Here is a 144,179-nt window from a genome sequence, read left to right as displayed (position 1 = left end):
GGTATGCAAGTGTATTAAGTAATGTGATTCACTGTCGTTTTATAATTTATGAGAAGGGCCGAGGCTGATAATGTGCAAACTGTAAAATTAAAATTGGACCATGGCTATTGTGAAATGTAGGTCAGATAGAGAAATGTTGGCACGAAATCAGCAGATTCTTCTGGGTAAGGGGTTGATAGTAAAACCTTCAGTCTCCACAAAAACATAGTTTTGCTTTCATTCACATTTATTGATATTCAGTATTATTTTGGAAGGCTGAAACATCATGTCTTAACATAGGAAGAGTAAATGGACATCATCATCGTTTTATGTGATTGTAGACCAAGGAAACTGCTCAAAATGGTCACCACTGACTTTGACTTTCAGTTGCTGATTTCTGTTCTAACCCAGAAAGTTAAATCATATCTATTGAGCTTAACATTAAAATTCATGTTCTTTTACCTTATTATTTTAAGAAATAATGCAGTAGCATTCCAAACAGTATTGTACAATATTAAACTTAATTAAAGCCTAAGATAAATTGTTCAACTCTGAAGCGTATTCAAAGTTTTGGAGGGAAGTGTATGGTAAGAGAACACAATGATGTGATGATCCTCCCTTCAGTGGAGGGACAATATCCAACTTCACCGAAGGATTTATGTGCAAACCAGCTGCAGTCCATCTGAAAATTTACTGGCCAATCCCAGAAGCTGGGGCACAGCTCAAAATGGGACTTTGAAGGAAAAATTCCTCCCACACTTTCAAGCTCTGTTCAACAAGCATACACCTACGGTCCTGACATACATCAAGGAGGCGAAGCACTTTTCAGACAAATCCTGCAGACAGCAGGAAACCATCAAAGGGCTGGAGCCAATCTTATCCTACTCAGTCTTAATTAAACATATTGTTTTACAATGCATAGTTAACATTTATTAGGTATGTGCATGTTTAACTCCTGCTGCTATTTAAAGAAAAATCAATTACTATGACATACCTGTTGAAAACATGTTGTTCTATTTGACACTGAAAAACAAATTGAGTCTTAAAAAAGTGAAATTCAATTTGCTAAAAATATCAGAAGTACATTGCATTTGAAGATCTTGAATAAGCTCCATTTTTAAAAGCACTGCCACTGAACAAGTGGGTGCAAGATACATTAGCCCATTTTTTAAGGAAGCACAATGCCTCTCATTCTTCTGATTGTGTCATATTGTCCTAATCCTGAAGATCTGAAAGAATACGTGCTAATGCTCTGCATAATGGGCTGAAACGCTGGAAAGACTATGTGTAGTGAATTTCTCCTGTGCACACCACGAAACTCTGCACTCAAATAAAGTGTCTGAAGATATTAAATAAGCACTGTTCCTGTAGTTAGTCATTTCACATAGAAAATTTTGAAGCAAGCTCCTTATTGCGTGCACTGAAACGTGCCTGCAAAATTTTAATTTTAAATTAGCAGTCCTTTGAAGATGGAAAGACATATCCTCTTGCATTAGAGAGAAGTGAGCACAGTATGTCCCAGCGGGAACTGCAGTGCAGTCATTTCCTAAGGTCAGACAGCAACACTGGGTCAGACAGGTACAAACAGCTCTGACTGAAATAAATGAACACATGGACATCAGTGAATGTAGACCCCACTTCAGAGACAAGCAGAGGTATAATCTGACAGAAAGGCTGAAGACTCCACAGTCTGAGTCCTTCAACAGAGTTTCACATGTTTCACATGCGGTGGCCTCCAGATGAAAACTAAATTAAAGCTGTGATAGAAACATTTTTTCTAATTGCACAGCATAGACCTGCTTCCTTGTCTTCTGACATTTTTGTGTATACTCCTTGTATTTTCTTTAATTGCCTAGAAACCACGGAATCAGAGTTTATAATCTAATTTTTCCTTTTAACTTTTATTCATCTGTAGGGCTGAACACTGTCAGGTGAAAAGATAAAGAAAACCTAATTTCCGGGACAAAATTGTTATATCTAAATTAAAAGGTAGCACTTTTAGGCTCAAATTAAAATATAAAGTCTAAAGTGAAAATTAAAGATCCAAGGTTCCAAATTACATGTCTGGTACTACAATGGGCAGCTAATAACATGTTCAGGATTACTAGACTGCATTCTGATTCATAATAGACTCCAATTTTTCTTAGCCACAGAAAAGGCTTGCTCCTGACCTGAGATGTTCAAAGAGAGATTTCGAGCCAGTGGAGGAACAGTGCATGAAAGAACATAATAATTAGCAGCTCAAATGTCACTGTCACCAAGGAGCAACCAATTTAGCATGCAGACATGTCGCAGCCTCATTCTATTGAGGACAGAGGCAGAGAGAGACAAATAAAATACCTATGTAACATTCTTGGTAAAATAGATAGAGTTAAAAAAACCAAAACACCAAAGCACACCAAAACAATATCTGTAGGGGAAGTGACCCCCTGTACATCCTTCCCCTGAGAGGTTTCTCAGACTCTCTGCCTCCCAGAGGGCTCCAGTCTGTAGGCATGGCTAGGCTCTGCCAATCCTTCGGGGATGTGAGGTCCCTCCTGCTGCTGTACTAATACTCTTCCAGCGGAGAATCTCTGCTCTGTGAGGCGGCAATCAGCGTGCAGCCCATTTACAGTCAGAGCCGCAAGAGCAACGATTCTATTACAAAAACTTTGACAACACGATGCTATCTGTGTGACTGCAGCGGCGTGCTGTATTCTCCATTCAACGTGCGTCGTCTGTTTGAAGAGAGGACTTAATGTCTGCATGTGTGCAGTGTGGCCCGGGTGTAGACGAGTGTTGTGGAGTGCTATCTAGAAGAACAGCTCAGCTGAATAAACTGGTTTCTACGCCGGGCTCTCATGATTAGATTCTCTGAGGGCTTCAGTAAAGATAACACTTGTGAGTGGGGGAGGTGGACATCATACACCATGTAATGTTGTTGTCAAGGCCACAGACACCTCCGCAAAGCACAGAGAATATGAAGGCTGACGCTTCTTTCCCACTTGTTCTAAGCAGATTATTTCTGCTCTGTACTGAACTTGTTGTGCCCCAACGAAATCACACAAACCCAAATAACCAGTAATGGAAAGCTCTTCACAAAAAAGTTAAAATGTCACAGTTAACACTAAATGGAAAGCTACTCAGCACCGGAATCTTTGAGACATCAAGTGTAGAGTTGAGGCAGAGAGGGCCATCACTGGATATCATATCGCCACAGACTATGAGGAGCAGCTTGTCCTGCTCTCTATTGGTAACAACATAAGACACATGGCAAAAAAAAAAAAAAAAAAAAGAATATGCAGCTTCAAAGGCAACTGAGACAACTCAGTTTCATCACAGAGCACCACTTTTTGTTCAGAGATACAGAAATTACACCTACAGTCAAGTTATTGGATTTCTATTGACCCAGGTACCGTTCTATAATGTTCATTACACGAGAAGTTATTTTCCTTTTTCCAGAAAAAAAAAAAACTCAGTAATTCTGTTCTTTAGACCTCTATCCCAAGCAGGCAGCACTCCCATTTCTTTTTCGAATAAAACAGTGGTACAATTGCTCCATCAGCAGTACATTCTAAAAGAAATGCAACTTCAGAACAAACACTGTCATCAAGTGTACTGCAGTTTCAGTGTTTATACCTCAGTATAAGGCTGTCAGAAATCAGCCTTATACTTAGAAATCCTTTAGAATTAATTCTAATTCTTTTCTTTCGGTATATGATGGGTGTGATTGTAATTTGGATGCTACCAGGAAATAACTTCAGTATCAGCAGCACTGTAGTAAAACTGCCATATACAGCTTAAAGACTTGACAAGGACTGATTGAAAGACTGGGAGTAGCTCTCACTCACTAAGCTACACATCCCTGAACAACAGCAGTTGGAAAATGTTCAGCTACAATGGTATTCCTCTTCACTGAGGGGGGAAAGAACACCCTGTGGTTTGAAGAATCAAGTTATTAAAGTTTTGTAAACACTTTACTTTGAGAAACATAATATTTAAGGCTTAGACAGCTATTAATATAAAACCTATTCAGCTTAGAAGTGCAATGAATCATCTTTTCCCCGTGTCTGGCCTTTTGAACTAATGGTACAAGAGACATGAAATGGACTCTTGCACGCTCCAGCAGCTGAGGGAACCGGGGCTGGTACATCTACACACCACATCTCTGTGCTAAGGCCCCAAGGCAGCAGGGTTAGCGCTAAATTGACAAAGCAACTAGATGTGACAGGAGGAGTCATAAAATTGTATTTTGTAGGATCAGTGTTTTCCTCTCCTTTCTTGTCTCTCAGCATTTCCCGCAGCAAAAATTAAATCATTGCTCAATTTAAAGCGATATTATTTCTTAGTTCAGATGGAAGAGGGTGAACCCTGAAGCCTCCGAGGGCAGAATATGTCGATTTGATGTGGTTGTAGTCACAGCACAACACCATAATTTCTGTCTGGTCGTTGATGAACACACATCATCTTTATGACTGTGTAAGATGTTTCATCAGAGCTGATATTTTTACCAATGTCATTTCAGGGCATTTGCAGCTTTTAAAAAGGTGCATGATTTTCCTTTAAGGTGATGACTGCAGCAGAGCTACTGACAGCAGTGCATACAACCATTCTTAGAGAGATTGAAATTCTTGCCATTGACCATCTTCCAGATCATGAACACATCTGATGCCATACGCCACTGCACATTTTTGCATGGATTCATTACAATGGAATAATTGTCGCTTCCTAGGGAATAGCCTATAAAAACCCAATGGCTTTGCAAGGATTCATAGCTCCTTTTTTCCAGGACACTCTGGCTGCTGGGCACTAGCTTTTTGATTGCATGAGAAAGACAGCCCTCTGAGCAAAGATGAAATGTATCAATGCTACTATAGCTCCCTGCCATCCCTAATTTCCTGGGTGCTACAGTGGAGTAGATTGCAGAGAAGCTCTGTGAAGCACGAAGCCCTGACTGAACAGTGGGTCAGCTAACAATCTCAAAATACACAGATACAGTGGCTCAAGTTTTATATTGGCTCACACCGACTGTCCAGCAAACTGAGATGAGATATAATTGAAAAAGCTGAACTGAAGTTTTGCATGACCCAAAGCTGCTCCTGAAAACTGACCCCACCCCCCAAGCTTTCTCATTGGCTTCCATTATACATTAAGGTCAGATTTCTTTTTGCAATCTATTTTTCTTTTAACGGGAAGCTGCGCCGCCACTTAAAAAGGTTTTCTCATGCATGTCTTTGCATTACTTAAACAGCTAATGGTGAAAAAGGGGCAGAACTTCCCACCATGAATGATGAATCTTGCTATAGTCTGATCAGGTAAATCATCTGCTCTTTATGCAAATCGACATGCAGTTAATAGCCGCTGATTGCTGTGCGATTACCAATTGTTGTTGTTTAATATGATCACACAAAAATACGTCAGCGTGCCATTTACTGTCTAACATAACCTACCCGCTCTGTGAAATAACATAACCAGGGAAAGTGCATTTTGCAACAATAATATCAGACTGTAATAAAAAGGAATAATGTGATGAATATAACGGCAACACATTCACCAGGCTCGGAGACCAAGGACAAAGCCATTTTCATTTGCAGTAGGATTCTACATAGCTGCAAGCATGCATGAAAAGGATGAGGTAACATTTGGCTGCTCAATTAATTTTAAAGGTTTTTACACTATTAAGCACAATTTATCCAGCAGCTATTACATTCTTCTTGCTGTCTTTCTATCTTGTTTCTCTTTGATATTTTTGTTGCACTAGCAAAACTCTTCTATTTTAATCTTGTGTATTAGTATGCTGGTTGAAATCGTCAGCCCTGTCCGTTTGCATCAGCAGAGCAAAACTACATTTTCCTGTAATTTTCATGTTGTGGATGGAAGCACGACCACTGCTGCTGCTGCTAGAACAATATCTGCTCATCATAATAATAACCATTGTGAGGGTGTTCATTGTGGTGTTGTGCTTTGACCACGACCACATCGAATCAACATTTTCTGCCCGTCAGAGGCTTCAGGGTTCCCTCTCTTCCATCTTAACTCAACGAGGATCTAGCCTAGGAAAAAATATTGATTTAAATTGAACAATGATTTAATTTTTGCAGCTGTTCTCTCATCCACTGGGTATTACTAGTTGTAAACATTTGACAGCTTTCAAATAATGTTTATTTTCTTCTGTTTCTGTGAAAGTAGGGGTGGTAGTAGTGGAGTGATGAACATCTATTTTTAGTCTTAGTCTTTAGTCTTTTAGTGGCGACACAATTCAAGTATCTAAGTCAACAGAACCACACTGGTGGAAAAAAAGCATATTTCTTACTCATAGTTAGATCATCTCATTTTGTTTTCTCAAAAAAGCAAAAGAGCAAGAGCGCTGCTAAATGCAGCTGTAAAAATCTATCTGCATACTGCAAAAATATCTGCAAAACAAAGAGATGTCTTGCACTGAACCTGTTCTTACAGAAGGTATGACCCCAAAAATGTCCTTTCTGACATGTACTTTATAGTGTATCCCACTTTACTCTGTGACGTGTGTCTTCTTTTGAAAATTAATTTCTTGTTGTCATATTGACTTGTGCACCCAGTCTGTGTCTTCAGATATCTACAGGTGCAAGAAGCTGAAGGTATCAATGTAATATTGCATGAAGCTGTGGAAAAACTTGCACGTACCTCTACTGATATTCCAGCAGTGTTGATTGTGCTTTTCTCAGCAGCAACACCTACCATGCAGGAGAGGACTGCAGCAAGTCAAGTTTGAGTGTTAATCATTCAGGCTATGTGTTGATGTCACAGTTCATGTGCTCAGTGCTTAAGAAAAAACACCTTTTTTTTCTTTTACAGCTCTGAAGAAAGGATCAACTGCACGTACACACGATCTGTACTCTGCTTACAATCTTGTGTTAGTATAAGAATCTAGAGAAGCTGGCATAAAACAAGATAAAACCATAAACGGTGAGTACACAGAATTCGCTGTTGGTGGTTGTCTCTGTATGGATTTTGTGGAAACTAGGAAAAACAAGTATCTACAAGCCCTGTAGATATATATTTTTTTTTTGTATGTGAATAAATCTTTTGTGTTTGTGAACCTGTTTGCCTAAAAACTTGAGCTGATTCAGAAGCAAACATCTCCAAACATCAGCCCATTAGAACAGAAACTGCTTGCAGAGCCAGACAGCACTTAGGGTTAACTGACACTTTTATTAAACCATTTTTAAAAATTGTGCAGAAAAGTCTATTTGAAGGTTTAGGTGCTTGGTGTGTCAGTAGCCATTAGTGGTGCATGTAAAGTTTAATGCTACAAAGCTCAAACTACTCAAACTGTAGAGGTGACTGGTTAATAGGCACATCAAATACAGATTGAAAGAAAATGTGATCTGCTGCCAGCACATAAGCATGTCAAACTATATACATATATATATATATATATATATATATATATGTATGTATGTATTTATATATGAATATGTGTAATCATGTCTTACACTCTCAGTTTTTGTGTCTCATGTATTTCAGTGGAAAATAAAGTAAAATTCAAACCACTCATTTGAGTTTGAACACGCCACAATTCATCCACTGATTTGGTTGAAGGCAGCTCCAGCTGTAGTAGTATCTTCTCACTAGTTTTCCTACTCAGCTCTGCAGGGAAGCAAATGCTACACTGATTCGTACCTGTCTTCAAGAACTGTGACAGCAACAGGATGATTGCGAGGGTGGTTCAGTTCCGCAGAGTCTTGTTTATTGGCATCCATTTAGCCAAGCGTGTCTTCAAACCCTCAACAGAATAATTTATCAGTTTCTACTATGCAGCAGGATTCTCAAAGATATGCTCCAAAGCAAAGAGACTACAGCGCTGGCAGGAGAAATGTCAGGAGATTAGAAACATCTAGTATGTTCATTATATGTGTAACATTGGGAATGTCACCCAGTCCAGTTTTTGTCGGAAAATATTCTCGTATTTTTCCTGACAATAACATATAAGATGTCAGTGTGTTAACTCAAGTAATCTGAATGTACTGATGCAAAGACCTGACACCAAACTATTCTTCCTATTGCTTCTTTCATTATTTCTTTTTTTTTTTTCATTTTTTGCTTAAGATATCACATTTCATTAGGAAGGAACCTGCCTCTAATCCTAACAACAAAGCAGCATAATGGGAAATGCCCTGTGTCAAGTGTTGCAGCAATGAGGAGGAAGATTAAAGGATAAATCCAGCTTTTTGATGTCATATTCACAGTTTTTGCCTTATAGTCTAAGAGCTAGAATAAACTGGTATCCCAACGGTGGCTGTTTGAAGGAATAACGTGAACTGTGGTGTTCCACATTTGCCAGGTGCTTGCTAGAGGTAAAATAACAGAAAAAAAGTTGAAAAAATTCATAGCAACCATATCAGCTCAGCAACTCCAATTCAGCACTATTTGAAGAAACATACGATCTCAACTGCATTTCACTGTTAGAACATCTTATTTCCAAGAAAGAGTCAGAAAACATTGCATATGAACTTTTCATTAATGTCAACACTTTTTATTTACAGTTATTTAAAATATGGTATAGGTTGATAAACCTAATGCCCATCCTGCCCATGGCATGCAGGCAGTATGGATTTTATCTAGTTGAAAAAACAAATAAGTTAAGAAATCTGAATTTACATCTTGGACTTAATATGTTCACTCTGCCTGGGGCTTGGTGTCCAACCTCAGGGGAGCCCCGGCAATCCCAGACTCTCTCTGGAGACCAGCAGAAAGAAATGTGCAACAGAATGGAAACCTCAACACTCTCAGCCCTCCCAGATTGCTATTGAAAGCATTTACAGTACACTGGGTAAGACATGCAACCAAGCATTGATAATGAGAGAGTGAGAGCAAGAGAAAGTGTTACTTGCACGGTAATTGCAGCAAATACAAGGCAAGAAAGTCAGCTCTTGTGTTGTTGTTTTTTTTTTTAATTTATCTTCCTCCTGCTAGAGTCTGCTACAAGCTGTGAGCTTTATGCTTCAGCCCTTTGATGCTGTGTTAGTGACCTTGTGAATGACCATCATGTGGTAGGTGTGAGGGTTTTTCTAATGAGTGAAGCGTGACAGAACAGTGGGTCTTCCTGAAACATGCAATCATCTGCCACAGAGAGGATGTGAGTCAAATGCGGGGAGAGGAAAGAGAAAGAGATAGTGGCATCCATAAAACAATTATAGACAGGTGTGACATGCCTTGTAGGGCTGATTAACTCTCCGATGCTGGAAACAGGGGTTTCAGAGGGAGTACACTCTGCAGATGACTACATTTATTATAGATGAAAGAGGATCCAAAGCAGAGCGATCAATGCACAGATGAGACCAGCAACAAATGACTCCAACCTGGGCATCTGAGTGCACAGCAGAGTGAGATGTGAGCACTGCAGAATGGGCAGGTGCACGGCTATTTTAATGGCTCTCTGCTCCCTTTCCCTTAAAACAACCAGCTATTAAACAGCCACTTCTATCATTCTGACTGTGGGGGGAAAAACGCCAGTCTTGTCCTCATTTGGGAGAAACCAGTAAATGAGCCAGCATGACCACAGAGGAGTTACAGCCATTTGGACAGATCCATCAGAGCAGTTTGTGGCCATGTTTTCACATCTGAACACATTCCTGCACACAGGCATCCTCACAAATCTTTTGTTATCACCAGAGTGGGCGCTGTGAAACCACTATGATACAGACTGCTCATGCTAGCTAGGGAGGTGCAAAGAGAAAGAACGTAGGACCTCAGAGAATGCATTAACCTGCACCGATCTGCCAAATACAGCAGCAATTTCACACCTGAGTGGATTAAAACATGAGCATTTATTTTTATGGTGACAGGGAAAACCTCTGGGCTTAAATTCAAGCATCATGTGAGACATATGTTCCCCATCATTCAAGAAAGTATTTGCAGAAGCAGACATTACACTGATTTCATTATAATTAGCTACTCAATTGTTTTCACAAAATTGCTTGTCTTCTCACAAACCTGCGTTAGATGTCATTATCTCTGTTTATCGAGATCATGCAACATCATTTTGAGCATGACTGACAAGTCCGATCCAGCTTTCACAGGGACTATTCATTCATTGTATAGAAAATGCAGTCCTTTTGTCACTCATTTTTATGTTGATATAAATAAGAATTGTTAAACAGTTTTTGAAAAATGGTTATAAAAGGTGGTTTCCATGGGCCGTGGCAATGCTGGATTACGTAAATTTGCAGTGGGATTAACTGGTACAGGAAAATCTTTTTCTTTATTTTTTTTCTTTAAGATTACAGTCAAGTCCCACTGCAACAATAATAAGTGACAGCACCATTTTGTTACACAGTGGGTGCTTACAGATGTGCAGTGGACCACTCTTAACATGTTCATACATGGAATGGTTCTTAAAACCATCTACAGAACTGAAAATGTGATGTAGTTCTGTCCTGCAGTACAAATTTGAAGTATCAGTACAGTACAGTAATTCATGCAACTTTACATTTGTACTGCACTATAAGAGAAATAAGACATTTTCTACTGCACTACATTTATTTGAATGGTTTATTTACAAAGTTTTTAAATAGAAAACACATGAAGAACTCATAATGCTTAGATATGAATTAATTAATTAGACTAATTGAGTAATGGGGCAGTAGATTGACAGGAAATTGTTCAAGTCATTTTTCATGTAAATTCCAAATGTTTTCTGGTTTCATTTTCTTAAACATGAGAATTTGCTGCTTTACAGCTTTAAATAATTTTGAGGTTTAGTGAAACCGCACGGAGATGGTGTCCCTTTGAGTATTTTTCACTGTCTGAAATTTTACAAATTAAAAAAAACTGATTAATGAATGAACAGGCTGTAGCATTATGCCTAAACCAACTAAATGCTAATATAATCAGTTATAATAACCCATTAAAATCATGTATTTTAGCAGTCACAGGGGCACTCAGTGCTTTTAATGCTAAGCATATTTCCCAGATTTTGCCCACAGTAATGGGGCTTGTAATGAAATATAGTACTTGAGCAAAAGAACTGAGTATGTCTTCCACCACTGACTATCAATACAATACTGTCTGCCCTTGTTGTTTTCACCTTCCCTTTCCTCACCTATTGGGACCTTGGTGGTACGAACTTCAAGTTGACACTGCAGGAGAAGAGTTTTTAGATCCTTTGATGTGCGATTTCCAGTGTACGAAGGCCGAATGTGATGTACATGCGAGAAAAGACACCAATTAAGGAAGGCGCCACACTCCCAGGGAAGTCACACCATTATTTCTTTGAGACCCACTCAAACTCTGAGAAAGGGCATGAATCAAACCAAACCCTTAGGCGAGGGCAGAAAAGGAAAAGTGTGTGTGTATGTGTAGAAAGTATCTGGCACAGGCAAGCTCTGAGCAGGCTAACCAACAAGATAAGACAATCAGTGAAAGAAAAGAGGGGAATTTTCAGGAGATCTTCAAGAACAGGAAGCTCTTGAGACAAACACGGTGATACTCTAAGCCATAAGGCATAAAGCCGTGTTCACACCGAAAACACTTCTTGAAAAAAAAATAGGCAAAGAGAGGGAACAAATGCATTTTAGTGATAAAACCTATAAATCAACTTCATATAATAATACATACTAAACAATGCCAGTGTTTTACATAGCATTTTATTTAGCAAGAGGAACCTGACACACAAATAATACTGATACTGTGAAGTGCATTGATTCCTATATAAATCAAAGGTTACTGAGGTCCCACTATGATCTACTGAGCATCTCAATGTTGTTAATGTGAAAAGGTCAGCACAGGTTATCTAATCTATAAGAATGTTTTGTTCTTAACCATAAATCAAAGATATTTGTCAGATTTCTTCTGAAAGAATGACTACAGGTTATACCAGTAGCAGCAACTGTTGTGTTATAAATCAGACAGAAACCTTCAACTATTCCAGCTGTTACTACTTGGATATCTTGGGCCAACTTCAAAAGAAAGAAAGAAAGAACAAATTTGTTAGAGTCCAATACTTTAGTGCTACCGAACAGTTGTTTTCCTGGTTCTTATTTTGCATTACATAAGTAGCTGCAATAAAATAGGAACCAAAATAGACTCACATTGGTTTGGTCTCTAGCTTGGCTGCAGTTATATACCAGTTGTGTAAACAACAGTAATTCCCATATCTACCCCAAATACTACTGCACATATATGAGGCAACTTTTCTCTTTTTACTCCACTCTGCTGTAAAGTTACTTCAATTTTGGTGTAGAATCCACTAAATCTGTGCAGGTTTGAAAAGAAAACCAAAAATAAAAATGTACCGTCCACACCGGACCACATACAGCTGTCAGAACTGTGTTTGCAGAAATCATCCATCCATCCATCCATCTTCTATACCCGCTTTTTCCTGGCTCAGGGTCACGGGGATCTGCTGGAGCCTATCCCAGCTCTCTCTCGGGTGGAAGGCAGGGGTACACCCTGGACAGGTCACCAGTCTGTCGCAGGGCCACATATAGACACACAAAGACAGACAACCACACACACTCACACTCACTCACACTCACTCCTACAGGCAATTTTAGAGTCACCAATCAACCTAACATGCATGTTTTTGGACTGTGGGAGGAAACCGGAGTACCCGGAGTAAACCCACGCAAGCACAGGGAGAACATGCAAACTCCACACAGAAAGGCCGGGATGCGAACCCACGACCTTCTTGCTGTGAGGCAACAGTGCTAACCACTCAGCCACCATGCTGCTGCAGAAATCATCATTTTTTTTATTTACTGACGATCAAATACAGCAGCCCAGTTAGGAACCTTAACAAGTGTGTGTGCGTCTGTGTGTGTGTGCTATGGCACTGAACACACCAGGATCTTGTATGCATGAATGGTAACGCTTTAGTATTTAATTATTACTATATCCTCGATATGAATGGTCACACTAACTGAATGTCTAATACCCTGTGTGATTCACAGTTTTCTGTGTCAAAGTGGTATAAGACACATCAGCTGAGAGAGAGTGTCACTAGTTGTCAGAGAGCCCAGAATTCATAACGGCTCTCCTTCGCACAGTGCTGCATGGCTGTGCAGAAAGGACATCAGATATAAGTCACTTACTACATTTTAATAGCCTACACTTTAATGAAACCATGTAGTTTCTACATTTTACAAGAAATTGTAAGTAATTTACAAGTCAGTCAGGTCAGTTTTAATGAGATAACTTTATCGCTAAAGGCCTTAAATCAGCACATCACAAAAGGGATTTTGTGGGTTAGGGTTCATGGATAGATGGCTAGATAGGAATTCACACTTCGATTCATACTTTGCTAAGTTTGAAAGGATAAATCAAGAAAAATAATGACATTTTTCTGAGCCTCTCAAATGAAGAGGTTTAGCAATTGCTAAGTTACAGTTGCTATGGTACAGAATAATTAGAGAGTGTGCACGAGGGTGTGATTCAGCACTATCAGTGTGCGAATAGGAGCCAGTGAATAAACATTAAGAGGATGTGAAATAAAGCATTGTTTATGCAGCTGCTGCCTCCATCAAGTAAGTAGCCTATGCCAGCATCTCAATTCTATTCCTGTTCTTCAAGACTGTCCAAGGAAGAGGGAAGCAAAAAGACCAGAAACCAGCTTTTATGGCCGCTTATATAAATGCAGATGAGGAGTCCAGAGTCCTTAAATCTGTGAAAAAGTGAGTACACCCTCCAGATAAGATGCAGGGGTTTGTGCTTTGAGCTGTGAGAATGCAGTGATCTGTTCACAGCGTTGGTATATTTAGCAGAGATTAGTACCATGTGATGCAACAGCAACACAAACGGATGAAAGATGCACTTTCCATTTTCTGATTTTCGTAAGGTTCCGTGTGTAATTCATTTAAAAGAGGACAAGTCGATAGTATGCAGTGGCAGGTAGCATTAAAATATGACTCATTCAGCACTTCTCTCAGACACGGTTCTCTCTCACTTTTCCCCCTCTCCTTTTCTATTCTACCTTTTAGGATGGATGTTACACTCTCATAATACCTGTCATGTACTACACAGTATATGAAGCCAGATCTTAATTTCCTGAGCTACATCTATAATTTACCTTTTTTTATTATTTTTGGACAAATAGCCTCTCGAACCTTACATTTCACTTAATGGTATGTGAGAATTCATGTCCCTGGTGGTTTTTCATGACAGAGCTATGTAATAAGCACAAAGTGAAAAAGCAGCCCAAGATATCCATCATTCCCTGCTCTGTTATGATGTAGTTCAAACACTACTGGGCTTTGGCAGCAACGCTGCAATAACATCAACTTGACATTGTACGATGTCACAGGAGTCCCTGCCTGCCTGTGAGAGCTTAGCACAAGAGGGATAAATCTGAATAAAAAGGATAAATATATAAACAACCTTTCTCAACAAATTCACAGGAGGTTAATATCTGAAAGTTGCTGAATTTGTCCCTTGTGCTCCTGTCATGAATACATACATAAGCTTGGATGTTTGAGGTTGTTTTGTTCTATGTATCTTTAGGGTCATTCCCTTAATAGAGGCAAATAGAGATCTACTGGTGCATGACCTGATCAATAAATGAGACATGGGCATGGTTGGAGTGTTACAGATTTCGTTGTATTTATCTATCTAATTTTGCCAGGAGTAACCGATGTACCACTGTCAGCCTGTAACTGGAAGGTTACAAAAGAGTGAGGCTCAGCCAGTCCCAGGTCACATGGGGTGATGTGCTGGACTTCACAAAACTCCATGAGCAGGACAAGAGAGAAGTGCCAGAGGCAGTGTGGTGCAAAGCCACAGATTATAACCCTGGTGGAGAAGTAAATTGGCCAGTAGCGTGTTTTAAATCTAGCCTGCTGTGATTCAACTTCATTAATTGGTGCTTTCTTGTATGTATCCTCTGCAGCAACAAAAAAATAAAATGAAAGTGTCTATGACAATGATGTACGTACCCACAATGGACCTGATTTATAAAAAGAGCAGTGACAAAGTGCATTGTGTGCTGTGGTAGGACACAAACAAACCATTACTGAACAGTGGCAAGTTTTAAAGGAGTTTACTTGAAACCACAAAATAAATAAACACACACACACACACACACACACACGCACACACACACACGCACACACACACACACAGTTTAAATTGTAAGTGAGCAGTCTAGTGGAAAATCTGAACTGTCTGATTCCTCAAACATATACTGTAGGTTTGGTTGTAGAGATGGAACAACCAACCTTCAGCATAGATAGACATTTTAACAGGGAGATCAGGTCCAATTATGCAATTATTCACTGAACACATGTTGTGTTGTTAGGGCAGGACATGGTTGTCACTTCAACCAGTAACTAAAAGGCTGACACTAGGCGGGTAAACTAATGGGCTTTTGATATGTACTACATCACTGTTCCTCAATAGAATTCAATTCTGAGACTCTTTTGGCAGGAACAGAACACATGCGTGTATTTAGAAATCCATATTTGGAAGTCTCAAACCATCCAGAGAGGCAAAGATGGGCCACTGACTGGAGTTACTGCAGGTCAATTAACCCACGATTTTGCAGTCATGGGCACAGAGTTCAGCACAGCATCAGTTATGATGTGCAGTGACGGCTGCCAGTGCAGCTGTCACACTGAACACCAGTGCAGTTCAGGTGGCCACTAGACGGCCATGGCTGACTGCTAAAAAACATAACATTTCACACTACCACAGCTCACTGAAAGGTCATTTAAAACAGATAAAACCAGATGGCATAAAAATAAATGTATTCCGAAATGAAGCCAGTGGTTTTGCGTTATGCACATACTGTCATAAGAGGGTGACTTTATGTCTAAAATAAAGTACACATGCAATCAAAAGGTGGTTTCATGTGACATTTAATTCAAACGTGTGCCTGTATCCCCCATCATGTATTCACAGAGCCAGTGAGCATGCTGTATTTACATTAAGTCCCTTTGCAAAGCTTTATACATACTGAAGCACTTCAAGTTAGTTGCACTGCCTGGGGCAAGAGCAGAAGCAGCAAGGCCTCTGCAGATGCCACCAGTTACTATAAGTCCAAAAACCACTGCTCTTTATTTTGTTGCATATATATTACTTTGCACTCTGTCTGGGCAGAATCTATAGGGCAACAAAAATTACCCGCACGCAGATGTTTGAGTGTTTCTCCGAAGCATTTACGGTTTGATGTATGCTATTATAAAAGCAGTGTGACGGCAGCTGCATTGTCAGCACTCCGCCGTTCTACTCGCTGATGAGGGTTGGGGGCTGTTTGAGAACAGGCTGACAGAGGATATGACAAGATATTAAATTACAGCAACAGTAATTACATTTTAAACTAAGTAGCTATGTATTAAGAGATATTAGTTAATTTTTAATGATTTTTTGAAACAACCTCCGTTTTATTTTTTTTATTTGACATAGTTGTTATCAATTTCTCTATAGGTAAAATGTTTTTAATGGTAAAAAAAAAAAAAAAACGCACAACCCACAGCTTCTTCCGGCTGGACTAAATTGCTACTAGTGAAACTCTTCATATATTTAGTGATGTCCTTGCATGCCAGACATACGTAATATCATCATGACATTATACTTATTGGTTTATTCTGAACTGGAGATATGTGTGTAGCATCACACACAGTGGTTCTAATGAGGTTGAATCACGTTGTAATATATGACTTTGTCCTAAGCCTAGGCCTGTTTCCGTGGACCAGAATCAATCTCCAAGAAAATACAGGATAAGACTGTTGGTGTGTGTCTGTATGTGTGTGATGACGCGACAAGCTCACTCAACCCTCAGACGAATTTAATAGTACTCCCCCCTTCTGTTTTTATATTGAGCAACATCCATACAGTATTACACTGCCTTTGAGGAACATGGAGCAATCAAGGAAAGAAAGCAGACGCTCCTGAGGCACTGTTCCAAAGCAGAGCCGCATTTTTGTGTTGCTCTCTGTGCCCTGCTCCATCAAATATACAGACGGACAATCACGCTGATTTGCTCACCCTGCAGAGCGTTAGTATTTGGGGGGGGGGGATAAAATAAATGTACAAATCCAAATTTAGAAATGACTTTCTTACGCAAGATAAATAGTCCCTTTCTGATAAATAAAGCCTCTCAAGTGTGCATGATGACTGAAATCAGGCGTGGAGAAGGGTACCAGGTCGCCCTGTGAGGCTGACTCGAGTTCATGGCACAAAGCACCACAGAGAAATTATTTAACATCACTTTTAATTAAGTCAGCTTACATGGCAGCTCATTACAATGGAAGGTTGATTTACTCAGTGTATTTTGTGCTTGGTTCGTTGGTGGCCCTGAGAACTTGTAGCATCGCAGAGAAAACATGCAAATACACAAAACACAAGCACATATGAAAATGCTTGTGTACTCATGATGCTTTGCAGCATGAATGAATGAAGATGTTTTTGAAACTTTACTTGTTTTGTCTATTAGTAGGCTGTGTTTAGTTAAGTTGCAGTGCGCTGAGCTCTCAGGTCCACTGTACAGGTCAGTTCAGTGGCATTCACACTCATGTCCGTGTCCATTCAGGCTTAACCCCAGCTCCTGGTGTTACTGCAGGCCTATGAACATTACAGCATACATGGACAGCAGTTAAATGGGAAGTGACAGCAGAATAAGAATAGCACTGGTCTTTATGATGCATTAGCCTAAATGTCCTCCAAAGAGATACCAAGTGAAGGTCACACTTTTTTTCTGAAGGTTAGACCTGCCCTACATGACATCAGTTCATTCTTAAAGCACCAGCCTGGTGCTCTGAAATGCTGAACAAGGATGATGTGTAGCTCCATTCACAAAAAGTGAGCAAGCTTTCCCGGCATATCAATAATTAGCACCTTACTTTGACACTGGAAGAGAACATACTAAACAGGATTCACCGTACGCTTTCAACTTTAGTTTCACAACCTAATTATGACTCCCAGTTTGCACCAGAAGTATTTCATTATGCTTGAGGCTGAATATTTTACATATTTATTTAACAGACCAAAACCTGATCTTTGCCTTAGTCAGTGTAAACATTAATCCATTAAGGACAATAATGAATATTTTTCACCTGGGCCTTATTTTGCCAATTATTTATATATAATGTACAATATAAGTCTTTTGACATTAAATCCATCCATCCATTCATTATTTTTACCCACTTATTCCTAACCAGGGTCACACGAATGTGCTGGAGCATATCCCAGCTCTTTGTGGGTGAAAGGCACGGTCTTAGGATCATTACAGCAGGTCAGGTTAATGTTCAGGCCATTCTTTTTCATTTGGATTATTTGATATTTGAATTCAGCTCTTTTACAATATTGTATGCAATTTTGAAATTAATTATCTTTACCTCCACAATGCACTGACAGCAAAAGCGGTGTTGCCAGACATCCCTGGCCTGCATTCTTTGCAGTGTATGCAATGTACTGGAATTGCAAATTTTGTCATTCCTCAATTATAGGTGGTGTGTGAGCCAATATTTATGAAAGGAACACATGCTTGCATTTGTGGTTCATTTGCCTCTGATGACATTTTTATCTCCAATGCTGGGTCAGAGTTAGGAATCTCACCAGCGGGCACAGTGACCAATGCCTGCACAGTTTCCTCAGGTCTATACTTCACTTCATCCTGAGCTAAGCTACCACTGTACTGTTCATAAGTAGCCAGGTCTTGATTACAAATTCATGCCAGTGTATCAAAATATGGCAATTAGACCCAATCAGAGGCAAAGACCCACCCATACCCTGTTTTAGATTTGATCTGACTTTCAAATGGGGGAAAAAAAGCATAACATAACAGTTATACACACACACTGTACATAAATATATTGGTGACCAGATTACTCTGGAGTCCTGTTATGTCTTCAGTAGGAGGACAGCAAAGAATATAGGGAAGTCAAGGGATGGAAAGAAAATAATATTACGTTCTTTGAGATTTTATAACAGTAAATATATTAAGTTTATCCTGTAAGAATAATAAAAAGAAAATATGAAAAAAAAAAGTTTAAAATAAAAGTAATATTAATATTTCAATCACAAACCAAGCACTCACCATGCAGTCGATCTGCTCGCCTACTACTAGCTAACACTTCCACGTGTCACCCACATGGAAACAGCTTGTCCAATTTGTGTTGTTGTTGCCACAACCCAATTTGTGGTGGAGGAACATAATCTTCATACAATTCCTTTCCATAAGAACTCATTTGCATCAGAATTTTGTGTTCATTTCAGAGGCCTTTTTGGAAGCATTGGCATTTAGCTCATTAAATATTGAAATACACATAACGTGTTAACACTCCACCTGAGGGCTGCATTACTCACTTGCACTTGAATACAGATAATTCAAGCCAACACAGCAAAACAGCTGCTTATGTAGCTGACAGAGAAACGATTCTTAGTGGGGAAAAATACAGAATAAACAATCCCAGCAGTGTGCAGGGACGGGCTTCACAGCAGATAAACTTAACAGCTAAGGATTAATAAGTGAATAATAAGATGGGTGCTTTGCTGGACTCTCTTATGATAATTAGCATGTGACACCAGCAGCACAGAGCATCACAAGGAAACACCCAAGACCAATTAGAGATTCAAATCTTCACTGTCCCACTCTTCCCACTTCTAGCTGTGCCAAAATAATTCTAGATCAATAACCTTGACTGTCAGGCATGTTCCTGACTGTCACAACTTTCACTGGTAACCATGGTGACAGAGGCAACTGGCCGACTGGTAAATCATCTCTTTCTGAGAGATACCACATTGCTGCTCTCCCCTCTGGTATTCTAATAACGAGACTGCATGCTGGTCTTTTCATCTGCACTCTGTACTATATTAGATAGCCTTCGCTCCCTGTCTACAAAAGACAGTAACAATGTGTATTGTAGCTTTTGTTTCACTACTGGCCAACTCACTGCCCGCGAGCAAACACACTTTTATGTGGTCTAACAAACTCTTCTCCTAATTACTCACAGATCACCGAGTGCCTTTTAAAATCATCACTAACCTCACCTATAAAGAACACCAATTTAAAAAAAAATCAGGTCTTCGATTAAAACCCATATGAAGTGTAGGCAGTGGAGTAGTGATTGTTGTGGATTTCTATTGACATTATGCTATGAAGAGACAACTCCGCATACACCCACACAATACTGCAACTATGAACTATGTGGTCCATGGTTTCTCTGGTAAATTACTCTATTATGTAGTGCTAAACTCAGCCGCTCAAAAACAACTCGAAAGATATTATTTTACCTTCCTTTTTACTTTAAGTCCTAGAAAGACCTTTCTACTTTAAAAACAAAATATTTTAAGTTAAATATTTTTATGTCTGTGTAAATGGACGGAAAAAAGGCCAAACCATTTTAAAAACATTACACTAACATGATAAATAGGTCCCAGGCATGTTTTTCAGCATCACACATCTAAATAACCTTCACTCTGGCTCATGTGCAGTACTGTCAAACCCTCCTGACCTGTCAAATCTGTGTACAGTGTACAAAACAAATAGCCGTGCTGCTTCACAGCATGTTACCATAGACAAAGACATGTAGGACACATTTCCTCAATCACCAAATGCGGAGAATATGTCGTGCTATTTGATTAATGCTGCAGCTGGGAGCTAGATCTAATTGTAAAAGCAGGATAAACACTCAGAGAAAGGAAACAGTGCAAATCAGACCACTCCCCAGAGTACTGAGGAAGGAAATTGGTTTAAGGATGAGACACAGGCTCGCGTACCAATGCAGAGCCCTGTCACCCCTCTCATACTCTCTCCATCTAACCTTTTCCATCCCCACTGCGACACCTTTGATTCACATTTTCACTAAGAATTCGGGAATGTTCTTTTTTTTCTTGTTCCTTTTCCTTTCCTCTGTATTAGTTATGCTTGCCCAGATCTGATTGTAACTGATAACTTGAGAAGATATAAATCACACTTGAATTGCAGCCCTGAGATGACAGCCATTAAAATACAGTGCCAGCTAAAGTGGGTTCCCAGAATACATATGAGATGACTTGTAGTCAGCAATGCTGTATGACACTACTGCATTACCTTATGCAAAGGTGTTCAAGTGCATGTTTAATACCTCGGTCTGTTTAAATACATGTCACAATGCATTTCAAGTACAGCACCTGTTTCCTGCTCATGTTTAGAGTAGAGAATATATACTGTCCAAAGGAATTAAGACAACACTCAAATCATACATTGGATCAAGTTGAAAATCCTTACTGACACTGAAAATCAAAAGAGAAAATAAAAACTGCATCGTCATCAATGTTGCATCAATTTCAACACAGCATCTCATAATGGGACTCAGAATTGTGTATGGCCCCCACATGCCTGTATGCACTCCCAGCAACATCTGGGTATACTCCTGACGAGTTGGCGGATGGTGTCCTGGGGGATCTCCTTCCAGACCTGGATCTGGGCATCAGTAAGCTCCTGCACAGTCTGTGCTGGTACTTGGTGGCATCGGATGCATTGAGACATAATCTCCCATAGGTGCTCAATAGCTCAGGAGAATGTGAGGACCAGTCAATGGTATCGATGGTCACATGAACCCAGGCGCTGTCCTGCACCAGGAGGAACCCAGGGCCCACAGCACCAGAATTGGGTCTAACAGTCGCTCTGAGGATATCATTCTAGTAACTCACAGTACTGTTGGCTCTGACATGGAGGTCTGTGTGGCCCTCCAAGGATATGCGTCTGCAGACCATCACTGACCCACCACCAAACTATGCTCAGTGATATTACAGACAGCATAACGTTCAGCATGGTGTCTCCAGACTCCTTGACACCTGTCACATGTGCTCAGTGAGAACCTGCTCTCATCTGTGAAAAGACCAGCCAATTCTGGTGGCGAGTGCCACTTGAGCTGCATGGTACTGGGCTATGAGCACAAGTTGTGCTGGAGGACGTCAGGCCTTCATGCCACCAGTAGCCGGCAGTAGGTCACTTGCAGTGCACCTCCTGTTCCTCCTTAGAGCAGATACCAGTCCTGCTGCTGGGCTGCTGCCCTTCTACAGCCCTGTCCAGCTCTCCAGGTGTAACAGCCAATCTACTGGTATCTCCTCCATGCTCTTCAGGCTGTTTTGAGAGACAGCAAACCTTGCAACTGCACATATGGATGGACTACTATAAACCTGGATATCCTGGACTACCTGTGCAACCTGATTGGGCTGCAAGTATGGCCTCATGCTACCAGTATTGACAAGGACACCAGTAAAACACAAAACGTGAAAATAATAAGGGTAAGAAGAGAGCAAAACCATTCAATTTTGGGGGGTTGTCTCACTTTCTCCTCTTGTTGTCACTTTGATTTACACTAAAGCAGGAGAAATTGATTCACAATCACTTGTGCTTCCTAAATGGACAGACTGATATTTAAAATATGGTTATGGAAAACCACTTTTACGCAAGAGAAAGCTAAAGAGCTGATGGAACAAGTTCGGCTGAAGAAATTGGATTTTGCAAATAATCAACTGGCCTTGACTGAAGACAACACCGTGCCACGAGGGAAAACCTGAGAGTCACAGATTATTCTGGCCAACAGTCAATTAAAGAACCAGCAAAAATGCAGTTTACATTGAATTACATCAAACAAATCGGCCCAGACAGCACACACATGTTCACCACAGCAATATTATTAGTTGTAGCATTTGCAATACAGTGACAGCAGCTCTTACGGCAAGGCTTACAGTATTAAGCTTTCCCATGCTTGCGTTGTGAAAGGAGTTTTTAACATAATTACCTATGTCTGTGCCATTGCTGATTCTATTACTTTTTACTGCCTTTTTGTGATTCCTTGGGAGCTGATTATAAAAGTGACTTTAAATGAAAAGATAGTGCTCTTTTTAATGCTGGCACCATTTCACTGGATTACACAGCATTCAATTCTACAATGTTTTCAGACTCAACCCCAGGGATAAGTACCCTGGGCCTGCACCAACATTAGAATGAAGTGGTTTTAGGATATAGATTTTATGTAAGTGGTCTCCGAAGCCATGCCATGAAAAGGTGAAGGTATGAAATTTGTGTTCAGTCTAACAAACACGTGTGTGGGGGCTCTTTTTAGAGGGGCAGGTAATGGATTTTGCAGTTAAACAAGGCATTTCCATGTCTATTAAATACATGTGCTATTTATTTCAAGTATGATTTTCCACCTGTAGTCAATATTTTATATTGGCAACCATCGCACGGATTGAAACCACCATTAAAACTCTTATTTTCACTTTATACTGTGGGTTCACCACCATAACCGGTCCTGACAGACCAAGGAGCAGAGCAGCACATAATGCTGAACTCTTTGGAGTCTTTAGCTAACACAGCTCATCGTTGGCAGACTTATGGCTATAAAAACACTGACCAGAAGACTCAGCAGTCACAATAAAAATCTCTGACCAGCCAACAGGGGATGAATTTGAAACTTTATGAGACTAGAAGCCCTATACCACATCACTAATTACACTTCTACGAAGAAAAATGAAATTCCCCAAAGGACAACACTTCCATTAAACATTTTAAGTGGGTTACTGTGCTACTATAAACCTGACATTAGCGGGCATTCAGTACCTAACAGTATTCAGTAGCACAGAACAGTTACCATTCCTCCTGTTGGCCCTTAGATAATTAATGTTCTCCCACATTCCCAGCTCTCAGCCTGAAGCTGTGGCTTTAGGGGACATCTGGAACCTTTTCCTCCAGACAGCTCCTGGCAAATGCTGTTATAAGGTCAGTGTAACTGATGGAAGGCCTTCAAATTGTATTAAATACATTGCATTTACCTCTAAGTTCCTACTTTGCTCATTTACTTCTATCATTTGTTTAATAGAGAAGAGATCATGCTTGTCTGTTCTGTGACTGTTGCAAACATACTATGGTCCAATGCCTCATTTGGTTTGATACTGTACACGTCAGACCTCTGTCAAATGACTGCGCTATAAAGCAGCTCAGCTGGCACAACAAATACAAGAGGCGCTCTCGTGTTTGTAGGTACTGAAGAGTATTAAAAAATCCAAAACAAATGAGAGTCTCCATTAGTGTCCTGCTGGACTCAATGCACTCTTGGATACTGTGTAAATCTATTGACATTTTAGTGAGGACTACCTTATTTGGCACTATTGCACTCTGGCATCTCTATGGTGTGGTTCACTGGTCCTTTCACACAGTCATAGTTAACATTTACACTCCAGCAGAGCCAAATCTATTTATCCGAGACGTCCACCTTGGCACTGACAGATTATCAGTCCAGCAGCCTGTGTTTATTGCCAATTATCTGCCACTTGGTTTAGGGCAAATATTTCTAAATCCCTCTATCCTTATGTTTATGTACAACTTATAGCTGTGACAGCTAACAGCAATAAGGCCACCACACCCCTTTCCAAAAACCTGCTCTCGTCATCCCTGCTCCAGCATAGGTTCTCCAAGGTTACAATAACAGAAATCTCTGGAAAACCTTATTCTAATGTTTGCCACAAGTGCCACCGTGATTGAAAAAAACTTCATTGAAACTTGTCATGCAGTGTTAGACGTTTCAGTTACATCATCATATCTGCATTCAAACGCGTGGTACAACCACACTGCACTGGTTTTCTCTCTAAGGCCTCACCAGAGTTAGGTCTCCTGTTTCACATCAGAGGAGAATCCATTCTTTTATTATCTGTCAAGATGTGTCTCGAGAGACTGGCCAGTTTTACAGAGATGTATTCGTTCGGGGACTGATGTGGTAGATTCAGACTTCGACACGAGGTGGGGTGAGAGCAATAAATCACTAAGCCAGGTTTAGAATCTATTAGCCTTGACACATAGCACCATGCACAGGACAACTTTAATAATAAATTGTGTTTTGTATAATCATTTAGCTAAAATCATAAACAGCCTTGTTTAATAGAGTATCAGCCTCACAGAACTCTAGACATAGGAAAAACAAAGTACTAAAAAATTTAAGGGGATGACCTGAAGATGTTTTAAGTCCTGCTGCATCATGGTTTTACACTGGCTTGATGGCATCAGTAAAGTTTTTTTTATGTCTTTGTTTCTAAACATTCACTACAGTTTATATGGCGACATATACTACCTGCAGCTGTATCAACACATTCAGGCTCATTCCACACAAGTCTAACAACATGGACTGCAATATCAGGGGAAAAAAAAAAAAGAAAAAAAAAATCAATTGAGTAACTAGGTATCACACAGGAATGTCTGTTTTCAGCTAATCCAGTGGAATAAATCACATAAAAATCTATTACTGTATAAAATCCATCCTGCTCATTGACTTGCAACAGTGTCCTCAATGATCTAATTCAAATACCCACAAAGAGATAATAAATGGACAGATAAAACAGCAAAAACACTACTGCAAAGTGTCTAATGGTAGCCAAATTTATACTGTCTCACAGTACTGCCAAATTATAACCCTACAACCCTAAATCCAACTGCAATGAACATCACTTATTTTGTAGATTATTATCATGAAAATAATAAACAGTAAAAAATGACCATTTACAAATAAGAGTGACATGGCTTGGAGTAGAGCACAACCTATTATTTTCAGCTAGAATAAACTGTTTTTTGATCTACAAAAAAAAAAAAAAAAAAAAAAAAAAGCCTCTCACAATGTCATAGAGCCCAAGTTCATTCTTCTAGTGGTTTTTGTTCACCCAACAGTTAATAACACAAAGGTATTTAATTTACATTCTAAGAGGATTTGGAAACCCATTTGACAAAAAAAAAAAAAAAAAAAAAAAAAATGAATTTTTGACACTTGCTTAAAAAAATTACTTAAAGGATTAATATATTGATGTAATGGCTGCAGATTAATTGACATTTGATTAATTCATCATTTCAGCTATTTCAGTTGAGTTTGCAGAAATAAAACATTCTAATCTACTTAAATAGTGAAGAGCACCATATCAGACTGGACTGCTCCACCTCGAGCTAATGGGTTCACCATCAAACTTCAATTAAACAATAGTGTTGAACAAGTAAATGGGTTATATTAAACCGGGATTGAAGGCAGCATGATTACATGTGAAATAACCTAGAAAGTGTAATCTGATGGCAACCTGTATTGTAAACATGACAGTTTCTTTAATTGGATCATGGGGATTTTGACATTTGCTGATATGGAATTGCACAATGATGGTAACATCAGACAGCTATGGGGTAAATGTTTTGCAGAAAAATGAAGAGTCTCCCAAGGGAAGGCAAAAAGCTCTTAAACCTTAGTTTCAAAATGTCCTACTATGGCCCTTGATACACTCAATAAAACACAGACGGTATCGCGAAGTGTTATTAGGTGTAAGCAAACAGTAATGCAAGCAAAGACAGAAGTTATTGCAATGAAATGTAACATCGTATTGAATTACGCCACTGTGGCGTCTTATTAAAGGGCTTTTACTGGACATTTTAATGGCGGGATTCACTGTAGATAAGGTATAGGCGCTGATGGAGTGGACCCCAACAGTAAAACAGGTTATCGAGTGCGACAGAAATCAATCCCATTTCTTGCTTTACAACCATTCAGTCTGCATTGCTGTCTGGACATTGTGTACCGGTTCATCTCCTTCACTTCTCATGGTCCTATCTTCGTTACCAAGGTCTACTTGCTCTGATTCGTTCCTGTAGGATGACAGTCAAAGGCTACATCAACATGCAGGACTCCCTGAAATACACAGGAGATTTATCATGACCATTAACAGATGTGTGAAGCTTTTAAAGTTTTAAATGTTAATGCTTCTTTCTACAGGCAGGTTAAATGACACCACTCTGGGTATATTAATTAAACAGCAGATTTACTTCTAAGGTGGCCACTTCTAAAAGTCAGTGAGGGCCTATTTTACATAACGATGAAGTGGAAGATTCCTATTTTAAAATTCTATTCAGGATAATAAATACATGGGTGATTTTGAATGGCTGATTAAGGAACTCTAATCCAACAGTGATAAGAGTACAAGCCCAAACTTAAACCATGGTGAAAAGAACAGCTCTTACTGCCTGAAGCTGCCCAGGCAATGTTTCTTTTTTCTATCTTTCAGTCAGCAAGCTTCCTTAGGAAGTCAGCATCTGGTGTCAGCCACATTTCTTATGAAAGCTGCAGTCCTGAACTGTCACACAACAATCCTAACACTGTGGATTAAAAGACCTACATTCCAAGTTTACTTCAAGTTGCACTTATATTGTTTACACCACTTAATACACCTGCATGCAAAGCCCAAGTATCAGTGTGCATCGCAACTGAACGAGCATCAAGATTTATACCTGCACTTGTATATTTGTAATCAATGATGGCAGAACTACCACATTAAACACCAACATGTAGCCTGCAGCCACATAATGTGTGTGTGCAACCAGTGCTCCCACACACATGAACATTTGCATCAGTGTTGACACACTGAACTGTTTTGTTGTTAGTCCCAGAAATGATCCCCGCACAGCTGCAGAAACCATGTTCGGGAGTTGGCAGGCTGCACCTGACTAACACCAGCCGCTCGCCACGATCCCTTCCCTGTTTCGCCTCCTCACCTGCAACAGGTGAGGAGAAAAGCTCATTAATGAAAGCTGCGTTACACTGAGGTGAGCCACTTCCACACATATGGTGGTAATGGTATTATATTTACCTCTGTGCTTCTCTTGATTTGACAAGTCAAAAGTTATAATCTTTCCAGTCGGGGGAAAAAGTCCCTGAAATTAGGTCTACAGAGCAAAATAAACTCAAGTTATTAAAATATAATACATTGCTGACTCAGTCTGGCTCATATTTATGCATGTTTTTGTTCTGTGATCTGAAGATAAGTCTTAAGATTAAGTAAGAGTTATAAAAGGATATATAGTTTCACCTTTCCCAACTGGTATTTATATCTTCATATAAAATACCTAATCAGTATAAAAATCGGATGTTCACATTGAAATGCAGGGACAAATAAAACCACAAATTCTTAAATGTATCAGCTTTTCACAGCAGAGATTTTGACACAGGTGTATCTAATAAGTTTAACTGTGGCTGCATGCTGCTGCTGTCCACTCTGCCATCATTGTTTTTCACTCTGATGAAGAAGGTTTATTATGTCCTCCCATTCCAGTTACTCTTGGTCATGCTTTTCAGAAACCAGTGATGTTTCCACTCCTACAGTTTTCTTGTCAGAAACAGATATCTAACTGTGGGTTCACAGGAGGACGTTATGGCCTATAATCTAATCCAGGGAATTTGTAACATTCTCCCAGATCACTTTTATTATTACACCATCCCAAACCATGTGGAAAAAGGTGCCAACAAAGACCAAGTCCATCCATCCATTATCTATTCCCGCTTATTCCTAACCAGGGTCACAGGGACCAGCTGGAGCCTATCCCAGCTCTTTGGGTGAAAGGCAGGGGTCCACCCTGGACAGGTCACCAGTCCATCACAGGGCCACATAGAGACAAACAACCTCACACACTCACACTCACTCCTATGGGCAATTTAGAGTCACCAATCAACCTGACATACATGTTTTTGGACTGTGGGAGGAAACCAGAGTACCTGGAGAAAACCCACACAAGCACAGGGAGAACATGCAAACTCCACACAGGAAGGTCCCTGATGGGTTTCAAACCAGGAACCTTCGTGCTGTGAGGCAACAGTGCTAACCACTAACCCACTATGCTGCCCAAAGAGTACGTCAACATGAGTACGTCTGGTTTTTACTTTCAGTTTGGTCTATGGTCACTATTGTTGCCATATACTGTAGGCCAGTTTTCTACTATTTCATTTCAATAAAGCCATACTAACATGTAGGGAATATGTGAGGAACCTTGGACCCCGTCCTGCTGCCATCATTCAAAAAGGAAATCTTTCCATGAGCTGCACAGGAAAATGCCCCCAGTGGAGTCTAGATACTGGTGGTGTTGAAGAGTATTGGCTGAAAAACCAGATGGGTGTGATGTGGAGCTGGACTTCTGATGAGGTCAGCAGAGAGGCCCAGTGATGCTTGTTCTAATGAAAACTGGAGGTGAATGGGGTGGAGGAGAGTTGCATCGATCTCATGGGGAAATGACAGCTGACAGGAGCAGAAAGAAAAATGGTTTGAAATTTTACCAGCGACGAGATGAATGGCTCAGAAGTTGTGGCAAAATCTGACTCCTTTAACTTAAAGAGCAAACACCCCCAGTTAGCTCATTTGAGAAAAGAGGAGATTGAAAGGGGGGGGGGGGGGGGGGGGAGTGGCAGCATAAAGTCAGTCTTTGTGATCGAACTGATCAAAGCTTCATAAACATTTTCTGTGGGCTGTTCAATGTTATTCAGGGAACAAATAATCTTAAGTGGGTGTAGATGAGGTAGGGTAAGTGGTTTACCTTATCAAACTTAACCATCATCACAGAACTGCAAGACAGTGATATTTATAGTGAGCTGCTGGAATAAGAACAAGTGAATTTGTATTCTCAGTGTCCTCTCAAGTGATGACTCAGGCAAACACTTGTGCGTGGTTATTACAGCAATCTGGGGAAAAAACAGACAATTCACTCCAGATACTTTGTTGCTTCACTGAAATTTACCATCATGTAAGTGCACTTTCTTGAGGCTCCCACTAGATTTTCTACACAGGCTATTGTTTAAGAAAGGAGAGAAGAACGTGCTCAATGTTAAAAGCTACACTTGAAAATGGTCCACAATAGTATGACTTACTGCATACAGCCTTGATGTCTACATGGGCGTTATCTATAAATCATGCCTTGATTATCCACAGCAGCATATTTAGGGGTTTTAGATTTGGAAAGAAGAAAAAAATAAATACTCCAGGGTATTCACTTTCCAAGTACTAAACCTACACAAATCTGGTATTATAAGGCTTATAAGGGAAGCGTGGGTCAAAGCAAGGGGTAGTCTGCATTAAAGATGGACATTTTAAAGTGTCTTTTTGTAATTCTTTATTAAGATATAATGCAGGCTCATGAATATAAGAAACGTGTGCACTCACATGTCAGCTCTCGATAAAAATCCACAGCAAAGTAGTTTGATATCATTCCAGATTGAAGTCAAAACTTTCTAACAGCAACAAATGTACTGAAAAAACTTGAAATACTCAATTCCACAGTAAAAGATATCCACCTGTCAAAAAAAAAAAAAAACTATGCTTACCCATCCTGCTATAGTTCACTGATGTCAAACAAGCAAAACAAAGATTCAGCCCCAAGACCAAAGCAGCAGGATTTCAAAGCCTTGCTGTACCCATGCACCATTATGCAACAAAATACTATGTATGATTGGAAAACAAGCTGCAGAGAGCAACCCCATCACACAGCTGTTACCTGAATTAATATATATATATCCTGTTTCATTTTAAAGCTCCAACACCTGGCAACTTGTTTCTAGATTGTTACAGTTGTGCATGACATAAAATCTTTATTAGTGTTCAAGCTTAAGGACAAGGAATACAAACGATAAGCAGAGATGGACTCTCCTTTCCTTGGCTACCTCTAAAGCTGTGGAAAGAAAACATATTGATCCCTCAATTTGGACACATTCTTAGATTGTGGAGGTGTTTGGTCTCAATGACAGCTAATGAAGCTTGTCTGCTTTGGAGAGTACCGACACATGGTCTATCCATTGTTTAGCCCACTGGGTTCTCCCAGGGGAGTCGAGGCTTATTGACAAAGTTTGAATGGACTTGGAAGATGTGGAGGATCAAGTGCATGATGCAGTTTTTGTAGCAAAACCGATGGTTGAGCAGAATACTCAACTTTGGTTTGCATCGTGACTGTGAAAACAACATTACTAACATGTAATTTTAGACGCTTATTATAAAGAAGTGGCAGTTACCAGTTCAAATGTTAATAGGGGGTAACATCACTGAAAATAGTGTTTAAAGTCAGTTTAAACTCATCTGAACATTTTATAGTGTCATTAACTAAAGTTATAAAAATGCAGGCACATATGGAAACACAGTGAGTTTGATTCTTTAAGGCTGAACCAGAACATATTTTACCTGTTAGCCCAGCACATCCGAATGAACTACAATTATTGCTTGCTTTTTATTAAAATAAGGCAAATCATTTTGCATAGCTGATATCTGCAGTAGAGACAGTATTGCCATAATCAAACATAATGGAGATGCCATTAGTATTACTATAAAACTGGTTAGAGCACAAAATAATCAATAGCCTCTTGGAATTACTTCTTAGACTGTGCATGAAATCACATCCCTTCCTTCCCATAAACTGAAAGAACAAAGGGAAAATATAAAAAAATGCCTGTCCTGTCCCTCTAACTGCATTTTTCAGAGAAGAGACAGTTATTACTACAGATTAGAGCACATCTGAACTTATGGAAAAGAAAACAGGCAGTGTATGAATATAAAGGGTCAAAAAAAAAAACAACCAAAAACAGCTGTCTATGCAAAGGAAATACAAAAATGTTAAAACGTTTTTTGCTTTTGATAGAACAAGCTCACTCTATATTTGAAATCATTGGTCAATAATTTGTGTTCTCTTGACTCAAACATAGGGATGTCTAGATGCTATCCATGGCTTTAAACTCGCTGAGAGCCTGCACAGGGTTGATGTGCTTCTTCTGAGAGGATCTCTTGACTCTGTTGGTCTGACCATCATCCTGCTTCTCTCTCTTCACCAGAGGTTTCTTCTCAGGGGCTTTCATCCTCCAGGAGACAGCTGGCATATTGAGGGCCTCCATACCTTTGTTCTTCTGGTACTTAGTAGATGCAACATAGGAGGCCTTAACGGTGGACACCACTGCATTCATCAGGTTCTTTGCAGCCTGAATGAGGGACATGGCACTGTCCAGCTAATTTTTTAGAAGAGATGTAAGAAAAAAGAAAAAGTTAGCCTTGTAAAATGGTAAAGGCAAAGCCTGTTGATGTTTAACTTGCAAATCTTTTGAATTTATGTCATTTGATAATAAACTGTCCCTGTCCTAATGTCAGTTTAGTAATAAAAGTTTTTCAGGGGAAAACCAAGACTCACGAACTGAAGAATTAACGACCTTTCTGAGTTTGTCTGGGATACAACAGATGTGAGAAATTTGAGAATATGGAAAAAGGTCACACTAATTTAATCTCCACAATTTAAAAGCCTCAGAGACACTGGTGACACTTGACTGGAAGTGTTGGAAGCAGACTCAGCCCTACAGAAAGGCAAGAGAAATTCATTATTTCCTGCACACGCAGGCAATGTATTTTAATTAATCTGACTGGAAAAATTGGTTAATTAATGCTTAAAAGGGTTTGTAAACACCGGCCTTGTACAGAGTTATCTTAAGTGAAAAGGTTAGGAAGCATTCAGGCAATATCCTTTGCAGCACCAAGAAAGAGATTTACTCTCTTATCTTTTTATTAGACACAAAATATAAGCTGCAAATGCAGAGAATGAATCAAATAATCACAACCAAGACCCAATGGCATTAAGTCTAAGTATCTTGAAATGATTTGGGCAACACCAGATAACATTTTAGAAATCAGCCGATGTTGTTTTATTGATTAAATAATTTTAAGGAGTTTAAGGAACACTGTAGAGATTTCCCTGAAGTCAAGCCATGTTACCAAAATATAATACATGTATCCCTGAAGCGTCACCAAACCACTGTACTGCCTCACTTCTTTATTGTGAATGCAGTGAAACGTGCACAGTTTGCCTCAGCTTTCAGTCTCTTTGCTCTCATCTGTTATTGGCACTTGGCTACTGCACCCAATTCTTACAGCTCTCTCTTGCAGTCATCAAAAAAGGTTTAGTGACTAGTTAATCTTACTTCAAGTATAATGTAATTTGAACTGCTCCACAATACATAGTTACTGGGGCCCCTTAGCATAATGAAGATTTTAACTGTTGACAATGTGTCCACAGGTAAAACGATGCTGAACTTACCCCTGAGACAACCAGCTCTCCTCCCAGGTTCTGAACCTCAGCCTTGACTTTGCTGCAGATGTTGAGCTGGTGGCAATACAAGGCGATACGCTGCAGGTAGGCCAGCAGGTCCTGCTTACAGGTCGAGTCGGGGCACTACGAGAGAGAAAGACAACCAGAGTCAACGAATGGGCACAATATTTAGTATGCAAGCATTCTATAAGACTTACAATACCACCTGACTGCAGGCAGTAAAATGAGTAATTTTTGTCACTTATTTGCTGGTAGGAGTCAATCTGACTATTTATGTGATTGTACAGACGCAATGATCTTACACTTTACTAAGATGAGTTAGCAGCAGTGTGACATGTAAAGTAGACACCCACATTGGGGACAGGCTCAGAGCAAAAATGACAAACACGCCCACAGCCCAATAGACTGACAACTCCTCTTCACAGGGTTAAGCACGACCAAGTCACAGAATTTAAATTCTACTGGGAAGAAAACGCCACTGTCAATCTATTACTTTTAGGAGGTGGTAATGATACTGTGAAGTCTTTCTAAATGTAATTTATTTAATTCTGAGAAATGAAGAAATGTTTTCAAAATAAAACAGTTCATTTAAAAAACTGTATGGGATTTCGTGAGAAACGTTTGCACAGCCTACACTCTAACAATCTGACTTTTGGTGTGAAAGTGTAAATAACTAGCTCAGGGATAGAACGCTAACAGGCTTCAATAAATACAATTAATTCTCAGGGAGAACATGCAATGGGTGAGAGGAAGCTTAAAATGTGTGGCAAAACAATTTCTTAGACCATAGGTTCAGTACCAAGTTGAAAAAGCTCTTATTCTTGTTTCATGAAACATAATATCAAAACTTCAGCTCAGAAACAAAATACACTGAATTAAAAAAAAAAAAAAATAAATAAATTATATATATATATATATATATATATATATATATATATATAATCCATCAACATCAAGAAATTCAATAAATTATAAAACCCACTTGAATGTGGCCATATGTGAAGAGCCTCACAAATGCATCTCATTTAGCACTGGCAATCCTTTTGAATTATTTCACCTCATTATAATTAGATGTGGGCTCTACCTTGGAAGTCCATTTCCAATCCTTTTCCCAGGTTGTTAAACAACCCCCCACCTCCACCTCCCCTCCCCCTCCCCTTCCCACCCCACTAGCATAGTAATTAGGCCACAGTACTTTGCTTAGCTGCTCTCGGGATGAGGGGTGTAAACACCGTGATGAGGCTGTGACGCTCTACATTGGATCATCCCAGTGATCCGGCACGCACACACGCACTGTCGACAGTGATCATAATAAGGCCAGACTGATTCTGTTACAGATAAGGGGCTGGCAGCTTGTCACATCATCTACTACACTAAATATACCTGTGAAAACAAAGAGGGTGACCATGTGAGTGAGCAAGCCAAGAGAAAATGCAGGCTAAAACATCTCATTTGCAGGTGCCTGGCTGTCTGCAGGAGGAGTCCTCTGCAGCCGTTAATTCTGAGTGCAATGAAAAGGTGAAAGGGAGGTAATAGGAGCCAATTGTTAATTGATAAGATTCTTTGCTGGAAGGACTGACAAGGTCAGTACTGTAGTACTTAAGTTTGTTTCCATGTCTTTGGACAAAATAATAGGTCATTCTGTCTGGCTGTAAATGAACAAATAACTTGAAATAACTTGAAATTGAACATCATACTTGTATTAATTTGTCAATAATCGCTATTAGCATTACTAAAGTACTCTAAACCACATTAGCATTACTAAAGTACTCTAAACCACAGATGGTGAGGAAATTCATGTTTTCTTTTCTTGATGCAAAGGGAGGAAGAGGCAACATCTCTGGGATCATGATTTTCGGACACTTCAAACAGATTAGGACTTATGATGCGTCTAATCCTGCTGAGTGCGTCAGAATCCCTGGTGGGAGTGTAGAGCGCTCTGCTGAATATAGCGCTCTCACTTCCAGACATAAAGCCATGCAAGCATGCATTTACACACCACCCGAGCCAGCACAACGGTGCTCATTCATACAGCGTATACAGCAGGAGGATGGGAAACTACTGCTTAATAAGGACACAATGGAATATACCAGTAACACATCCTTATCCATATAAGAAAAAAACTCACCCTATCTACTTAAGTAAACACAAATTAAAGGATCACACAAAGCCACAGCTAAACCCATTACACCTATGTCCTGCCTTATTGAGCGTGCTATAGATGTCTTGAGACAGAATTAATAAAATGCACTTAGGCTTCTCTATCACCACCATCTACTCCTCATAAATACAAGGATGAGGCAAGTAGAGAGGAGGGAAATGTAAGAGTTGACATTCTATTAAAGAAAGGTATGCAAGAGGAGATGAGAGGAAAAGAGGGTTGGAGGAATAATTATCATATAGGAGAGGACTAATACATGGCTGAGACTGGAGAAAACTAGAGTGGGGGAAGGTTTAAAAAAGAAAAAAAAAAAAAAAAAAGCAAAGAACCAGAGAAAAACAAGTAGTTGGAGAAATTGACAAGGATGAAGTGTGAGCCAGAGGGGGAACAGTATGGAGGAGTAAATAAAAGGGAGAAATCCAACTGGGGGAAAAGGACGCAGACAGGAGGATTCAACTGTAGATGGGAGGGGGGAATAAGTAACTAACTCTCTGTTGTGTGCGTGTGTGTGTGGACTAACACATGCAACAGTCTAGGCCTGGGATGAGGCTGAATGCAGCAGCCATGATAATGAGGGCTTGGGGAAGTATTCAGATGGCTGAGAGCAGGGCACTGTGAAAGCATCACTTGTGCTCATACTCAGCTCAGCTGCTGGCTTCACTCAGCACTCAGGAAACCCTGCAAGGCTGCTCTGACTGTGACATGTGAATACATAAGTTGCACAAGGAAGAGATAACACCTTCGATTGTCATGTAAGTAGAGGTCCAGTGTGTGATTAACTTGACTAGTCACAATTTTACTAAAACAACTCACTGTCTGCATTCACTGTGACATATCAATGCTTCCAGAAACGAGATGCATCGCTAAGTAACTGAAATGTCACCAAGATACTCTTTAAGTCTCTGCTTTTATGCTACTGCTGTATGAATAATTAATAGTGAAAAACAACAGGCCATATACAGTACCTGTATACATGTTAGTTTATTTGTTCAGCTTTCATATTAATGTATCTAGTTTGTGTACAAACCATAACCACCATTTTTTAAAATCACATCTAGACTGATGATTTACATAATTTCCATTACACAGGACAACTGCTCTTGTGTAAAAAAAAAAAAAAAAAAAAAAAAAAAAAAAGAATCATCACTGTTGTTCCACTGAGCCATGCTCCCCTCTGACAGCAACTTCATTATTAGAGTCAGTCACTGTAATTTTTTTGTCTTTTCTGAGTGCTGCTGTTAAATGTCCCTCAAACCCAATACAGCCATTGTCTCTTGCCTTTTCTCGCTTTTTCCACATGGTGTGTGGTCAGTTATGGAATGGGACAGTTAATCTTGCTTGGTCAGCTACAACTGAGACACACCAAGCATTCAGAGGGTCATGAGAGACAGTTAGTTACCATGTTTCAAAAGGATAGAGCAACTCAAGTAGAACCTCAGTTGTTATTGTCTCAGTTCTTTAAATATGTGCTGAGAAAAATAAAGGTGAAACATCAAAGCTGAGTTAAAGGGTAGCAGTATTCTAATTTGCCAATTCCCTTACTCTTTCAAGTACCTAGCCTTGTATCACTCTTGGTACATCCCATATTCATGAGGGTCTCACTTTAAGTGTGTCAGTAGCTATTCCTTTATTGTCCTTTCCTTACTATTTAAGCTGTGGCTCCAGTGAAGTTTCAGAGGATAGTGCAAACAAAAGCCAAAATCTTTTTTTTTTTCCCCTTAACAAAACACAGCTGACAAAATAAGAAAAGGAAATGAAGCAGCAAGAATGACAGAGCAGGATGTTGAACAAAAGAATCTCTCAGTGCTATGTGTTGGGTAATGTCCATGATATAAATGATGATCAGGAAGGTCAGGTCCCATCATTGAAAATGCCACACGGTTCCACTGAATTCCATTATACAGAACAGAGAGAGAGAGGCATCGCCACTGTGGTGCTGCCGCCCAGGACTGACCTTTCAGGACGCATCACCCAGAGGAAATGCCAATTTCCAATATTTACTGACACGGCAGCATTCTAATGCACCACTGCCAGCAACCTGCCAGGGAGTACGGCAGAGTGGTGAACCAAGATGGTGTTTTTTGATATCTTTTGTTTATGAGTCACTTCATGTCATGTCAGAACTGATGATGTCACTGTTTTGAGACCTAAGTGAGATTTCTGCTTAGTTTTTTTACATTGGAGAGACTTTGCCTTTATTGCTGAAATGAAAAAATAGAAATCTTCATTCTGATAAGTTGACCATGTGGTATTGTGGATTGATTTCCACATCTTAAAAGGAAGCAAACTAATTCCAAACCTTAGACCATACAGAAGATTCCATCTTGTAACTTTACTCCTGACATACAAACAAACAAAAAAAGTATATGCCTTTGTATGTGGCCTAACCTGAGAAAGGACCAAGAAGCCAGTGCCATTAGGGTAATAGCGTGACAGAGATCCATGGCAACATTTAGGTAGATACAGGAAACAAAGCAATTCACAATCAAAAAGTCCATTCTGTTACTATAGGCAGGAACTGAAATAGAAGTTAGGGCTATGCAGGGATAGGAGATGATTGATTCCCAGCTATAGTGTGAAGACACTTCAATATAAATATGCTGCAATATAAAAAATGTTTCCTATATCAAATGGAATTTAAACCTTGTGAAAACAGTGGTGCTGGAAAAAAAAAGTGTCATGAATGGCTCAAAAGTGTAAGTGAAGATAGAAGTGAGGTTCAAAAGTACTGAAAATGAAACTCAAAAAAACGCAGCAGTATGAAACTTAATATACTTCCTGCAAGACAAAACCCTGACCAAAGCAGACTTTCCATGCACATGATCTTTGATGAAGATGAGTATGCATGTAGTGTTTTCTGGGTACTACCTAGTTAATGGACATAACTTGGACTTAGTATACTGTGCATTAGAAATAATCCATCTGGTGCTGATTCTGTTACAGCTGAAAGCTAAATATAAATCTTCCATGTGCAACCAGTCAAGATCCATTTCAAACAGAATGGCAATGGCCAGATCTTGTCTCCTCAGTGCATCTGCTAAGAAGTTGCTCCATACATGCGTGGGGGCAATTCAATCACACTGACACTTGGGAATGTTAATGTGACATTGAAGCAGACACAGTCTGGGTATGACAGGAGAAAATCCAGCTGGGGGGAAGCCAAAAAGACTGCCTTTAGAGGTAACCACAGGGACCAATTAAATGGCCTTCATCAATTTTTCATGTTTATACTGCACCTGTCAGTCATTTCACTGTAGTACATGTAAGAAAAGTGGTATCTTAACATACCTGCAATAGAACAGGTAAGTACAAATAGCTATATTAAAACATTTATACTTTTAACGTTTGATATTCAAACTGCCTTTCATTTGGCCTGACCCCTTACTCTTTTTGCACACTTAGCCACGTGCTTCAAATGCTCAAATCTGCAATTGCAAGTACTATACCTTTTAATACATTCAAAAAATGTATTCAACAGCTACACCCAAGTCATACATATCTAGCTTCCTCCTGAAGTACCAAGCTTCTGTCCACAAGGAGTCAGTGACTTTGAACACGTTCTCATCACAAGATTTTCCATCTATATGAGCACTTTGGTAACAAAAGGTGCTACTTTCAAAGCATGGGACAAAACAATTATAAGGCATAAGTGCTTTTCAAAAGATAAAAAATGGGAGCAGGTACATTTTCTAAACAAGCACAAAAAAGGTGGGCGTCACTTGGTTTGGCTGAACTGCAGTCGAAGGGTTGACCCTTGAACTGCAGAGCTGAAAATTTGTGGTCTCTGGGTGATTCTGCTTCTCTACTGCAGCAGGTAATTTACAACCCTTTCTGCTGTAAAGCGTCTGGGGCCAGAGTGGGGATTAGACTGTGACCAGCAACAGAGCCCATGGATCACCATAAATCTCCACTGACTGAATGCAAATTGAAAAAGTACTATGTATGTCAGTATACATCATGAGAATAAAGCTCACACAACACGCAGCCAGTGCATGCCCATTCTCTAAATATGCAAGCCTTATTTTATGTGCATATGTTTGCGGGTGTACATGCAAGTGCACATATTGAGAACATGCAAATAAAAGAAATTTATGGGCCACATGGCTAACACATTTGCATTATAAATCTCAATTACATAGCATTATTTGTTTACCAGCCCACTCCAATGGAATTCTCATAAGGTGCCCTGCAGAGGAGGGTCATAAATTCTTAATAAACTGCAGTGCAGACCTTTGTACAGCATTGACCTACATCCTCAAGCTCATCTCTGCACTACACTCATTTCTTTAAACTTTAATAAGGCTCTATTACACATATTTAACTGTTTTTTTGGGAACTCCAGTACAGGCCACCTGCACATTTTTGTTGAATACAGTATGCAGGTGCCAAAACACAGCATGACACAGTCTTGAAAAGAAAAATTGGGGTGAAATGCTTTGTTATCAGTCTGGGACCATCTGCCAATGTGTTTTATATGAGGAGTAAACCCTCTTAGGCCCTCCAGGCCAGAAGCACAGAGAGCAAGTGATTAATATGCCTAGGTTAATGAGCAGTTCTAGCACTGCCTTTGCAACTCTGTCATGTGTGTGCATCTTGGTGATTCACTTAAATGTTGCTGCTAAAGTACGAAGACCATCCTGATGTGCCATGCCTTTGCTGTAAGTAGGCCTGTGGCATCTCCTGCTTTGTTAGAGATATGTCCCTAAATATAAACTGCCTGCATAAATAAATGAATTAAAAAAAACTGCCACCTGGCAATTATACTGCTAATTAAAAGGCGAAGCACTCTTAATGGATTCATCTCTCAAGAGGGATGTTTCTCTCTCCACACAAATGCACTGCCCCTTATTTCTACCTCTCCTACCTCTCGATCATTCTCCTCCACTCTACCCTATGCTCTTCCCTGGGAGCTCGAGCTGATGTGCTACGGGTGAGTGTCGCCTGGTCTGCTAGTGTTTTGGTCCCTGTTGAGAGAGAAAGGCTAAGAGAGACAGCTGGATGGGTTCAGAGGCTGGAGGGGTCCTCACTCTTGGCAACGACTTCTGTTCCAACAGCCAAAGCTCTTCATTTATTCATACTTTGAGTGCTTCAAACCCCAAAATCCCCTAATAGTGTACTCACACAAACATACACATATGCAGAAAAAGATAAAGCAGCAAGTACCTACAAATAGTTGTGGATGGGAGAGTAAGACAGTCACCCAAAACTAACATCCATTCACATGTGCCTGCAGAGAGGCAAGCCAGTCAATAAATGTGTTCGAATGTAGGAACACGCGTACATATGCACGATCGCACACCTGCACTGTTGCCCATCTGTCTTCTTTGGGGGATAACACTGCTTTCATTAAAGTGAATAAGCATCCCCAAAGGCAGCAGTGAGGCATAAAAAAGTCACTTTCCTCAACGGCTTATTCCCTATTCAGATGATTTAGATGCAATTAGGTCAGTACAGGTAAGACTGTCTTTGTGAAAGACATGAGCCTGTGATATTAAGGATCTGAGGACACCTTAAATAAAATGTAATATGTACAGGGCTCTTGGAGGCCAGCAGCACATTATGTCAGACTATGAGGGACAGATTTCTGCTGAAAAGTAAATGCAGATGCTTTCAGCATGTGTTGGCATAACTTAAACCCTCGGTTGTGCAAAAAAATTGGGCAAAGGTCATTTATATACTTCTTAAACCCCTTCTGAATTTGAGCTAAATTAATGGGAAATGTTTTACAAGCATGGACATTTTTAATTTTTTTTTTTTAAACAGGTGGAATATACTTTGCATGTGTCCCAGCAGTCCCAACACACCTCTTCTCATTATGCCAACAACTCACTAAAAAAAGAAAGAAGAAAAAACCTAAGATGTAACACTACATAATCCTTAAATCAATTATTCATCAGTACCTTTTGTGGGAAACCCTTGGCAATCCTGAAGTGAACTGATAATTATGGTGGAAGATAATTTCAACAGATTTAATAATGGCCACTGCAAAATCTGAGCAAAAGAGAGGTTGACATTGTTATCAAAATTAAAATCTTACAGCAAACAAAGTCACTGTGTGCCTTCCTCAGCCATTGTGTGTTCTTGGATAGAAGTGGATGAAACCCATAGCTGGTACATATCAAACAAAAGCAAGCTCTGCCTTTATGAGAGAAGAACTCAATCTGAAAACCATGTCTTGTTGCAAACTACACTCTTTCATGATTAACAATAAAATGTGTATATATATTTGCAGACACAGAAACAAGTCTCTGCCTAAGATAGTGCATGAATAAGTTAGGGGATAAATTGTGTATCTGAAAATTGGTACAGTGCAAGTTTTTAAGTGAAATATGAGACCATGGATAATTGAATGTGTCTTTCTTTATGTCAAGGACCATGGTCTATGAGGTAATGGATTGTTGTGAGATGATGGAATCAGGAATTGGAGAGTGGACGATTTAAAAGACAAGAGAGAGGAAGGGTCTGATCCTGACAGAAAATGGTCAAAACTACCAGCACATGAACAACAAATCATAACTGTTGATAACATCTGAAGGCCTCAGCTGTGTAAACTTGTTACTTAGCGTTAAGGCTAAACATACAAATGAGAAAAAAAAATCCAAAGCATTTGTACAAAAATAAATTATGCACTGTCACCCCCCCCACATATTTTCGTAGACATGGCTTGAAGTAACAAGGCTACATTATATTCCAAAAGAAAAGTTTGCCTCCCTGTTCTGAATCTTTAAATCTAGATTACATGCAGTGCTGTTAAGAACAACATTTAAAAACAGAAGGATGGGCTATCAAATGCAGTCAGTGTGAAAGCTTTCCTTATCCCAACCTCAGTGTAAACACTAGAGCATGCAGCAGCGTCAGTTCCTTCAGCTACATGAGAGCTGAGAACAAGTTGTGCATAAAGAAAAAAATATATTCAACTCTAAGTCTACAACTTCAAAAATGAAAAATTTACCCCTGGGGTAAATTAATGGCTCCCACAATAATGAAATCTGCCTTTCACTGAAACATAACTGAACTGTGTGCTAGCAGGGGTAAAATTAGTGATGTATGTAAGTGCCCCATCTTTGAATACAGCAATCAGACAGAGGTCAGATAAGTTAATGATACTGAAACAGATTCAAGAATGACATGAATTTTGAAACATCTCATTTCACAAAATGTTTCATTTAACCTACATGCCTGAAACATGCAATTTGGCAGTAACCATGACATTTGAGTTTTGTCATAAAGCTTGTGCTGCAAATTTGCCTTCCAAAAGAAAATTTCTGGTATTAGCAGAAATTACTTTTTATTTATCAGACACTGACAATGTTCCAAATTGCTACAACTGGTGTTCACTAACTAGTTCACATAAAACCCTCAGGGGTGGCGGTTCAGTAACGACTTACATGGTCAGCGATGGTACGGCCCAGCTTGTCCATTCTTGATCCTGCCTCGGCAATTTTCTTGGCAGCACTGATGACATCAGATGTATTCTTCAGCGGTCCTTTCCCCCTGTGGAGAAAAAGTGGAAAGGTTTCTGACCTTCCATAGCTTCAGTACTTTATTTGCATGGTCATTTTCATCAATGTATGGGATTAAGAAAAAAAGCCAAAAAAGGAGAAAATTTAAGGTGAAGAAATGAGAGTAATACTTTTAAAGACTTTGTTCAGTGTCCTATCATAATAAATTTAATTGTTGACCCTCCATGACCTGAACAAAGCCAGTCCCAGCATGGGTCAGTAAAGCCCTGACCTGACCCACTGTAAAGCTTGTCAGCCATTTGCAGTTTTTCTGGCCCCACAAGGGACTCTGGGACACAGTTGGCAAGAGACACAAATTGGATTCAAAGCTGCTCTCTCCAGGCTAAAAAATGAGCCATCCAACCCAGAACAGATGGAAATTTGTGTTCTGTTCTCTTGCTTCCTCTTCCCTCCCCAACCCTTCCCTTCTTGTGCTCTGCTGTAGAGCAAGTCAGGGTCCTAGTGGAAGAGGCCACGCATCAGAGCACATACTGGAAGCTCTCTGGGGACAAGTCAACCCCTGGAGACAGAGCTGGAGGCATTGTGAAGATTCCAGAAAACAAAATAAATAAATAAATAAATGATGTAAGAATGCCAGTGGTTTTAAAGAGTGTTGCGAGTATCATACTGGAGACTGTACCCAAAAAAAAAAAATACACCAGGGTGTGTAAAAACAGAAACCACAGATTTCTCCCTAACCACTGACTTCTTTCTTTAAATATCACTAGTGTTAGCCCCAAGAAATAAAGGGCCAGCTGCTAAATTTTTCTCACCACGTCCACTCATGTCTAGGTGGCCAAGTGATGACAGGAAAGCACAAAGATGCTGTAGAGACTGACAAGAGAACTTTTGACAAGAGGAAACTCTTGTAAGATTTTCTTGGTCAATTTACAGGAGAAGGGGCAAAGGACGATTGCAGGTTTCCAGATGGGTGTAAGCCACATCAGACAGAGCACTCCACAGCACAGCATACTCTAAGACAGGTGGCTCCCAAATATGTTGCATGTTCCCAAGTCACACATGCCTTATTCATGAGAGCCACCATACAGCCACAAGCAATGCAGGATTCTGAGAATCTCACTCACTTCTTGCAAATTTGTCAGGAGAGAACTCCAGATCAATTAAAATCATTCAACATTAACCCTGGCAGGGTTTTGTGGCAGATCAAGGTTGAGGGGGTAATAATTTGGGCACAGGCTAAATTAGGCAGCTACTGACCTTCCTTGCGCTATTGACATGTGAGAGCTGAGGCATAATGTGACGATATATATTCAGCTCAACAAACATCCATGCATTCCTTCAGACACACACATTGGCACATACAGGATGCAATCCAAAGTCTGAGTGTGTCCAACAACAGAAGTCACAAAACAGAGCTGTGATATTAAGCCCTCAGCACACAAAAGCTATTCCCACAACTTCAGTTTATGATCCACTTCAAATGCCATTAACCAACCATAGAGAATCTAACATATGTTACATATACGAAAAATAACTGTGCTACATAAGGTACTTCAACCACTTTTTACCAAGGCAATGCAGGGTAAATATTACTTTACAATATGTTTTAAGTTATTAAAACCATGAGCTAAAAATCATGCTTTCCTCAGAATTCTAAGGTGGTATACAATTAATGAAAAACTTAAAAACTTTTAGCTGTAAAAAACTTTAAATGTAAAATATATACCCCGATAGCAAAATGACAGTTGCATGTGAAACCTCATAAATAATACACATATGTTCATGTTTGCAGTTGCTAGGTGACAGTGGCACAGGTTAGCCATGGTGCATACGTCCAAATGTGCACTTTATTTGGAAAAACCTGGTTGATGTGAGCACTATCAATCATCAAATTAAAAAAAAAAAAAAAAGTCCAGTGATAGACCTGTAATGGCGTAAATGTAAATAATGTTTCCTGTTTTTTTTAAACTTAATTTAGTAGTGGCAAAGCTTCAATGGAGTGCTTTTTTCCTCTTATTGGAGGGCTCCCCCTCCCCCATTTTCACCTTGTCAATTCTTCAGGTCTGCTTCATTTTGCAAAACAGATGCAGCCTTAATGTTTATAGAAAGATGCCACTGTAATCAATAACCTCAAAGTACATACTCGGCTGACTCCATCTAATAAAAAAAACATGGATGGCACTGAGATGGAAGCAACAACATTTGCATTTCATTTACATTGGTGTCTACAGTAATGCAAAAGGCAGTAAATATTTTTTCCTTGTCCTTTGGGTGATTAAGAAGGAAATAAAAAAATGACAGGTTTCTGCATAGCCTCCATCAAATTGCACTAAAGTTCTCTAGTATTGTATCTTTGGCCAAGAAAACTGGATCTTTCAAACACCCAGAAGACTAAGACGGAGAGGCAGCATTTCGTCGTCGTTACGGATGTGACTCAGAGTTGGGCACAAACTGCCCTCTGAGTAATTCCCTTGAAAATTCAAAAATACAGTCATACAAATACATTGAGGCACATATCCAGTCAGTCATTTAAAATGTCCCGTCACATCCTGCACATATACCACATAAACCCATTCAGACCATGCAAAATACATGATCACACAGAGAGATTGAAATGCTTCTCAGCCCTAATCCGAAACTCAGTATTATACCGAGCAAAATTTCAATATCATGTGCGCACATGCACGCATACTATCAAACATGCACAATATGACACAGATCCTCATATGAACTGCTAAAGAGGCTACAGTAGCTTCTGTCACATTCAAATGAAAATGGTTCTCCCCTCCTTCAAACCTGGCTTAATGTCAAGTCACCAAAAAAAAAAAAAAAAAAAAAAAATCACCACCAAGGCATTTTACATTCAGAAGTAAATTCAGAAGTATAGGGTAACTGGATGCACAACCTTGATAAATAAAACTGCATTCAAACATACAGTGAACATGTAGCCAGTATACTGCGTACTGGACAAGTGCACACTGGATTTGTGTTAAATTTGAGTCTAAGCACTGTGCACTGCTAAAAGCACCAGGGTCAAGGTTCTTTATTGTATGGATCTATCAACACAAGAGAAATATAGGACTAGGTTAAGAAAAAAAAAAAAAAAAAAACTACATTTTTCCTGGTGAAATATCTGTTCTAACCCTTTAACCATAGTTTTAAAGGCTTATGAACAATACTTCAGACTTTGCTACATAAACGTTGTTTGGTCAAGAGTATATGTTAATTTAGGAGTGAAAATCCCCATTCACATGGCAATATTTACTTTTTACCTTTCTTTGCAGAAATCAATAAAAAGATGATTAAAACAATTATTTCTCAACCATCTTTAGTGTCTCAACAACAACCACCAAGGTTGATCTGCTGAGGGAGACAATCCATTTGAGATTTACAGTGCACACCAAGCTTTATTCATGTACTAGAGAGAGGACGATTTGATGCACTGCTAATGGTTGTGCATATTAAGATTAGGGGAGGATGGAAAAATAATCAAGAAGAAAATCCTATCTACAGTGCTGATTAAGGAAAATAAAGAGCAATGGTGCATGAAAAGTAGTGTTAAACAGGCTTATTGGGTGATAAAGTGACACTTAAACATGCATTCTGTATTAAAGGCATTTCCTTTAAACTGCACAACTATTAGAACATTAACATGTGAAGAAGAAATGACATTTTGGTTCTGTGAATGAAAAAAGCCCAACACTCAGTGACAAATATACAGTCCACAAACTATGACTGACAGTTATAAATCAAAAGATGATTTAAAATGTGTGGCCATACTACAAACCATTAACACAGGTGCAGTCTGAAGACAGAAAACTATCTACAATTACAAAATAGGCCATTTACTAGGGAAGAAATTGCTCTTGGCGTGAGTCAAGCTGTTAGTCCCAACTCACCTGGTGAAGTCTGTCATTTCCATCATAATCATACACATCTGCTTAGCCAGCACAATGATGTCATTGCCACTGTCATCCCACTTGGACACCTCAGCATCCAGCTTGCTCTTTTCTTCCTGGAAGCTAGCCACCTGTTCTGCAATCTTTGCCTTCTGCTCTTGGGGCAACTGGGCCATGATAGCCTGAGGGAGGAATCATGGAAAGTGAAGGAGGTTAGCAAACCGGACCTCAACATACTGTTTTTCTGAGGCCATTTTTGTGCCTCCAGGGAATTTTGCTTTATATGATCACCTATGGTTTCTGTAGATGGACAAGGGTTTTCTTGCCAGGCAACGGCATGGACCTTTGTAGCACTATAGCATACTTCACTGTATTCTTTACTGTTATACACAGTTTTACATTTGACACTTATTTACTAGGTACATCTAAACAATATATTGTATCTATGACTTGCAGAAACTTATAACATTCAGTTCAGTTTCAGTTTTGACAGAAATACAAGTAAACAGAAAACAGCTACATTAATTGTCTTTTAATTTAGCTCTAGAATTGCCATATCTGTAATTGGTCCAGATAATTTTTTTTAAATATGATGGATTCAAAACAGGGTTCACAGCCACTAACATGTCACATCTTCTTAAAAATTACATTTAATGACCTCAATGTCTCTGGTCACAAATAACATCAAAAATAACTGCATTTGTTTAGCTGTACTAAATATCACATGCAAATGTATTTAGCACCATTTCTATCAAGCCTCTTGGGTTGGACAGCTAAAGGGCACCTTCCAAACAGGCATTCAGACCTTCAACAAATGAGTGTATGAGGCCAAACTGGGCAGACACATAAGAGCAGGAAATCAAATATCACTACAAGAGGGTCATTCTATTACTGGTAAATACAACTCTCTCTAGAGTCACCTAAGCTACAGTAAAGCTGTTCAAATATGAAAAGCCCCTAAAAAAACAAAACAGATAATCTTTGCTGAATAAAATAAGGAGGATAGAAATGTACTGAAGGCTCACTCCACCACTAGAGATTTTTAGATTATTTTAGAACTCATTGTATTCTTTACGTCATTAATGCAGTTAGTCTCTCTACAATTTCGGTTAAGCGTGAGGAAAAAAAAAAATGAACAAAAGGCACTTGTCAAAGCAGCAGATAACTGTGACAATGCTGTCCCATCAAGGTGCCTACTTTGTAGTGTAACTACACAAGAGAATGGGACAAAGAGCAGCAATGCAAGAACACAGGAGCTTGGATTCATCACAGTAATATGATGGCGAGAAGTTCTGAAAGAATCATAACTAGTGGGACAGTTACAAAGGTCAAGAAATGTACTGTATTTAATCAGAAAATAAAAGATATGTTCTTATTTTATAGTACTACAGTCTTATGAGATATCAATATGCTCTTCAGAGTATTCTGCATTCTGAAGTGCATTTCAATGTACCCTGCAAGAGCCTACATTCTTCATCTTATGTTCTGACAAATATGCTACATGAATTGACTCAAGTTGGATTATTCAATTCAGTAATTTAAGCATACACCAATCACCCTATCAAGGATAAACTGTCTGTTCTTCTTCTACTTTTGAAATGTAATGACCACTGTAAAGCTGCTGTTTGGGAAAAGCTTTAACCCAATTTCTAGTGAACACACTGATCCCAGTCAAAGTTGCTCAGATCTTGATATTTGCCCATTTTTCGTTTTCTAACACATCTACTTAAAGAACTCACTGTTCACTTGCTGTCTAATATAGCCCACAAATTGACAGGTCCCCTTGTAACATGATGAACAATGTGTTTCACTTCACCTGCAAATGGTTTTAATGTTGTGGTTGATAGGTGGATTAAGAAGATAATTATGTGTACTCTCAATATGTATGCGTTTTTCTTTTCAACACACAATGTCCCATTTGGCAAGGTATTATGGATGTCTGAAGAGTTAAGGTGCTGAGTTCAGGCTCAGGAATTTCTGTAAATAATAAGAGAAGCAATATAAAACTTACTCGTGCACTTTGGCCAGCGATAAGCTGGTCATCCTCTGTTTGCACACTGGTCCTGCTGCGAACATCAACGTCGTCAGTCTCAAAGTCAGAGTCATCCAACTCCTCTGGAGTCTGTAATAGGACAACAGAGAAAAGGGGCAAAGCAGGAGCAGCAGACATGTAGAGAGAGAGAGAGTGAGTGTGTGTGTGTGTGTGTGTGTGTGGGGGGGGGGGGGGGGGGGGACAAGAAGTGTAGATGATAGGATTATATAAATCAGCTGTCAGTAAAGAACCTAAAACAATATTGGCATACTAAAGAGTCATGTCAGCACTATTAGCTAAACCTACATTACTTAATGCCCATAGGTTGGTAAAAAGAAACTGTAAACTCTAATTTGCATATTAAGCACAATTTTCTGCCTGTGCATTTTAAAAGGGAAAATTAAAGGCATGAGTTGGTATGAAACATTGGGGGAAAAACTTCAAAGTCCCATCTGTCGCTGTTATCTGTGGAAAGAGACACGGCATGAGCTGTGTTCTTCTCAAGTGCTGCTATTTCATCTATGATCCTTCACCTCTTTTGCTTGCTTTGAATGCAAGACAAGTTACATTAGTGCTTTTTCCATAAATAATCAAAATTGTTTTTCTCAACAGGTCATGCTTACACCAAAATACAGAGGTCACTGACAAAAAAAAAATAGATTTGGTGCTAATGTGAAACACGGGGAAAACAAAAGTGCATTATCATGCCTGTGCCACCACTTGTGCCTATCCAGCTGTCTCAGTACTGCCCTTCTGTAATGGATTTGGAGCCCTGACATCTAAAAATAGCTGAAGGTCTCTGAAAAACCTTACACCGCTTTATGGAATGTAGAAATGCTCTTGTTCTCAAGGGAACAGGAGTATGGTTTCAGATACAAAGCTATAGTGACTCACAGGAATGTCAGACAATACTGTTCAGTGGGGCAGAGATATCACCTGGTGTGGCCTGTGAACAGATAACCCGTGAATGTGGGAGGCTCAAAAATGATAGCTGATAGTGAGTACCCAATGAGAAACTATTATAGAGAACCTTCAGTATGATAAAAAGGGTCAAAGTTGCTCTGTTGTCAAAGTAAATGATTTTTTACACTGTGGAAAAATCCATAAATCCACATTTAATTTGGTAATGTCCAGCATCTGCCCTGTTTGAAAACTGAAATATTCAGTTCCACCTGTATCACCTCTGAGGCATATATGACCAGATGGTATCTATACTCCAATATTTAAGAGAAGACAGGGACGTACCTAAAAGTACAGCATCACACTAAAGACAGAAAGTATGCCTTAGTCTTATCTAGTATTTTTATCTGCTGCTCTAAATATGGGCAGAGTAGTTCAACATTAAAATCCCCAATTGATATTCCTTTTGCGACATTCTGCTCATAGTCTTTATGAGCACATCAGCTATTTTTTAAGGGCAGAGATGGTAATATCACCTTGGGCCTCGACACACTGTACAAATCATAAGGTAACAGCAGCTGCCCTCTGTATCTCGCTGTCAACAGCTCCCTGACTTTGAGACAGTTTGATGACTGGGAGGCATATTCTCTGATGCCTCTGATGTGAAAGGGTTCTGTCCGCCTGTCAAATATCTAAAGGATGTCCAACACAGGCTGCCTGTGCACCACTTACAGAGGTTAAAGACTTGTCTATCTTAAGTAGCCCCAACCACACACTTGTCTGTTCTGATTTAAGTGTGTGCCACACATGCATTTGAGGATTTATGGAAAAATGGCCAGAGAGCATGTGGTTGTGCTTGTGTGGACATACCCTCTAGACAAGTTGTCTCAAGCTGATTTGCAATTTGTTGTATCTCTTTAGATGCTGAACATGCCTACTATTACATGTAAACTGTGGCATGAAGTACAGTTCTGCCAAGCAAATGGTTCTAGATAAAAATTAACGTTTTTGAGACGCTTGTCTAATCCCATTACAAACAACAGCAATTAAGAGGAGTCTGCTCTTGCTGCTGGAAATCCATAACTACCCAAGTTAAGCCTAAGCATCTGAGTCATTTCCTGCCAAATAATCACAACGAAACCTGTGATTATTACCTCTCGCACTTTATCAAGCAATACTGCCAAACAGAGGAAGAGGATCATTTTATTGTATAGATAACAAAGCCAGAGTTAAATCACATCAGTATCTCCTACTCTCATTTAAAGGCAGAATAAATCTGACAGATTAATTATAAATAAGCATGATTTATCATAAATCCCCTGTTATTTTTGACACACATGCACACCTATACAAACACCCACTGGGTAGTGTTCAGCCCCCCCACGGGCACAACAGCTTAATCAGTCCAAATAAGACTGGAACTGGGGAAGATGGAAACTGAATGCAGTTCACTGGCTCACAGTCAAACTAAAAAGTGCTAATTAAAACCCTCCATCTTAAATCAAGAACTTATTAAAATGCAAATAGTGTATAATAGTCTGTATCTCATTTGTTTTTTTGCTAATGTCTGAACATCAATATTAATGAGAGGCCAGGTGCCATTTTGGAGCACCACTGTCAACACTAATGATTACAATTCAAAAGATTAACCTGTTGAAAATAATGGAAGATGACATAATACAACCAGAACACTGTAACTCAATACAGTAATGGAGTACTGTTAAACATGAAGCATTTTAAGCAAGTCAACTTACCTCTTAAGATATGAGAACTCAAATTTGGTCATTTCAACTAGTTAAGGTAGTAACACCATAAAGCTTTAAGTACTATCCATTTCTCTTTGCAGCTGAAGCAGATCTTGTTGTCAGTTCATTGTCAATCAATTAGGTAATGATTCACTGGTATAACTACTATCTGTCTGTCATAGTTGTACTCAAGCAAAGGCCATTAAACCCATAGACAACTAAGGCTGTTACACTAGATTGCAAGTGTAGTCAATTAGGTCTGTTCTGCCTGAGACAAGTAAATCATTGCCTTCTTGGATCACAAACATATTTCATATACCATTTAAAATAGCATGTGGTGTACAGGCCAATGGCTGGTTGACTACAGGTGTCTAAAGAAAGCTGAGACCAAGTGCATGTACAGATTACTTTTTTTTTTTTTTTTTTTTTAACTTTAGAGACTATAAAAATTTGATCGTCATTCTTTGCCTTTTCAACTCTTTTTTTTTTGATGGTTCTGACATTTTTTCTGAAGAAACATGTCACCCAGTGCAGTGATATGGCTCACTGCTATGTTTTTAATACTTTTCAAACAGTGAAAGTCAAAGGCAAAGACAAATAATGCAAACCAGAATCTAGCTGACATGACAGTTGAGTACACAGAATTCATTGTTGGTTTTAGTATGGGATTTTGAAATATCAAAAACAGAAAACTACCATCCTTATATATTAAAACATTGTGGTAAAAAAAAATAAATAAATAAATAAATAATGCAAAAGTAGGAATAAAACATGACTTACTCTGATCATAAGGACAGCTTTGCGAATATCACGAATTCCATCATATACCAGTCGGGATGCATCAATGAACTCATTCTCATCCACAGGTTGTGAGGGGTTTGCACTCAAAGCCTCCACTGCAGACTCCACTTGCTCTGTGAACCGTGGCATGACTGAAGGAAGGTGAGACGAAGAGTGAAAGGAAGAATGGAAAAGGATCAAGGAAAACATAAATGAAAACTCACATTTTGAGAGTTATAGCATGTTACGTAAATTGAATATTTGGAGAAAAAGAAAAGTAACAAAAACATAATTTTGCATGAACCACCTGTACTGCCACCACCTCAAAACCAAAGTCAGTGGGTAGGTGAAAGCATCACACTAAGGTAAGAATTATAGTTGTATTTCATTCTTGCAGATACTTGCAGGATATCCATTGTGTGCATGCGCAAAGTCAAGACCTTCTACCAACACAAGTCACATGTGACCTGGGTGATGTAGGCAACCTAATAAATTAGCCCAGAGGATAGCCATGAAAATGCTCCATCAGGGACTAAGCGCCATGGGGTGACAAAAGATGAGTCACGTGCAAGAAAAAAAACCCTAGGCATGAGTACTTGACCCTTAAGGTTGCCACTCTGACTAGTGAGTTTGCCCAGATAAAAGCTTTGCTTTTGAGTGTACAGTCTGCTGACAAGCCAGGTACTGCTGTGACTGCTGGTGCTGAACCTTCATCAAAAGTGTTTGAAGGCATAACCAGGGAGTTGGGCAGACTGATGTCTACCTCGACTTTGGCCCACTGCCAGGTACGGCATGCTCCCTTGTCAGGGGGATGTAGGAAGACACTGAACTTTGCCTGTCATCCTGGGCCATATGTTTGTGGCTGCACCTCAACAGGTCTTTGGCCAAACAAAGGCATACTGGTACTGTTTGTCAACCAGCTGGTATTCAGAGTCCTGTAAGAGCTTGACACTTGCCTATATGACAGGGTCCCCTACAACGGGCCCCCTCTCATTCTACTTTTCGGGAGCCAAAAGATAGACCCACTACATGAGTGGGTCCTGCTGCTGCTTAACCCCCTCCATAGAGGCTCCTCCAGAGAGCTTTAGCCCTCAATAGTTCACTATACAATAGTTCACTGCAGTTCAGCAGATTTTATTTAACTTAATTCCTGGTTCCAAAGAAGGATGGGGCAGGGTTCCGATCTTGGATCTAAGATGGTTAAATCAGTTTTTGAAGGTCAGAAGGAGACTGGTTCATAAGCACCGATTTGAAAGATGCCTACTTTGATGTGCCAGTGGCACTTCACCACAGGCTGTTTCTCCAAGGGTCAGGCATAAGAGTGCTGTCTCTCCCTTGTTCCCTGAATATTTACCAGCTGCATGACAGCGGCACTGTCCACACTGCAGGCCAATGGCATGATGATTTTTCCCATACATGGACGATCAGGTTGATAAGCGCTCCTTGCCAGAAGCAGAAAATCCAATGACCCTAGTTGTACATGTTTCTCGAAATGATCTCACTGTAAACTTTGCCAAGAGTTCTCTTGTGCCCTGCCAGCGGATGGACTTCATTGGCATCACACTGGACTCTGACTGTATTGATAAAGGCCTCTTCTTCATCCCAGACAGAGAAGGACATTCTCTCCCTCATTTTTCGCCTTCAAGTAGGCAGGTGGTTGGCTTACACTCAGTTTCTCCAACTATTAGGCAAACTAACAGCATCATCAAAAACTGTCACTCTGGGGCTTCTCTCATTGTGCCCCTTACAGATCTGGCTCAACAGCTCCTGACATTGCTAGTTATCAAAAGCTACTTGACAATCCATATTAAAAAGTGCAGTGATAATTTTGGCAAAAGGAATTTTGCACTGTTTTTATCTGCTGCCTTATGGTTGCAGGAAAAATATGGGACAAAAAGAAGTAAGAACAGATCCCAGTTTACCAGAAAAAGGTAAAGTTGTCCCAGTGGGCATCCATTTTGTTCTATTGACAATATAATAATAGCTCCTGAGGCTCTCCAGCCCATCTGCATTAACAGTATTTCAACTTTAGTACTTAAGATCTGTAGTCTTCAAGGGACAGGAATGGATGTCGGGATGTTAACACACAGGCAGAGAGAGTAAGAGCAAGAAAAAAAGGAATTGCTTTATTAATTTGAGGGCTTCTGTATGAAAGTAATATTTAAAAAAAAAATTAAAATCTAGTGAAACTGTCAGCATTACAGTGAACACTGTACTCCTCTAATTACTCTCTGAAATACTTTCATATTAAAGAATTCTATAATACATTCCTACAAAAGTAGAGCTAATGAAAAAACTCACAAACAGTCTGTAACTAGGATCAATTATAAATACACAAAAGCCTTTGCAAACAATTACCTACTCTTATAAAATCAATGTACAAAAAGAAACAAATTACAGTATGTCAGAGAATAAATTCTAAAACTAAAGTGTGAGTTATTAGTTTTAACTTGAAGCCTGTCCATTTATTGTGGAGAGGATATGGGAACATCTTTAAAAAAATTCTCACGACAGTGTGTCTCCAGAGCTTGTCGCCTCTCTCAGCCTCAGCAGCAATCCTGCTTGAACTACAGCTTGCACTTTCTGATTTTTAATGGTCCCACCCTCAAGAGGCCCAAGCTGTTTCCAAATCTGACAACCGACAAATCATTCTGCCATCTTGTTAGCTCGGTAATGATGGGAGCTAACACAGCTTACAAATACTGACTAATAATAATATAGCACAGCATATGGACATAAAGCATTTCTATGATTTAATTTTGGTTAAAATATTCAGAGCAAAATAAAAAAAAGCTACGGTTCCTTGTGTAAAGGTTAGTAGTGTCAGTTCAGATGAGTGAATCTCAACTTTACAAAGCAGAATGCCCGAATTTTTCCGGCACCAATTTTCAGAGTAAATCTGAAAATTGTTGGCATTTGACAATACAACAATAGCCTACCTTTAAGCTGAAAAAAAAATGACTAGACATATCTGGAAGTTGTATCTATGATAGAAAACACTGTATATCAGGCATACAGTGGACTAACAAAGACCCTACAAGAAAATAAGGTAAGAAAGAGGGAGCAATGTTTGGGTATCTTTCTCATCACACTGGGCCAAAACATGGCATTCAAAGGAGGGTCCATCATACTTGTTTAATGCTGTGTAGCCCAAAAATACAGAGGCTTCAGTTGCTCAAAAGGAAAGCATAAGTTTTCCTTTTTAAATTTATCCATAAAAAGGTTAAAATAATACAATCCTGATGTAATTAGTCAATGATTTAAGTGTTTCTAGTTTTTTTAATTACATAATTATGTTTCTGAGATACCTGTGTTCGTGAGGAGCTTGGTGGCCTCCAACACCTTCTCTGTGTAGACTCCAGGTTCATAATTGTCCATTTCAGAAGTGACCACATGGACAACTCTGGCAGCACGGCCGCGAATAGCCCCAGCAGTGCGATCCAAACCATCAACATCTTTCTCCTGCAGAGCGATGACACACTTATTCACATCCTCCAGGATGTGGTTCTCTAGGGACATAAAACAATGATGCACTTAGTAGTGTACACAGTTACCATTACTTAAACACTTTAATCTAAACATGCCATCAACCTACCTGCATGCAAAGAGGTTCAAATGCAAGTTGAAGCTAAAACAGTATTTTCCTTTTTTTCCCTTCTGAGAAATGCTTTAATAAGGGATGGAATATAGAGGAATAGAAAATACTGAACATATAATCAGAAAACTCTCCAACTAACAGTCCTGAAATTAAGAGGCCACAGGGATGCTCATCTATAAAATAGGGAGGGCCATATATAAATTCTCAGAGTGCTTATTAATGGGGTGCCTGTAAAATGTAAATGTCCAATATGTAAATTATAGTCTGTCCTTGGATGGAGGTGAGAAAAGTGATTCTGCTTAATGAGAACTCAAAGGATATGCCTGACAAACCATTTGTGTGCTTTAACACATGTGACAAAATGTCAATTTCAGACAATTCTGCTTATGCTTCAATACTTTCCTCTATACAGCCCAATCAGCCTTGGTATGTATGGCTCTCATATGGGACAACGTATACCACAGATTTTTTACACCTGTTTTTCCTCCTCTTAAGAATAATGTTTTGTGCAAATCCTAATACTTTCCAAATGTGTGTCTACCAATAAACAGTGTACTATTTTCACATTTTAAAACATCACAAAGCTACAACAGCACACAACATTTATTTTAGCCCTGCATGACAGTGACATGCAAATTAATACCACTTACCAGACACACACAGGAAGTCATCAATGGATGTTATATCATCAACAGCATCAGTGAGAACACGGACTTGCTTCTCCCACTGCTCCTTGAACAAATCCATATTGTCTTGGGCCACCTTACTGTTGGGCTTGGCAGCAAGGGCTAATGCTGCATTAATCACCTGTAATCACACAATTACAGCCATTAAAGCTCAATTACGGCACAGCCTTCAGCCACAACATTAGCATAGCTTGATTGCACGAAGCACCCCTACTATCCCACCTCAATGTTGGGATTGCAGCATGAAGCCAATTCATTCCTGGGAGTGATTATAGACATAGGGTGTTTTGAAAAATTGAATAGAATAAAACTAATAGCTGACTGTTTTTGTGGAAGACATCTGTAGGTATCAAAGCTCAGGATGAATGGGAGTCATTATATTAGATTAAAAAGAGTCCTGGCAAAATAATGCAGAGAGTTTGCATGGGCGAGAGGTACAGATGAAACTTGGTAGCTGGCATGGTGAGAGGTATGAAAAGACAGGCTCAGTAGTGGGGAGAGACACAGACTTTCAGGTAGTCATGATTTTATTTTTTTCTTTGTTCTACCTGACTTATCTATGATATCCACAAAAAGAAATTAACGGGTGGGTGGGGGGGGGGGCTGTGGTGTGTGTTAATACACAGAGCTCCCTAAGTTGCCTTTGTGCGTACTGAAAAAAATTGTCCTTAATGTCAAATAAAATAAAATCTTTTGCAAAATTGTTAAAAATAAAAACTCTCAAAAGTATTCAGAACCTTTGCGGTGACCAATTTGTGGTCAGGTGCTTCTGTTTGCTTTAATTTTCCTTGAAATGTGTTTAGAAGTTGAGTGACAAATTTAATTCACTGAACATATTTTAGCAAGGCACACACCTGTGTATATACAGTCCCATAATGCATACTGCAAGTCAGGGCAAAAATCAACCCATGAAATCCAAAGAATTCTCTGCAGACCTTTGCAATAAAATTTTGTGACAAGGGCCAGAACAGGGCAATGGTATAAAACCATTTCTAAAGCTTTGAGTGTTCCCAGAAGCACAGTGACCTCAATAATTGTGAAATGAAAGAAGTCTGCAACCACTAGGACACATACTAGAGTGAGTAACCAGGCAAGAAGGGGCTTGGTCAGGAAGATAACCAAGAGCACAAGGGTAACTCAGTTAGAGATCCACAAGTCCTTCACAGAGATGGGAGAATCTGCTGGATGGACAGCCACCTCTATTACTCTCCATCAATCAGGCCTTTTTGACAGTATGGTTTGACAAAAGACACTCCTGATTAAGAGGCATATGAAAGCCCTCTTGGAGTTTGCCAAAAAGCATTTAAAAGACCCTCAGACTATCAGAACATGACACAAAAGGTTCATTTGGTCTGATCAGACAAACATGGATTCCTATTTTGTCAAATTCCAAGCACTTTGTGTGGTGAACATCAGGCCCTGGTCATCACCTAACTAATACCATTCCTACCATGGTGGTGGCAACATTATGCTATAGAGGTGCAGGAAAGGGGAGACTGGTCAGAAAGAAAGGAAGGAGAAATACAGACAAATACAGAGATGAAAATCTACTTCAAAGAGCAGAGGGGTGACAGTTTAGCTTACAGCATAACAATGACCTGAAGCACATAGCTGCAGGACAAGTCTGGTGGCTTTTGTCAAACCCTGGAATTAAATCCCACTGCGTATCTGTTAAGAGACCTGAAGATGACTTGAGCTTGAGAGGATCTGTCAGTGGGATAAACTACCCGAATCAAGCTTGTTGACTTACTCCTGTGATTGCTTCTAAAGGGGTTTCTACGAAGTACTGACACTTGCTTCCATTACTAAGAGCTTTCATTTTTTAATAAATTTGCAAACATTTCTAAGATGTTTAGGTTTTCTATTATGCATTATTCAGTGTAGACTGAGGGGCAGAAATTGCAATTTTAACCATTTAAAATGAAATCAACAACTCAAAACATGCAAAAAAATGAAGGGGTCTAAATATTTTCTGGATTAACAGTATGTGAATAAAATTGCCGTTTTTCAGATAATTTTGTTTGTGTCTTGTGTCTATAAGATGTTTCACTGTTACAGATGTACAAATGTTGCATTGTGGCAATTTTCAAACTCACAAGCTCAGAGCACAGAGCATAACCTGGATAACAACAAAGAACAGTTTTTGCACATGGTAAACCAGTGTGGGGGTTCATATGTGCATGGCAACTAACGCTAAACTGGCAACTAGAATAAGCGTTTTTTTCTTTTTCTCTCCAATTGGTTGTTTGTTCCTATTTTCTATATTCCATTATTTATTCAATTTCATTTTTGTTAAAACAGCACAAACAATTTTGTGTCCAGTTCACTGTAGCACCTTTGTGGGACAAATTCGAAATCCGAACATTGAGAGAAATTAGATGTAACCAAATGGGAAGTTTAGAGGGAAAAATCACACTGGTAGAACTGCAAACACTTCAAGACATATATAATATGACAAGACATTTTACATCTATTGTCACTGTACAGTTTATAAATTACAGTGGTGTTCGTAAAAGTGACAACTGACATTTATTTATTAACCCAAAAAGGTATGTACATGGTAACTGCAAAAAAAGGAAAATCCTAATCCTAAAAAAACGTATTAATGGGCAAGCAGGCCTGATGAAGTCAACGGCTTTATATTCAATTGATGAGCAGTTTTAATTATAATCTGCAATTACTAAAGCCACTGTGTATGAAACTTATTTATATGTTGGCAACTCTAGTGTGTTGAAATAAAAACAGAACATGTGGCAAACTCTCAATGATCATTGAGCTGGTGAGGGGCTGGGCTAGTGAGTTAGGGGCAAAGCAGCCAGGTACCTGGGGGCAGAGAGTTTCCAGCTGAGATGCTGCCATCCGGACCAGCTTCACTCCTTCTTCGTTGTTGGAGATTGAGCATGCCAGGTTGGCCACCTAAACAGAAAAAAAGCCACACAAACAAACACACAAATGTGTTTTTTTTTTTTTATTCCTAGACAGATTTACTTTCAGAAAAGCAAAGAAATAATACCAAAAACACCAGTGCTGCCAGTCAATTAAAATCAAAATGAATCACATAAGAATAAGAACAGCTCAGTTCATAGCCTGTTTACATTGTGTGTATGAGGGTGGAGGTTGTGTTGAGTAAGAACTAGGAGAGGAAGAGGAGTAAAGCCACAGCAACATGTTAAAATGAGACCAAAATCAGTGGGGCAATCAAACCAGAGATGTAAGAAGCATTGCAGACAGAAATATGTATCTACAAATGTATCTACAGCTCCTCAAGCCCCACACTAACTGTACAAGCCTGCAGAGTGAAGTCGGAGGGGGTTAACTGAAGTGAAGACAGCGTTGGCCCTGGAGCAGAAGTCTCCCTCTGCTTCCTGACTACAGTGTGGAGGCTGAAGCAGGAAAGGTTAACAATAATCACAGAATGTGCAGGCGGTAATCACAGCTTAAAAAAAAACAAACAAAACAAAAAAAAAAACCGCATAAGTACCATTGAAGAGAATTTGCATTTTTATATTATTATTATTACTATATTAACATTGACAGCGCTAATAATTAAACTTTATTACGGAAAACTGGTTTAGGGATTCTCAGAGATGAAGCTACTGTATAGCATAGCTAATCATAGTGATTTAAAAAGCTGCTAAAATGATATATGTGCTAAGAAGGGGGAAATGGCAGAAAAGTAGCAGTACAAAACATGAAGTTAACCTGCTAAATGAATAGATAAAATAAGTTTTCTATTTCCTTCCACAGTAGCAAATTTCTAAAAATGAAAATGTTTGTTGCAGCTGGTAACTGAGTTATTCTGACTAACTAAATCACAAGGCTGCCAGATTGCCATTATGCTCCTGGAAATAGGCAAATATTTCTGACACTTTCAAAAATGGGGCAGCCGGGTGAGAATTGGACTGCTGAGCTCAGCAAGTCTTGCTTGTGGCTGCCAACATTTCTGGTTTGTGAGTACATTTTCATGTACTGACCAACAAACCAAGCTGTCCCCCAATTATTTCTAAATATTCTTAACTCTTCTAGAGAAATATTTTACTTCTCATATTCACTAAAATTTAGGTCAGAGACTTTGAATATTCCCATTTGTTAGCTGAGATGTACTGGCAACAAAGCTGAAACAGAATGCCTGGGATGTGAAGAACTGTGCCAAACTAGGATTATCTAGTGGACAAAAAAAGTGCTGAAATATAATCAATTACAAAGGCAAAAACCAACTCATGAATGCACTATAACAGGAAAATGAACTAAAAGGTTTTGTAGTCTCAGCCATCAATCTGTCATATTGTGCTCACCAATTTAATTTCTGAGATCTGGATCACGCAACTACGTAAGCAGTGAGTCTATCACATACATTGTAAACAAAGCCCTAGTTTAACCATAGAATCTAAAACTGAGTCCAATAGAAGTGTCAGATATGCTAATTCGTTGCATTGCAAATACTACATGCTTTCACAACTACAAAAAGTCAACTAAGATAAAGCCAAAGCGGGGTGCTGCATCTAAAAATCTAATGAGCATTTCAGAGTGAGCCTGGGTATTCATTTTATTAGTGAATTTTTTTTATCTTAAAGAAAGAAAAACATTTATTTCAATCTGTATAATTGTATAATTGACTCAACTCTTCTGGGTTCTGGGATTAAAGGTTTAAAATAGTCATGAAACTTATTTTTATGTTGACAACTCTAGTGTGTTGAAATAAAAACAGAAAATGTGGCAAACTCTCAATGATCAATGAGCTGGTGAGGGGCTGGGCTAGTGAGTTAGGGGCAAAGCAGCCAGGTACCTGGGGGCAGAGAGTTTCCAGCTGAGATGCTGCCATCCGGACCAGCTTCACTGCCTGAATATGCCCAGGCCAACTCAAAATTTCTGGGCAATTTTCTTAATGCAAATCACTTAATGTGTGCTGGTGAATCACACAGACTGATACAAACATATCCTACAAAAGTAGACAAATGCCTCCAGGACCCACAGGCAGAAAATTGACTCACCCGTGAGAAAGGGTGACACTGGTTACATAAAGAAAAACTGCAATTTATGGAGAGACCAGTATTTTTACTTTCGTGATCTTCCATATAAGCTTTCTCTCATTCTAACTATACTGCCACAGGGAATGCAGCCATTTCCACATGAAGGGACTGTAAAAGAAACCAAACAAAGGGAATTCTAATCTTAAGTCAAGTAGCACTACTCCACTTGCCATGCTGTACCATACCATTTAAAGTGTCAAGACAATCAGAGTTTACCAACTTTGTGTAAAATGTACCCATTTTAATTAACGCTTTCCTCCACAGAAAAGCACAAGCAGCTTTTACAGGCTAGGAAATTATACAACCCTACATTTCTCAAACAATCTGCATTTAAATTGGAGGCAATTAACGTCTAATCACTTGAAATGAGTAAGAATCAGTAATTCAATTATGCTATCTCTGTAAGATACAAAAAGGAAGGATAATCTAAACTGATTCTTATAGCCTTATCCTGGTTTTATATATATATATATATATATATATATATATATATAATTTTTTTTTTTTAATAAAAAATATCTATATTCTATATAAATGGTACCACCTTTTTTAACTTCCTTTCAGTGTACACTGTCAGAAATGCTAAGTGTCACTATGTAAGACATTAGCAATATTAGATTCAAAGATAAGAAGATAGAGCTTGATGTAATCAGAAACTTGACTCACGAGTGCCTCATTCCAAGATCACACACCAAGTTTAATGAATCACACCATACCTAACATTGTGTAAAATAATTTGACTTGTCTAAATGCTTTGCAAAGTGCAGGCAAAAAAAAGTATAGCCAGACAGGAGTGGTTACCAGACCATAAAGATGTCCACATGCCTGGACAGGAGAGCAGAGCGGACAGGAGGGAAGGAGAGTAATTTGTTTGGGAAGCTAAATAGGCAATGTCATGCCAAGTGTAATATGCACAGTTGCTCTCTTAGTAAAATGTTGGAAACCAGATAAAAGGTAAGCCATGCTCAAAATCTGACAAGCAAACAGCCTATCCTAAGTGAAGAGAGAGGAAAAAAAAAAATCCTCTCATCATTTTATTGAGGAAAGTCGACAGACTTTAGTTGTTGAATAATAGGAATGTAAAACTTATATTAGGAAATACAGTACGCACTTGGTAAAACATAAAAAACAAGACACTCAAAATTAGGTGCAAGTCAAACTGAATCAGTTTCTTTTTCCCTCCATTCCTCAGTATTTTTTTTGTTTATCATCTTAACATGTATGAACATGAATTTCTATTGCTATGATTTCCTTTGTGATATGACTGTATTTCAAAGTGTAATAAAATTCAGAACAAAAGTGAATAAAATTAGTAACTGTGAAATATTTTAGCAAAGGCCCTCAGTGGTGGTATTGTCTATTGTCAGGCCAAATACTCCTGATTTATTTCCTTTGGATGTGAAGAGAATGTTTTGTTCTTCCAACTGAAGGTTGTTGTTTAACAAATTGCACAAAGTCTATCAGCAGGATTGCAGTTAAATACTGTATTTCATTTTCTGATACAAAGGTGGAGGATGTGGGTCAGTCATAATGTGTGTGAATTAATGGACCACTTGCCTTAGGGCAGCCTACACTTGTACAGGCCATGATGTCACAAATAGAGCCTGAGACTGGCAGCGTGTTGCCACCTACCTCTGAATAGGGTACATACTGCATTGGCAACCTTTTCACAAGATTATTTCATAAGTAACCAGCAATTTGGTACTTCTTGCTCTGGACACTGAAACTCCATTCATTTAGGTCTACTGTGTTAATAACAGTGAATAAATTTCCACGCTGACTTGCAATACTGTTCAATGCCCATTTTGCACAGTGTATTTACAGCAAAATTACCATTTTCAGTCAGACATGAAAACCAGACGTTATCTATTGTTCAGCTGGGTTCATAAATGTTAGCATGCTCTATAGCAATACTTTTCCTGAAAGAGATACAATGCTTGACCTCTGGCAAGAAGGAAATTAAATAAGCAAGTTAAAGCTCAGAATTAATCTAAAATGCAACATTGGCTATTTCTAAAAAGTTTCATTTCTGTTCCTCTCTCTACAGATTTCATTACAAACAACAAAACAATTTGCAAGTAATTAGTACTACTGTATCAGCTACTTAACTGTAACTCTCAGTAATTTGTAACCCTAAAAAAAGAAAATACAGGACTATGCATTTCTCAATTTACTGATAACATCATCCCTACACTCACAGCAGACATCTCTAACTCAATTTACAACAGCAAGAATGAATCAGAGCCTGGTTGCATCTGCTCCTGACTCTACATCGCCTTTGGATGCAATCATGCCTCCTCCAGAATTAATTTAGCATCTGAATATACCTTAAAATGATTTCACTTGTCTTCTATCATGTTCTTTTTCATGTGTGTGTTTTCTTAAAATGTTAGAATGTGTTTATGAATTTCATATAATTTTATTTGTGCCTGCAGGTGACAAAGATGATTTGAATGTGCCCATAAGATTTTTAAGAGCAACACAGGCTTTCAAAAAAGATTGCAGATTCCTAAAGGTGTATTTCACCATCCACACTTCAGTTTGCAGTATAATGTCTTTTGCTGTACTAAAGTGTAATAAGTTACAACACTGTAGTTCCACCTACAGTGAGCTACCACCTTCAACCATAACTATAAATATTCTGTGGGGAACTATTTTTATAATCTCTATCAACATATCCATATTGTGTTGTGTTATCTTGACTTTCTTGACTATTTTAAATTCATGCTCATTTAATGTCTGCAATGGTCTGTTTTGTCTTAATGAGCATAAGAAAATGTTTCCCCTACTAATTTTAGTTTAATTTTAACATTAAAAATGCAAAAGTCTATTTTATCCGATTACTCAAGTAATCACTGAAATAATCAATAGATTACTCAGCTATTAATCAATAGCTGCAGCCCTATTTTAGTTATATCTGACCTTGCAAATCAGGTCAGTTCAGGCAGTTTTTTGTATCTATTTGCATTTACCATCTGGAAAAGTATTTTTATGATTTTAAGATTTACCCTTAACATGAGCAATTTGTAAACACAGTCGTGCTTCTTGATATATCACATCTAAGTATTAGCTGCACCAGAGAATTAGGAAAGTCTGCTGATGTCCTGCTCTAATGCCACTGCTGACACTCAGGCCTTCAGGAGCTACTTAAGGGTCAACTCCCCAGTGCATATCGCCTTTTGCTTCTGATGCTTCAGCAGTTTCCCCAGTGATGCTTATTCTGCCATGCTCTTGCTAGACTAACCATTCCAGCTACACTCATGGTTTTCTACCTATGGAGACAGAGTCACTTTCAAATGTCTGCATATGATGCTCTGACACATTCAAGAAGTTGGAGTAAGCATCACTGATGAGAACAGGTGATATTTCTTTTAGTTTGCTGCCCATCCTATCCTATCACTTAGGCTTGTCTTCTGCATATGCATTCTTGTTGTCATGCATACAAAAACCCATCATTCCAAAAAACATGCTCTTGTGTAAACCTTTCCCAGAGGTAACGCTTATCCTTGAATTGTGTTTGTATCACTCCTCTGGTCCTGCTTAAAAATTTGATTTAACCATAATCAGCAAAGTTCTATTTTTCTGCTCACTATAGAATCACAGCATGCATATGTGTGTGTCATACTAGACAGTGAAAGACAGAGACCACAGAAAATAATTTCAATGTTTACAGCTTTGTTTTCATTTGGGGAAAAAGATCCCAGATTGCTGTTTTCAGAGGCACTGTAATCCCAAAGTTGTATCATGAGGGAATCTCTGAGAACACAGTCACAGACAAGAGAACAGAGGAGCTGGATGAGAACTCTTGTTTACTAGAAGCTATGGTAAGATGCCCACAGCTGATGGAATGGAAAGGAACAATATAATAATGTTCTGTATTTGGGTCACATCAGACTTTATCACTATAAAAACTCAGCCTCACATTACCTCAATCAGCTTGTTGGCATGCTCACGAAACACCTGTGCATATTCCTTGACTTCTTTCTCGTTTCCATTCTTGGCAGCTTCAATCAGGACCAAGAGGGGAACATTGGTCTCCAGGAAAGAGTCAGACACATGGTCCATTACAGCTTTACGCAACTGTGAAGAAATATTTTTTAAATGGCACTGTTAAAATCATATATCCCCTTGTGTATGTACATTTACATATACAGCCTGTTGACTACAAAGCACATGTTGTCTGTATATACAAGACAGAAACAGCTCCTTCATAAGAATATATATATATATACATACACATATACATATATATATATATATACACATATACATATACATATATACATATACACACACACACACACACACACACACACACACACACACATACTTGTCTGCGAAGGTCTCTGGTCTTCTTTGTCATCCTGTCGATGGCCGTGTTCAGAGCATCACTCCTGTCCTTTCTTCCTGCCTGAAACATTAACATGGAAAGGAATTAATGAGATACATGGTGCAGTGACAATGGTTCCAACCTATATGTTGTTAATGGTTATATAAGATACATATAATGACAGCAAGTATCTGATTAATTTAATCAATTTGTGTGCTAAAAACAGAACAAATTTGCCAACATAGAGTTGCTGCATTAGTTGTGGTTAATATGAATATTCTGCGTTTGTAATCAATTTCTCTCATATTTTTTCTTACGCCCAATTGTATTTGCTCTCTCTTTCTTGTTTTGTGATAATTTTTGAGGTATTTGGCAAAAGAATTCCAAGTCAGCTGTTTATGGATGCTTCAATAACTTTTTTGCATGAGGTGTAATGTATGAGGAATATAACATACTATTGATGGGGAGAATTAATAATTCACAAGGAATCTATGATGCAAATGACGAGACAAAAGTGAAACTGGTCATTCATTCATTTATATAAGTTCTAGTGAAAGTAAACATGATCTTCAACTTTGAGTGCAACTAGCATCATGCAAATACCAGGCCTAATCCATTTCTGATCCATTGCTCTGGGTAGACCAGCTGTCAGAAGTGTCCCCTTGCCCTCTGTTAAAACAGAAATTAATTCCTATCTCATCATAAACAAACCGTGGAGCACACAGTCACACAGTAGCCAACACTTTCAAATAACAGTCTACTGAAAGAATCAGTAGCTGCATTGCATGTAAAAAAGGGGAGAGAAAGAAAAAAAAACAAAAAGAAAAGCTGATTTGCATCTATACTAATGACACATTTTACTGTATGTACAACTTGACTAACTCCTTAATCCACTGTTGCCTAGATAATTTTTATTTTAAGTAACTAGTTGTAGAGCTCAATAGCTATATAATAGCTATTCAATAATAGAGGTTTAACAGGCCAACGTCAGTAATGTCTCAAAGAAAGGCCTGACTTGCGTTCCTATGTTGTTGCTAAGCAAAAGTATTTTGGCCAGGTTTGCGAAAGGCTGACATGCTGACTGAGAGCAGAGAAATGTTCAGTGAAATTCTGCAAACTGCTCAAGCGAGAGCTAAAAATCGAAAACTTAAGAAGGCTGGGGAAATAGCGCAAGACAGAAAGTGAGTTAGAGACAGACAGATGGACAGATAGTAGAAAATAATAAAATGAATAAAATTAGATGAACAGAAAAGGGCAACAGAAAACAGTAATCAGTTGAACTCCAGGCTGTTAATCCCCCTTGCAATGCTTAAATCAACTGCACCATAAAACCACTGATGGTGGTGGCACTGACCTCCCCCATCCCTCCCCCCTGCCCTTTGCCCATTGGGGGGTTGTGTACATAGTTAAAGGCTGAGGAGCTGCAATGGCACTAATCCCCTATGATTTTGTGCCAGTTGGATGCAGTGATGTGGTAGGGCTTTAGTCTGCTCTGCCCCTACCCTCTCAATCCTATTTCATTCATGCCTAGCCTATATTTCATTTCAACACCAGAGGGTTCTAAAGCACTTCCTCAGGTGCTTATTATGGAGGCAGTCTCTCTGCGGCATCTTTTATGATACTCAACTGAGTCTCTATCCATCTCCTTAAGGACAGATTTAGGAACATCCCTTTTATACAAAATCACTAGTTGACTGGAATATGGAAAAATTCAGTGGGAATAAAGTATATACCATGTGTCAAATGTTCACAGTTCTATGATGTTGCGTTTGACACCTCAATAGCTTAATTGTGTCCACCCAGTTTTATGCTTTTTCTTTTGTAAGTACTTTTAAAACAAAGTGAATTTTAAATGGACTGCTAGCACAAATCAGACAAGGAATATTCATCGAGCCCTCAGATGTAACATGTTTGCCACTCTCACATTCTGCATAAGAATCCCAGCATGAGATGTAGTCTGCCACAAATGTGGAGAATGACAGCAGCATGATGGTCAACTGACCTGGAGAGTCACAGACAGATGCATGTTTTGTCTTAAGACCCAAGAATTATGCAATAAAGTAAATTAGGGAGAAAAACTTAGTAATTTTCTGCCCTCTATACAACTGAGTGACTTTATGTTGCAAGTTAGCGTTTGAGTATTCAAATATGAATTATAAAAGAAGATTTGTTTCAGTTAGCCTCTTGCTATCACCTACTGCCAAAGCATAAAGAAGGAATTTGAGGTCATGTTTTAAAACAATTCGGTGAAATGGAGGGATGAACGAGGGCTGACTGACTAATTTAAACAAAACATCTGTATTTTATGTTTCCTATTATCTAGGCTTTCACTGCTTCAAATCATTCAAAATCTAGTTCACTGCAATTACCTTCACAATCATCCCCATCTACATTAAATAAAGAAATGTCTGTATTTTCATGTAGTGAACTCTGAATAGCACTTAATAATAACCTTTCAACAAAACCACAAATCAAATCTATGTTAAAGCAAATGTAAATTATGCATGTAATTCAGATGTCCTATGTTGGCGCTGCTTTGGCATACTTGCTCCTATACAGACATGGCAATGCAGTACACTCCTGTTCATGTTTTTGTTGTCTAGAGCCACATGTTACAAACTATTTTGCTTTGTTATGCTATTTCGTTTATGTCTCAGGTATACATTCATGCATTGTGCATGCAGAACAGCAGCAAGGCAAAGCTGAGATTTACAGCTGTGGTTAATTTCAACAACAAGCTGCTGCAACACGTTCAAGATATCAATATTCTGATGGTGACGAGCCAGTGGGAGAGAAGGGTGGATGCAAGCGGGAGGTGGATGAAGACTGAGGTGCACAAGCAATGTGTATGAGGCAGACTGAGGAAGAGAGTGAGAGGGTGTTCGTATCTGTGGGAGAGAAAAGGAGAGAGAGAGAAACAGTAGTGATGATCGACGCCAGGCTGCCACCACTCTGTAGCAGTGAGTGCCTGCAACAAAAAGCACAGAATAACATCCCTGACTCCCTGATCTGCTTTTTTCTCTCTCCCTGCATCTCAGCTAGCAGACGAGGGCTTCGCTCACAGCTCTGCAGAGGCTATGCTGAGACTGAGCCGGCGTCGGAAGCAGGATCTCTGGCTTCCATCAACAAGTTAGGGTTGGAAGACCACAGCCATGAAAGAGGAACACTTGATCTTCAATTAACCATCTGAGCTGACATCATTGCAGTGGAAGGGAAACAAAAGGGTAAAAAAAAGAAAAAGAAAAAAGAGAGGAGAGGAGGGGGTCCGTTCACCCGGAGTCGCTCTGGATGCAACTGATTAACTTAAATATATATAAATATTTATTTCAAGGATTTGGGGAATGAAGGAAAAGCTTCAACCCTATCTTTGAGCCTGGATTGTAAAGGACAAAATAACAGGAATAATCATCATCTTGGGACATGGAATTTCATATTTTGTTTTATTTGGGTGGGCTAAGAATTGCTTTATTTCCAAAGAGGCTGATTCCTTTTGTGTTTGCTCAAAAGGGTTTTTTCCCTTTGGATTTTTCTTCCATCTGGTTGCTCCAAGAGTCTGCGGAAAAGGACAGTTGAATGCAGCCTCCGATGTGCACAAAAGAATGGGTAAGTTAGTGCTTTTATATGTCAGGTCTGGACTTGAATAGGGAATACAAGTAAAAGCAACGGAGGCTGAGGACTAAAAGCTCCTCAGCCTTGTCTATTTCTGCAGTTGTCCTTTATTTTTCTTCCTTCACTGATGCGCAATTTGGGAATACGCAGACATTTTAAATACCATTTAAGCAATGAAAAGGACTTAGAAAAATAAGTCAATTATAAAAAAATTAAAAAGCACAGCAACATATCTGAGCTGCCTAAAAATGAAAACATGGCAAAAGAAATAAATGAATGACAGTAATTTACAGAACATGAGCATTTAAGCCAAATTACAGAGCAGATGTGATCAAATGGGTGAAATATAAATAGCAACAGAGTGGGAACAGTCCAGCTCATTTATGCAACTGATCAAGATGCATGAAAAAAAAAAAAGAAAAACCTTAAAACCTAAACTTCAAGAGATTATGTTTACATATACTGTAAAAGTTGCCAATATAATATCTAAGGGAACTTATAATCTATGTATTGGGGGGGAATACAAAAAAAAAAAAAAAAAAAAAAAAAAAAAAGCGCTCACAAAAAGCACAATCGCCACCATGAATTAGTAATAAGTGCTCTGCAGAGATCAGCTTTCCCGCTCCACAGTTCATTTTCTTATCTTTGAACCCACCCAGGTTTCCATTCAAGGTGGCCATTGGTGGGACCTGCACCAGAGGCTCTGTGTCTGTGTGTGATCAGCATGCTCCTAGTGTGCCTGCTGCCTCCTGCATCATGCACAACCTGCCCTCAAAAATGCCGCTGTGAGGATCTGCAGTTCTACTGCGACACCCAGGGGCTTCAGGCACCACCAGATGGAGTGGACAAGGGGGCCCTGGGGTTGTCACTACGCCACAACAGCATCACTGAGCTCAGCCCTGATCAATTCTATGGCTTCAGCCAGCTCACCTGGCTACATCTAGACCACAATCAAATTACCACAGTACAAGAGGATGCCTTTCAAGGGCTCTATAAGCTAAAGGACCTCAATCTGAGCTCAAATCGTATCACCAAGTTGCCCAACACAACCTTCATCCACCTCATTAACCTCCAGATATTGGACCTGTCTTTCAACCAGATGACTGCTTTGGAACCTGAACTGTTTCATGGACTAAGGAAGCTCCAGATACTCCACCTTCGCTCCAATTTACTTCGCACCACCCCTGTTCGAGCATTCTGGGACTGCCGCAGCCTGGAATATCTGGGCCTGAACAGCAACCGTTTGAGGAGTCTGGCCCGGAATGGATTTGCTGGCCTCATTAAACTTAAAGAGCTCCACTTGGAGCATAATCAGCTGACCAAGATCAACTTGGCCCATTTTCCCCGCCTTGTTGCCCTTCAGTTTCTCTATCTGCAATGGAATAAGATCAGCAACCTAACATGTGGCATGGAGTGGACCTGGACCACATTAGAGAAGCTGGACCTCACAGGAAATGAAATTCGTGTCCTCACACCTGATGTGTTTCAAACGCTGCCAAATTTAAAGATTTTGCTGCTGGATAACAACAAACTAAGCAGTCTGGATCCCCAAGTAATGGATATGTGGCAGTCTCTGGGTACCATTGGACTGTCAAGCAACCTTTGGGAATGTACCAAAAGGATTTGCTCTCTGGCCACCTGGCTAAGCACCTTTAAGGGACGGTGGGAACATTCCATTCTCTGCCACAGCCCTGAATATGCCCAAGGCGAGGAGATACTTGATGCTGTTTATGGATTCCAGCTTTGCCAGAATTTTTCAGCACCAGTTGTTCAGACCATTAGTACAACCACAGACGCTACAACAGCCGCAGAAATGACAAGCTCCCTGTTTGGAATTATGCAGCCAACCCCCACGCAGGACTATGCAGAGGATTTTGGGAGCTTTACCACAGTCACTACCACAACAACCACAACACAAACACAACACACTGCTCAAGCAACTACCGCTACATTGGAAGAGGCAGCTGTAACTGATGACTTCTCGGCTATGGACAACACCGTTATGACTCACAGGGTTATCATTGGAACTATGGCCCTTCTATTTTCATTCTTTTTCATCATTTTTGTTGTGTATATCTCACGGAAATGCTGTCCTCCCACCCTGCACCGGATACGCCACTGTTCGGCTATTCAAAACCGCAGACAGATGAGGACCCAGCAACGGCAGCCTATGGCAGATCTAGCTACACAGGTACCCTATAATGAGTATGAGCCTAGCCATGAAGAAGGGGCACTCGTGATCATCAATGGCTATGGGCAGTGCAAGTGTCAGCAACTGCCTTACAAAGAGTGTGAAGTATGAACTCTTTATTTATTCCTAGAGCATATGGTTTGCCATTTGACCATTTCAGATGATACAGGGTTTGCTTTTTGATTTTTTTCCAGTTTATGTAAAAAAGCATAATTTCTACGAGAGAGACTTGAGAATACGTGAGAAATGTTGAATGCTACAGTGATAGAAGCTGGACATGACAGTTTAGGGATGATGTAGAGATAGTCACAAATTTATTTTTCTATGAATGCAAGGTTGTTCATATCAGGCAGGGGCAATCATTCTAAACAAGAAAATTGTAAAATGTGAGATTTGTCTCCACACTGTCTATATTCTGCAGCACAGAGAAAATACTTAGCCAGAAGGCCCTCTGCTAACAGAATACATCAAGTGGAGAAATGTGACTTAAGTCTTATTTCTTTTAAAAGAGTAAATATTTGAACTCATGTTTCTAACTACGCTATAGGCATTGTAAGCCAATCACTCAATCAAAGGGACAAACGAATTGGATCAATTACCACAATGTTTCTTTTACAGTTTCATTGTTTTGCGACCACCATTAAAGACCACTAAGACAAAACTCAAATTCTGAATTATAACTGAAAAATATGTGTCATTATTGTTACCATGTTAACAAATAAAAATAAATTCGCTTGGGGAGAGAACTCTGAAATTCAATTCAGTGAACATTACATGAGATGTGATATTAATTTGGCAAGTCCACAGCTTTCCATTATATTAAAAAGCTCCAAGTGTTTCCATTTGATAGAATTTATTTGGGCAGCCACCCTAAAAACAGCTATTCTCTGCCGTAAGTAGTTTTTTTTGTTTTTATAAATTTCAATTCCTTCAAAAATTTCTTTTGCATGTAAATGTAACTGAAAGTGCACACTGATTAAAATGCCTGCCAGAATGGTGAATTTTACGTTGAATTATATTTACTGGAAAAATAACCTCTAAATCTGGCATTACCTCATAAATGCAATGGCGTTTTGGAGCTGACCCCTAAGTTGAAAGATGTTGGATCTCCCGCCCACAAGAGCCAACTGCCACAAATAAATTCTCAACCTGTGGGAAACACTAAGCATGGTTCATCTGTGTTTAAAATCCAGTATACTACACTGAAATATACATGGACTTCTTCACCATCTTGAATGCGATGAACAAATTATGAGCTCTTTAAATATACAGTAACCTGTACATGGATTCTCTAGCACCTAGATGCCATACACACTGTGACCATGTTTTTTACAGCTTAACCTAGTAAGTACCGTTTGCTGATTTGCTATTATTTATCAGAGTCAATGTATGGAGAAGCTAGTGTGACTTGAGAAAGAAAGCAAGAAAAGGGTGTTGAACAGCACAAGAAGAGCATTTCACGCTGAAAATAAAACCCTTCCCAGCATCCCATGCTCTTTACTGATTACACACTAATCAGGAATGACAAGCTCAAGATTGAACCAATTAACGCCAGGCAAATAGAATCTAATATTCTGTCACCCACTTCAGTGATCCAGTAACATTTAGCTTGTTCAGCCACTCAAAAATAGTTCTAGTAGGATCATCCTCAGCACCACACAAAGCATCACCTAACCTGTTATTTTAAGACATTGTCCTTGTTAAAAAAAAAAACAAAAAAACAAAATAGGGTTATGATGAATATTAATAACAATGGTTCCTCAGTTAGCAGTCACAAGGGACAAGTTAAACTGTGGTCAATACCCCGAAAGCAAATGGAGATCCAGTGATAAGCAAACAGCAAGCTTGGGTGAGGAGACATTTGTATGCAGCAGAGAGAGGGTGTGCATTAGCATCAGACTAAAGCTGCTGCCGCAGCTCCGCACTTCTTTGTGTTCAGTTAGGTGGTGGGGGCAGGGTGAAAGAGAGTGGGATTGAGAGGAACTGATGGGACGATGAAGAGGGGCAGCTATGGGGTAATGAACAGGTTTACCAAATCAATGAGCATCTCTCTGACCAAGTAAAGTTAGAAGACCACAAAATGATGAATACAGAGTTCCAGCAATTTGGGTCTGACATGCAGGGACCACATAGCAGCAAAGGTTCCACTATTAGTGAACCAATAAGCTATTCAATATTTGAACAAAGAAAAATTCTAGAATAACATTAGAAAGCAGAATTTTGTTGGACTGAAATGAGAATACATAATTTTCAACAGTTCAACTTTCAGGTTTGTTTATTGAAATTAGTGATTACGGAGAAAAAGGATTCTAATAGCACAGCACCTTGAAGTGAAAATATCTGGTTTTCAGCAATTAGGATGCAGCTTGTTGACTGGTGTCCCCTGGAAGTATCCAAGAGGTACCATTTGTGGCTTTATCTCTAATGAACCTGTCCAAATTTCAGAATCTTCTATATGACTACTCTCTTGTCAATGTCTCTGCACATCCTCATAGGATGCCTACAACAACTTCTAAGAAAGTGTTTGTGTAAACCAAAAATTATTAAACTTTACATTTAAATTCGATAACATTACATACACAGGCCATACTGATTTCCAAAGTCAAGCATCTCTTCTATGGTCACTAATTTTAGTTTTGTAATCTGTCTCGCATGTTCACAAGTTACAATTAAGTTGATTCTTTCTTAATGTCATTCAGCAAAAATAATGGAGAGACTTCATTTTTGATAACACCAAGGATGGGGATGTATGTGGAATTCCTATAAAGTTCTGTCAGTCATTTGACATTTCACTGTTTAAGAATATGGTTGTACTAAGTGACTGAAAATCCACACAATTTGTAGAAATATGCATCCCTTTGCACTCTGGCTCTTTGTAAGCTGTTTTTGTTTCCTCTTGTCATCCTCTAGCCCTGCTACCCACTCTGCCTAATAATTTAAAAAAAAAAAAAAAAAAAAAAAAAAAAGTAAGCCAATTCCCTCTTTGTCCCAACCTCTGTGCAAAATGAATGCTTTTCTCTTCCCATTTTCCTTTTGTATTGTAATATGTACAATTTCATATCTGTATAGTGGATAAGATGTGCCAAACTGAAAAAAAAAAAATCCCCTCAAAACATATATTTTTTAAATAAAATGGTTATAATTTACAGAGTGTTTCCTAACTGATGGGCGCTTATAACTTGGTTTGGTCTTTTATGATATTTTGGTTCAATATGTACATGCTTAGCTTGGTAAAAAATACTAATGAGGGAATATTAAAAATAAATAAATTAGCATAAGGCTGTAACATAAACTGTGAAAAAAGTAAAGTGGTCTGAATATTTTCTAAATAAATCTGAAGACGGTCTCTAATGAAGTCACAATGTTGTATTGAGAATAATCATGCAATATTCAGACTATCCCTCATATATGATACTGTCAGAACTGAATAGTGAACCTTTAAAAAGAAAGGATATTCCTTCCTTCAGATGGATTAACTTTACTCAGTGTATACTGTGTAGCTGTATTAGGAAGAACATTTAGAATGAGAACTTGGTACAGACTGACATTTTATGACTGATCAGAATGTGGACCAAAACAACCTTATCAAAAAATATCTAATCCAATCAGAAAGCAAGGTGAGATGTATATTTTATCTAAAGGCAACTTACTGAATGGCATGCACTTTGCAGTTTAAGAGACACTCAAATGCAGCAAGGAATATAGGCTGACATGACTATCCAACTGCAAGAACCAGTTCAAATTTATATGCTGATTTTTTGATGAGGCCTACCAAAAGCAAGCTTCAGTAATTAATCTCTAGACTGTACCTAGGTGGTTGAGGAACTAAATTGATGAGTATGACAGCACAGACTCAGTAGTCTGCATGGTTTAGGGCCCCAGAGTCCATATGTGCTTCAGGTATTCATTATGAGATTTCCAATGAGTTGAGAAAATGCTTACCAGAAAGGACATATTGATCTGGAGTCTCAGCAAATACCTTCCTAATGTATTTATTGCTTAACACATAGCCATTCTTCAACCTTTGTGGGATTTAAGCACAAACAGTGAGATGAGGACATGCTACAGTCCACAGACAAGATTAACTACGAAATATTGAAATTTCCTCTTGATCTTTTAGGAAAAGGTTGCAGTCTTGGTTTACACACCCAAAAAAAAGGGCATTTTTGGCAATGTGCATCTTTAGCATGTTATATTTCTACTACCAAGGTAAGAGCAAAGGCAAAAACATAAAAAACCCCATAAGAATTTAAACACAGACATTAAGGCTGTCTATAGAACAAATGCAGCTGTGCTTATCATAAAAAGTAACACAAACGTGTTGATGAAAGTACAGCTCTCAGAACCAACAGTAGTGGTATTTGCATACTGACAACTTTGAAGATTAACAATAAAAATGCACAAAGCAATTTGCTCACACACAGACATGACTATGAATATTTGAAAGCAAAAACCTGAGTAAATCATAAAACCATATGGCTATCACCTGAGGACTACATGTCCATGAAGACAGCATTCATGACTGATGGCATCACTCACTGAGGTCAGCAGTCAGAGCCACACATCCCAGTTGTTTAGCTTTGGTCTTTGTTACCCTCTGTGATGCAAAGGTACTGTTAAAAAAAATCTGGGAAAGTCTGCCATTGCTGCCTCCTATCTGAAAGCAATACTCTAATAGGTACATTATTGAAATTGTGACACATCAATAAACATTCATTTGAAGTGCTTTGGCCGTCCAAAAAAGTTAATTGACTTTGATCACCACCTAAACTGCCTGACACTAGTGGTTTGCACCATTTTCTCAGCATGCTCTCCCCAGGTTTGCCAAAGATTCATCCAGGTGCTTCAATCCTACCATTTTTCAAATACAGGTAGGTCAAATGAAGCTGCAGATGTGTATGTGCATGCCAGAGTGCTTGTATGTGTTTTAGTCCTGTGGCCAAATAGTAACCTATCTGTGGTGTACACTGCATCTTACTTAATGTGTGCTAAGATAGGAACCAGACTCTGGACCCTGAACAGGATAAAAGGTGGTGATGGATATTGTAAAATGTTGAAACAAGTGAATATAATTTTTTTTTAATATTTATTTAAAATGTTTATTTTAGAAAAATAAAGTTGTTAGCTTAAAAACAAAGAAATCCTCATTATCCTTTGTTTCTTAACATCCAAGTGGTGAATACAATTTCCTGTTTCCAAGGTCAGAGGCATGTCTGATGGAAAAAAAAAAAATAGACCTGGTACAGCTGAGTATCCGTGTGAATGCGTGTACACGTGTTAAAACATGCATAGATGTGGTTTGCCTCCCAGTGAGAAACATTAATCACAGCTCAGTTCACTTCAATTCAGTCTATCTTACCTTCAAACCAATGAAAGTGTCTGGCTAAACACACACGTGAAAAACAGGAGTTTCTCATTCTGCCTCATGATAGAAAAGTTAGGGGCCTATTCATAATTACCCTACTGCATTGAGGAGTTAACATCTGTTGTATAATATTAATAAGCACTAATACGCCTTATAAAGGGGATTCATAAAAGATAAAAAGCTACTTTTTAATCATTATTGGGTAGAACCAATCTGTACACAATCCAAATATATATATATATATATATATATATATATTTAAAAAGTACTTAACATATTGACAACAGAACACAGCATTCTCTGTTGGATGGTCTAGTTTCTCCATTAGCTGCTATTCACTCCAGTGTCTTGTTGAGGGCATTTCTGATCACTAGTCTGCATTAGTCCAGACTAGCCTGGACTAACGTACCAATGTGACCAGCAGTATGTAAATATGCAATTATGTTGCAAAATACAAGATTTAGAACTGCCAATTATGAGGCATCTTTTTCTGCATCTTTAGTCATTTTGGAATACTGAGAGGGAACGTCTCCAATCAAAAAACACCTATCATACTAAATATATCGTGTACCAAATAATTATGGTTTTAAGATATCCATGTGTCAGAGTTTATTGTATCAATATTTTTTCATAGTACATGTTATCCAAACCCCATATTCTACAGGTTTTGAATCAACAAAAGCAGATACATAGTTTTAAAGGATTCTTGATGAATCCTTTAAAATTGAATGAATCCTCACTGAAACTGAAGATGCAGCGAGAATAAAATTAGGATATACAGAGTTTTGCCATCTGGAGCTTTGTTTCTATAAATTACTAATTATTTAAACACATGCCTGAAGATCAGGCAAAATATCCTGTGACAAGCAGAAAAGTAAAAATTTGATTAACCTGTGTAGACAAAGAACGCCATATTTTCCAATGAAATTATTCAGCACCAAATCCTGTTGCATGTAGTACGCTTTAGGGTTAACTTCATTCAGTAAACATCGGAAAGCCAGATTTTAGTTATAGCATGACAAAATGTTAATTTGTGAGAGTGTGGCCTTCATTACTCTCTTTCATTATTGTGGAAAAGGGAGTGCATCTCATCCACCAGCCAGTAAAGGCAATCAAAAAGTCAAGAATTCACAAACAAAGGATCAAGGGCCAGGTCTGGGAAACATTGCCTGACAGGCTGTTACTGACAGACTAGTGTTTTATGAAGGCTGTAAATATACAAAAAGCCTTGGGGACACTAAATCTTTCTCCTGTTACACTGTGTGGAGTGAAATTTGTTTTAATTATGCATTTAGATGATATTACAACTAGATAAACTGAACTATGACATTGGTCTTACATTAGGTCTAGCACCTTTGAAGCTTCTTCTGCTTTCTTTTTCCCCAAAAGTATGTGAAAAAAGTCACCTATTCCACAACATTGTGGAATCTGGCACTGAACAACCACAATGTTCTCATTCTCAATCTTTTATAAAACAAGCACAAATCAGAAGCCATATAAATTCCCTACTGTTATCCCCATTAGAAGTAACTTAATCACTTGTTTTGAACTTAAAACCAATCACTGTTTTAAGTTACTTCAGATTAAAATAGTATCAGGCAGTCTAGAGTTGATAGTTCAAGATATACTCAACCTACACCATCTTTAAAATAAGAGGCAACTAAGCAGACACAGGAATAGAAATAAAGCAAAACTCTGCCACTCACTGTAGGTGCCCAAGGCAAAAAAGATGGGAGAGTCAAGGAAAAAGTGTGCTGACAACAGACAAAGGACACAAATGGAAAGAGAAAGATTGCAAAAATCGTAAAAATGGAAAACAGGATTTAGTAAGGATGAAAGTAAGTGTAAGAGACATTCTTAGAGAGGTTCAGAAGGAGAAACTATACTGATACACAAATGTCGTCTCACTGCAGTGGCCAGTTGTGTCTTTATCATGCAGATCTAAATAATGTATGACTACAAGTTGAAGAAATTTAAATGTCAGGGGCTTAATATATCAACAAAGCCTGTACTCATACGTATGTAAAACAAACCTATGACAAATGATGGGATCAAGAGATGAATTAATAATAAAAAGGTGTCAGAAACAGCTACACTCAACGACAATGTGGATAAACCAAGGTCTCATTCAACAGCAGTGATGTGGCAACATTGTCCCAACCCACCTTTACCCTTAACTGGCTAAGAAAATCATCTCTAGTCCTGTGATCATCATGATGCCTCACCCCAGCAACCCAGTTATTTAGTTTTACACATTTGCAATTTTTTTTTATTTCCCTAAATTATCAATCTTTTGATAACACTTTTTTCTGACAACTCAAATGGTATTTTTCATTTAATGTGCTGTGTTGATGTTTCATGTGTTCTCATAAAAATGGCTTGCCTATATTACATAAGTTTTTAAAATGTCCTCTGGTTACCCAGTGATGTTAAGGGTAAATGCGTTAGATAAGTGGTATAAAGAAAGACATTTATTTTGTTTTAAATTAACTAATACATTTCATTTGTGCCTAAATGGCTGTACTGACACAAACTGACAGTGCAGTAAATTAGCTGCTAAGAGATACATTACTTTAACACAGATGGGAAAGTTCAAAAATAAAAGACCACAGAACAACAAGAAAACAGGCACTGTTTAATACAATACTGTTAAATAAAAGCCATATATCTTAGCTCTGAAAAGATTCTATGGTCTCTTAGGCTGAAGCTCTTTAGCCATTATACTAATTGCTTTTCAGTCTAATTCTTGTGCTATGTAAAAATCATGCAGCCATTTATTTAAAAAAAAATATATATCAAAAATAGGTTAAAATAAATCAATTTCAGATTAATTTTTACAATGGTACTTGCGTTGAAGCAGTTGCAGTAGGCTAAATAAAACAACCCGATATACAGTATATTAAATATATCACATTTAGAAATAAATCAATATATTAGTCAATATCATTTAATACTTTTTAGTAAAACTAATTGCTTAAGAAATCCTTAATAGTACATTGCAGTACTTAAGAAATGATTCATTTTTTTCTAGCAGCTACTTACATATAGATTATTTGGTCAGAGAACCCACAGGGACAATAAAGCATACACCTCCCTCCAGAAGTATTCGAACAGTGAAGCCAATTCCTTTATTTTTGCTGTAGACTGAAAACATTTGGATTTGACATCAAAAGATGAATATCAAACAAGAGATCAACATTTCAGCAGTAATATCCAGGTATTTACATCTGGATGTGACACACAACTTAGAACATTTCATTATTTGCAACGGAACACCAAATTCGTAGGTGAGCAAAAGTATTGAAACAGACTTAAAACAGGCTAAAGTGAACAACACTTATTAATTGCAAATCCTTTGTTTGCAATAATTGCATCAAACCAGTGACCCATTGACATGAGCTTATATGTTTGGGATCATGAGCAGATCCTTTCTTTCTCCAACCCTTAACCTTTCCATCACTTTGATAAAAGGTTAATCGTCCTCTCATAAGTCCATAAAACTTTGTCCAAGAATTTTTAAGGCTTGTTTTTGTACTTTTTGGTAAATTCCAGCCAGGACTTTCTATTCTTGCAAATGACTGGCTGTCATCTTCTGGTGTAGCCTCTGTACCTTTGTTCAAGAAGTTTACTGCAAACAGCAGATTGTGATAGCTTCACTCCTGCCCTCCGGAGGTTGTTGCTGATGTCACCAACAGTTGTTTTAGGTTCTTTACAGCTGTCACAATGTTTGTCATCAACTGCTGCTGTTCTCCTTGGTTTACATGTTTGAAGTCTGTTATTTAATACATCAGTGGTTTAGTGGTGCTAGGTTAGTGGTTTCTTTCTTCTTCAGGACATTCCAAATAGTTGTACAGGCTATGGCCAATGTTTATGCAATGGCTCCGATTGATTTTCCGTCTTCTCTCAGCTTCACAATTGCTTGTTTTTCATCCATATCTGTGGTTTTCATGTTGGTTAACCCTCTAATTATAAATGCAGTCTGCACAGGCAAAACCCAAATCTGAAACTTAGCATAGATATTCAGCACTATTTACCCCTGGGCAACAAAGCACACCTATCAGTCACATGTTCCAATACTTTTGCTCACATGAAAAATGGATGGGTTCAAACAAAAGGTGCAATCTTCTTGTGTATCAGAAGTTGTGTATCAAGTTCAAGTTGTGTATCAGACCCAATACCTGGAAATAAAAGCTGAAATGTTGATCTCTTGTCTCATATTCATCTTTTGATGTCAAACCTAAATGTTTTCAGTTCACAGCAAAAATAAAGGAATCGGCCTCACTGTTCCAATAGTTTTGGAGGGGACTGTATATCTGCTCATGCTCACAGTGGACCATGAGTCAAAATACACATACTGTAGGTACTCATTGATAGATAGATATATACTTTATTCATCCCCCACGGGGGAAATTCTGTCCAGCAGCCCTTATATTTACTTTAACATAAAAATTCACTATAAAATATAATAAACAGATAAAGGCACCCAGTCGTCATTAAAATTATTACCTGTACATAGTGATGTCATGCAAAAAAATAAATCTGTCGACATTTCAAAAATTACAGACAAGTGCTAGTTTGACTCTCACCATTTATGATACAGGAGTTTCAATGTTTGTTATTGTTAGACTAACAACTGTATAGGACACTAGGTCATGAACAGTGCATGCCAGTATGTGGCACCTTTTCAGTGACCACTATTAATTACCAATTACGCCAGTGTTTAAAATGCAGTGCAGAACTGGACTGTTGTAGACATGGTAATTGTCAGGTTATACAGTCCTAGAAATTAGGATCTCCAGATTTTTTTCAGAGTCTGAAGTAAAAAAAATGGAAAAAGGGACACAATTTGGTGCTAGAGGGAACGAAGAAACATAAGGGATGTGAAGGAGAATGAGTTAGGAGTACATGTGTAAATCCATATGCTGTTATTAGCAATATACTGATGAATGACTTGCACTGCCCATCTACAATAAAAAAAAATATCAGGACAAAGTCACAGCAATCAAACCATATACAGTAAATCACCAGAAAATGAAGTATGGCCATACAGTGTTTAATCAACAAAGATATTTCCTTTCTTACAGGAATTACCTATTTTATCACACTCCTACAGCTCTATCTTAGAATGGCAAAACAAACATCCTACTAAGCCAATGTGAGGTTTGTTTAGTCTGTCAAGCTTAATCACAGACAGTCAGGTTACCTGTCACACTGTCTACCATTAGTCTGAGGAACCAGGTTGAGACACCAACTGCCTCACTATGCCAGCTACATATCCGTCACAGTTCTCTGAGGCTATTCGAGGTTATTAAATGCACAAGATGGACAATAACAATGCTTCACTCATCTGTTTCCTTCATCTGTCCAAATGAGTAGCCAAATTTCTGTCACGCTCACTCCACTCCAGTGAGGACACGTGTTTCTCTAAGTTCTCAAGTCATACAGGGATACAGTGAGTGACATGGAGGACTCCAGTGAAGTAGAAAACGTGTTTTGAAGCAAACCAGAGATGCTGCATGAATGGCCTGGGCCTTAAAATAAACTGACAGTGTTCTAGATGAGCAATGAGAGCAAACTATAGCTGTAATACCTGAGTATTGGCAGGGCAGTACTGAGAAGGAATAATAAGTAAAGTTTGCTGACATCTGACCTCTTATGATTTTCTCTGTAAGTGTCTAGAAAAACATATTTAAATACACACGAGTTTAGTAACTGAGCCACTATGATAGAAAATGTTTTTCTTGGCAGTAACTGAGTTTGCTTTTAGCTATTAGATTATCAAAGGAATATCTACCAGTTTGAGAGATGATTTCAAAACCTGGCATCAAAGCTGATTATTGTGATAATTCTAAAGTTCCACTATATTTAGATTGTATCAGGTTGTGCTGTGGCTTAGGAAGGTCATTTAAATAGGTAGCGAATTAGTTAGCTGACAATGTTTAAATTAGCAGCCACTTTTAAGTCTATAACAAGGGAGCATTTGATACAAAACTAGTATTTTGTTCATCTTGTGATTATAAGAGTGTTTTTGCAGGACTACAGCTGTGTTGGTAAGAGTTGACATCTGTACTACTATCCCACCTTGGCTGAGCACACATTCTCTATAGCACCAGAATCACTGTAACACTTCAAAAATGAAATGGAAAAGCTGTGTAGTTTATGATTTTATCTCTGAAAGGCAACTAGAACAGCCGAAAACAGATAAAGTTCAAGCTCATAGATAGTAATAAATAAGGCATTACCACAGCAATGAAATTTCTCTGGGTGGCTGACTCACACTGACATTCTGCTGTTACAGGGAGGGTATTTGAGGGATGGTTAAAGGTTCCCAAAGAGAAAACAGAAAAATCTGAATAAGAAATGGGCTGAAAGGGAACACAAGGTAAAAGACAATTACAACAGTTGAAGGACAGGATAGAAAATGACCAGAGTTCCCATTTCATTTCTCGTTCCTTAAAACAATTCCTGACCACAGACCAGATGTGCCCTGCTGAAATGACCCAAACAGTCATTATTTATATATTCAAAATGTTAACTGATCCACCTCTACTGACAACAATAAAACATTTACACAGTGGAGAAATGGACAACTGTGCTGGTGGAAAACAAACGAAAAAAAAAAAAACAATGAATTAATGAATCCAGCGTTTTCTGTTGTTACCCAAGGTCTGCAAAAACGTATGCCTCAATATCCTTGACATAGACAATCAACAGCAGATTTGTACTGCTGAAACTCAACTGTTAAGTAATTCTTAAGAGATTACAGTAATAGATTCCCATACTTCACAGATCCTTTAATTATACAATCAATAGAAACTTGTACATGTAATTTCTGATGGTGTTGATTGTATCCAAATATACCAACAGGTCTTTATATAATTATTTTCACCCAGGCTAGATGACAAACTGCAGCCTGCAACTCTCAACATAATAATCTCAATTAAGTATTTATTGCAGGACTGTTGTAGTAGAATGTATTCATGTTAAGTTGGTTTACCTATTGCCAATACTAACAGTGTATATGGCTAAGTGTAAATCAAAGTATTGTGAATCTTATTTACATTTTATCTGGATAGAAAGCATTTGAAATGACAAATGTCAATGAGGCCACTGACTTGTAACTGAAGATGTTACATCCAGCCACTTTAAGGAAGTACCACGACACAGCAGCTTAACAATATCCAGATCAAAAATGCTTCCAGTCCACATCAGAACCACCAAACTCCTAGTCATGTCAAACACAATGACTAAGCATATGCCAGATAACCCACCAGTCACAGAGAAAGTTAAGAATAGGACCTAACCTCAAAGAGCCCATTGTTACTGGGTCCAACTTATAGTCTGACATACATGTTCTCTATACTCAGCAAAATCTTTTTTGTTTTTTTTCCACCCACTATAGGCTTATTAATGAGCACTGTACAGCGTAACAATGATCAAGGTCCAATTGTACTGAATCAATTTAACTACAAGAATAAAAAGTGCTGGTCAATTTTCATAAATAAATCATGTAATAGTCTGACTTATGCCATCACCAAGACAATGACCAGAAAGAGGGGCTAATTTTAAAACAGTATTAATTCTACAAACGGGCTAAGTAAAGGTAGGTAGATAGTTCACAGTGTAACACTTGTTTAATAAACAAATACATATTTTATGGGAATAGAATTTGTTAGATACGTTTTTTTTTTAGCACAAAAAGCAAAGGAAGAGATGGCACATCTAATGGCTAAGTATTATTTCCACAAGGTGTAGTGACTAGGCTACAAGTAAAGTTTTGCATGTCTATTTGCTGTCCAACTGGTTATATTTTTTTTTTTTTTTTGAGATATTTTTGAGGTATTTTTGCTATGGAAAGAGAAAGGAAACGAAGGAAATGGAAAGGTGAGCCCACTTACATTGCCCATATACTCAGACAGAAGGTCCTGGAGAGCCTGGCGCACAGAATTGCATTCGGCTACAATGCGCTCCCTGCGGTCATCACGTGTGCAAGAAGAGTCGGCCATGAGGGCAGCACCACTGATAATGCTCTCGAGGCGCTCCTCAAGGGAGGGACGGAAGCGCTCCTCGCTAAACGCCAGGGGGTCCACAATGATTTGTTTCTGCAAGGGAAAGGGCAGAAGGGAAATTACACAGCGAAAAAAAAAATGCAAAGCTGCCCTGATACACTGATCTCTCCATTTCCAAGCATGAAAAGAGAAATCTGACAGCCAAAGGAAGTGCTGATTTGACTGGCAGGGATCTGAAACATGAAGCAAAGTGACTTTAGTTGGCTAATGCAGTGGGAACGGATTTAAGGTCAGATCAAAGTTGCAATGAAACCACCCACATTTAGCATTAAAGTAATATTGCTAGTCAACTGTCAATAATATAGAAAAGTTAGAAAATTTAATACCTGAAACTGTGCTTTAGTTATTACAAAAAAAACAAATTCTGTATTGAAAACAGTATGAACACTGCAATTCTGAGAAATGCATCAGCCTTCCAAGATTATTGTTTTGATGCAATGCCATGCATAGTGCACATACTTGAGTGAACAATGACTTGAAAAAAGATGTTATTTTTATAAATTGCTGAGAGAAAAAAACTTTAAAAACAGGTGATGATTTTTATATCCTTTTTAATACTAAAGAAAACAAGTCACCATACACCATATACAGCCTTTGTTATCAGTCACCTGAATCACAGAGGTGCAATAGTAAACCACTCTCCTCTCCTTTATACCTGGAGGATGAGAGAGATGACTTAAATGTCTGATTTTACAGAGGCAAGACTGCTGAGAAAGGCAGGTAGTTGACATGCAGCAGAGGTGCTGCAGAGGGTTATGGTATGACCATGACGCTTATGCTAGCTAAAAAAGACAGCTAACTTTTCCCATTCACAAACGAACTCCACGCTTCCACAAACACCTTATTGCTTCAAATTGTTCAACAATTCAGCTGTTAAAATTGTTTATTACACAGCCCACCCTCTATCACATCCACCTCCAGTCCCCTCCGTTCCATCTCATCTGACCTCCTCTGCTTGCATGTCATATCACCATAGCAACAGGAATATGAGAGAGACACGGAGGAGGAAACAGAAAGAGAGAGAGAGATTGTGTGTTTAGGGGGGTGGGGGTTGACTCATTTGCTAATTTTGCCTTGCAGTTGAAATTGGGTATCAGAAGGCAGCAGCCTGGAAAAGGGTGGCATACAAGTTTTTTTTGGGGGGGGGGGGACCAATCTCATGGTTACCTGCAAAATAATCATGGATGCTACAGATCAAAAAGATTGCATTATTTTTTGTAGATTAATTGTTTTGCATACATATGTCGCTATAGCTTAAAACAGTTTAACATAACTGCAATAATGTTTGGCATGAGCATTCAACCATGAATCCATTTTTGAATATGAAAACAGGGAAATGACTATTGCAACAATAGAAAGAAGAAACAGGTAAATCAAGCTAGCTTTCATTCCGAGGACACAGACCTTCAACTTCTGTCACTGGGCTACCATTGAACAAAAATTCCAATTTACTGAAAGCAAAAATGGCATGGTGTTCAGACTACTGAAATAATGGTCACTTGATGAAGGATGTCTCATTATGGCTGTGTATGCTGAACAAGTTTCAAATCTATGAGTTGATTTTGGTAGTGCAGCTAAATGACAACTGAGCACCTGGAAGGTAGGAAAACATTCAAAATATTACAGTGCCACTTGCATTAACTGTAAAACAGCTGGTGGTAATGTAGACTGTAAGCACACAAGACTTACTGTTCATTCAAAACCGCTGGAATGGCCCTTTAAAATTGGCGTCTGCAGGCCAGGACCTTAACCCAGCACATGTAACAGTAACCTCTGAGTTATGAGTCATTGGCACACATAAATAACCCATAAAATCTCAACACTGTAAACAGACAAGGCAGTACAGAGCTTTTTAGGACCAAATAGCTCAATGTTCTTAAGTGCCCAATTTCAAACCAAATGAGCATGTGTTTCACAAAAAGCCATGAAATAAGCAACAGCTGAATGTGGCTGAAATACAGGCCTGGCAGACTATCATTAGGAAAGATGGCACGTCTGGAGGTGTCAATAGGTCACCCACTTCATACAGGCATTTCCTCCAAAGAATTTACAGCAAATGGTTAAATATTATGACTTTAAAAGTTTATTTTAAGAAGTCCAATATATTTTGTGACTGTATGTGATCCCCTTGGGAGCAACATCATCTGGGCCAATCACACTGATCCCATCACAACAGTCATGCTGTCAATGTCTATAGAGGATATATTGCCAAATGTGAAATACACATGAAACCAGGCAATCGGTGAATTGCTTGAGAGCAATTCTCCTGTAATTATTATAAACATCTATTTGCTAAGAAAGTTGTTGGATACCATGAATGCAGATTTGAATCCCATGTACAGAAAAATCACCCTTATGATTCCTGTGAGTAATTACACAGTGAGTATGCCCATGTTAGGGCTGTGCAGTATTAGAAAAAAAAATAAATCTAGTTATGGACAATTTCTGATTTCAAATTAATTTTTTTCAATCCACATAAACTCAAACCAAAATGTGATTCAAAAATAGTTTTCTTCATTACTGTATTTTTCCATATTATAAGTTGAATCTTTTATAATACTCTAGCTTGTACTGCAACGTCTTTAGCAAAGCAACCTATATGTATATATTTACAGTAATTTTGTCGAGTAGTCACTAGCTGTAGATGACAGTCATGATTCAACTGAAGATAATACTACCACCTAAAAAGTCATGCACTTATGTGCACGCTAAACTACACCTCCTACTACACAAGTGAAAATGTAGTCCAAAATAAAGAGCTATACTACAGATTTCAACCTGCAGGTAAAGTCTGCAGCTAAAAAGTTAAAAAGAGTGTCGGCATTCAGGCAACCTGAGAGATGAAGCCACTTCACCTTCCCCCGAGTGTTGGCGGGGCTGTTTAATGTTACTTGACACAGATGAATGAATTTGGTAATGTACTTCTGCATGTTGATATTCCTAGCCTATGTTCTTTATAGGCTAATTCATACTATAATTAGTATAATTAGAAATGTGACTTATACATCAAAGCAACTTGTATGTTTTTTTCAGTTCAACAAGGCTGTTTTTTCTAACAGCGACTTATACTCAGGTATGACTTGTAGTCTGGAAATTACGGTATAACTGCATGTGGTTCCCCTCTAACCACAGATTCTTTTGTATTATATCAAAAAAACATTTGTAGAAAGCCTGTTCTCTTTTCATATAATGTAAACAATCTAAAGAATAACACTAGGAACAGCACAATTTAAAAAAAGGAGCACTTAAGGTTGTCACAATGTATCATTTGTGTAAAATTACTTAAAAGAAAACAATGCATCGCTGGTGATGACTGAAGACATATCTAGACCAGGTTTCTTTAGCTGCCCTCTGCATTTGAATGTGAAGTTTTCACATTAGATGTTATTACTAAAAAGACTCCAGAGAATTGCTGGCGCTAGTGTTTTTCAGCAGATCTAGTATTCATCTCAATGTTGCAACTTAGACATTTTTCACATCATTCAAAAACAAAAATTCAAATTAATTCAATACAGTGTCTGGGCCGAGGGCAGGTGTGGGTAAAATAGAACAATGCAGGAGGCAACACAGCAAGTTACATACTGCTACCTAAATGCTAAATGATTACATAACTGATAAAGATACATGATGTACTGTATGTACCGACCAAGAGGACCACTATGAAAACCTGTAATAATTAGAGTTAGATTGTTCAGTGTCTTTGGACGCACTCCCAATAACATGAAGAAATTTCCTGTAAATAAATAAATGGCTTTGTAAGTCTGACGGAAATCAGTGGCAGGAAATCAGGTTAATCATCTTTGCATTTATCACTCCAGGCAGCATTAAGATGATTAGCTCAGTGTTTTATACTGCTATTATCTGGATGTTTTTTCATGACAATTTATAACAACTAGAATGTGATATTGCTATACCTTTTTAAATTATGTGCTTGATTAATTTTATGTTATCTTAAGGAATATGGTATTCAATATTAGCTACAGGGTTAAAGTTGAGAGCAATTCAGCTCCATGATATCTGCATGAACAATTAAATATAAAAAATATGAAGAACAGAGAATTTCAAAAACGCATTGAAACACCATGGTGGAATTTAAGGAACACAGTGGCTATCAGTGAATTTCTGTTTTTGTCAATTTCAAAACATACCAGAAAAACTTAAACCAACAAATTTCCTCACTGTGGTTTTGTAATATTTCAGTTTGAGAGACTATTTCTAATATTAGAGTCATTGTAGTTTGCTGAACCAACCAGCAATCGCTAGAACAAACCTCAGTAGCAACCAACAGAGTAAACTCGAGATGCATTTAAGTGCAGCCTAATGTACCTCCATTTCCAAAAGCTAGAGCTGAGTAAACCTCCTTCATTTGACAGAGATAGAGGCAACTCAAGGAATGAAGTAATAATGACTCAGGAACATATTCTATGTACCCCAAAGCCATGTCCCAATTTGTCCACATCTCTCATTCTAATTTCCACCTAAACCCCAAGGCCTTCAAGGGTTTTGGTCATTTTATGATTCAGCTGGGTTATCGCTAAACTACAATCTGACCTAACAGTAACCTTTCTGAACAAGCCCTTATCTAACTCTTAATAAATGACTATACTCATTATACCTTTGGAAATGTGCCTTACAATTATAGGGAAACCAAGATCTTGAAGTTCATGTTTATCTTGGTCTGGCAGTCACCAGGATGTCAAAACAGGACAAATGAAAAAAGGCAAGTGCCCTCTAACTTGTAAACCTCCTATTTGACTTACATCAAAGTTGTTGAGTGCATAGGCAAGCTCTCCACCCCCAGCTGGCTGACTGAGTGCTGAGTCTTCGGTGGCAGTGGCCTGGGCAGCATTGGAGATGCCAGAGACTGCATGCTGCAGCTGCTTATAGATCAGGTCACGGTTTGCCTTGTAGGCTGCCACATCAGGGTGCTGCAGGCAGGCACGGGATGCTGTGTACAGCATGGGGATGTTCCTCTGGAGTACCCCACGAGCAGCAGCCATTTGGTCCTTATGGTGAACATCCTTTAGCTCCTAGAAGAATGCCATTAAAAGAAAAGTGCAAAAGGATGAAAAAATGAAGGGCTAAACTGGAAGATGGAACACTTGTAGGGGGCAGGGTGATACTGTTCTTTAAATTCAAAATGAGTTTGTCATGCCCTTATGGAGACACTAAGTATGAGAGTTTGCTCTGGATGACCCAGATTTATTTCTGTCCCCTGCGATAACGCAACACAGTCATAATCAGGCCATTACAATATGCCTTTCCAAATGAATGTATTGCTATTCAGACCTCAGCATTATATTACATCTTTATCAAAGAGAGGAGATAGTGAACATGGGCATAGATTTATGGCATAAAAAACAGCTTGCAAACACAAACAAAAGCCTGTTCTGCAAATGAACACTCCCAGGGATTTTTCCCACCACTGCCTGAGACATACTCTTGAGGCAAAAACATCTTTCAGCCCCATTACTTCCTGTATTCACTTTGGTTAAACACATTTTGCCATCTATTAAAAAAATGCAATTACAAGTAAAAGTAATTTGCTCACAAAGTCATCAGTGATCATTTTGGCAAGTTTTCCATTTAAAGACGATATAATTTGGAGAACAGCAAGTGTCTAGTCTTTGGGTGGATTTTGCAGTTAGAACTGTTATTTAATTGTCTTTGAAGCATGACGTGGGTACTTGTTTTCTTGCTTCACCTTTTTGGACTTGGTACAATTACATAAACTTGTATTAAGTGACAACTGCCAAAACCTTAATCATCATTTATCATTTGTATGTTGTTAGAAAGTGGGGGGGGGGGGGCAGTCATAGGGCAGTCACCAATTACAACATCAAATACTACCGCTGTTCGATAATATTTTCAAATAATGGCAAGAAAAAGTATAAAATCATAAGCATTATTCACTCAACATTCTTTATTTTCAGTAAACAGATGTGTGTATCTCCTGCATCTCCACCAAGAACGTTATGAAGCTGTTCTATCTGAAAAATGTATCTTGAAATACACTTCACAGTTGATGACCACTTATACCATAGTGAAGAAAAACAATGCACCATTTTTTTTTAATCACAAGGAAATGCGTTCGTCACATTTAGAGCCTCTACGCTGTTGTACTCCCTGTTGCAATAAGATGATTGTACATGCTTGCTAAATCTAATCATCCAGTTAAAGTATGTGCCACTCTTCTCCTTGCTTACTTCCTCCCATTGTTTTACTAATCATTTACTGTGATTTTGATACCATGTTCTGCTACGAGTGCAAGTCCATGCACACCCATTGAGATACTTGGTAACCTCCCAACCAGCTACATTCACCACCCCTTACTGCTCTGACTGCTTGACTTCAGTTGTACATTACCTGCTGTCTCTTGGCAGCCATGATGTTCAGTTTGTCCACCTCTGGTTTCAGGGCCTTATACTGGATTCCCAGATCTTGCTCTGTTCCTGCATTGCGCACTTTCACCAGACTGTCCTCCACCTGAGCCAGGTAAGTAGAACAAGTGATTTTGAATAAAATACATAAATTACCATGAATTTTTCTTGACACTAAATATCTTAGGTAAACTTTAAACACTGAATTAACTGGACTGGTTGTGTTTCTGTTCTTTTGTGACGTGCCTAGAGATTGTATTGTGATTTGGCACTATACAAATAAATTGAATGGAATTTAATTGACTTCTCAAATCAATGTATATGATTGATTAGTATCTTAATGCCATAAAGTGGTCATCACAACTACTAGGTTGTAGAACATGCAGATAAAGACTACCAGCTAATTTCAGTGTTTAAATCAAATAATCAGCTGGTAACGGTTTTCTTAGTATAGCAGAGAAAGCATGGCTTTTATTAAGTCAATTTTCAGAAATTATTATTAAAAATGCATGTAATGTGTAATAATCAGATGAATGCAACTATCTCACCAGCTTAAGTTGCAGAAGAAGCTTGTACACATCAGACATGTCTGCCAACACCAACAGATGTGTGACTGCTGACAAGAGGGCTCTGGCAGCACGAACCATATTGCCCCTCTTCACAGAAGAGCAAGGATCTTCTGCAAATTCTCCAGAAGCCAGTCGCATTGACTCACCTGAGAATGAGTGACAACACTAAACATCTGATGTGACCTTAGAGTTTTGATTGAAAAACAAACTACTAAAATCATCTCTAAATATGAAAGCGCAAACACCCTGTTAACAAGCTGCTAAAAGTTTTTCAAAGCAGCTATTAAAGGAAGCTAAAGGAATAAAGAAATCTATTCATCACATAATTGTTTTTCTATTTAAAAAAAGTACCTAATAATATACCCTTATTATCTATACCAATAAGAATACCATCTGTTCCAGGATATAGTGTTTATTACATTAGTTTAACTCCTCCATTGAAAATTTCTACTTGCACACTTATATACACACATAGCCAAAAAAAAAAGAATAAATAAATAAAACAGGTCAAAGCCATGACAAAAAGCTTGCTGTCTGGTTCGTCTGGCTTTGTCCTACACTGGATGGGGCTGCACAGTTCACATAGTTCAGAACACAAATAGATTCCAGTAGGCTCACGCTAAGAACGGCACAGAAAATCCATTAAATTTGGTGGCACAGGCCAAAGTCAAACTTATAAAAAAAGGCATTAAAACCTACAGCTGCAAAAGAAAGTATCTTGTCAACCTAAATAGCTACACATTCAAATGATGGCAAGTGGCATCATCTGTAACATCACTTGTGCCAATGAGGTGTGCTCTTCAACTGTTACAATACTGTTAAATATGTTTCTATGACAATCGTGTATATAGACAGTAGCTGACCAATTATAGCAACACTGTTTACAAAGAGAAAATAGAATATCATTGTAGAGTTTACATGCTCTTTTGCCCAACACATGTTCTAATTGACACCAGCCACCTTGACCCTAAAGAGGGTAAGTAAGTCGATTGTTTCAATACACAATTAATTAAATGTTATAAATAGGGTACCAGATATATAGAATAAGACCAGAAAGCTGTGGAGTGCTTTATTTGTTAAAAAAGTATGGAAGTATCAGTGCACTTTCACTTCAATAAAATAAACTTTTTAGACACAAAGTGAAGGGACTTGGCTTAGACCTCAGTGTTTTCTGGGCACAAGCAGTCAGTGCACTCCCAAACTGACTGAATGTGAAAGAATTTCTAAAATCATTAGAAACCTCACTTTTTGTTATTTCCCTTCAGGTCATCTCCTTTCTGGCCCTGTTTCTTTACATTCAATGAGTCATGCAACTCAGATTATGTAGTTTATTACTCATCCTGAAAGTTTATAAATTCAAACAGACATGCTATGCTTTAACTTGAACAGTCTCAATGTGCTTCTATGTTCAAAGTTAAGACTGTGTGTGCATTAATGCCACCTCTAAATATCAGCATTTAAAAAAAATCCAACTGAACATCAGCGTATGAAACATTTGCTTAAGACAGAGTTTACGTCCAGCAGATAAATCACTGTTGCACAGGGTATATTTAGTATTAATGAGGATTAGTATTATTTAAGATACTCTGTGATACTCTGCAGCCAACATGATCTAACATTCAAGCCTATTAGACTGGTTAGGCTCTTCTTTTTTAAGCTCTTAGGTCAGAAATGCCTGAAAGGGTTAACAGGTGGGACTGCTGTGGTCTGACAAAATGACTGTGCAGAGGGTTAACGCAGCTACAAAATAGATACACGATCAATGAAAAATTACTCACCTTATTTCTTTTTTTGACAGTTATCAAGACTGATTTATTGCCTAATTTATTGTCTAAGACAAGCAGAAAAACATTTTAGATTAAAATATGGTTAACAACTAAGCCACTTACTAAGGTCATTATTGGCACGTATCAATTCAGCATGTTTGTCTCTCATTGCTGATTTGAAAAAACTCATATCCTTTGTGTTTTATGACATTGTGGTTGTCATTTTTTACAAATCAGCAATGTGAGTAATTTTTCATTTAATTACTTCAGTAACTGCACTTCAAGAAACAATATTTGATGAGGTTTAAACATGTGAGTGATCAGTCATGTCACATCAAATGCCTGTTTAATGCCTGAGTCTATGACAACAAGGTAAAGACAGTTTGAAATTGAGCCTTACTGATCAGTTTAAGCTTGAGCTAATGCTGTAAAGACATTGGCTTGACTGGACTAAGAAACTTCAATGTCTGGAAAACAATTTAAGCTACTGGGCTTAGTAAATTACACATCAATAACAAGCCATCAATAGAACACCCTCTTTGGGGTAAATAAACTGACATCTAGTAAGATACTTTGATAAATGTTGCTTGCTGTGCTAATATACACATCCCCTAACCATCACGCACACTTATAATTACTTATTGAAAGTGAACAATGTGCAAAACTACTGACCACAGGAGGGAAAGAAAATCTGTAGGTACAGCTACTGATGCTCCATTTTCAGGGGATTTATTGGCCAATATACAACACTGATAGCATTATTGTTAGTAGTATAGTGCGTAGTTTCAGTCAGATGAAAAACACAGAAGTGACTACAGCTTTAGCAGCACAACCACTGCAACCATCATGTCTTTCAAAAAAGCTATTGATCTATTATTCTGTTCTATTTATATTTTGATCTTTAAAATATCAGAAAACAATGAATAGTGCCCATTACAATTTTCTAGGCCCCAATGTGGTAAAATACCAATGTCTTACATTATACAAACAATAGCTCAAAACCCAAAAGTTTACTATCATTACTGAATAAAAGGAGCAAATTCACACATTTTGAAATCTCGATTCTTAATCAACTAATTGTTTTAGTCTTATACAGACTGTTAATGGAAATACACAAGTTGACAAAGAAACCACTTCCACCATATCCTCAGATTAGTATACCATATAGTAAAATACTTATAGCCCTTTTTCATTGACCAGATAATCAGCCATTTATTTCGTAACTATTCCTGGGTACAAACTGCGACAATTATATATTAACTTTCGAATTATGGGAAACACTGTTTTGGCTTAAAAAAAAAAAAAACTAAAGATCTCACAAATTCTGGCCATTTCAGCCCGACATAATGCTAAAACAGTTTGTGCAAATGATCGACAATACAGACTTCAAACAAAGTCTGTACCTTCAGGCTGTTATTCCCCCCCTGTGAACAAAATCAATAAGGCCATTTTCTGAGGGCAGATAGTGATCAGTGCTCCTTTAATAAACTTCCATCCATCTAACGCTCACCTGCGGCCCACCAAGTGCATGATGAAATGATTAAAATGTATATCACACAAAAAGCCTCCCTAACAGCAGGACAACAAAACACAGACAGGAAGGCAAGGGCAAGACAGAGAGAACAAGGACAAGAGCAGGTAGGAATGGCTGAGTAAAGAAATAGCCCTAACAACATAAAAAATGTCTACCAATTTTTCTGATATTTTTGGTAAATAAAATGCAATTTAAAACATTCAAAAAATGTCAGCTGGAGCAAAACCTACACTAAATTTCAAATAATGAGAGGAAAAAACTAGCCACTTCAACATGCACTGTATACACAATCAACTTTAATAATTTTTTGAGAGATGTTTCTCCTTTTTAAAAGCAGCTGCTAAGCCACAGCTGGGTGAAAAAAGCTTTTTGAATGCAGGGGATGGGGGTTGTCACCCCACTCAATGGCCGTATTATCAGTCTAGGCACGCTCCACTGAGCAGCATGGCATAGCCGACAGCCAGGCCTAGGCACCAGCTAACAACAGTCACTGAATTCCAGCCCACTGACAGCTTACCACAGCTACAGTAACATTCCTGGGCACTGAGCACTGCACGGACTATCTAGTGACAGGTCAGCTACCTCACAACTATTCAGAGCAGAACACAAGCCGGGGACATCTAACTCGCTGGGCATCTGGGGAGAAAAGACACCGTGACACAGATGTCACTTCACAAAGTGATAACAGCTGCCCTCAAGTCACTACTCCCTAGTCTCAATGGTCTGGTAGTGTGTCAAAAGAGCCAGACAGCAAGAGCAGAGTAGAATAAATACAACTTGCAAGTATGGTTGTTTGATAATGGAACCTGTTATCGCAAGACAAATTTTAATACTATTGGTTGATGGTTTGACGATGAATATCTGTCTCAAAACCGGTGGGAGGCATAAAATTGAATTGGAAGTGGACTGTTGAGTCCCACCAGGCAGGTACATATTGCTATTTAAATAAATATGACATCATCAATGACAGCTGTACACATTTTCTCTTTATCCTTTGACACAGAATTTGCACTCCCCTGTGGTGATCTTCGTGGTAACAACTAAAAGGGGAAAGTTTTTGATTATGAAGCAGCACCAAAAATATATGCACAGGATGCTGGCAACCCAATGTGTTAGTTCTGCCATAGAGTGAGGTGATGCTCAAATCATTCTACTAATGACTACCCAGGCCTAATTTCTGGCCAACTTTGCAGATTAAATAGTTTAAATTTTGTTCTATATACAGCACTACAGTTCCGCATTAGTGGTAGATAGCTAAATAAGGCACACTGTTCTACAAGTCAAACCATTCCAAACTCTACACAAAATAGAGGTAATACATCAATATTCACTATGTTACCTTATTTTGCTAATATTTTCAAAATAATATTTCAATTATCCAGCTCTCACAGTTAGGTGAAAAAAGAGTGAGGCTGGTAATGCTCTAGATACCTTGTAAGCTGTGTCATACTCAGCTATATGAACATCTGAAAGAAAGCATGGATCCTGGTTAAAAAATAAAAAAAAAAGTGTGATACGTCTGCATGCTTAAATGAAAAGTCTATTAATGGCCACCCTGAATCACCTATAGCAAAACGAGGTACTTCAAGCTCAAAGCATATTCTTACTTCAACGTCTTCAAGGCAGATGATATGTACATAACCCATGATTTATTTACTATCTCCTCTATCTTAAGAAGCACTCTGTAGAAGCCACACACTGTTGCAATATGTATTTTCAATATACCTTGCTTGCGGACATCTTCCACAGCAGCAGTCAACTCATCCTTAAGGAACTGACTTTCCTTTGCGATCTTCTCTCCTTTCTCCAGGAAGTTCTGGGTAGCTGTCTCCACCGATGCTGCCAAAACATGAGCTTTCTTGGAGCGTCCCTTCTTCTTGTTAGATGGACCTTTGTTGCTGGAGTTTACCAAAGTGGTAACCTATGACAGGGACACACAAAGACTCGAACTTATCGCCCATGCGAGAAACTTCTGCTTCATCATCTTAAATGTAGTTAGGATATTATAGTTGCACATATTAAATATATGACTGTAGTGTATTGTCTTTCCAGCTAACTTTTTTCCATGATTGAGCATCCACAGGTTTTGTAGCAGTAAAATCACAAAACACAGCAACCATGATAAGATCATGACCACTCAAAATATTGTATTCTGAGGCATTTATGTTTTGTAAACAAGGTCATGCAACATTCCATGAGTTACATGCACGCCACTTTAACATTACCTGAGTGACCAGGGGTTCCAGCAGCCTTTCCACTGCCAGAGTACGAATCTCTAGACTCTTTGGGTCCCATTTAAAGTTGATGTTAGCTGTGTTGATGCTTGTCATTGTATCCAGAATTCTACAGGAATTGAAAGAATAAATGTTTAATATATTATGAAACACTCTAATGTATGCAGACTAAAATAAAGTATCTCAACATATGTATGTACTGAGTAAAAGCAGCCTCTCAACCCTCCTTTATGATTTTCAGACTAAAGGTCTGGGCCAAAGTCAAAATATTAAGGTCCTTGTTAAAGCCAGTAATGCTCCATCCCTTACAAAATGAATGCCGAAGGCAAAGCACAGTAACACTGCACTCAAATTTTGATTTTTCCTTTCAGGCAGCGGCTGCAACTACATTGATTTGCTATCAGACATGGAGGGCTAGGGATAATCAGCAGGCCCTGAGGGTAGACGGACTGCAACTGTAAAGCTGGATAGCTGTATTATTAGAGCAATGTTGTAGCTAGCTACTAGCCCACATTGTCTGCAAAGTGGTAAAAAATATTATACACACCAGAAGAACATCTGAATAACAACTACATAATGTTATATTCAGCTGTTCACTCTTTGGGTGAGTGTGCGTTCAATTTTGCCTTCAGGAATCCTGACTAATGTTTAAATTTGGGTGGACTATAACTACTTGTTATGATCTATGGCCCCATTTAACTTTTAATCAAAAGAAAAAATGCCAAAATGTATGGATGGATGCAGATTGCGTGGCACAGTTGTAACCCATTTTATCATGGGCCAAAATCTTATGGCACTTTGTTACTACTCTCTGCAGTTTTAAAGCTACAATTATTTATAAACCACTACAAGGTTTCTCATCCACTATAATATAAAAAGGTCACGTCACACAAAGTGTAAGAAAACAGTTTCCCTAGCGGTATTTAACGATGCAGATCATTTAGATTTCATGTATGCAAGCTATGATTTCTTCACTGCTGAAACACCTCCTGCCACTTCCGACTACACATTTTTTTTAGAAACAATCTCATAGTCTGTTTAAGCCATGCGTGTACTATTTCTACTTAAACTAAAACCTAAGAAATACTTATTGCATCTAAAGTTAGTTACCCTGTGGACTCTTCCAGTCCTCTCTATGGGTGTGACAAAAGAAGTCTCAAATGGTGACAACGCTATCTCAAAATCTGGGCGACAGAAACCAAAACTATCTGCAAGGCTGGTTTACTGTAACGCTGCGGTTGTCTCCGTGTGATATGGTTAATAAAAACTCAATAAATCATATGATAAAAGAGGCCCGGCAAAAAAAGACTGCATATTATAAACACTGAAACACCCGCTCCGAACAAGATACAAGCTAAATCCAATAACAACATGTTTACTGCTGATGGAAGAGCGACAGGGTGGGGCGAACACCTGGCCAGCTAGGTGCTAACCAGCAACGCTAGCTTAACGTTAAGTTACACCTGTTGAAACGCTAGGCTAGCTAACTTTACCTACTGTTATATTAACAATGGTTTTGAAGTCACGTCAACTGAAACCGACATTAAATGACTCTCCACAGGTTTCCTCTCTATAATAAGTCGCTTAGCTTAAAGTATGTTACCTGCTAACGTTCAGTACCCCAAACACAGCACCTTGCTAACGCTAATGCTAGCCCACACAACAAACATTACCGTCGGCTACACTGGCCTCCTCTAATACTGCGACAAACATTAACTGTCGTGCTTAATAGGCTGTCCAATTAACGATTCCACTCAACAGTGGTTCAAGTATTTAACTTAAAGTCGTGACCAAAAAAAAAAACTTACCGAAAACAGTCCACCAAAAACAACTGGAGTTGAAAAGTTCAAAATGGAGGACCGAAAACTTCGGGATTCCTTGCCTCAAAAGTTTTCCTCCCTTTCTCTCCCCTCAGTGACTCAGTTCAGCTCCTAACTAACCACCGTGGATAATACTCCTCCTCGACAGATATAACGAAACCAAAACGCAAGAATGTCTTTAAACGGGTCTTGAGCCGCTATTCCCCTGAAATCTTTCGCTTAGGATGGTTTCTATGTCGCAAACTATTGCCCAACAATGGATGAGGCGGGGGACGGGGGCTGGGGCGGTGACCGAGTTCCTGAACTTCCTGGCAGCGGGGCAGGGCGACCACAGGCCACAGCAAGCCGCAAAACGAGGAGGTGTTTTGGGCGTGGCACTCACGGTACGTGTCCATATATGGATTAATTACTGCTTCCATAAAACTACCGTAGGAGCAGTGCAAACTGTGGGATTCAAGTTTAGTCCTCTTAACAACCAGCCTGAAGAAGGAAGTAGTTATCAGGGAATGACGAACATTGTTGTTAGCTGACTAAAGTCAATATCTTATTTAATCCTGAAAACAGCAATTCACTTGGGTCTACCTAATGAGTTACTGCAGAAGAAAAACCAAAAAACCATAACCTTGGTGTTTGTTTCAAAGAGTTTAGAGTTTTTTTTTCTGTGGGCTAATTTAATTGTGCTTTTCCTAATAATGTCCAGCTGTACCGTGGCAAAATTATTCAGAAAAATGATCCCATTATCCCAGCCTTCATTCCATGCATAATATGCTAGTTTTAACTCCCACAATGGAGCGCTTTTACTCACCATGATAAAATCCTTATTTGAGTAAAGGATTTAATTCTCAAACAATGTATATCCACTTTGGAAGAACCTTGCCTTTCATCTATTAAATCTTTTCAAATCAAATCACACGTGCCTGTAATTTTTAAAATATAAGTTAAGTGATACAGCAGAATATCATAGTTTGTAAATGGTAGATATAGCCTATAATTTTTGAGTTTAAAGGGGTCTGTTTAAATTTTGTGCTCCCAGGATGCAAAATAAATAAAAAACAGCTTTCTCTCAATGTCAAAGTTCTAGATGATTTTAAAAAGTAGTTATTTTTAGAAGTTTACAGTCTATTTTCATTGCTATCAAACAGTGTATGCTCCATTATATCCCCTCTATTTCTTTTATTATACCTTGTTAATAAATTTAGATAAGCTTGGTTTAAAACCACATTTATTTATTTATTTATTGCTATTGTTGTGTGTTTGTTTCATGTCATCAGTTGCAAATGATGTTTTATAAAATAGGTAACAGAAGACCCCGGAGAAAGACAGCACTGCATCGTGTGTTATCAGTGACATGTGCACAATGAGCAGGTTGTAGCTTCAGGTTCTCATATTTTATTAATGTATTATAAACATTCTACTACAGCAGCACTGGCATTTCAGACAAGGCTTTTATTTAGATAGGTAGAGATGGCTTGCAGATGTCACAATGTTTCAAGCACAAGGAAAAATATATAAGCTATGATCAGTGTATGGTATCCTCACCTTAATGGTTTGATACACTTGTGACTGATAACACTGGGACATTTGATAAACATATTTGAGAGCCATGTATTTTGGTTTGGTATTCATGAAGTGTGAAAGACATAAATAGATTATCTGAAGAGGTCAGGTGCCCCCCTTCCCGTTGCACTTTTCCACCTTACACACACACACACACACACACACACACACACACACACACACACACACACACACTTGATGGATACACAGTCTTTTTAAAGACTGATGTCATGCTAACAGTTTTTCTTAATGGTCATATAAACACAGGAACAGTAGTGGTAGTTGGTAATTTGATAATTAAATTTTTACAGCCTGGATCCTTCTCTGCATCTTCCTATTGTTGTGTGTATTCAGTCTTTTTACAAAAGAAAACATATAATCAAATTTGACAAAGCAGTGCCACAGGTCATAATTCAATTATATATACAGAGAAAAATGATACATGGAAAAGAGGAGATGGTCATCAGCAATTCAAGGGGGTGGCCAAAGACAGCATTAGAAACAACAATGGTTTTTGTTCTCTCTATTTGTTGGCTGGAGTAGGTGTTAATTAAGAAGCTCCACCAGTTCAACATGAAGAGAATGAGCATATACATGTACTTCTGAAGCTCTTAATGAAGGCCTCAGAATACAATTATCTTCTGAAAAGACACTCCCGAATATTTTTTTCGTGCAATAGTAATTTGTGAAGTAATTGTATTCTTTACAGAGTTTTAACCATGCCGAAAATGAAGGGTCATGCATTAAATATGCATATTAAACTCCTGCAAACAGTATATGTCAGTGAACTACTGTTGCTTGTGTGTACTATTAATTTCAGTCAAGAACAGAGGTCCCTGCCACATACATAGTGTAGCAGAGATTTGTTTATCCAATTAATACCCTGTGCTGGAGAGGGATTAGATGTGTTGCAGTTTTGTGTGTGAATGATGAATGTTTGTCCAAGTAACAGCTTGCTAAGAAGACAAGTTTGGGTGTCCTTGAACTTCATCTTATTGTACCTGTTGGGCCCGACAAATGATAAGTGCACAGCATGCTATAAATAATTCCTTCTCATTATGAGGAAGTGCACATGTTTGTCACATACTGAATGTATAATTGAGCACATGCAAATCTGTAGTATGTATCACTAGAAAAGTAGCTTATAAATATATGTTTTGTTTTTGTTTTTTTGTTTGTATAATGTTCATTGTTTACAGTTCTAAAATACATTTGTTTAATTGTATTTTTTCTGGACTTTCTGCTTAGTGATATTACAGATCAGCTTTACATTGCTATGCAGAAGGCACAATGGCTTATTAAATGGCAATCCTGGCACTACTCCATGCTGGTAAGAGAAACGCCACAGGTGAACTTCTTTCACATCTGTTATCTTTTGTTTTGCAAACCTGGAAGGTACTGTATATTATAGCTTCCTGTCAAAGTAGTTACTCATATTTTGACGTTGACTCCATTTGAAGCTCCCACACTGCAGGAGGATTTTGTTCCCCGACATAAGGAACACAGCGACTTTCAGTCTGCCCACATTCATCTGACTCATACTGACAGCTGTCCATGGAGCTGCATGATGTCATCTGCAGGCTCTCCCTTTCAGAGTAAGACCTTGTACCTTCATGATTAGAAACGAGTGTGGTGCAATGTAGGCTTTGCTCTCCACAGTAATACCCAAGGGATGGGATGCGAAGTCAACATGTTAGTAACACTAATGATTATCCCCAGTAGCAGTCAGACTTGATAACAGTCATTCACTGTGGTTTTTTGGCAGAGGTGAAAAGAAACAGACATTATCATATCAAATTAACAAAAAATGCTTTTGGTGTAGTACCTCTGTTTGTCTATAGAAGGGTCAGGAAATACTCTGGCTGAAAAGTATCTTTCTGTCTGTTGCTTGACCAGTGAGTGACCTTTGACAGTATATAACTTAAGATAGTCTGCTCAAGATCTCTTAAGCGCCCATTTGAAGCTTTGAATTTAGTGTGACGTTTCAAAGTCAGACAGTTGTTTGTTGCAGAGCAAGAGTTCCACTTATGAAGTTGATGTTCACTTTTCAGGGAAACAATGCAGACGACAATATGATTAGATTTCTGCTCTCCCAGCAGGTCTTTTTGTGATCCTCTGCTGCCAGATATGTTCTGCAGATGGGGAGACAATAGTGTGTTTATAATTTTTACACAATCAGTGATTACTGACTGTAATGCAATTACCAGCAGATCACCGACTACAAACACACACAGTACATGCACTATTCCAGAAACTCTGCTTTATTTCAAAATTCTCCTGGGAGCTGCTGCCCTAATTTCTAGCTTTCCAAATGGGATTCAGGCTAAAAGGAAGGTAAAGACTGTGGAGGAAGCCACAAATTCAAATATAATGCATTTCAAAGCTGTAATGAGTCACACATTCACATACCCATAAAAGCCTTTGAACCAAACATGCTATACAAATACCTGCGTGCTTTAAAAAAAATGCAACATAGTTCTTGGTTTATAAGTATAAACAGTAATGTGTACAAGGTCACAATATCATGTGCAATGAAATAGCTGGAGACATCTTATCTAACATCAGACTGTACATTAAGGTGTGGCTTTAATTTTTTTCATAAAGATATCTGAGGATATTGTATTTATTTATTTTATTTATATATTTTGTATTTATTTTAAAATCTCTAAAAAATAAGTTAGTTTTGGTAGCCTGTAAATACAATTAAAGTGTCATATAATCAGGACATTTTAAATGATATTGGTAAGGAAATAGAATGCATGCAAGAATTTGGGTAAATATAAAATAAGATCTCTGAGGTTTCAAAACTAATTAGGCCTCTGGAAGTTAAACTATCAGTGCAGCCTAAGGGTTTTAATTAGAAGACTAGAAGAAATAAACAATCTTGCAGTTTGTTCTTGAACTATGAATTTTGATAATCTTGCTTTGACTTTTATTGCATCATCAAAAATAGCTGATGCAGACAATGTCACCTACCTGTATATGGGAACAAAATTTCAAAAATTGGCAATAAATTATTGTTCATATATCAAACATTACTGAAACCTGAAACTCAGCTTCAACTGACTGGTTAGGTGGGATGTTTTTATAACAGTTTTTTTAAAAACTCTAATCGGTTATGAAATCAAAGCAGGATCTTACAGGAAATCCAATGTCTCTACAGTTTTTATAATTCTTAACCAAACATTGTTGGGTGTAAATGTCAAAATCTGATTCAGTCAGGGTTTAAATATAACCTATTCACTGAAACTGTCATGACGCTATTATAGACAAACTCTGGATGGTACATTATGCTGCCTGCCCCAGTTGAGGGCTCTATAGAAAACAATAAAAGAAGCAGTCAGCTAATTTCCAGGGGAATTTTATAACACTGTTAGGTTGTCTTTCCCCTGATAAATAGTAAGAATGACCCAGGCAGTCTTGTGGCAAATTGGAAATTGAACCCAGCATGTGATAGACACAGCTTCCAAGTAGAGAAAATGACCTTTCAATATAAATAATGCTAAGAGCCATGACATCATTACGACTGATTGTCTCTATGTGATCCACAGGAAATGAATGGATAGTGACTGTACAAGAATACCAGCTCACCCACAGAGCCATTTACGCCATATTTACTTTCATAAACATGTATCAAACCAACTACCATGCTCTAAGCCTGAGTCATTCTCTACTGAATGTAGCGGCAGTGTAGTAATACAATGACCACAACCTCCCACTCACCATGCAGCTGATGAGATGTCAGGTGATGTCTTGTTGAAGTGCAGCTTTTTTTCTTGGCTCCAGCTCAAGCAGAACTGATACCCACAAAAAAATTTGTTTCTTTACTGGCCTACTTAGAAAGTACCCCACACATATATTATGAAATTTATTTTATTTTCTAAAAATAACAAATGCAATCACCTTTGGAGAAATACATAACTCACTCCAGGCAGGAAAATGGTGGGAAAAGGGGGGAAGTAATGTTGTTGTTTCTGTGTACTCTGCCATGCCCTGTTTTTGATACAGTGCAAACCATGGGTCATTGAAAGCATACGATTTTCACACTTCACAGAAAATGCAGCAAGTAGAAGCGATGCAGCACCGGTGTGACATTGCTTCTTTCCAGTATAAGGAGGCCTTGGCATGGAGGATGTCACAGCATCACTGTTAATTTGTAGTTTCCATCTTGAACTGTTGTCAGTCATTTTCAGCCAGTGGACTGCAGTGATTTTAATAGATAATGAGGTGCACTAGTGAATGCAAAGTTGTCAGCAGCAGATGATAGAAGCAAAAGATGTTTTACCCCTACAGTTCCTTAAAATTCATGAACCATTTTTTGCAAAAATAGCTGTATTCCAAATGATGAATGTGATTGAAGAAAATCTGAGTCACTGATATGCAAAATCTTGTCCTAAAAACATGCACAAACAACAAATGTGACTGAAGTGATTATACATTGAATGTTTCACATGCCCACCATTTCCCAATACCAACATGCTAAACATCAGTTTCCATTTCCTAAGAGTATCTACTTACAAACCTGAAGGGAATTCAGTAAACATGTTAATTGTTTGTGATGGATAATTACACCTAAATTATCCATAATGATACTTTATTTTCTCAGTAAATGCAATATACCTGCAAGTGAAAACATCAGTCTGAGGAGGTGAGAGCAGAGGCAAACACAGCAGGGCTATGCTTCAGTTTACTCACCAACCAGTGATGCTTAGTTGGTAGTGTGTGGTTGCTGTGAACCTGCTTCCCAATGCTCTAAGGAGTGAGATACTATGTTGAAATACTGCTGGACCAGACAGCAATAAACACCCAGTCGTTCCCAGGGTCCACCACAATAAACAATTGCTGCGTATCTGTCAGCTGGATGTCTAATCAATCATGGGGATCTGTCCACTTTAATGCACTGTCAAGAGAGGTTTATGGATTTCTATTTTGACATGTCAGTGTTGCCAGTTACAGGGAACCCCATGTGTCTATTTTCAAAATTTCCTGATATTTCATAAAAAGGAGATCGATTTTGTTATAGCATAAAATCACTCCAGAATTTTTTAGAACTGACATTTGAATTCAGTGGTTGCACCATATTGCCTTGTAACCATGTAACCACATAAGTTAGTGGAATTTGGTTACTTCTTGAGCTCAATCTGGACACTACAAGTGCTGTAACTAACACTTCATTGTTGATTATTCAACTTATCTGGTCAATGCAAAGTCACCATGAAGTATGTTCCCATGGTGATGTCTAAAAATGTTCTGTAATAGGAGATGGAATCAATTCATTTTTGACATTTCTGCTTACAAAAACAATTACAAGACCATATGCAGTGAAATTAGAACACAAAAAGAATCACATTTTCCTAATAGTTTGGACGCATGAATACAATCCAGATGTACGGTAATCGGTGGTGTTGCATAATGACATTTCTTTTAGTGACCTTTTAATGAAACGTTCTCTGATTATGCTTGAATATGTACCAGCAACCTTAACTCAAAGACAAAAATGAGAAAAAAACTAATCACACCCTGTCCGTTTACATTTTGTGTGACAGAGCTGACATCCACATTCACAGAAGGATAAAGAACATGGCAGAAGAAACTAATCTGAAGGTTAAAGTACAGTTGACTGCAGTGCTGACATGTCTTTGGAGAAAGACAAGGACAAGACGAAGTGATAATAAAAGACACTGTCACATTGCAATTTCATCTGGGAAAGGACTATTGTTGCTCCATTTAACATATGAAGGTTATCTACTGATACGAGCCAAGCTTGAAAAATACGACCAGCCTGTCACTAATATAATGCAGCTTATCCAAAAATGTGTTTTCTCTTAAGTATAATGAAAGCATTAAGCATGAAGCATGAATGATCAGAATAACAAGCAGAATGAGAAAAATGACCCAGCTGTATTTTTACTGAATTGGAGAGAGGGAAATGTGTTAGGAGGGGCCAGAATAAAAGAAGATCACGAGCAATGGACCTAGTTAAGAGGAGGCAGTGATCAAAGAACAGGAATATGTAAGAAATCTGCAGCCAGCCAGTGTTGCAGCATCAGATCCCTCATTGCATATATGTCAAAGAGCTTTGGTTTGCCTTTTTCTCATAAGCAGAACCTCAGTGTGCACCTTCAACACATTTTTTGCTGATTGCTAAGCTTCATGTTAATGATTGTGGTAAATGTTTCATAGACTATTGGACTGGGGTTTGCCAAAAAGGAGGACTGGTTTGTGCAAAATGTATCCCAATAGATGTCTAGGTCAGTTCATGAAGAATTAATGCTCAACTCTTTAGCTTTACAGAACTTTACAGGCTGTTTTAGCTCATAGTTGTAGTTCAACTTTATGAAGCTATAATAGGATATTGTAGTAGTGTACTGTGTTTCTGTCAGCTTGCACCCTACTGGCTAAAATTCTCCAATAATACAGCTTAAATTGATTCACTTTAATCCTATTCCATATAGAGTGTATGTAAAAAAATACTGACATTTACTCACTTACTGTTTAAAAAAAGAGTACAATAACATCCATCAGTATGTGTGTGTGTGTGTGTGTGTGGGAGTGTGTGGGTGTCTTATGAGCTGGAAGATCAAGGAAACACATTTTTCATAATAAGTGGCCTTCACTCATCAGCAGATGCCATTCTATAAAGAAAGATGAGCCACTTCCTCATAATCTTAATGAAAAAAGCAGGAAGAAAGTTAATTCTCTTGACAGACTCTAGTGTTATTTAATTATATCAGCATTTTGTCCTTCCACTCTCTCTAGTGGAAATGAAACATTGGAATTGTTCCAGAAAGTGCTAATATGATATCAGCTTTATCATTTTCACAAAATCATTGTTTGTGATTGAATCCAAATTCAGCCTCACTTGTTGGTAACTTATTGTAAGGAATTTAACAACATCACTCTCTGCACATTGTGTGCACATTATGCCACACATACTCACATTCACCCATTTTCTACCAAGATGGACAGAACCCAACCTTCCCTGCTGAGCTACATTTAAAGACTGCTGGTCAACATTTACTCATAAAACTGCATTTACATGTGTGTATTGCATTTACAAGGTGTATTGCTAAAGGATTTGCAATAGACACAACACAGAAAATCAACAGTGCTTTAAACTGAGGTATGCTCCTGGAAATGTCCTCAGGATTTCCTTTTCCTTCTTTTACACTTCGTTCAGAGAAATTGCTTTAAATTAATTAATATATAACTTTTTCTAAAATGCTTAGAACATAGGTACATGTTCAGAGCTTTGTGGTGTGGAAACATGAAAGTACATGGATGTTTTTTCAGGTGATGAGGCAGGGACTGCTGTTTTTAAATCATTCCCTGTTGTGGGGGGCACTATTTCATATCCCTCCGTTTAGGAAATCATTTGTAAATTTCTTTTGTGTGTGTGTGTGTGTTTGTTTGCTTATTTTTCTACACACATATGCTGATGACACTCAACTTTATCTAAACAATCAGAATAGCCTATTCATAATCTAACAAATGTGCTAAATTCCTCCTATAGATTTCTGTAAATGTACTCTTCTTCAGTTATAGCAAAATACACATTTTCATTACTGGACCAAATTGTGCCAAAGGCAAAAAACACACAACCTGTCTTTTGTTAGTCCTAGTATCTGAGGAGAGGAAAGCCCTTCCAGTGCAGTGTGTATGTTCTCCGTATGCGTCCGTTGAATCTCTCTTATAGCCCAAAGACCTGTCCAGGGTGAATATGCTCAGTACTTGCAGGGAGATGACCCTCAGGTGCAGCTACTAGTATGACATAAAACATCTTTTTGTGAGATCTTGTTGAACTCCTTTGCAACATAATTTCAGTCAATATTAACTGTGCAGTAGAACTTAGCCTTAAGATACTCCCTTTAACTCATATAGTCTTTCCTTGAAACTGAGGTGACAAACTTCATAAACTTACTTGACACCAAACAGAAAATGTTGATTTTCACTCTAATGTTGTCAGGCTCGGCTTTACACTGTTACTGAAAGTGACTCAGTACCCCATAGTTAGCATCAGGTCAGATTCCTGCTGATTGAAATTGATTTTGCCTTTTCCAATTCTCTGTGTTTCTGTTGATTAAAATGTTTATGTGCCTTCTATTATGAATAAGAGTAAAGCAGAAGGTAATAAAATATAATATGACAATATAAATAGTCCTGCTGTGTTTGTGTGTGTGTGTGTGTGTGTGTGTGTGTGTGTGCATGTGTGTGGCTGTCTACAAACTCCTCATGTATTAATTATGGTGCAGTGCTATTAACTTGACCAGTGTTGGAAACAAGACATAATTAAAAATACATGTTGTAATGATTGAGTCAAACAGGTAATAAGCATTCAGCCTTGTAATAAGTCTTTGCACATTATATATAGAAGGAATGCTTATATGTGTGCTGGGTCTAGCCACTACTGACTTAATTTTACATTTCATTTTGCACATTGAACACTTGTTGTGAAAAATGAACCAAATCAATTAGACCTCAGAGCTGAAGAGATAGCGTTGACACTGGTTTTATTGATAATAGCCTTACAGTATGTTCTTCCTATGACCTTTCTTTGCACTGCACAGAAATGCAAAGTTGTTAATGGCAGAGTGGACAAGAATGTTGAGCAGCAGAGGACCAGAGTTCAAATACAGACACAACAGCCAGAGGTATGAGTGGGAGAAAGCAATGCTATTGTCAGCACTTATTGGTTAATGGTGTTAAAACAACATATGTTTCTGATGGTTGGCTTCATAATTTGTTACATTCAAGACTGTGGGAGAATGAGGTATAACTAATATATGAGCCGATTGCTAAGTGAATGTCACAGTTTCTGCTGTAGAAAAAAAATTAATGAGGGGGGTATTTTTAAAATGAAATCCATCATGTTATGCAATTCTTATATAAATGTGAAAATATATCACTGGGTTTTCAGTCAATAGTCAACGACATGATGTGAAATCTGTCTGGGGCCTGGTATGAATGTACTATTTTAAACCTTTGAATGTGACAGGAAAGTGCTGCTGTTTCTGTTTGTATGTTTGTGTATGTGTGTCTTAAAGAAAGTAGGATCTCTAAGTGTGTATAACTTAAAGCTGTTTTTTCCACATGCTCACCTGATGAAACTGCAGATATAATACACAATGGTGTGAATTTCATTATCCAATCTGCAAATAATTGGAGACTGTTGAAACTTTTCACAGCTGAAAATGAAATTCAACATCAGCACATTCAAGTTTCTGCCTTTAAGCAGCAGTGTGTCAGTGGCAGATCAAACGTTGCCTAAAAAATGAATCTAAATTATTTTAAGTGAGACATGACTACTCATAGTGCCTTGTTTTTTATTTTTGCTGCTGTCTGCATCCCAACAAATCTGCAGCACAGAAACTGGTAGAGCAAATCTGTTATCAAAAATAGTTTTGATGGCAAATCATCCATCATGCTTTGATGCAAGGCTACTGTGCTGCAATCATGAATGTGTTCACTGTGGTCCATTTACAGTGGTAGTGACTTAATGTCAACTGTATATCTTTGTGCTCTACCTGGAGGTTGTAAACGTATAGGCGGTGGGCTGTAATCATTCTGCAAGTGGCAGAGGATATCATACCTGGTCTCAGCCATGCCATTTACTGTAATGTGCTGGGTTATTGTAAATAAATGACTGGCCTTAGGTATGTGAAGCCATTTGAGCACATAGGTAAGAAACCATAAAAGATATTACACTAATAGGTGTTACATATCAAGTATCTTCTTCCTTTTACCTTTCTTGTTCCCTTAGAAACAACTCAGGCATTTGATTGAATGTTCAGGCCTAACAAAGCAGAGATTGGGATTTATTTTCTTTTCCATTATCTGCCTCTTGATAACAACAAGGTAAATTATTTGGTGATTATGGTGAACAGGGAAGCACTGAGTCAATCAGTTTCCAAATGGAAACTGGATGGAACAAATTGAATATGGAGAATCTGTCTCCAGGGACACAGCAGATAGATAGCCGGTTGCTCAGATTCTCAGCCAGCTAAACAACTTTTGGATGATTCTAATTCTCACATCCTGCCCAATGGATGGTACCAACCAATTCAGCTGACAGTATAAACAGCAAAGCTTAAAGCTATATTGAGACCGTGCGAACCAAAATAGCAGGGGAGAACTTTCATTAAAAAGCAAGAGAAAACTAACGACTTTGCATGGACCCTGGCTATAGTTATGGTTGAAATTCTCTCACAAAGCTTTCATCACAATGCTCCACTGACTTTGATAAATTTCATTCCACATAGCTTCAACCCAGCGATGCCACGGCACACTAACCTTATACACACACAAACACACACAGGAGGATAGCATGTGTGGTCACATAAACACACAAGAGAGGAGAGAAAAAAAACGAGAGGAATGACTTCAGTGCCTACAGGAAGGTGAAGAAGAATGAATCCAGGACTCCTTGCTCACCATTTTATTGCCATAAAAAACATACTTTCCTGTGGCTTTTTACTGTTACCCCTAGGGACCAACGTTTCCCTGTACTTGATACTGTCTGTCCTATATTATAGCCTTTTCATCTGGGAAGAATCTAGGAGGACTTCTCCTGCATTGCTCTGCACAGTGATGTGATAAGTTTTCACTAATAGTGTGTTCTTCAATGAAATCCGCTCTTTCACCAATTCTTCTAAACCTTTCCGAAGAGCTGCTATGCCATAACTCACACAGGCACCCATGCTTTGCTGCCAAGCCCAGGAGCTTCCTTGGAGGATATTAAAAAAGAAAATTCTGAATGCATGGAGAAACGTTTGCTGCTCTGAACACTTGTCTTCACTGTCGAAGGAAAACACATCTACAATAGAATATGAAGGCAGAGGAAATTGTTCTCGTGCAAACAAATGCAAACAGTGCAAGGTCACATAATACCTACTGTAATGTTTGATGCTGCCATGATGACTTTGAAACAGTTTTTTATGAAAATAATACAAAACCTGCAGTTTTCTATAAAACTGTGATCCTTCCACTCCTCCATCTTGAATACATTTCTTCCCATCAGCAATCACTGTGGAGACACAGGCTTGTTAAATTATATCTAGCCAGTTGAGAATACAGCTATTTTTACCAGCATCATGAGACTGAGAGTCAATCCAAGCTGGAGCTGCCTATACAGAGGAGAGGCAATCTTGGTTCTGAATGGGTCTGAACGCTCAATCAGCAATACACTGCACTCCACAGAAAATAAGGCAACCACTTCAATCCTGACATGGATTTCTTCCTATTTCCTCTCAAATATCGTCTTCATGACCACAGACAGTCACATAACTCTAAATAGCACTCATGTTAGACAAATGTCTGTGATGTTTTGGTCATGCAATGCAATGCTGTCCACGCACTTATATTTTTCTCATGAACTGCAGATTGCGAAGCAGAGCCAACCTCAGTTTTAGCCTCAATATAGTTATAAAACAACTCTAATGACTGAGCATAGTTAAGAGCAACAACTACAAATCAATGTAATATTGTATCAAACCACAAGAGGGGGAGGCACCACCTATATTATTCTCAGCACTTGAACATCAGATCAGCTTTGTATGACGGGCTTAATGTAACATGCACTACTAGAATGACTCACATGGTCTGCTGGTCTGTTTGAGAGAAAATTTGCAGCATGGGTCAAAAGAGGATGTACTGGACAAATTACATGCAGGAATACCTGAGAACAGAGACACAAATCAACACAGGGCTGAACCAGTCTGTTTTTACAACAGCTATAAACCCCAGAGGCTGCCTGTGATATGCTCCACTGACTGCAATCTATTATATAAATATGCTAAACTTTTACATGCATGTCTAGTATCTGCTCAAATCTCTATTTTGCAGCAGTAATTTAGATTTATATCATGGGCTAAAAAATAAAAGGGGGTAACGATGATCTGCAGTGTTATCACTTGACCAGTAGGTGGAAATACATGCATTTTAAGTGGCTGAGTCAGTGCCAATGAGCTTTTACTGCAGTGCCAGTAGCAAGAGGAAGAAGCTTTCAGGTTTCAAAGCAAACACATACCTTTATGTGCACTGTTAAATATTAGAAACACACTGGAATAATGAACATATTTTCAGCACAGTTTCTGTTAAACAGTGATTTTGCTCAAAACTTCAAAGAGGACTTCTTATTTCAGCACAGAGAGCAACAGAAGAATACTTGAAAGACAATCCTGAATATGGGGACCTTCACTCAGAATTACAAACGACATCTTTTCATCTGATAGATTTTTGATCCACAGGACCGTGTTGTAATCATGTTATATCTGGTGAACTTGATACAGAGGAAAAACTTCATTGTTCCTGTGTGCTCCTACATCTGCTATTCCTGAAATAACTGAAATTTGGCCTGAGTCACATTTTGAGGTGTTTAAGTGTCTAATAGAACAAAGGAGGTCACCTGTCAGGTATAAACTATTCCCTGCTGTGGTGTAAAAATCTATTATTGATTCCTACCTGCTCTGTGGGCTTAGTGGTTCTCCATATCTCTGTGGTTGAATCACTGAAGTCCACAGAGGATTATGTTTAAGGTTGGCTGCAGGTCGATTTGCTTGTGACCATTTGTGCTGGTGCAGTTTCTACTCCTGTAAGGAAAGGCGGCAAAGAGATGTTATCTTTGACATACTCATTTTTGGGCTTAAGAGCTCGTAGGTAAGCTGGACGAACAAAGATTTTATCCGATGCCCATAAGATTGAAGTGTGTTACCTGTAACAAGTTTAGCGCAGTATATTTAAAAGCTATTCAGATACACCCATTTGACCACCAACTCCACCTGCATCAGCATCTATTCAAATTATTCATTAAATTTTAAGGCTAGTGGGGAAAAATTTGCACAACCCCTGGTTGATTGGAACGACCGTTTTGGATCCTCTGTATTACTCATAAATATAGCAATAAAGTATAGACCAATAAAAAAGTAGGAAGTGTGGGTGGGTGGGGGTTGGTGGGGGGGGGGGGGCAAGGGGGTGCATGCCACAGTGTTATTTGCAGACCTGCAGCCATGTGTGCTGCATAGTGATAATGCTGAAATTCCATAGACACTGTATGAATCTTCAGATACTACAATGAGGTGAGAGCTCTCGCTGTGGCAATGGTGAGCACTAATTCATAAAGCCCACTGGCGCAGCAGGATCAATACAGCATACAGATTTTTTTTTTTTTTTTCTACATCTTGGAAGTGAAAATAAGCTGGCTGAGGTTTGTGTATTCCTGCAAAGCGAACTGATGTGCACTTACGCTCTTTATACAACCACCAAAAGACGTGCATTGGATAAACTGCATGGAGGCATTTTATACTTTTGAATAAAAACACTTTGATAGCTGTCACAAATAAAAACATTCTTTGCCCTCTCTGAAGCCCGAAAAATGAAGTAATTATGCAATTGAAAACTCAAAATGACATACAAAGTATAGCACTAGAATTGTCAGTCAGTCATTCAACAGTGCAGCATTTAATGATATTGTACTGATATTGTACTTCGATTTTAGTTTCAAGAACATTTAAATTTAAAAATGATTACTCAAATGTTGCACACACTTTACTATGCACTATAAGTGACTGGCAATCTTATTAATAGATATATTTTTGAAAATATGCAGCCTGGTACGGCAGGGGGTCATTAAGAGCCAGGACATATAGAGAAACTCCGACAGGATGAATGAAAATACAAATGATTAAAGGAATTTATTCCAAAACTGAGACTAAGAAGAAAAAAAAAAATCAATCATTGGTCTTTTTGAAACAAATGTCCTGAAGACATGGAATCATGGTGGTGTCTATTTGTTACAGGAATTTTCTCTTTACCTCAGGTTTAGTTGATTACTGTATATGCACACATAAGCCTTTTTAAATCAAACTATGCATAATTATATTTACAAGGCATTTACTGGCCCGTGACCATGTGTAAATGATCTTAATGTGCTCAACAGCATAAAACATTCCACGCGTTCTGTGATTGTGTATGCAGCAAAATGCTATTTGCACAGTAATTTCAGTGTGTAAGTTTCTCCTCAGTTTGTGCTACAGTGCATAAGATGAAAACTCTATGTGTGTTCTTATATTTGTTAATCAACTGTTTCAGCAAATGGCCCAAAATGACACATTTACATTCAACAAAAAAAAAAAAAAAAACACTCAGTTCACTGTTCTATATGAGGTTTGCTACATTTGGACTGACTGCTCAAAACAGTAAAGTGCACTACATACATTTTCTGTGCTATTGTAATCACTTTAGGGTCAGAGGTACACAAATGTGGACATCTTGCAAATCATTATACATATTTTGTTTGTTTTCCTTTCACATCATACAGCATAAAAATAATGCTTTATACATATGGCTACATGGCCAGGTATGCACACTATATATAAATACTGTAATGTGCATCACTCAAATTTTTGAATTGAATGATGCACATTAGCAAGACATGGTTGTGCAATCCAGATCCACGATGGTTCCTTGATTAAAGCTTGAGTGCCCACCAAGCCCACATTAATTTTGATGCTTATCTACACTGGTTATGTTTCAGTATTCTTCATGGATTTCCAGCTTATGCAGAGGGTAGTTAAAAAAAAATACACAGTTCAGTGGTCAGAAATGTGAGAGATTATGAATTCAGTTCAAGCAAATGTGTAAAGTCTTAAAGAAAATGCTGTTTCCACACCATTTTGCCCAAAGAGACATCGTTCTTGCACAACTAAGTGCGATAGAATCCATTCCTGATAATATTATAATTATAAATTATTAATGAGTTCAGTAAAGTACTGACAATCTGCAAATATATAAACTAAGACTGCAGTCTAAGACTTTCCTTAGCAAAGTAGCCTAAATGTTTGTTTCTCCAGCCATATTCTGCAACTTTTCCCAAGTTAGCGTCCAGAATCCCTTTTACCACAAAGTAACCAGGAGGTATTGCAATCCCACTTCAGCTAGCTCTTTTGAGTGTGAAGAAGCAGCGGTGCTACTTCGATTTTCTTTTGTTAAAAGCTCCACTCCTGAGTTCTGGGACACTTAGGGTCAAAATAGAAATGATTATCTAAATCAGGTTCCTGTTACAATACCCACAATCCTATGCGGTAAAACGCTGTGATCAACAGTGTCAAATCAGCCCAGTACTTCCAGGAATTACATCTATTTTCAGCACCTCACAATTTGCATGCTGTGCCAAAGTCCAGTGCCAGTGCAGAAAGTATGGTGAGGTGGAGAGCATGGGAGGGGAGGTTGGGGTGTTAGATGGGCACATAGCATGACCAACTTTCATGAAGAAGACTGGACTTAAATGTGCTGTTGTAGACCTGTAATTAACTTTGATCAGCTGTAACCACAGTCTCTCTTTAACCATCAGTTTTCATTATGTAAATGTGATGTAAATATATATAATGTTATGTAACAATGGTATGTTAAGATATAGGTGAAAGGAGAAGTGAGTGTCCTGTTGCTCCAGACGTACCATGCAACATCTGCCTACCGGTTGACACGAAGAAATTTCAGCCTCATCTCATCATCTGACCCAGCTGGATCTCTTCAGCAATCAGTCCCAGTATTTACAGAGGGCAGCACTCTGGCTCTGTTTGCCACATTTTTTTTTCTTTTCTTTTTTTACTTTTCTTTTACCTGATGGTTATTTTTAAAAGACATTTTTGCCACATATATTCGGTCTTTGGAACATGCATTTGTACTTCCCACTTGTGATCCAGGGTTACAGTATGCTTTCATCAGCATGCACTATTAGTAATTAATCATTACTATGTTAATTTCAAGAACCCAGAACATTAGAGATAATAGATCATGGCACAAAATAAGTAGAGAGTACTTCAAGTAGAAATGGAGAGCTTTCAGGGTTTTTTATCAACATGAAATAATGGAACAAATGAAAGGTTGATGCTTTTTTTTGATCTACAAAAGAAATAAAGGCAAAGTGACACCAAAGTGAGCGAGGGAGACATAGAAAATATGATAATATATAATATATATATATTATATATAATCATATTTTGTATATATTCATATTTTATAATCATATTTTATTATTATAAATTCTAATAATTATGTATATAAAATATGATTAAATATGAGCATCTACAATATCAGCGGTGTGATAGACACTTGGAAATATGACAGAACCTTACAGACAATTTGCATGATGATTTTCACGATTTTGTTTTTGACTGATTTTGAATGTAAATGATTTTGCAACACAGTTTGTCTGTGTTTATCTCAGCACATCAAATTATCTCAGCACATCAAAAATGATCAAGCACATTAAAATGCAGTAATAATTAAAATATTGATGTCTACTACTTGCTGCTTGGTTTCATAATCCTTTTTCATGGTATCTACATTACTTCCTCGGCCTCCTTTAGAGGTTAGCATTTATCCAAATAACAGCTCATTTGTTTACAGCAATTTCCACACAAAAAAATAACGGAGTGATTTCTGAAAATACCATATCAATATCTATATTTGTCATGCTTTTAGAGGGACTTTCAGCCATGCGTCCCGAATGACTGAGGCACAAGGTTGTAGATCTTAGAAAGAGTAGTACTTAAAACCTCAAGGAAAATACAAACCCATCTGATAAGAGTCTTAAATTAAAGCAGCAAAACAAATCAGGAAAAACTAAAGATCATCTGATACGTCAGAGCTCAGGCAGGGGAGGTTTGTTAGTGATTTCATTATAGACTCATTTGTTCAGATTTTTGTCGTTATATAATTCACTAATGCTACTAATAAGAGGAACCGTATTGAATTTCAAAGATTGAATCATGTGATAATATTTCACAATAAAATATGATTGAATTATATGCAGGTTTTTGTTGTTGCGTAGACATTCCATTACCAAGTCAGTTTAAACACAGCTAACTGCTTAAAATGACTGTGAAAGTTGTGTCATTTTCATATTTTATATAGTGTAGAATAAAAAGCCCACCACCCAACACACACACACACACACACCTGCCTGATTTAGTGTCCTTGTGGCAGTGAAAACTCCAAAATGATCTTTTCATTGCTACATCTATGTAAGTTACTGTTATGAACACCATAAAGTTGAACGACTTTTCTTTTGCAATATGTTCATAACATATCCCATTATTACATCATGTACGGAACCAGAGCTTGTAAGAAGAACATAAAACACAAAATCATGTGAAATATGTTTGTGTTTTCTAAATCACTTTAGAAACCAGCAGCCTAAGAATTGCTAGGAGGCTCCCATTTTTCACTAATGATAATTTAGGAAATAAAATTGATTTTTTCATATTGAATCAATGATTACATAAGCCGCACAGAAAGAACTGTGTGCTTTCATCTTGCTAAACGGATGTCTTAAAAAGCATTACACATCGATCAAGATCAGCATCAGTCTGTTGCTGAATCTGTGCACTTTTAGGGTAAACAGAAATAAATTAAATATGCATATTCTTGAGCATTTTCAGCGTGTGAAAACAACTTCATAAATTTATATTTTCCGAGTGCAAGCAAATAAAACAGACACTGCAGTCTTGTGGCTGCTAATCCATCTCAGCACAACTGACTACTGAAACAGGCCCCACACACTTACACTGTGTTATCTATCTTATTCTATTCCTGTGGGAGGAACCTGGAGTACCTGGACAAAACCCAGGCAGACACAGGGAGAAGATGTAAACTCCACACAGAAAGGCCCCAGGTTTGAATGGGATTCGTACTCGTAAGCTTCTTGCTATGAGGTGACAGTGCTAAACACTGTGCCCCCATGCCTTATCACGTTATGGGAATTTATTTTTCTTAGTCCCCTGCAGGAGTTGCAGAAGGCGATCAGATGACCCATGTCCAAAGATCCTTCACAAGATTTGTTTCATGCAGCAGCCAGGGCAGAGCAAAACAAGCACAACAGCACAAACGCTGTGGTGACATTGATTTTACTGTAAAGGATCCCCTGCCAAGACTCATTTGGTTTTTGAGTGCAATAACCCCAACACCATTTAATATAACAACAACTTGTGTGGATACAGGACATTTATATTTATATGTTATGGAAAAACTACATAAAAGCCAGTGTTGCTCATGATTCATTATGTTTATCAGTCTTTGGATACAATAATTTGGATTGTCTTTCCTGGCATTGGAAAACACACTAAACACTGTCCAAAGCATGCAATTAAAATGCAAATGCCTGGAGCGTTTATTGAGATGTTTATTTTATCTTGACAAAAACTCATATGACATCTAAAGCATGTGATACTATCTGTGAACCAGACAGGATAGGCTACTATTTCACTTTGGTTGCTTTTTGTTCTGGATTCATGTCTGGCTGTGACAACAACAGATGTTTTTCAACTGGTTTAACTGACACGCAGCAAAGGCAATATGTATATCTGCAATTCCCAAATGACCATATCCACACCATAAATTACAACATGCCTGCTCTGGCATCTGTATGAAATCAGACAAATACTCTACTGTGTTTTTTTTAAAGTCTCCTTCTATAATGCATATAAGGACTGTGGTAACTTTGACATTTCAGTTCCCATTTTCATAATCAAATTATAGGTCTCAGACATACCAGCATCTACTCAATAAATGATAAAATGAATAATAAAGAAGTTAGTAGAAAAGCTATTTATTTATTCTCTTCTGTCCTCATTTTAACCTTTGCATGTTGGCAGTACTTATCACTCACTGTTTACAGGATGATGCTTATAGTGTATATCTGTGTACTTGGAGTACAGGATGCTCTCAGGTCAGTGTTGTACCAAGGATGTGATAATAAATGATTTGCTCTCGCAAGCAACTGATCACTATTAGCGTCTGTCTATTAAAAGTGACTGTTATCAAATAATCCACATAAAACATGGCAGGGGGTACAGGCACCACACCACTTTTATATACTCTAATGATATTTTCTGTGTACAATATAGATCCATAGCAATCTGTTATCAGGCATTCCTGCTGCTTTCTTTCTCTATATTGAAGCGCGATTGACAGCAGTGACTCAGAACAGTGAATATGATTCTAGCAGTCAATCAAATGAAAAACACCCATGCAGAGCATTGATGCAACAGAGTACAAGTCAACAAAAAACACACACCAGTACTATTTATGCTAACTTGTTTGCATGCACCGGTGACACCCAGTGACAGAGCATACACTTCATTGTGAAAAGATTTTTAACTTAACGCTAACTCCCACAGACAGACAGCACTGCACATCCATCCATCCTTTCTCCCTCTCTGCGTGAACTGAGGGTAATTCTCTTACACAGAAAGGAATGATGGTCCCACTAGAAATCAGTGCAAACTCCTTAACGCTCCAGTCAAATAACTTAACGTCACAGGCAATTATACTCTCCACTGTAATGAGTTCTTGTCAGGACTGATGAAAGCCATGCAAGAGGAGGATGTTCAAACATTCTGACCAGTAGTAGAGAGAGTCAGTGTAGTCTGTGTAGAAATGGTGTTTTTTTTATATTTTTTGACATTTATGCTTCATTGAATCAGTACTGGATCACTTACTGGGCAAGGCAGGCACTGCCTTTTAGATGCCAGGGAGAAATTAGATTGTGGCTAAACAGTTTGGCACAAAACGACCCTGTAAAATTGCAAACTGACAAGACAGGGTTGCTGTTTCCCTCTCTTTCCTGTTTTTATAGTATGTTATATATCTACTGTACAGATGTTAAGAGTTTTCAGTCTTCTGATGTAATATTGTGTTGGAAAGTGAATAATCATATATACCAACATGGCAAATTATTTCTTTAAAGGTTCAATATGTAATATTTAGAGAGACCTATTAGAAATATAATATAATTCATAAATACATTGTCTGTAATCACCAGAAAATACCAACTGTTGCATTTTTTTAATGTTAGATTGAGCTTTTTAAATCTACATAAGGAGTGGGTCTCCTTTCACCAAGGCAGCCATATTGCACTGCCATGTTTCTCAGTAGCCCAGAGCATACTAACCAAACACTGGCTCTTGTTTTAAAGGTTATGGCCCTCGTGCGATCCCTTGTGCCTGGAAATGGGTGGGATAGGGTGTGAGGCGCGCTCAGAAGGTTGCATTTTACAGTTTCACCACTAGGTGTTGCTAAAATTTTTAAATTTTATACACAGCACATTAAAATAAATGCATATACTGTATTGTGAAATATACAATTTAGAGTCAATAGAAATCATTTAAGTCAAGGGACAGTTTCACACCAAAATGCCATTATTGCATGCAAAAAGAGCAACAGACAACATATGAATAACTTCCAATTTAAAATATTTATATCTAGGGCAGCATGGTGGATGAGTGGTTAGCACTGTTGCCTCACAGCAAGAAGGAGGGTTTTCTCCAGGTACTCTGGTTTCCTCCCACAGTCCAAAAACATGTATGTCAGGTTGATTGGTGACTCTAAATTGCCCATAGGAGTGAGTGTGAGTGTGTGAGGTTGTTTGTCTCTATGTGGCCCTGTGATGGACTGGTGACCTGTCCAGGGTGGACCCCTGCCTTTCACCCAAAGAGAGCTGGGATAGGCTCCAGCAGATCCCTGGGACCTTAAATAGGTATAAGTGGGTATAGTTAATGGATGGATGGATGGATATTTATTTCTATATTTATACTGATGCCTAATGTACAAGGACTAGGAATTTAGGCCTCTAATTTGTAGTAATATCACTACTATTGCTGTCAAACCAGGACATACACTACATGTACCTGAAACATCATTACCAAAAAGTTTAAAAAACAATTTATTTGTGACACTAAAAACTGGTTTACATGTTTAGCACTAAACTAAAGTTGCCTATTATTCAAATGTTCTCTCTTGGACATCCTGTGTTCACACTCAACTTCACACTGAACTGATTTCACTGAAACAAAACAAAAATCTATCCTGGGCTAAGTGAAGAACTAAATAAAAACTCAAAGTCTAAAGTCTCTATTTGTCACATAGATATCACTTGGATTACTTGGCATTTCAGTGAGCAAGCCAGAAAAGCGGTTACTTAAAGTTGTACTTTGTCTGTTTTTATTCTTCTGATTTCTGTTGTATCTGTTTTTGCTCCTCTGGTGCCAGCATACTGTATGCCTTATGTGATCATGTTGCAACTTTTATGAGCTGCCTAAGGCCAGTGTGGTGTGCATGTTATCTCATCATTAAGCTCTAACATAGGGTAAGTGGCTACATAGTCCAGGACTCCATAGCCAGTGTTGTACATGGGGTTTAATTTGTATCCTCAAATTGTCAATAAAAGCCTGCAAACTTCAACTAGGTGTCATTTATTCATGCTTATTCTTTACTTGATTGAGGTTGAAGTTTTATTGAATGCTCATGGTCTTAATCAGCAGTGTCCTGCTTCTTATTCAGACAGTCACACATCTTCACACTCAGGGCCTGACCAGGGCAAGAACTGCCCTCCGCACTTGACCACGGAGCTAATGGGATGTACAACCTTTCTGACCCTGTCTTGCACCACTACTCACATTGACAGGTGTTGAAAGATGGAAACAAGTACTACTCAGGTTTGGATATTTGTAGCAGCTGTCCACAATACTGCCTCGTTGGGAGAGCTCAGATTTGCATAAATGACATTTATGGCGATAGTTTCCATGTAAGCTTGATTTGTCTGCCCAGCGTAGCTTTAAATGGCTGATAAATGGGCACCTTCTAAGATAATCAAATGAAGCTCTTGCTGAGCTGTCACCTGTCTTCAGTTTCAAACTGACAATACATAGTGGCTGCTTTTTGTTTGAGACATATTAACAGAAATTATGCACCCTAGTATTTGTATCATTAACCACAGTAATAACAAGAGAAAGCGTGTCCTGGCAACTCACTGATGTTTTGTACAATGTGTATTATCTGTTGTAGAGTGTTAGCATGTTAACATTAGAAAATTAGCACCAAACACCAAGTACAGCTGAGGATGATGGGAGTGTTATTGGTAATAAACCAAAGTATCAGACACATTGAAAAATTTACCAGATAATCGTGTTAGATGAAAAATCATGGGTCATAAAAGTTACTACAGTTTATCCTGAATGTTTCTACCATATGTCATGGCTGTTCATCTTACAAATGTTCAGTCAATGCTTGTAACAGTAAAACGCTTTAGCAAAGCAGACGACTTTCATAAGAGACTGAATGCAGCTCCTCCATTTAAAAAAAATGTTAACTTCTTTTGTCCTTTAACCCACTGAAACTGAAAGTACATTAAAACCCACTGGACTTAGCCTTTTTACCACACATGTGTTTGACTTGTCACCAATTGCTGTCTTATTTTTATCTCTGTGGAAGAAGGGGTTTGAATTCACAGATCTAAACTGAAGAGATCAAAATGATGAAATATGAATTAATGATGTGAATTTCATTCAGGGGGCAGGTTTTTCTTTTGCTGTTAAAAGCTGACAGAGCTGAGTTTAAAGAGCTCATTGAAGCAGGAAGTGTATTTTGGACCAGTGAGAATAATGAAAACTCACAAAGTGTATTATGTACTAAAGCTGGTGTAAAAATAATTATATTATGGTGCACTTTGAATGACACAGAAAGGAAGCAACATAGGGAATGAACAAATGGTACCTGGAGCCAGCATGAGGAAAGCTGACCTGTGGTCAGATCCCAGCAGAGCCCGCTCAGCGGTGAGCTGCTTCAAACTCTGGATCAGCTCCTGTCCTTTAAAGCTGCCCCAGAGACATCAGAATAAAAGCTCTAAAGAAAATCACATCTTTGGTATGAAGGTTACACAGCAGCCTTCAGGGCATAGTCACCATTAAAAACTGAATTACTAGTGATAGTCCGAATCAGTTCAGTTTCTTAAAGCTGATACTAATCATAATTTGAAGAAAACAAAAAGGGGGATGTTTAAAGAGCCCTTGAAAATATGTGATTTAGATGAAATCCAAAAAAGAACACAAATGTCTTATTGTGTAAAAGTAATGTAAGATAAGGGGCTCAATTGAACAGGGGGTTCCTGCGTCAAAGACCCTTTTGCTTTGTTTTGTGTGTATTTCATCTTTCCATGTTACATTTTCATTTTCTTAGTCTTATTGATTTTTCTACTTCGCTATCATAAAGGTGTATTCATCACGCAACAGAATGACCATCACTTTCCACTCATTAAAGTTAAAGCTAAGTAAAGCTAAGCACTTACACTGAAATAACTGCATCAAAAAGCATCAATAAATAATAATAGGTTTGTTTGCCTTTATTTTATTTTCTCCATCATCACACTGTAAAGCAGGTCAACATTTTACAGCTTTTTTATTTAGTTTTCGTGTTCTGAGTCAGCAAATTATGTTAGAAGGGAGGGAACTAACGCCCGCCGCGGCGCACACACATCAAAGCGCATAGCGGAGACGCACGGAAAATAGTCAGATCAGAGTTTGCTCCTGGACATAAACATGTTCCAGGAATCATCAAAGCTCATGTAGGCAGAAGTAATTAAAGTTTACGTTTTTAATCATATAATTTTTACAAGGTCCACGCAAAAAAAAACCAAAAACAAAAAACAGAGCGGATACGCGCTCTTGGAGAGTGCGCCACTTTGCTGGTCAGATTTTGAGACCGGTCGTCGGCTGGAGAGCGCGCCTGGTGCGCACTTTAATTGCTGTCACAGGGCGATCACTGAGAGGATCTGAAGATGAACAGCACGGACATATTTTGCAAAAACAACCAAACAGACAACTCGACTGACCCGTCATGTCTGAACTCAACTCCCTCAACTTACAGCTACATCGACATAACCACTTTCATGCACATTTTCCCTTCAATTTACGGCATCCTGTGTTCAGTTGGAGTTATAGCCAATGGACTGGTCATTTATGCGGTGGCGGCATGCAAGAAGAAAATGGTTTCAGACATCTACGTGCTGAACCTGGCAATAGCAGACATGCTTTTCTTGCTTGTCATGCCCTTCAACATTCACCAGCTGGTCAGAGACAGACAGTGGGTCTTCGGAAACTTTATGTGTAAAGCGGTTGTGGTGGTGGATGTCAGCAACCAGTTTACCACGGTGGGGATTGTTACTGTGCTGTGCATTGATCGGTAAGTGGTAAATCCAAGTGTTACAAAACTGGTAGGTGCTTTATTATTAGTTTTTTAGAAGCTGCTGGAAAAATTAAACTTAAACAAATTAAAATTTAAAATATCACATTGCATTCACTTTAATTAAAGATCTTTTATATTCAACAACAACAACAACAAAAAAGTTGTAAGAAAGTTAAAGTATTAAATTAGAGGAGTAATCATCTGAAGACGCCTGTATAAATGATGTCTGTGTCATATGTATCATCTGAAATGTTTTCTGAGCTGTATAGTTTTAAATTTAAAAAACTAAATTAAATATCCCTTTGAAAAACCCCATCAACATTCAAAAGAATTAACTCTAGGATATAATCTCATTTTAACATTAGTTAAACTAATGAAAACATTGTGACTTATATTATTAGACGTAAAAAAAAATACAATAAGCAATATAAATTCAGTGTTTAACACCTTTCACGGGACTAGTTGTGTTACTTATTTTCTTTCAGTTTAGGAGCAAAGAGTTTAGTCACAGTTAATTTCCAACATCAACGTTACTGTCTCTGTTAAATCATGTATGTCTGACCCAAACTCTACATTTAGACACATCCTGTATTCTTTTTTTCTGTATTTGCTTAGTAGTGCCAACAAATGCATTATTTCATGGCAGTTTTGTGGATATCAACATATTTAAATAAAACATTTGTTGAAGAGTAACTTTACAAATTAATATTATATGTATGAGAGACAGAATTTTTTATTTGATTTGGGAAAAGTGAGGGAAGCACAGTGGTTTAGTGGTTAGCACTGTTTCCTCACAACAAGATGGTTCCTGGTGTGAAACCCATCAGGGACCTTTCTGTGTGGAGTTTGCATGTTCTCCCTGTGCTTGTGTGGGTTTTCTCCAGGTACTCTGGTTTCCTCCCACAGTCCAAAAACATGTATGTCAGGTTGATTGGTGACTCTAAATTGCCCATAGGAGTGAGTGTGAGTGTGTGAGGTTGTTTGTCTCTATGTGGCCCTGTGATGGACTGGTGACCTGTCCAGGGTGGACCCCTGCCTTTCACCCAAAGAGAGCTGGGATAGGCTCCAGCAGATCCCCATGACCCTAAATAAGAATAAGTGGGTACAGATAATGGATGGAGGGATGGATGGATGGATATTTATTTCTATATTTATACTGATACCTAATGTATGAGGACTAGGAATGTTGGCCTCTAATTTGTAGTAATATCACTACTTTTGCTGTTAAACCAGGACATACACTACATGTACCTGAAAAATCATTACCAAAAAGTTTTTAAAAAAAGTTTATTTGTGACACTAAATTAACTAAAAACTGGTTTACATGTTTAGCTCTAAACTAAAGTTGCCTATTTATTTATTATATTTATTTATGTATGGACTGCAGGTTTTCCTTACACTACAGTGAGATCAGTAATACACTTATGTCCTTTATAAACACAGACAATAAAATCTTTTGTATAGCGTAAGGCTCACTAGAGTTCTGAAAATTTGAAGTGTAATATTTTGATCAGCGCTAACTGGGATGATCCGTAACTCTTCAGTGTGAAAAGGGACTGTGTTAAGATCTGCACTTGTTGAGTCAATTGTCAGACTAATAGTATATACTCAAATGATGACACCCGCTGCTGCTGCTGCTGCTGCTGGTTAGAAAGGTGAACAATGTATTCATGGTCAAAGCTAGTTATAATTTATGGTGGTATCTGAGTAATTTAATCCTTTAATAGTTTACTCGCTTGTTAAATCTCACCAGAGAGGTGGGGCACAAACACAGAGTAACATGTAATATGTAGACAGTGACTGGAAATATATAATTTTCTCCACGTCAGTGGCACTTGCTGGAAGTAACGACAAAAGTGGTCTTTCATTTCCTGCAAATGTCCTTTAAAGTGAGGTCAAGTCTGACTGAACTAGCTGTGCAGCTCCACAAATTGAAATGCAATCAAATGCAAAGTCCAAATGGAAATGTGTTCATTTCCTACCTCAAATTCACCCTGTCTAAATTACACTAATTTGTCATTGCATTCATCACCTTACTGAGCACGTAATACTGAGAGTGTATCTCTGACATGGTACTTGGTCTCATCAAGTACACAAGTACATGGTACTTGATGCTGCATTGCATCAAGATTCTTGAAACTTTACAGGGTTGTAAATGACATCTGAAAACAAAACTAGCATTTCTTACATGAACCTCATCAAAATGACTTTCAGCATCTGTGTTTCAGTCTGCAGTCAAGATTTAAAAAAAATATTCTTCCTTCTAGATACATAGCTGTGGTCCACCCCACCTCAGAGAAGAGGACCATCCAGTGGACCATCATTATCAACATGCTGGTGTGGCTGGGCAGCTTCCTCCTCACTGTCCCAGTCATGATATATGCCAAGGTTGTGCGCAGGCAGCAGTTCAAGGTGTGTATGATGTACCTGGATGGGCCTGAGGACATGTACTGGTACACTCTCTACCAGTCCATCCTTGGCTTCATCATCCCGCTCATCATCATCAGCACCTTCTACTCTCTCACTCTGTACCATGTCTTCAGCTCCATCCGGCGGGTCAAACGTAAACAATCTGTTTGGGCTAAAAGAGCCACCAAGATGGTCCTAATGGTCATCGCCCTGTTCTTGATCTGCTGGACCCCTTACCATGTAATCCAGGTGATGAACTTGAGCAACAACAGGCCAACTATTGCCTTCATCTATGCCTACAACATCAGTATCTGTCTCAGCTACTCCCACAGCTGCATCAACCCGCTCATGCTGCTCATATTCGCCCAGAACTACCGTGAGCGTCTTTGCCGCAGAAACGCCCTGCACAGCTCCCACACCTCATCCAAGATCACGGTGGTCAAAACAGATGGTTCCAGTATGACAAACGACCCCAACTATCGCTGTACTGTCATCTAATCAGACGGATGTCTTTTTGTATATATAGACATGTAAATGAGCACATGTCAGTGTCTTGCTGCTCCCTGAAAAAGTAGCTTGATGAATGGTGTTGGTGAAGAAATATCCTTTTTCTTTTTCATAGTCAGATATTGATACCATACAAAATACTAGGTGTGAGGAAAGAGCAGCAATATCAACAGAAAAAATGTCAAAGGTTTTAGGCAGAGGATCATAGAAAAAAAAACAAAAAAAAAACAGAACCGCTGCTCATAGGAAAGCAAACAGGCTAAAATGGAAAATTATTTTCTGAGTCAAAACACAGAAAGTCTATCAGCACTGAATTTCAAAGATTCACAGATGAGAAGGGACACTGAGGAGCGACTCAGCCATGGCTCTTTTTTCTTTTGGACTGGGAGCTTTCATCGACCTTTAGGAACTGCAGGCTACATACAATGTCATGCTGAAGCTTGTGAGAGCTGTCACTGGCAAACATTAGCACATTCAAGTCTGAAATGTTGAGATACTCAGTAATCTTTCAGTAGTTGGATTAGTATTATCCAGCGTCCTGAGGGCTCATGATCAAATTTAATTCCACTTCATAGCTGTATGCGTTGTTTGATGGGTAATTTTAACTCCACACATTGTAATGTCTTCAATCTGAACAGATTTGACTTGCAGCAAAACAATTATCGGTGCCACTTTCTAATAAGGAACCCCTCACAAAGTGAAATGAGGAAATGAGTTTATTCTGGTTAAGAAATGATAATCCTTTATGGACCACTTATAAGCAATTAATAATCATACAGTTAGACAAGTCTGCAGTTAGAAATGCTATACAAGGTCTTCACTTTTAAAGGTTTAGTCTGCCTTTGTATGCATTATGCCAATAAATGTGTGCTTTGGTTTTCAAAATATACATGAGACAAAATATACAAAATATTGGGTATATGAACAAATTCAGTGTTTTGCCTACATTTACATATAAAGTCTTTTAGCCCCCTGAGCTGTAGTTAGTCAGGCACCCCACCATCCCCAATCCAAATTCAGGTGGGAGTGAACTAAAAGAAGGCTTCTACAAGGCATGAACCTACATGGCAGATTACAATTACACACTGATAAAAGGGGAGTTAATGTAATTGATGAAGTTAAAAAAAGTGATACTGTATATTGATATAATATATTGATGTACATGGTGTCAGCTATTTGCAGAATAATATGGTGGTACTCTTCTGTTTAATTGTTCAGATTGTGGCTGTTGTTTTTCTTTGTTACTTTCAATCTGAGACTAATCTGTATTCACTATGCTCAGGAGCTGCTTTTAAGTTTGGGCTTTGAAATGTTTTTTTTTTTGTGACAAGGATCTTTCTCCATAATGGATACAGAAGATAAATACAGTGATACTGCAGAGCCAACAGAGAGGACATGAAAGGTAATCACATCTTGCATTGATATGTCATCTACCTGATTGGACATTTGCATAATGAAAAGTGAGAGGCAATGTAGAGAAAATTTTATTTGCATTATCTTTTCATCATGGTTATTTATTATGTTTACAATGGCACTGAACCACTAAATGTAATATGCTCTGTGTCCTGTACACAAATCACTTTTCCATATGCTCATGCAGAGGTGTGTCATATATGGTTCTTCTCTGTGCTGTGTGCAAAGATTGCAGGCATTGTTTTATTTTAGTTAGGGCTGAAATATTAGATGATCAAAGCAGCAAAATGCTCCCTGGGGCTGTAGGATTACAAAGTTAGTTTGTGGCAATTGGATAATCCATCCATCCATTTTCTAGACCCGCTCAATCCTTAACCAGGGTCACGTGGATCAGCTGGAGCCTATCCCAGCTCTCTTTGGGTGAAAGGCAGGGGTACACCCTGGACAGGTCACCAGTCCATCACAGGGCCACGAGTGGATAATATACAAATTTCTTTGATAATACTCACCACTAATTAACAACAGGAGGTGAACTAAGAAAGTAAGAACTGAGAAAACAGGAATGATCAAAATTAGATTAGAACCCAAGATATCCCAACTTTAATGGGTCAAGCTAAAAAACATCAGCCCCTACATTTTCCAAAATGCAATCAGTGGCTTATTTTCTGATGAATTTTTACCTTTCAAAATCCAAATTCTACACCTGCAGTCTTTCTGCTACAGGATAAATCCTAATGACATCAGTGTGACATCAGTAGGGTTTTTCCCAGACTGTTTTCACCAACAGGTCCTCATTGTCCTGCAGAATGACACATACAGTTGAGGGCAGTAAAAACAGCTTGGCTTGGGAGGAATATTGCAACAACATCTTTTGTATCTCAATTTATATCATGTGTACATTCTGCATATTCATAAATAAAATGAAGTGTAATCAGGTTATCTCAACTTAACCTGGGCACAAGGTGTGGCCCATTGCTTATTTTTGCCCCAGGGCCCCATTGTGGGTTGTTCCAGCTCTGCCTTTGATATGAATTCTCAGTGTGTGATATTGTGGAATAGCTGTCACACTTGTTTTGATGTTGCAGTGATGATTAGTGTGTCCACTGGACAATAAAATAATTGAAAGCTTATGTGGTTGTGTAGTCTTTGGTATAACCTACTTACCATAACTAATAATTTACTAATATATGAGCTACATCTGAATGTAAACACTGTAAAAATATCTTACAATATACTTCCAATTGTTTCCCAATTGTTGCCAATGGAGGAACTGCAGTCTGAACGATGATAGCTACTAATTTGAGACTTGTCACACAACCTGATGCTTGGAGACCAGTTTCATTTTTATTTTAACTCATCAGTGCTTTTATTTCTTATTTTAATAACCATAAAAATCGAGGTGAGATTTATGCTTCAGTTATTGGTGCAGTGGTAATAATATAAAATGTATCTTTGATTGCACTCACCCACATGAAAGAAAAACACTTGAGTTTGCTATTTACAGCTTTTCTCATAAGTTCCTAAGTTATTTATGCTGTTAGGGGATGCCAAGCAAAGGGCTGCATATAAATAAGAGGTACTGTCATTTATGGTGTCTATTGGCCTCCGGTTTATCTGTCTCCACATACTGTGGAAAAAGATTTCAGAAGGCTGAGCAGAAATTATTTTAGAGTCAAAAACAATGCACCGCAGTGGCCCTGGATAACACCTTCACCTTGGTCCTTGCTTGATTTTTATGTTAACTACTGCAAATTCCTGGTGCAGCTGATTTCATAAACTGAATCAAATTTTCTCTGAAGCATCAATGTGTCATCGCAGCAGCTTTATGAAAGATAGATTTTTTTTTCTTGACATGAGGCCAAAATGCTTTCGAAATTATGGATCCTTGGTGTAATTTGATTTGAAAGCTGTGCATACAGTTAAATAAAATTATGATGGCAGCCCAAACTGTAGCTCTGCATTCAGTAAACCTTTGACAATCCTTACTTTTCATTCTGGATGAGACTGACACAGCAAATATGTGATGTACAACCTTCACTTTCTGGAAAACAATAGACATGCACCTAGAGTGTGACTATAGATCCTTCCTAATATACAGAAAGAGAGTGTATTGTGGTGTGATCGCCTTGTAAGTGGTATCAATACATACTGACCCTTTAAAATTAGATAAAAGTGCATTTGTGCCTATTTATCTTTTTATAGATAACTTAAAGAAATACCACTCACACGTCTGTCTAGTTAACATGAAGCTAGGGCCATCAGCTGGTTAGCTTATCTTAGGATAAAACGTAGATCCAGCAGCAAACTCTGCTTGCCTGGGTCTGGTCTATATCCAACAATGCACCTACTGTTCGTGGAACGGGTTCATTAGCCCGAGAGTCTTGTCATCACCATGAGGCTGCCAGGCAACGAACTACAATGTCACTAAGAATTAAACAAGTTGTGATCAGTAACTAGTATATAAGCAATATATGCCAACCTATTAAAATGAGATTTTCAGATCTCTATTCAAAGTGAGATCCCACAGCTTGCGTTGTGACAGTTACTGTAGTTTTTAAAGGTAAAAGAGTTAAACGTGTCCTATTACGCCTGCTCTTCACATTCATTGGTTCAAGCAGCACCAGCTCTGCACCAAAAACACATTCCATTCCTAATCCAATAAATGGTTATACAGTAGTCCTTTTATGATCTGGCCAAACACATAAATCACCTGATTTTCTCCTCACCTCTCCTCTGCACTGACTTCTCTTTCCTTACTCAGTGAAGCAAATCCCTTTGAGTCTCATTGGAGGCAACATAAATCAAATTATGGATTCTTTACACTCATGTCCCAGGTCTGGAGAAAAGAAGTCAAAGTTTTTTTTTTTCCCTATGGTACAGGAAAAGGTATCATCATGAGATCATAAAAGAAGCACATCTGACCAATTTCCCTCTCTGCTACTGAAACATTAAAGAAAATCACAGGATGTAGAGGTTTTACAGTGCTTCTAGGGTGCTCATGTGGAGAGTTATGGCTGATGAGCCAACACTGACTATAAAAATGTCACTTGTTAACACTAAAATGCTGTGGTAGCACAGTGCTGTCGGTCTTACGTTGATATTACACTTGAAAATATTGCCCTGTGGATGTGGAAGTAGGGCAGCCCCCTCTAAATTTTGGTGAGTTAGACTATAAATAAATACCATGTACATGTCACCACCCACACCCAAACCCACCCAGATATAACACACTGCCCTCACAACAATGCTATTTCTATGCTGATACTGCCAAAGATGACTCACAGGGTATAATAACCATTATTGGTAACAAACTCTTAATTATGTGTTATATTCCTTTATTTTCCTTGTTGTCAACAAATCCTATGAAAGGTCAAAAGCCAGCAATGACCCAATAACAAGCTTTGACACAGTCTCCACTTCACATCTGCACATCTGTATGAACAGGACTCTTGTTGTAATACAAGTTACATGTCCACATGAGATTAGAGACTTGAGAGCATGAAGCATCACACAGTGCAAAATGTAATGAGCCAAGTGACTAATAAGGCACAGAAGCTAACTTTGACTAAGATGCTGCTAAAAAATCAAATCACTGAAAACTCCTTGCTGGTGTTGGTGACCATGTTTATTTACATGCTCAGAACAAATCTGATTACTCAACTCTCTCTCTCTCTCTCTCTCTCTCTCTCACACACACACACACACACACACACACACACACACACACACACACACACACACACACACACACACACACACACACACACACACACAGCAACACACCTCCTTTTCCAGGCATGACTGACGGTGGATGTCACCTATACAGCAAAACATAATTCCCCAGTGTTTGTCTGTGGTGGTGTAACATGGCTGAAAGGAGACCCACTCCCTATGTAGATTTAAAAGGCTCATTCTAAGATTAGGAAATTGGTTTTACACTAATAAAAATATATTCATGTTTCTATATTCCATTTCCGCTAATAGATCCCTCTAATTACATAACGGACCTTTAAACACTAGCACATTTCAAAATGTCTGTGGCATTTCAAAATTCACTAGAGGATGTTTGCATTGTTTTTTTTAAGAGTCTACTTGTCTTACACTGTGGGGAAATGATTAAATGCTCCCTGCTTTTGGCAACCAACAAAATTGTGCATTACAGCCATCATCTGGTAAGGAGTGTGGCCAAATCAATAGCCAACTGTTGACACATTCACATCCACAACATGTCCACACACTTTGACTGTTCTCAGCCTGTTAAATCTACATCCTGTCAACTCTCAGTGATCACTTGTTTTCTGTGTTCAGCAGAGCTGGACACATATTGCAAGTGCTTCTCTTTGACACATCTTTTTTTTTTGTTAGATAACTGCAGGACTAAAACACAGTGATGCCTTCATGGTTTACAATGCTGCTTTACCATGACTAACAGTAATACATGGCCTGTTGCATTGAGATCCTCAGTCAAATCACTGATTTATACTCATGGAGCTGTCTACCAACACAAAGACACAGTATGTCAACACTTCTATTGTGTTACCAGCTATAGAGGAGTAAAAATGACTGATCACAGAGAGAGCTGCTGGCTTCATCATGCTACTGCTAGACAAAAGTACCCACCATGTCTGTGAACATCATTAATGTTTTCAAAAAGCTGTATTCTATGGGTACACCATGGGGGATGTGTGGAAAGAAGGCCAAAAAGGATGTTCAGGTTTCAGGCTTTATCTCAATCAGCATGAATAGGGCCTAAAACCCCAGATTACATGCAGTTGATAATTAATCAGATTTTACTTCTGTTCCTCTGCCTCGCCTGGGTCTTTAAAAAAAAACCTCTCTGAGATCTGTGTTGTCCATTGTTTCTCTTTATCAGAGCTCACACTCAGAATCCTCGAGAAATTTAAAACCAACATTCCTGCTCTCTTCCATCCCAGAGACTGTCTTGTGATGCTGTTTGATTTTTTTTTTTTTTTTTTTTTATTCTCAAATGTTCCCAACAATCTTCACTGGGTTTGAGGTCTTGTGACTGCGGATGGAAAGCCATGAGTGCGAACACTTGGTGCTGTTTGTTGGACTTTAAATAGGCCTAGCAGAAGTGTGATGGATCTTTAGGCTTATTGTCTTGCTGGAGAACCAATCCTCTGCAACACTAAGTCAGATTTTACTGCAGCAGTGAGCAGCACTTCTGTTTGATTGGTGTGGAGATGACCCTTTGCAAGTCACTAACTTAATAACAACAGTGTTTGAATATAGGCCATAAACACTTGCGTAAACATGATATATGGCTGCACTGATTTGGGTTGTTTCATCTATAAAAAAATACTTTTTATGTACGTTTGTTTCATATTACTTTTAGTTCTTTGTCACTGATTTGGAAAATGCTGTTCTACCACTGACTTCTCTAAAAGGAGCAGGATGTTTCCATCTTTTTCTGTCTTGATGTTGTTTCCAGCTCATAAAGATGTCACCTTGACATTATTCTGAAATGATAGTGTAACATCAGCTCTTCTCATTTCTCTTTGGATTAAAAAGAGGTTCAAAATCTCTTCAGAGTTCTGTGACAAGCCTTTCAGGAAAAAAAAAAAATAAAAAAAAATGTGACAATGGAGTGCATTTTTAACACTCCAACTAATTGACACCAGATTATTACATTTCACGACGATGTTACAAAAGAACAGTGTCATTTCAGAGGAACTCCATAATCAAACTGAAGCACCATCAGTAGCAACAATAATAAGTTAAAACCTCCAATTTTCTCTCTTGCTTCTCCTCCTTCTCCTCTCCCACTTCACTGCTTACATTTGCATGCATCATTGCACAGCGATGAATAGTAAAAAAAAAAAAAAGAAAAAAATCACACAGGTCAGACACATCCAAGCAGAAAACATGAAAGATACACTGCCACTACAGTACTATGAATAACACACACTAAGACAGAGTGTTGTGTAGCTGGGAAGCACACTGTATAACAAATGATTGATCAATGAAAGGTCAATCATTACTGATGTTCCTGCATACAAGATCAAGAAAACATCAAAATAAAAATATAAAAATGAATAATTGCTGTAAGAGTATGGAATTTTTAAAGTAGAGAACAACACACAGGAGGTGACCTATGAAATCCTTTCTGGTTTTTTTTTTTTCATTTTTAAATGAATTTATAATCAAGCACTGAAAAATGTTACAACAAAACAGCACAGCAGAATATGAGAATATGAGGTTTCATCACTGTTGAAATAATTTTAAATTGGAATAACAAATACAGTTTAAGCAGAAAGTTAGTCACTTTGACTAAGTAATGATGATGAAACAACATGAAAAGGCAGTTCTTCCCTTCTATTTTTTATACTAAACTTGTAATATATAAACCTCCTTACTGTATAATAACAGGCTCACAAAGTGTCACATTTAAAGTGAGAAAAAACCCTTTCATGGCCTCCTAATTTAAAAAATGCCTTTAGAAAAAAATATGTGACACTGTCTTTGTAGTTAGACCTACTAGACTAAACTGGGATTAGAAGAGTGAACTGACAAAACTGCTGGCATGTGGTTAAATGTGTGCATCAATGATCCACACTGAAAGACATCTGTGCACTGAACTTGCCTCATAAACTTCAGACATAATGACCAACCTTGTGCTGATAAACACCTTCCTTCAGGCATAGCCCAAAATGAATCTACTGTTACAAAGCATAGCCTGTATATTGAGTTTTCATGACCTCTGAATTAAAAATAAATAAATAAATAAAAGTCTGTGTTAAAAGAATGTTTTGTGTAATGCGTACATGGCTTAAGGATTGATAAAGTCTGCTGTGATCTCATGAAGGCTTCTAGGAAAAGCATGCTCACTAGCGTAAGTCTTCACTCCCTGCTTCTTGGACACATACAGTGAGGAGTCAACCAAAGGCAACAGCAAGCTGCTCAGCAGTGGTTTTCAGAAGAACTTTTAACATGACAGTTTTTGTTTCTGTGAACTATGATAATACCTTTGGAAAGTTTTTGGAATTTTCTCTGTGACCCTGAGCACAGTGCGGTTTCCTCTACTCGAAAGCTGTCTTTAATCTTTTATCTTTTGCACGAGCATTTAGTTTATATACAGTGCACACTCGCAGTACTTGCTTGCAGTACTGTAAATGCTCAACTTCCTATAAAAAAAAAAAGCAAAGGATGTTCAGAAAGCGGTTTAGTATGAAGGTGGTGTGATAATAGAGAAATGAGCAGAAACTGGATCAGATGGCAACACTCTAGTTATAGAGAGGTTATAGACGTAACTATTTAAACAGCAAAATGTTAAATTACATAAAGGATTCAGAGTGTATGTATCAGGTTAGCCAATCAGAGGCCAGATCATGGAAGAGCTGAATGCTGAAATCTACAGAAGATGACAATTTTGTTAGCTTATGAACACAAGCTGTGCATGCAAAATAACAGAAGGTGTGGATTTAAGCTGGAATAAAACTGTTTTGAAAATACACAAATATCTCTGCTAAGAAATGGTGTTAAGGGTAACTGTAGAGGCTCAGAGGAGCTAACCTCCCAGATCTTGTGCTGTGTGTTTTACAGCTCTGCATGTCAAGCAAGTTGACAGGCTGATTCATTTTCTGTTGGTTTTGACAGGAGACAAAAATATAAATGTCCTACATACAAGTATAAACGGCAGGCGAATAAGGAAGAACTCCAGCTGCACTGCTATTTTATTGCAAAAATGACTGAAAGATGCTAAATGTGGGGATCAGCTGCAGAGAAGTGGATTATCGTATGTTGGAGGATCGGTGTGATTTTGTAAGGATGGTTTTGAATCTGGTCTTTTTGCTATTGGAATTTATTGCAGCTGAAGTAACTCCAACCTGCCGCTCTCCAATCTCTGATCTAGGACTGTAATACTACTGATCTGGGTGCAGCACAACTATTTGAACTTGGACATAAGTGGAAAAAAAAAATAATCTGGGGAAAAACATCTTTCCAAAGTTTTGTAAGACTGGTATCATCCATGTCCAGGAGGCTGGACCTGTCAAAAATAAACGTAGAGACACAAAATTCATATAAAAAATGTAATAATTGATTCATACTAATAAAAAATGTACTGACATTTGTTGCAGCTGGGACCTTTCACTTAAAAGCATCTTGGGCTAAAAAACGGATACAAAATTTTAATTATTTAACATTTTAGTGATACTGCCCAGGCATGTACCCAAGATTTATTGTGTACTTCATAGGATTTAATGATACATCCCTCGGCCACAAAAACACTAACAGACACCTACGTTAACTACAGCACACAACACAACAGTTGAACCAACACATACACCAGCTCACCCAGCCTGTTGTCGAAGCAAATATGCTAAATTATGCATCGTACTGTGCATGAGCACATCAGCCCTGGTTGTGTCATTACTGTTGGCCATATTCATTCCATAAACTTCAGAGCAGATTTGTGCGCCAAGCAACTGCACCTTTTAAACTGCTCTACTGGCTTTTTGCTGCCAAAGCTCCAGTCTTCTAGGCTTTTATTACCTCCTCAGGTCTGAGCCAATGGCTGAAACCACATGTCCTCCTTTAAGCATCACAACTCGAACAGTACGTTCTTTGGCAACCGCACTGCCACACCGGGACTACTCTGGGATTCTTTATGCAGATTCATCGGCTGTCTAGCAGTGGACATTAGAATTTAAAAAGTTAATCACAGAGTTTTTAAATTGCTGCTGAGAATGTCGAGAAGCTGACCTTTCCCTGTACTCTCGCTTTAAATCTATTTCTGACTTCTTTGTGTGGTGGTCTGGCGATATAGAGATTAATGGGAAATATCAAACGAGAACAGCAAGAAACTTTGACAAACATGTATTTATTGGTGGTAGGCCTCGGCTACCAGTGCACACTGTGTAAGGCCACAGCAGGAGACCCTCTCAGCAAGACAAACACCCCTGCATCTGGCTGTGCGTACAAAAGCGGAAAAGTGTTTTTCAGTGGTGAAATTGAATGTCGAAATCGATGTTCAGATTTTGTTTTGATATGGCTGAGGGTTGTCATATCACATTAAGATGGATGTCCTGTGGGAGGTGTTGCTGGGAAGTGTGATGAGAAGGATCCTATCTTCCAGGAGCAGCTAATCAATATGCCTCCCAGACATGCTCTTTTTCAGCCGGAGCACCAGTTTTTTAACACTGCTGACACAAGTCAATTAAACGTGTACTCCAGAAAAAAAAGAGACTGGATTCAGTGGAAAAGCATCTAACTCTGAGTACACTCAAGCATTTCCCTGCTAGTTAATCTACACCTCACACCTTCCTTAATAATGTATAATCAAAGCAATTAAGTTCTAAAACATCTGGATCAGTGCGTGAATGTAAGCTAATCTCATTTTCATAACAGGTTTGTGTGAGTCTGCGTATGTGTGTGCGTTTGTGTGCACTGAGTTATGGCAAATCACACCTCATGCAGCGTGGTTGCATCCTCTGTCATCGCTCCATCAGCTGTGCTCAGAATGAGGGAGAAAAAGTGTGGAAGTGATTATATTCAGGTGCCTCAGAGCTGTACACAGACACCTGATCAATATTCAATCTCAGTTATTTCACCCCACATTACCATCCCACGCAGCATACTGGGATGCAAAGTGACTCAAAGGCCTGTCACTGCTCACTGAGACTGAGAATCGCTTAATCAGAGAAAATAACTACATTCAGTGGTATCAATAAGTGCATGTTAGCTAATAGATCTGGAGATATTCTAGTGAGCCTTTGATGCAGTATGACAAATGGAGGAGGATTCTTCCAACACCTTCAGGATATGAGACCGCTTTTCTCTACATGTGCCAGTTGAGTGGCACAGTGGTGTGGTGATTAGCACTTTCACCTCACAGCAAGGAGGTTATGGGTTTGAGATGTGGTGGCCGAACCAGGGCTTTCTGTACGGAGTTTACATGTTCTCCTCCATTAAAAAGAATATATACTTTTAAAAATAAACAGTTTTCAACCAATAGCTCCTAACCACTGCTGCAGGTGTGTTTTGTGTTCAGTAGACCGCTAAACTCTTTAGTTTTAATCATACATCATATCTGACACTTAAAAAAAAAAAGAATGATTCAAACATGTTACAGTTTTGAATAATTTAATGTGTTAGCAATATTGACCATATTAGATGTCGCAGGTTTACACGTGATATGTAGATATGTAGAGGGTTCAGGGAGATTGAACACAAAAATATGTGCAGATATGCTCATTAGGTGCAGACAGGTGTGCAATAAAATATAATTGGCCTGGTGGGTGGGTTGGTTTTGCAAATATATAAACTGTATAAAAATATCACTGTGAACAGCCACTAAAAGGACCTTTTGTTGAGGTTGTTTACTCAGATGATGAATACAAACGGCTAATGAATGAGGCTTTAATTGCGTCACAGTTAGCAAAGATAAACTGAATCCTGACTATACAGTAAAGCACATTGCCAAGATCAGGACTATTGTTGTTGTTGTTGGGGAGAGTAGCTGCGTGTCTCTTCATGTGAGTGTCTTTCTGCAGTGATACATGTGCTTCCCCATCCTCTGCCATTCCTATCAGCTACAAAGGTCTCTTTCAACACAGTTGTCACGGTGTTTGGCTGTTTATCCCACACATACAAAAAAAAAAAAAAAAAAGACTTACTCAGTTTGTGTAGCTCTTAGCTATTGGTCCATGACCAAACTTAAAAGCAGTGTGATTAAATTGTCTTGTAGAAATATATATTATGGTGGGAGATGAACAAATCTGTAGCTGTGGAGAGGGTGAGGAAAAAGTCCAAGATATTGAAAAACCTGTTTCTCACTAATATGATTAAGTATGATGTGTTGGCAGCTGCATACGTTGTGCAATATATGGAATGATGTGATTATGAGCATACGGCTGTGTAGATAGGATTCCGTATTTTATGCCCAATAAAGCTTAAACTCTTCGGTACATGAAGTGTGTAACTCTCACCGCACTTCACTTTCAGCTATTTTCAGGGTGCCATTAGCTGATCCCTTCATGGTGGAGTTTGACATGATTAATACTCTGGAAATGTGGCCATTAACTTGTTAATTAACACGATACAAGGCCCTTTAAAGAGATTTACTTTTACAGTTTAATTCTTTGGTCTTTCGGAGAAGAAATAAAACCTTTTTTAGGAGCTCTGGGGGAACTTCTTAATTTGTGTGTGTTTAGGGGAATGACAGCACAGTCTCTTAACCTAATAATAACCAAATATCCAGCTCTGCAGTGACCCTAGAAATCAAGTTTATAACCTGAAGTGAGTGAATGACTTGCAGAACACAGAATTTTCATTTTCACTAATGAAAAAAAAACAATTACAGTAATGTGGATCAACCTGTCTGACATCCCGTGCTTATTAAAGTTAGGATCTTCAGGTACTTTTGAAGGAATAACTTTGAACATTTTTAGAAAGCATGCATGTTCACTTTCTTCCTAAGAGTTAGAGTTAGGGAGGATCAGTGCTCCCATTTATGTACGCTAAGGATAATAGTTACATGCAAATTTTTAGGAGGTATAATGGTTACCCATTTTAACATTCTAATAATTACAAATAAGAACTAAACACAAAATTCAAAGTGCAATTAGCTCTAAAACTAAGGATGGGAATGCTGTTAGTATTTGGCACAAAGCTGAACCTGCTGGTGGGACCGTGTCATTGTAACTGTCAAATTATCCAGTCGTTGCTGAGCTATGTCGGTCTGATGGTAAATGGTGGGTCAACTAAGTGCAAAAAGAACAAGTGGTGGTTGAGGGTTGTTTGCTGCAGCTATTTCTGGGCAATGTGCACTTCTTACCATTGCCAGGCAACCTCTCAATGTGAAAGCAAATAAGCGTGTTTCCCAAAATGCTGAACTGTGAACTGACTTTTGCTCATTCTCTGGAGGCTAACCTTAACCATAACTAATACATGTCTAACTTTAACCATTCCGGTAACCTTAACCTTAGCTCTAATGAAACCATATACAGTTATACACTATAATTAAAGCAACTATAGTGAAACCAACTTAGACCAACACTAATTTGTCCCCATTTAGACACAGATCACATTAACTAGTTTAAATGTAAATATTTGTCCCCATAAGCTGCTTAGTTCTCACACACACACACACACACACACGCACGCACACACACACACACACACACACACACCCTACTTTTCTTGTGGAGCACCTTGAAAGCACCATAAATATATATATAACACAGATAAATACTCCAGCTAAAAATGGGTGACATGCAATTAGCTCTTGTGTGATTCTGTCTTTAAAGCAGAGCCACTTGGGTAAATTATGGCTAGACTGAGAAGCTCTCTCTTTTCTCTTAACCCCACGTACGCTTCTGTGACTTTAGGTGCCAGCAGATTAAGAGCAGGACCGTGAGTTTTGTACTTCGGCTGTAATCCTTCTTCCCATTAATTAAATTGGGCTCAGATTCAATCACGTTTTTTCGGATAACTGAAGAAACTCATTCAATTACACTATCAACCAATCCAAACCAATGCCACGAAGCTCAGACATCACGACATGATTTGATGTCTGTGGTTATCTGTCCTGTCTAAGAAGGGGCCATTTTCTGCTAATATAGAGCTGTACTAGAAGAGGTCAAGGGCTCAAGGACAAAAGATAGAAACTACAAGTTTCTCCACCCAAACTAAATAAGATGTAATTTTTCTCATTTAATAAACAGAAAGAAGGATTTCACTTCGAAGCTTGAGCATGTTTGTGTATCTCCCTTCAAATATTAACATTTCTGGCAACTGAGGTATGTGTCAATAACTCCCTCATGCCCCTCCTTGTCCATCCCTGCTGCTCTAAAAGAGTCCCTTTAACACACATAAAAAGGCAAGGAGCTGAGGACTGTCATGTGATGTCTGTTCCTCCAAGTTAGTTGACGCAGATTTGACGTCACCCACTACTTCAATGCGTTCTTTTGACAGCTCCACAGACCGCATCAATAAAATCAGTTGCTGTCTATGCCAGCAGGGCTAGCAGGCCTATCTGGGGGCTGACATGGTCCTTCCCCTCGTGCAGAACCACAGGGACTTTTCCCACTGCCTCTTAAAGTGTAAGAGTTTCTTGATGAGTGAAGCTTGTTCAGATCAGTCAGTGTATGGATTTAAAACTTTATGCCTATTACTCAGAAGTTGAGAGCTTTGCTCCAGTGTGAACCACAGTAGAGGATTTATGTGCTTTCTGAGACAGCGTAACCGTATTTGTGTTATGAAATGATCTGATAATATTGGGTGTTGATTATTTCCAGTTAGTGTTGCATTTAAATTGCACAAACTTTAATTTGCCATGCTCACAACGAACATAGCTGAAATCAGAGTTTGGAATCTGCAACTGATTGTTTATTTAATATAGCTTTTTCCACTCAGGCTCATCCACGTTAAACCCAGACTGCTCTTGGGGTGACACACCTTCAGGAACAAAGGCCTTTTTTGTGTCAAATGAAGGCCAGTTGACTCCTCTAAGACAGTGGCCCCGTGGTGCTCTGTAATTGGCTAATTACAAACTGTGCGGCTCTAACTCAGCTGCTCAGCCAAGGATTACAACAATTTAGTGAAATCGTGAACACAAATGATGGGTTTTTGGGTTATTGACTGAGAGTCAGACACTGCAGGGCTGCAAGAATATGTAGCTATATCCCCTGCTGACATTTATATTATCATATAGCTATTGTGCAATGAAGTGTGGGGTCTCTTATTAATAGATTTCACCAAGTAAAACACTAAAGACGTTGAGTTTGGAAAGTGAGAGCAACACAAAATCTGCAGTTAAGTAAAACCTTAAACTCAACATTACCCTGGACAGGTTCTGGTAGATCAGCAGATATTTAAAATCTAAACATATTTATATATTTAACAGCGGGTGGTGTATTGTAGATCTGTATCTATAATACCATTACACACATTCAGCAGGCTGCAGATTATCCACTAGACCAGTTCAACATAAGCCAACCTAATATTATGTTCATCTCAGCCTCTCATTCCAGGTCCTTGGTACAGATTTAACAGGTGGTTATCACACGTCCAAGGTAGCTACTGCCAGAAAGATTGAAGACAGGCAACAAAAGTCTCCTGTGTCCCAGTAAATGAACTATACTGACTGGTAGCTGTTCCTGCCCAGAGGTGGGAACACCATAAACCCGCCCCACCACATGTGTTTTGGAGGCTGCGTGACAATAAAACAAACATGACCATGTCCTTGTCCTAACAGCATTTCAAATGAATACTTACATAAAAATTGAGATCAGGCAAATAAAAAGTAGTTTTGCACTCTGACTTCTGGCTGACTGTAAAGGAACAAACATCAGAGAGCTAAATCAGAAATAAAGAAACTTCATGTATTCCAAAGACCATTTATAGAGTGTGTCATAGGATGCCTTTTCAGATGTGGGTTTAAATTGAATGCAATGTATTAATAATGTGGTATTTTATAAATGATATATAGCATTTCTGCTAAAATATTTAGTATGTCATAAAAGTAGATTAATAGCATGTACACATACATGTGTTATATATATCTTTTAGTATTTAGAATAAACTTGTATGCTACTTTTCTGTGCATATCACATCTTGGCTTTATTTTCCTCTTTTCATTATGCTTTACCCACCATGCATAATATTTGTTTATTTTGGGTTGGGGTTAGGGTTTGATGTGGCGTGGATAAGATACAGTGCATATTTTATTATTGATACTTTTATACTAGTTATGTTGATTTGTCTTGAGAAAACAAAATCTGAAGAAATATAGACAAAACCCAAAATGAAAGGAGCATTTATAATTTAAACAAAATGACAAAATGTTTTTTAACGTGGCAGATCATTATTTGCTGTTGACACCATGTTCAGTCATCAGTGTGCTCTGTTAATCACAAAGCAAAATAGATTATCAAGTGATGTAATGAAATTATGCTTTAGCCAACATTACACCCTCTCAAGAAAAGACTCTTTTCCTATTGACTTTCTGCCAAGCATCTTTAAAGTCAACTAACTATATGGAAATGACAAGGTACAAGTGGAACATGGGAGAATATCTAATGTATATCTAATATACCTATGCACATTAAGGTCAGGAAGTCAGACATATTACCATGGTCTGTGCTCTACTACAGCAGAGCACAGCAAAGATACTGAAGTAGAAGTTCAGACTACAAAGACAGTAGAATCTGATGTGGCCTTGCACATATGTGATACGATCTGGTGATTACATTTTACATTACATTTCATAACGGAAATGGAGTGTATATCTAGCAGTGATATCACTAAACTGTGTCCTTTAAATGATATTAAACAGTCTGGTTTTGAAAGATGACTTACTGTGCGGATGTACAGATGTC

At 38.4% G+C, this 144,179-nt stretch overlaps 3 protein-coding genes across 3 annotated transcripts; 2 read left to right on the top strand and 1 right to left on the bottom strand.

The window, feature by feature from the left end:
- Positions 1-29,790: 29,790 nt before the first annotated feature.
- Positions 29,791-99,226, bottom strand: ctnna1 (catenin (cadherin-associated protein), alpha 1). The gene is made up of 18 exons (XM_026329833.1): positions 98,926-99,226; positions 97,109-97,226; positions 96,609-96,804; positions 91,563-91,729; positions 91,001-91,120; positions 89,395-89,664; positions 84,464-84,667; positions 65,401-65,481; positions 64,998-65,150; positions 58,864-58,956; positions 56,005-56,161; positions 55,065-55,265; positions 51,757-51,908; positions 48,311-48,421; positions 46,300-46,481; positions 42,326-42,431; positions 32,765-32,899; positions 29,791-31,688 (listed from the first exon to the last, which is right to left on the bottom strand). The coding sequence occupies exons 2-18, from the start codon at positions 97,211-97,213 to the stop codon at positions 31,398-31,400; spliced, it is 2,724 nt and encodes a 907-aa protein (XP_026185618.1). The 5' UTR covers positions 97,214-97,226; positions 98,926-99,226; the 3' UTR covers positions 29,791-31,397.
- On the top strand, positions 68,506-71,311 carry lrrtm2 (leucine rich repeat transmembrane neuronal 2). Its single transcript, XM_026329835.1, has 2 exons — positions 68,506-69,003; positions 69,669-71,311. Exons 1-2 carry the CDS (start codon positions 69,000-69,002, stop codon positions 71,309-71,311), a joined length of 1,647 nt encoding a protein of 548 aa, XP_026185620.1. The 5' UTR covers positions 68,506-68,999.
- Positions 99,227-123,830: 24,604 nt separating the features above from the next.
- On the top strand, positions 123,831-128,747 carry mchr2b (melanin concentrating hormone receptor 2b). Its single transcript, XM_026330516.2, has 2 exons — positions 123,831-124,506; positions 126,777-128,747. Exons 1-2 carry the CDS (start codon positions 124,103-124,105, stop codon positions 127,414-127,416), a joined length of 1,044 nt encoding a protein of 347 aa, XP_026186301.1. The 5' UTR covers positions 123,831-124,102; the 3' UTR covers positions 127,417-128,747.
- The last annotated feature ends 15,432 nt before the right edge of the window (positions 128,748-144,179 follow it).

This window comes from Mastacembelus armatus, chromosome 10 (genome assembly GCF_900324485.2).
Source record: "Mastacembelus armatus chromosome 10, fMasArm1.2, whole genome shotgun sequence".
Classification (NCBI taxonomy): Eukaryota; Metazoa; Chordata; class Actinopteri; order Synbranchiformes; family Mastacembelidae; genus Mastacembelus; species Mastacembelus armatus.
This window is presented reverse-complemented; position numbering and strand designations above follow the sequence as displayed.

Bases quoted from the DNA above. Each gene is read 5' to 3' on its own strand.
- mchr2b (XM_026330516.2), top strand. From the start codon at position 124,103: ATGAACAGCACGGACATATTTTGCAAAAACAACCAAACAGACAACTCG. The intron at 124,507-126,776 runs GTAAGTGGTAAA...TCTTCCTTCTAG, and splicing joins ACTGTGCTGTGCATTGATCG to ATACATAGCTGTGGTCCACC.
- ctnna1 (XM_026329833.1), bottom strand. From the start codon at position 97,213: ATGACAAGCATCAACACAGCTAACATCAACTTTAAATGGGACCCAAAG. The intron at 91,730-96,608 runs GTATATTGAAAA...ACTCATTCTCAG, and splicing joins GGAAGATGTCCGCAAGCAAG to GTGAGTCAATGCGACTGGCT. The intron at 89,665-91,000 runs GTAATGTACAAC...GCATTCTTCTAG, and splicing joins TGGCTGCCAAGAGACAGCAG to GAGCTAAAGGATGTTCACCA.